The 140,228-nt window shown below is 39.4% G+C and overlaps 3 protein-coding genes across 5 annotated transcripts; all 3 read left to right on the forward strand.

The window, feature by feature from the left end:
- The first annotated feature begins 12,768 nt into the window (after positions 1-12,768).
- LOC124160552 (histidine-rich glycoprotein-like) lies at positions 12,769-35,877 on the forward strand. 2 transcript variants are annotated; one of them, XM_046536417.1, is made up of 7 exons: positions 12,769-12,968; positions 19,447-19,675; positions 24,514-24,896; positions 25,941-26,072; positions 27,383-27,742; positions 29,307-29,459; positions 31,895-35,877. In XM_046536417.1, the coding sequence occupies exons 1-7, from the start codon at positions 12,945-12,947 to the stop codon at positions 32,075-32,077; spliced, it is 1,464 nt and encodes a 487-aa protein (XP_046392373.1). In that variant the 5' UTR covers positions 12,769-12,944; the 3' UTR covers positions 32,078-35,877. The 2 variants fall into 2 exon arrangements, with proteins under 2 accessions (XP_046392373.1, XP_046392372.1); XM_046536416.1 differs by having other exon boundaries at positions 12,771-12,968; positions 27,380-27,742.
- A 7,456-nt stretch (positions 35,878-43,333) lies between these two features.
- LOC124160878 (ionotropic receptor 25a) lies at positions 43,334-89,244 on the forward strand. Of its 2 annotated transcripts, none has more exons than XM_046536986.1 (16): positions 43,334-43,508; positions 45,727-45,942; positions 49,362-49,528; positions 51,759-52,016; positions 56,237-56,425; positions 57,468-57,734; positions 62,276-62,470; positions 69,479-69,578; positions 72,454-72,631; positions 73,289-73,472; positions 75,049-75,170; positions 75,963-76,110; positions 76,541-76,710; positions 81,045-81,166; positions 85,337-85,578; positions 88,854-89,244. In XM_046536986.1, the coding sequence occupies exons 1-16, from the start codon at positions 43,352-43,354 to the stop codon at positions 89,061-89,063; spliced, it is 2,925 nt and encodes a 974-aa protein (XP_046392942.1). In that variant the 5' UTR covers positions 43,334-43,351; the 3' UTR covers positions 89,064-89,244. The 2 variants fall into 2 exon arrangements, with proteins under 2 accessions (XP_046392942.1, XP_046392943.1); XM_046536987.1 differs by lacking the exon at positions 43,334-43,508 and adding an exon at positions 44,910-45,120.
- Positions 89,245-98,096: 8,852 nt separating this feature from the next.
- LOC124160556 (translocation protein SEC63 homolog) lies at positions 98,097-120,569 on the forward strand. The gene is made up of 16 exons (XM_046536421.1): positions 98,097-98,316; positions 98,590-98,692; positions 98,785-98,899; positions 98,988-99,093; positions 99,481-99,611; positions 100,897-100,989; positions 103,104-103,265; positions 105,413-105,641; positions 106,928-107,073; positions 108,318-108,465; positions 114,153-114,346; positions 114,847-114,993; positions 115,465-115,587; positions 119,247-119,375; positions 119,479-119,682; positions 119,950-120,569. The coding sequence occupies exons 1-16, from the start codon at positions 98,193-98,195 to the stop codon at positions 120,085-120,087; spliced, it is 2,292 nt and encodes a 763-aa protein (XP_046392377.1). The 5' UTR covers positions 98,097-98,192; the 3' UTR covers positions 120,088-120,569.
- The last annotated feature ends 19,659 nt before the right edge of the window (positions 120,570-140,228 follow it).

The following is a 140,228-nucleotide window of genomic DNA, read 5'->3' on the forward strand; positions in this document are numbered from 1 at the left end:
TGGAGCGCGGAGCGAAGTGTGGCCGGAATGGGGGTCCTTGGGAAGGACCAACCACGCCCACTTTGACCAAAAAATTGGCAATCCCATAAAGGCCTGGTTACACGGTACATTAACACGTACTAGTTAATGTACGTTTGCGTGAATGATTTTGGTGGACCGGAACGGAACATGTACGAATGCATGAACCAAATTAGAACAGGTTCTATTTTCCGTTCATCCATTCGCACAAGTTGGGTGGTTACACGGTACATTTTCGTGTCCATTCACGCGTTCATACATTTAGACATTAACCCGTACGTGTTAATGTATCGTGTAACAAGGCCTTAAGGGTCAATGCTTACTATTTGATGAAATTTTGGTCATAACTCGTTAATACATTAAAATAAACTATGGAATCCACAATGTAAATCTGTTTTTCTTATGTCATTGGTAGGCTTCGTAAAGTTAAGACTGAAATATCTTTGTCCAGGGAAAAGTTATTACCAATCACCACGGTTACGTTCTACAACCAGCCCAGCTGAAAATAGAATTTGACGAGAATAAACTAGCCATTTTCCTGCACTTATGCTGAAATTTAATCTTATCATAGCCAACGAAAATCTAAAAATTACAGTACAAAAGTATATTTTCAACGATATCCCCACCAATCAAGCGGCTACCAGAAGCAGAGTTTATACATTAACGAGTCGATAGTCGCTTGAACTCATCAAGCGGGTAATTAGGGGGTTGGGAGCATTGTTGTGTCACGTGGTTCCGAGTTATGTGCCCATAAGTTGCTTAAAAAGGAAAAAAAACTCATAATATCGTTTAAATGGATGAAATGTACGGAGAGTACGCTTTTTCGCCGTCAACAACACTTAAAGTCGTCTTATTAACCACGATGGTATAAGCGTTGAGAGATTGTTTTGATTTTAATATTTACGTAATGGGGAGAAATAAATTAATAATGACCGGTGAAGTTATTTAAAAAGACCGATTTTTGTTATTCAGACCTGTCTCTATGATTGTAGCTACTCACACTCTGATCGTTAGGGCTTTAACCCAATAAACTTAAGCAATTTATAACAGATTTAAAAAAATAAAAGATCTGAGAGCAATTAATACCAATACCCAGCCGCATATTTAACATATTTCTATTGGGCATTGTGAGGAATATACAGATGTACCCATTCACAAAATTTCTTTGGTCCAAATTATATAGTAATCAAGTTATGCCAATTTTCGTATTTGCTATAATTATCGAATCGATCTTTCGTTTTTACTGACAACTGTACTGTCAAATCTGCAACGATATTGATTTTATTTCCAGTCTATGGTCATCTATTACATAATTCCTGGTCAACTATGCCCTTGGATGTAAAATACTACATGTTTGAGCAATTCGATATATTTTAACAAAAAGTAGATTCGACATATATCGAACATGAGTCTATATAAAAAACATATTTCCATTGGGCATTGTGAGGAATACCAAGATGTACTCATTCACCAAATTTCATTGGTCCAACGGATATACTATTTAAGTTAGGCCAATTTGCGTATTTGCTACAATAATCGATTCGATCTTTCGATTATACTGACATCTGTACTGCAAAATCTGCAATGCCGTAGATTTTAATTCCAGTCTATGGTCATCTACTCTATAATTCCTGGTCAACAATGCCCGTGGATGTAAAATCGTAAATGTCTTAGCAATTCGATATAATTTGTGAAAGCGCAGATTCGATATATATCGAATGTGACACTACATAAAAAACCTATCTCTATTGAGCATTGTGAGGAATACCAATATGTACCCATTCACCAAATTTCATTGGTCGAACTTATATAGTAATCAAGTTATGCCAATTTGCGTATTTGCTATAATTATCGAATCGATCTTTCGATTATACTAACATATGTACTGTAAAATCCGCAACGATATTGATTTTATTTCCAGTCTATGGTCATCTACTACATAATTCCTGGTCAACTATGCCCTTGGATGTAAAATCCTGTATGTTATAGCAATTCGATATATTTGAAGAAAAAGCGAAAAAGCTTATATCGAATATGCGAAGCACCCTATACTGTTTTTCTAGGAGATTCCAAATTTTCATATGGCATATGTCTCAAGGCCGAAATCAGAGTTTGAAAATTCGCCCATCACGACAATGTAAAATCGAAATCGTTTATTCCTCGGAATTGTTTCGACATATGAAAATTCCAAGATAGCCAAAAAATCAACCAAAAAATCTTCTACCTTATAAGTCAAGGAAAATGTCGTACGATTATTGCAAGTTGGTCAAAAAAATTCCTAAAGTTTTCCCATAAGAAAAGCATTGAAAGCGTTCAAACTATAATAAAAAATACTAAATATCAATTCGTCGCAATGACAACCCTACCAAAAAATCAACCAAAAAATCTAGTATATGTCCATTGAATATCATGTTCCTCGGACGTTTAAAAGTACAAAATTAAAGCGAAAAAGTTTTAGTTTCATAAGGCTCCCATGTTAATTTAAGTCGATATATCTCGAAAATTAATCGACTTTTTCAAGTTTTCAGAATTTTTCTCCCGATGAATTGTTTTTTACTTTTACGTCCAATAAGCCAAATACCCACACCTATCACAGTTTGGGCTGCGTAATTGTATCAATGAGTCAGTCAGTCAATCAATTCGTCATTATATATTTATTAAATAGAAGTATCGCGAATGATAGGAAAAATCCGATGACAATCTCCTGCGAAATACTACTGATTATGGTAGCATTTTTCACTTCATTTAGTTCATTTTCAGGACAAAACTAAGCCTCCTCAAAGTATCAGTCGGAGACTAAGTCCAAAAATTGTCAAACCAAGATGGCGGAACTTTGACCACGCCAAAAACTCGAAAACATCGCCTCCAGATATTTACTACCTCCTTTGAACGTAATCAGTAATTTTGGTTCCTTCTAGCATTAGCTATCCAGGGTTAAAATTTCGTGGCGTCGTTTTCTCCATCCTGTACAGAGCAGGGGTTACAGGGAGCAGTAGGGTGTTGCTTATTTTTTCTCAGATTTTTGATTTCTACCTCTTAAAATATGCTATGGGGTGCAGAATGGATATCCTAAAAATTTCAGCTCAATTCTTTAACATTTAGAGGTCGCTCAAAGAGCATAAATGCAATAACATCATATTTTCCCGATTTTTTTGAGTAACATCATTTTCAGGGGTAACGCACGATTTTGCAGCCATATAGGACCAAAATTCTCCATTTTAACGTCCGCTTAACAGTTTTCCAGGAATACAATACTTTTCCGCGAGCCGAAGCAGCGCGTCACACCCCTGACGGCGAGGTTGCTCGCAACACGGTCAACTGATAAGTCCTGCGCCCCTCACTGCCTTACGCCTCTCCCCTCGCGCCTTCCCTAACGAGAGTCGGTGGAAGAAGGGAGGAGTTACCTGTATTGTTTTGTATTGTTATAAATTCATGAGACTTCCGCTGAGATTAAGCAGAAGAGATGGAACCATGGAGAATTATGTTTAGAGACAACTATGTGAATGTTTTCTTACCCGAGTTTGCGTGTTTCACACCCCCTTTAACCTCATCGCAGTTGGATTTTGAATGGCGTAGAATACATTTTCGGAGTCGAGACGTTATTGATAAAAAACAATGTCGTTTATCGCGCGCAAGTCTATTGGAGTATTCCTAATCGGCGTCCCAGCCACTTGTTTCGCGAAAAATAAGCTGCCTTTGATTCGCGAAGTGCTGCAGGTGTTCTATCACCACCACTTTACCCTGAAACAGGGAGTGTGTGCAAATACGAGACTAACTATGAGGTTCGTGGTTCCATTCCGGACCATTATGTCGAGAATTCAAATTATTCAAGAAATACGTGGAATATATAAAATAGAGTCACTGTGCAGTGAGCTGTAATAATTCAAGTTTTGTTTTTGACGGCGACCTATGCAACAGCTAAAGAATGACATGGAATTGAATGAAACATTGAATCGGTTGTTTGATATTGCCGCGGTAAATGCTCTGGAAGTTATTCAAAATTATGTGGATAAAGTGCTCTTGAAAATACAGAGGCGACCAGGATACCTACCTGCTTCAAAAGATACTAACAATAAGTTAGCACTTATAGAGTTTTCAAAATATTTTTCTTTCTGAAAACTTCCTTACAATTATTACTTTCAAGTTTCTGCTAGCACCAAAAAACTAATCTCCCACATCATAGACAAGTGCACATTATATGAAATGCGTTGTAAACTGGCTGATTGGGGTGGACTTGGTTTACCGGGACAGCTATAACGCGCCTTTGGCTTGCCAAATAATGAGATCCTTAACTAGCACTTAATAGAGAGTGAGGAGTCAGAGAAGTCAGCGCGTCGAGTGGAGAGGAAGAGAACGACTAGATAGAAGAGAAGATAGATGGGTAGGAAAATCCTAATTACACCCCAAATTGCACTGATCTTTGATGACTTGGGCATTAGCGCGAGAGGAGCTGCAACGGTTCTTGTTGCTACTATGTTGTGGTAACAGGGGTTACTGTCTACTTAAGAAAATATTTACTAATTCGTTGAATCAAGTAAGTAGATATTATTTGCATAATACGTCATTAAATGGTTCTATAAATCTCATGGCCGATTGATTAAATAAAAACAACATTAAAGATTCCATAACTCACCGGAACTGCCGGTGACCGGGCCACTGCTGAGATTGTTCACGACTGTGTTGAATAGTGGAGATTAGCGAACATAATAAAGTATTTTCAATTGATTCGACAAGCGTAAATAGTGTTAACTAACTACTTTCATATCTTAGGTTCTCAGTCTATCATATTTATTTGGAGTCTTAACATGAAAATTTCTTTTTTTATCATTAATTAGGTTCGAAGAACAGTGATGGAGTTATTTTAAAGGATAAACTACAGCAAACACTCGTAATGAAAAACGCCAACATAGTAATCGACTCCTCCTTTCTTAAGCCGACTTTCGCCTTCAAAGGCGCGAGGGGCGTAAGGCAATGACGGTCGCTGACTGTGAATGCGGCCTGCGAGCGACCAGCTCGCCGTCAGGGGTGTGACGCGCTGCTGTAGCTCGCGGAAAAGTATTGTATTCCTGGAAAACTGTTAAGAGGACGTTAAAATGGAGCGAATTTTGGCCCACAGAACTGCAAAATCGTGCGTTACCCCTGAAAATGATGTTACTTAAAAAATCGGAAAAAATATAATGTTATTGCATGTATGCTCTTTGAGCGACCTCTAAATGTTAAACAATTGATCTGAAATTTTTAGGATATCCATTCTGCACCCCATAGCATATTTTAAGAGGTAGAAATCAAAAATCCGAGAAAAAAATAAAAAATAAGCAACACCCTAGGGAGCAGCTTTCAAAATCGGATACCATTAAACTAACACTTATTATCATTAGTCAACAATCCTAAGATTTGTTTGACGCAGCTCTCCATTCCTCTCTCCTATCCGCTAGCCTTTTCATAGTGAAGTATTTCTTCTCTTATAAATTCTTTACAACCTGTCCTATGTTACTCTTTCGGGGCATTCCGTTGCCCTTCTTCCCTTCAACCTGTCCTTCTACAAATGTTTTCATCGGGTTATCATACCTCATAATGTGGCCGCCTATGTTGTCCCGTCTTCTCCTTAGGGGTTTTGGAAAGCTTCTCTTTTCACCCACTCTTCTTAGCACTTCTTCATTACTCAGTCGGTTGATCTATTTTATTTTCATCATTCTTTGGTAGCAGCGCATTTAGAATGCTTACACTCTTGACTTCTCTGCTGCTGTCAACGTTCAATCCCTCGCTTCCATATAGTAAAATGCTCCATATGTAGCATGTGATGAATTGTTTCTGCTCGTTTTAATACTTTTGTTCTCAGCTAGAGGCCTAAGCTAAAATAAACTTGTCGAAAATTCGGGTGATTTCAGAAATAAACGTCTGTAGAGACGTGGTCATTTTTACTTTCAATTGACAATTTCAGTAGTGATTAACAATGACTCACAAGGGAAGTCCGTCAGGTGTCATAACCAGATGTCGTCCAAAATTTGCTTGGTGATTGGAAATGATTACAAATAAGATGTAATTTTTTTTAAGCCCCCAACGGTCAAATTCAAAAAGGTCAAAAAACGGTAAAAATTTTCGAGGTAATAGCTGCGGAAAGAACCTGTAAAATGCCGAAATCTATGCAACTCGACAACAATATGCATACTCAACATCACCACAGTAGCCCCCTGTGCTCCGTTGCTAGGACGAAGATCACTGATGGTGTGTTGTTGTTCATTCATTTTTGCGTTTTCCTGGTACTTTCCGTGGCTAATATCTCGAAAAGTATTGAGCGTTGGCGGTTAAAATCAAAAGTATATCTCATGGATATCCATTTTCTGTCACCTAGCAAAAAATTGAACGAGATTTAGCGGTGATCCTTGAGAGACTTCCCTGGTCAGACTAACATGTGAAAGACGTAAATTCCTATAAGAATTGTATTGATGAACAATGATTGACAGCGAAGTCGCCGAATAAATCGAGTATCGTCGTCGCGGGAGCAGTAGGTATGTCTGTGGGTCGAGAAAGGCAGTCGACGTCTTTTGCGGTTAAATGGCGGTCGTTGGGAAGGTCGGAAGAAAAAAACACTGTCGAGATGCGCAGTCAACCGTGCGGTAAAAGCGGAAAGGCTTACTCGAGCGAGAAGATAGTAAAGGAACGGACACTGGAATTCTTGGATAAGTGAGGAAACGGTTGTGCTGATCAAGCGGTAGGTTTAGGAATAAAAACGAAACTTTCTGGGGGAATTCCTCTCGTCGATATACGGCGAAAATTTCTCGTGTATCAATCAATGGGAGAAAACATTCTTACTCGTTTGGATCCACGATTTTTCCGATTGCTACCGCTAAATAATTGTAGGTTAATGGTCCTCTTGTATTTTGCCAAACACCTGGGAATAATGCCGAATGTTTCAAAGGTTAAAGCGGGTTTATAACGTTTCATAATATTTATTTCTCTTAACGTACAGCTCTAAATGATGCATCAAATAAAAGAGCAACTCAAACAGTTTTGCGTGTTGGGAAAAATGCGCATTTGCACCCAATTTTTCCGCCGCCATCAGTGAGAAAGCGTTAGTGGCAAAGATGGTGACTAGTGAAAACTTTTTGTGCTCTACAGTTTGCAAAGACGCTATCTGTAGTTGATGTGCAACGTGCGTTCCGTACTACTTGTAAGTTCGGTCGTGATTCTCCAGGTGATAACAACATCCATGCCTCTATTATTACCACCAGAACTTTCCGTATTAAGAAACAGGGTTCTTACATTGAACTCTTGTGAGCATTATGCATAACTATTTGAATTGCTCTTTCGTCTCATGTAATAAATATCAGAAAGCATCAAAATCCTGCCATTCATTTTGAAACACCCGACATCTTGGAACAATGAGATTTATATACGCTCATACACATATCGTTCTGCAGACGATCATTCCTCTTCAAAAGGTGTTGATGAAAAGGGAAGGTGTTCTTTGAGTAGAGTCGAAAATCAAAGAGTTGAAATCAGCGACTTTTTTGATGAAAGCATGATGAGACTTATCATAGGACCGTTAGACCAAATATACCTTAAGAATCTGTAAAAAAAAAAGCGTACAAATTATTTATATCCTTGGCAGTTGTTGGCAAAACTGGGAAATCTAAGAAGTCAAAATTGAGATAAATTTACATCATACTACAATATTTCATCGATTAAATATCGGTTGATAATATTATGGAACTATCTACCTGAAAACCATGGATAAATAACTCATTTGTAGATAAGCCCTTTTCGGTGCGAAAATCACCTTAATTGGTGTATGATCTTAGGTTTTCCCGGCGTATCAGTTGCAGAAAAGTTTCTCGGGTTTTCCACCGGTTGATGTCGTCCATGTCTCCCGACGTTTCGATCCGCGACTTGCTGATCAACTTCAGGGGATCTTCCGAATCATACGGAAGATCCCCTGAAGTTGATCAGCAAGTCATAACGTATCATAATGAAGATCCCCTGAGGGTTATGAGGAATCATTATTTGAGGAATAATTTTAATAATTTACTCATTTAATTAGCAACGGCTGCTGTGGAGTATATCTAATCATGAGTTGGTATGTACAAATGAAACGACTGGCATTTTTCACATTGTGTTTGTAATTCTGTTTTTTTACCGGGCACGAATAAAATCTTAACGCACTAAATCTCCATTACTTATACATTCATGATCCCTGAACACAATAAAATTGCAACTTTAATTTGATATTTCAAAATTTCTACGCACTTTATAGGAACAGCTGTATGTTTATGTGATTACGATGGACAATATTCATGACTTTCATTTGCTGAATAACCCATATCTCCATGAATGGACGAAGGGAATAATTCATTGCAAAATTGGAAAGAAAGCTCTTGTTTTCGTACATAGTATCTCTCACGCATGCGAGCGGTGAAAAAGACGCACCTCGTCCGCATGAAAGGTCTGTTTTCTGATGCATAACTTTTTTCAAACCTAACTCATCATAATGACGTTTTTAGGGAGATAATGCTTGCAACCTCTGATATTCGGGAATGCGAATATTTGCGATTCGTTCTTTTTTGCTTTGTTAACACGAATTAAGTGCTGATGTCAAAGACTTTGGGGTGCACCCGCGTATTGCACGTTGTCATGCAAGCATTCGAGGCCATTACAGGTCGCACCGTCAGGCGATGAAATGCCTGTTGATGCGTCCTGCAATGGCCGCGAAAGCTTGCATGACAACGCGCAATCCGCAGCTGCACCCGAAAGTCGTCGACATCAATGGTTCTCGCTGAGAAAGCCTACGTTCCAAACAATTTAAGTGCTGTTAGCGATCTTCACGATTTTTCTCCTGATTTAGGTAGATTTTGAGGCATGAGTAACTCCTTTAAAAAGTGCGATCAATTGGGTATCCTTCAGCAAAGAAAACGAAAGACATTGATTGGGATTCGTTACCCACCATTAGTGTATTCATAATAAACAAATTATTTGGTTTTAGAAGTACCGGTTTAGACGAATGGCAAGGGTCAATTATATCCTCATTTGAAAAAGGCCAGATTGGCGCCCATGCGATGCCACTCCACGTGACGTCACAGGGACCCAGTTTCTATACGAGTAGATAGGAGTTTTACATCATCTGAGGTTACCAATGCATGCATGAGGCACAGAGCTCAGGGAAACATGTCTTAATAATCACCTATTAAAACTGGCTAAGGTCGGAACGTTTTCCTCGTTTGATAAGGTATTAATAATCCTAATTTAAGCCAAGCGCTACCAGCCAGCATGATACTCTGCTACCTGCTAGCAACCTGCGTCGTATCAGCGCTCAGAGCCTCGCCCCAAGGTCACCTCACTTGCGGCAGCGGGAACCAGAACGACGTCACACGGGAGTTTTCCCGGCATTCATACTTAACGTACGTCGCGTTTTCGAGCGCTTGTAAATTTTCACTTTTCATTTTATCGCGAAAAATAGATATCGTCATTTAAAAATCTAAAAGCGTGAAATACGTACTCAAGGAGTAATCTTTCCAATTAGGCAATAAAAAAATAATAGGAAACCACCCTATTATTAAATCCCGAAAATTTGTGCTCGCGAAAATCATGGAGGCCTTGTCATGGGTCATTATAAGTATGTGTTTAAAATTACTAACATGGGTAGAATTTTGGTTCGGGCTAAAAAGGCTGATATGTAAACTCCATGATTTTCAGTTTTGTCTTTCACGACGCATGCTATGAAACGAGCGGCAGTGTGTTATGGCATATATGTTATATAAACTTCACTGCGGTAGCTGGCACAGCCGTTCCTCGCCTTTCGATAGTGCAGGATTTCCCACACAATACGCAATCCCTTCGCTCTTGAATCGGGTGAAGTAAGAGAAATTCAGGTGCGGCGTCCAGATATATTTTGACGAAGTGAATGGCAATTTTTTGCCACCAGCAGAAATACTTCATACATTCGAAGCCGTTTGAAAGGGGATTTCTCTTTACCTCGCAACTCAAAATTTAGTCAACATATTTCACAGTGCTGCCCATGACGCGCGTTGAAGAATGTATTTTCCCAAAAATAAATGGGCTTAACTCACCCGGAAATTGGGTAGATGGTACAAAAAAAAACCGTTGTTTAATCAAAATACTTAGATATTTTAAAGTTTTTTTAGCGCGCATATGTGAAATAGCTTCTTCGAAACTCTCTCACAAGTTTACAGAAGTATTTCTACTCTTCAGGCTTAACTAGAGAACTTTAGGAAAGTTTTTAAGAGTATGAGAAATAGTTTTTCTAAAATCTCTTGAAGTTTTCTTAAGTATTTCTGCTCCGCAGGCTTAACTATAGAATTTTGTGGAGTTAGTGTTCACAGAGGATTATTTTATGTTCCACAGAAAGACAAGTAATGTTTTGGCAAGGAATGTATAAGAGGAGGGTATAAGATTCTTACTAACGTAACATATACGGCAAAAAGTTTTTGCTTTCAACTTCCTTTTAATACTTTTCGATACATGAAACTTCATCACACCGATCTCCAGGGTTCGATATTGATTGAGGTAGTAAGAGTCGAATTAAGACTTGTAGAGAGGTGTCTGCATTTGCGCTTAATTTTTGCGATATGGTTTTTAAAAGAAGTCGCATTTATTAAAAATTCCATGCTCACAACGTGTGCAAAATACAATTTTACCAATTCCCTCTTTGTAAAGTAATCTCAGCCGCTGACAAGTGGGTTCACCAAACTTATGATACTTGGAACACTTGTTTAACTGTGACAAGGCACATTTTATTCAGTTTTTTCTCTGGGCCAACTCGCAATTCGAGGATTTTATTTGTGGGTGTCAGAAGGTTTCACTCGGGATTTGAACCAACGATGAGCAGCCAACGTACCCAACCCAATTCGTCACCACTCTTCCTTTTATTGTTCCATTTATAAAACTTTAGATGCCTTAATTTTGCGGGCCTCATGAAATGGTTTCAGTGGGTGCGCTCGAGCCGCGAGTATTTCTGTCGTTAAGAATATTCCATGAAATACTACAGAAACCATTGCGTCCAATACCCGAGAAAAATTGCATAAATATCGTCACAAAAAGTCTCTGTCGAGAATTTTTTTTATGAGGAGTAATATAAATGGAAATAGCCTTTTAATGCTCCCTTAACTCCTACCGGTGAAAAATTTATATTTAAATGTAAAAAAAATCATTGCTATTCATGTCAAAGGGATCCTTCGGATAATTTTTTCTCGTTCAGCGTTTATTTTCTGCTTGAGAAATTAGAAGGGTACATTGATTCTCCTTTGGCTTCTATCCAAGAAGAGGGGGGGTACTAGCCTCTCGAACACAACCCTCTCGTTCTTCAACGTGGGCCAATCAGACGTCGCTACGTAGTCCAAGTGGTCCACACAGATTTCGTTGAGTGCTTCTCCGAAAATAATTTTGACTCACATCCATCTCGAGCAAGTTTACCTCGCGACAAGTTTTTTTTTTTGGGGTTCTCAGCGAACAGATAGGAGATGGTGAAATATAAACTGCAGTAGGGATGAATTTAAACGGGATGAACAGTTTGTAAGGGCGTTGGCCTGTTAGGCAACACATTATATTCGATTTATTGATTCCATGTCGAGCTATCTCGGAGAGTCATCAAGGTGAACAACGACAGTGTGTGGTTAGGGTTGGAAGTATAGTTACGCGCGTTTTACCACCAGTATCACATGCATGCATGAGTAACTTCATGATCAAGAAGCAAAAAATAGCTAGGGGGATCGGGTTGGTGTGATGGCTAGAGTGTTGGCTTCCCACCCGGCGGGCTCGGGTTAAAATCCCGGCAGTGGCAGAGAATTTTCAGATACTGCCTGATCCCTGCTTGAATGTTGTGTGGAGTACATTTCAAGCGCAGCACTCCGTCCGTCGGATGGGACGTTAAGCCGTGGTCCCCTTGGCGCCTTTCGTTAACGGCAGGCTAACGCCGACGCCGGGTTTCTCTCCACCCTTCCTTCCACACCCTTCCCTCATGGCGCAAATTACCTCAGCTGTCGGTCGCCTCTTCCAAATACCATACCATACCCAGAAAAAAATAGCTAAAAAATTACGTAAAGTGTCTGCAAACATTTTCGCGAATCCTTATTTATCTAAAAACTTGTTTTTGAGAAAGGAGTGTACAATTTATAAGGAGGTTACAAGTTACATTTATGCTATAAATATCTATTGATAGTGTTCATAATTAATTGAGAATGTATACCGATATAATTTATTTTTCGGCATCAAATAGAAAAAAATGCTTTTTGAAAGAATTTATTTTGCTTAGTGACGCAACCCGATCGTTGACTTGGATATGGGTGATGGAGCTCATCTCATACTTATCCACTGGAAGGTGAAGGGTCTAACAGGTCTTTGTCTTGTCTAATCTTACCGACGGGGAATGTGCCTAGCAGTTTAAAAATTTTATTTTATCGTTAGAATCGCACGTGTATGCTCGAAATAATTCAACTTGACCGCCTTCTATCATCGAAGGATTCAACTCGCTGCACCACGCCGTTGTTTTGGTTGTCCTTTAGCGAATTCCGCGACGCGTGGTATTTCACTCTTGAGCCAGTGCCCCTACCGATCCGAATTCTTTTTTAGCACTCCCTCCAAAGTCCTGCGACACTCAAAGAACTACCCCCACTCCCTCCACCTTTCCTCTTTCTAAAAAGTACCCCAGCTGAGAAGTCCCGTGATCTCCCCCAACCCTCTCCTCCTATTCCGCCCCCTTTTGAACCTCTACCCCCCTCTCTGAGGAGCACGCAGCGTCAACTCTCACTTGTCTCTTTAACGGCCAATGCGGCGGGAAGCCCTTTTAGTCTTCTACCGAAGCTTGGCGGGAGAGACGCCATTCGAAGACTAGACCGTAGGAGTGAGCGCGCCCAAGGAAGAGGGAAGAGGAGTTTTAAATTTAGGCCTTCCTGTGTCGTGTGATTCGCTCGAAAATGGTCTACCTCACAGGGTCCGAGGTGAGTGGTGAATTTTTAAAAAACGCAAGCTTGGTATTTGTGGAAATCAGTCAGTCATTATTTGTGTCGATGATTTTTTTCGCGCGTTTATCGTGTCAAATTTCTTTAATACGAGGGTTAATTTTGGTGATAAACATAATTCATTATGATTTTTGTGTTCGTGAATGCTGTGATTTGGGGTGGGTATTGTTAAGTATTTATTCTTCATTGTTACTTATTTTATGTTGCCAAGGTGTAGGTCAATAAGAATGCTATTGAGCAATCCCATTCTAACGTGCAATGTATTTATTTAGAGTCGAGTGGTTCTAAGAAAAAATTCTCTTTATGGTACATTTTATGATAAGGTAGTAGATAAGTTTCTTTTACATTGAATGATCTAGTCTACATACGCTATGATACATGCAATAGTGGTGATCTAAGAGGGAAGAGGCGTTTAAAATTTAGGTATTTTTCCTTCCCATTTCGTGTGCTTTGCTCGAAAATGGTCTATTTCACAAGGTCAGTGGTGAGGGGTGAATTTTTTAAAAGACGACTGTGGTATTTGAGAAAATTAGCGCGTCGCTTTTTGTATTTGTGTCGATAATTTTTTGTGTCAAATTGGTTTCCGAGATATTTATGATAAACACAATTCATTCATCCGCGGTGATGTTTGTGTTCGTGAATGCTGTGATTCGGTGTTGGCATTATTCAGCATTTATTCTTCAATAACTCTTATTTTACAACTCCATGTTTTAGCCTATGAAGGATACGATTGAGAAATCGCATCTAACACACATTGCATTTCTTAAAAATTGAGTAATTGCAGGGAATAACTCCAGTTAGAGCAGATTTTATGATTGGGTTGTAGATAAGATTCTTTTACATTGCATGATGTAGTCTGCATACGCAATGATGTTGCAACGACGCAGCTGTGCCTTGAATGATTTCATATTTATTTACGTGTAAGCTTATATGAATTGAAGAAGCATGGGATCTGTCCGTACGTTAACATTTTTTTCTAGTGTCTGTCAATACCATGGGAGCAGCATTTGATTACGGATGCACGAGCGAAAAACGTACTCACGTCTGGTGACCTGGTATTAAAAAAATGCAACTTTAATGGATGGTATCATTTACAAAATACAACTTTGATGGTTGCAGTACACGCACAAACTTGTCAAAACTTATTTACTAATTATACTCGAAATCACAATAGGGAAACTGTTCATTCTGATACACTAGTATGCGATTCATGTTCAATTGGATTTTAATTTTTTTAATGTGGTAAAAACATGAGCTACGTCATATACTATGGCTCAATGTGCTGTTGCTTCTATTTTAACCTGCGAAATTTTACCCCACAACTTGACATTTTAAAGGTTTGTGGCAAGCCATCAAGAAATTAGAAGAATAAAAACTTCACATATCACAGACATTGAATGCCTTGCACGTATTTCTTAGTCACGGGTATTAACCATACAAAACAACTAATTGGATCGAGGATCTTGTTACTTTTCATTTTATAGAGTTGTACTCAATATTCGTTTTATTTTAGTTTTAGAGTATGTAACAATTGTTCACGAAATGTTGGTGTTGTGAGAATACCTCAATCTCTCTTGCCTTTTGAGTTCAAGCATATAATGCCTCGCAAAGAAGTTCAATATTTTTATATTCAATGGCAATACATTATTAAAGTCGTACTCAGCGTATTAATGCATGTGTTTGTTGTATCGGAGCTTAATGAACGAGCGGATATCTTTCCAGGTCAGCAATTTTCAAGTTCATTTCTATTTATATGTTTGGCCATGGTCTCGGTGTCGAGGTTATTTCTTCATCATGTACCAATTGGGTGAAATTGAACTTTATAATTGTGCCCGGTGATTAAAAAACGCATACCTACATAATTGAATGAGAATTAAAGAGGTACCAGTTTTTTTAAGCATTTATTATGATTGTAATTTTTGAAATTTCTCTTCGTCCTGAGAGAGTCGTGAAAGCCGACGGCACTTGCAAGTTGTTCGTCTTTGGCCCGATTCCATGTTTTCTCCGAGTGGTCATTTTTTACATATATGCCTGCTGCACGTTTGAGCTTTCATGTCGTACCTTTTTTCAAGCCTATGCATACTCAAGATATCTTTTTTCAATGCTGACCTTATTTTTATTTCCCTCGATAGAAACCTAGATATTAAGGTGGAGTATTCATTACGTAAGCGTATGACAAGAACGCAGTTCCCCAGGTGCTAACAATGAGGTCGCGACGGGTACGATGTACCGACTGAAATTAGCTGGGGACTAATGTTGGCCCTTGCGTTCTGTTTTTTAAAAAAAGTCTCCTCTTGTATAAATATAAATGGATAAATAGATATAAAAATGAAAATTACGAACCTCGAATGATTTTCCTTCGTTCTTTAAGCTATGATACATAAAACACACAGTACGCTCAGTAAGAGATTAATCGTGCGTTGTAGTTTATAATAAAAATGCTGAACTTGTCTCCACAGTCATGCCATTGAACAAAGCAATGTTAAGTTCAACTGATGTGTGTGTGTGTGAAATGTGTGAGATATTCATTCCGTGTTCAGGCCGCTCTCTGCCTAGGCGAAAAGCCTCGTTGCACATATATCCACGATTTTCCGTTTCGCTGATTAACCATGGATTTCATGCACTAATGTTTTTCGGAATATTCAAAGGTAAGGAATAACTTGTGCTGATATCGCAATATATTTTGAATATTGACATTTGCAGATGAGGAAAATTGAATTTAAAAAATATGATTGTCCCCAGTTTTGCTATATTCATTCATGCTGATCTCAAAAATATACATTTCACGTTATAGCTTCAAATATTGGCCCTTCTTCGTCTAATATAAACATTATGCATTACGTTGAATATGAATAGAAAGCTACATCCTTTAAAACTTTAACGAATTTTTGGGAATTTTGCATAATTTTTTTGCGCGGCATAATTTACAAAACCCACAATTTGCGTTAATGTATTCTAATAAGTTCACTACAGGGGCGGATGAAGGGGGCGGGGAATGTGACCGCTCACATGTAAATCATGGGAATTTTAGAAAGATGGCAATCATTAAGGTGGCCTTATCTCTTATGCAAGTTTTATATCACCAGCTCAATAAATAATGTTAAAAGATAATTGGAGAGTATATAAAAGCCACTCGTCTTTTATAAGACACGTTATCGCTGAGCGGCTTAGCATACCACCGAGACGCCGAGGAAAGAAAATGTCGGTGTAAGTTGCAAAATGGTAAATTATCCTCATATAACCAATAGTTATACAAAATAGTAAAATATCCCCACAAATTACGACCTTAATCCACCCCTGGTTCACTAATATTAAAAATGCAGTGCTCCATAGGACTTTTAGGGCGTCATGCTTTCCGTCAAGGTTGTGACCTTCTGAAGTTTCAAGTGGGCAAAGAAGTTGACGGTAGGCAACAAACCTTTGTGATATTTTTAATTATTGGATCTATTTAGATTTTTATTTGATATTCATTGTTACCTAATAAGTAGCAAGTTCTCATATTTCTATTTCGAGATTCGACGATCAAAAGTTCGACTCGTGATAAAGGACGCGCATGAAATGTTAGAACTGGAGTTCACCCTATCTTTAAATAGGGCCAAATTTTTTCCTTGTCAATTGGGTTTGCCCGCTGCCACAACCCATGGTTTTCCATCAATTTTGTTTTTTTTAAGTCCTCTGAAATGCCGGTCGACTTGGGTGTTCCCATGTTACGTCCTCGCACTCCAGGAAGTACATTTTTTACTCGAGCATTTTTTTCTCAGTCGAGCCGACAAAAGTCATTGGGGAAATGGAGCAGTTCATTCTCTAAAAACCGTTAGGATGACTCAAATGGATGAATTTTTATTTTTTGCTCACATTACTACTCATTTACGATTCTATGTCAGTAAACTTTGTTTCAGGAGTATTGTTTAAAGAATCATTAATTCATTACTTTCAACGAAAATAAATACTCACCAACGAGTTTTAACTTTTTGAACGTCGCATGAATTTGAAGAACTAATTCTGTACCACTTGGTCACGCTAAATCCAGAATTGTAGTCATTACACCAGTTTATCTTGCACAATAATAATCATATCTTTTTCTACATCCTATTTGGTTCCATAAAATTCAGTTTCTAAAATGTTCTGAGGAAAATTAATAGGGTAGAAGTGATTTGTTGAACGTTATTCCAGGGTTTTTTTTTTCGGCCGTACATTACCGTAAATTATATCACAGGGAAAGTTTCCCTATTAATTCTAAGATGGTTTCATCTCTTTTCGGAAGCTTGCTCGCGTACAATTTAACTCGACGCATAACATACCCTTGCCTATTCAGAAAGAAGAATACATTTTTTATATCCCCGATATGTGCTTTTCAACTGACCCATCACCTCCACATCAATCTACCTGGAATTAGAGAGCAGTCGTGCTTGGAATGCATCTAACTCCTGTCTCGCCGTATCACCACCCTTCTCCAATAAATTTCCAACACCTTTCTTACACCAAGCATCCTCCGCCCAATATTATTTCGATTTTAAGTATGTCTCGAAATGAATGTCAATTTTCGTACCTAATTTCGTACCAGTGGTAACGCCAATGCGTCAAAACTTTGTTTACCACTAAAAATTTAGAGGATAAACCAAAGTTAATTAATTTTATCTTTACGAACTTCTATTTTTAACACTCGATAAGTATTATTTTACGTTGGTTATTTTCCTCTTCCAGATCAACTTATGATACCGTGAGTCCAATTTTGGCAATCGTTTTCTCAATTTGGGTCATTTTCATGTGTTTGTTTTTTACATAAATTTTTTCTCAGATGCAACATGTTGCAAAGTGTAAAAACAGCAGATGAACGGGGAAACTTTGACGTATGTTACGACATTAAATTTTGATTAAGAATAACTGGAATTGGAAGTATACAAGAAAAAAAATGGTTCTAGTTAGGCAACCTTTCCCTACGATAATATTCCGCAAACGCTAAATGCCGTCGCGACGGTATTTAGCGTTGTACGCTTCGTACCAGTATTTTTTTAAAAGTAATGTCCTCCTACATACGCGATGTAATAGATAAAATGACTAATATATAGAGTAGTTTATACGTAAAAAAAGCCTAAGTGGCAAGTAATTTAAATAGTAAAAAAATTTCGATAGCTAATTTTACATATTTGTCCGATGCATTGGCACAAGATATGTACTCAGTTTTGTCGTTCGAATTCTCTTTTTTTGTAAATTTATTTACTAAGGTGCTGCAATGTTAGAGTTCATTTGAAATATCTTTGTGACTGAGAGGCAGGCTCAAATTAATTGGGGGAGAGGGCAGAGAGCACGTGAATTTATGAAAACCACCCAAAATGCGATAGGTGGAGCATAGCCTGCGGAAAATTCAGTCTCTTTCACACCTCCGTCTCAAAGTAGGGATAGGAATAACTTTTCCTGCGAGCTGTACGGTAAGTGCGCTTCCTGAGTAAGTTAGCTGTGTTGCCAAGTGGAAAGAGGGTATTTGAAACAGTCTTCCATATTCATTCATTGACAATGTCTATTGAGAAAACATGGCAACGTCCGCGCCTCTCACCTCATCCCACATCCCCAGTCTCACGTTCCTTGCACATTACACGTTTTTGTCCGTGCGAGAAAAAAACCGCTCGGTTTTAAATCGTGTCTAGTTGCTTTTCATACTGTACAATTTTTATCGTACGAAATTTAAATATGGAAGTAAAGAAACAATTTTTAAGAACCTTCATTTGGAGTATGCTCCTATACGGAAGTGAGGCATGGAAAATGACCGCAGCGGAGAAAGCAAGGATAGAGGCCTTCGAAATGTGGTGCTACAGAATAATGATGAAGATCAAATGTATCGACCGAGTTAGTAACGAGGAAGTCCTAGGAAGAGTAGGGTGGAAGGCAAGAACGGAAAAGGAAGACTTCGAAAAAATACATGGAACAAGTAAAGAAGGATGTGATAGAGAATAAATACGTCGGTGCGAAAAGATTAGCTGATAGGAGACCTGAGTGGAGAGCTGCGTCAAACCAATCCTAGGATTGTTGACCAGTGATGATGATGATGAAAAGATTATTATCCATAGTATTGGAGACAGCTCCCGCAGGACTGAAATCGTATAGTGTAAAATGATGCATTTGTTTACGTGGATCACTAAGCAGAAAGACGATACGGTAGCCGTGTGGCCCCAGCGGCACTGGACGGCAACAATGCGGCTAAAAATCGTGCCCGTGTTTTAACCGTAAAATGTGAAAGGTCTCGTAAACTCCTTCAGTGAACTCATAGAAAAAGGTCCGTGCGGTTTTTTTACCACACGAGCGAAAACGTGTAATGTTCAAGGAGCGCACAGGCCCCACCTACTGTCGCGACGCCCCCCCGATACATTCCGAGATTGCACGACTGGGCCAGTCGCAAGGATTTTTGAAAGGGATTATAATGTTTTTCGCAATCGTATGATGATTTTTCTCATCTTCGCAGCGGATAGCCGTCGCACTCTCGTTGCTTTGCGCCTTGACTGCCGTGAGCGCCACAGCCGATTCTCCTGGTGCTCAGCCATTGGCGGAGGATGGTGTCGGAGGCATGGTTGAGTTGGCGCCGACGGGAGACGCGGCGTCGCTGACATCGAAGGAGAAGAGGGACGTCGGGGCGGCGCCGGAACCCCCAGGGGCTGCACCCGAGGATGAAGACATGGAGGCCGCTCAAACTGGTAAGCAGCTAGCATTTGGTACGGATAAAAAATTCCAATCGAGACTCAAATCAGCGATGGCAGCGCTGACTTTATCCGAATATGAATGAATGAATATTTTATTTTGCTCTAGGTAAAACCTATAATGGCAGAAGAATAGAAAAATACATATAATTTTCTACTCTTATTTAATGACATTTTGACAAAAAACTTAACATAACACCGATGCAATGAGTAAATCTTCGGCAATATAGAGATCATTGATATGCTTAACTAGTAGTAAATATTTAGACAAAAAAGTAAAATATTCAATATTAATAGCAGAAAAATATAAGCTTTAACACATCATAATGAACACACACACATACATATATTTATGTAGAAAGTTTTAATAACAACACAAGATTAAGATGATAGCTTCAATAAGTTAAGGAGACTAACTGAAGCCATAAACTTCAAATGGGAGTACAGCCTTTCTTAAAACGACTGAAGTGATTGTGACGTCTTTATATTTAGCGTTAGAGTTCCAGAATCTACATGCTGTAAGATGAAAAGATTTGAAATGTATATTGGTGCGGACTTGAGGAATTTGAAGGTCAGAAACGCGGAATGTCAGAATATGGGCGACGCATCGAGGGGTGTTGCGATGATGACATCGGTGCAATAGGATGATTCGTCGAGTCTCTGCGAAAGTTAAAGTAAAAAATATCAAGGAAGATTTTTCTTGGTTTTGAGGAGGCACTCAATAACCAGGAGCAACGAAAAATAGCAATAAATATTCAGGAAGTAAAAAATTATAGCTGAAATATCAAAGGGTTCCTAATGACCATAAAAGCGTGATTCCAATAAAAAAACACTATTCTTATCAGGGTAGAAAAGAAAAAGAGTTACTTTGGTTATTTTAAAACTTTGGTTACCTTAAACGCCTCTATGCTGCAAACCACCATTACAGTAAATAATTCATAACTAACGTCTCGGAGCTTTTATGATATCTTTTATCAAAGAATTTTCATTAATATTATGCTTCTTTATTTTTAACCTCCTTCAACTGTGATGAAGTAGCAGGAGGATTTTAATGCATGGTTTTATGGTACCACTGATAGGAATGATGAGCCGTGCGGTAAGTAATAAAGTATTAGTATCTAAGAATACCAACAATGGTTATGTTTGGATTAATTTTCACTTTAAATCTTGTAATTGAACTTGTAATTGTTAAATTTTCAATCATATAGTTAGTAGCTCTTGTTATTGACGCATTGCTTTCCGAACGTAATCGTCGCTTTCTCTTTTTTTATGATTTTTCACTTTCTTTTAGTTTTTTAAGAAAAGCTATTTTAGTATTGCTTTTTGTTGAAATTTGTTCCTCTGATTTTTTGGTATTAGTAAATCATCCAATAAAAAAATAGCTATAGCGTAGCCCAGAGTATTTTTGCTGCTTTAGTAATCTCTTGTTTCGCTTAAATATTAATCCGATTTGTATTCCCTCAGATAAAGATAAGAAACTTGTTATGGTGCCGTTCTGGCTGATACGTATGGGAGTATTTGAAGAGGCAAATGGTATATTATTATCGATAGGAAGTAAGACTAACTTATATAGATATAAAGTGAATAGCAGTTCATACTCCACCGTTTGACCGATTTCGACCAAATTTAGGGAAACATTCTATCTACCAGGATTAAAATTCAGTTGGGGTTTTTACGTCATCATTCAAGCATTCGGTGAACTAATTTAAAAATAATTGAGATTTTCTGTAGTCATTATTTTTCTTGTTGTGTTGACGTTATCAAAAATTACACTGAAATTATTCTAGTTTTTTGACATAAAAATTTTTGATTTGAAAAGTTAAAAACCTACCTTTGTAAAAATTGCATCGTTATCTATGGCATCCTCTATCGATGTCATTGGTAATAAAGAGCTGAATGAAGGTTTATTTCGTTTAAATTTCTCATCTACCTTAGCCTTGCGGAACAGTGTGATCCCGTAAACACTGTCTGCATGGTAGGTAAACGAGACTATTCGAAATGTCAACGTATTCTTGTCTGTGGACCTTAGCCTTTCAGTTTAGATATTTTCAAGGCCCGAAATCAAGAGCTTAGGAAACGCTTCAAACTGTAAAAAAATAAATTATTTTAGTCGAAGGACATCGTGTAACTAACTGCTAAAAAGTCTAAGAAAGATATTTTTCGATACTGTGGTCTGAGCAGTCTTCTTTTCTGGACCGATTCTAAAAACTAAAGAGTGGGGAAGTCAGTCCTTCAGACTGTGAAACTTATGTTCTCGTTAAGGGAGATCCACAAAGGGAGTTAGCCATTGCTATCCTCATCATCTGAAACTTCACACTTATCTTTTCCTCTTTCTTATTTATAGTTTGGAAATCGTTATATAATCTTTTATTTCATTAAAAAAATATCGGACGCAAGAAGATTTATTTCATAAAATACGGGTGACGATAAGAAATCAAATTATAATGCTTAAGTTCTTAGAAGAGTAGGAGAGAAGTCTCTTCACAACCTAGGATAGAAGGAGGAATCCTTTCTTCTACTTATAGATTTTAAACGAAGCTTTTAATTTATTCTCTGTATTTTCTATGCATTGTCTCCTTAGTTTTGCCAAGTTCTGGATGGAGATTTTTTCATCTTCCCCCCTGCTATTTCCAAGATTTTTTTCGGCGGAAGCTTTTCCCGTTGTCATGACATCGGTTTTGAAGTGATTCGTGGTCGACAAGGAAAGAAAGCGTGACTATTCAAGCCTATTTTACGGGCTGCGTCGCATTTTTTCCTTCATCCTAGGTTTTTGACTAGCTTCCCTACCTCGTTAGATTTGTCATGAATTTTTTTCGCTATCGTGACATTCTACCGGTCACGAAAATAGTTTCACTGCATAGTTGTGTCTTAAATTTCCACCTTCAAAAACATACAAAAATATCCAATTGAGCACGCGAGGGTGTTATTTTTTCAGAGTGCTTGAGAGTCAACGTCATTGTAATCACCAATCATCAAGGCCGCTATACACGTTGAATGATCACGCGAATGATCATGCTGAATGATCACGTGATCATTCACAGGATCATGCGAGCAAAATAGAACGTGTTCTAATTTTCACTGAATGATCATGCGCATGACGGTTCATTCGCGAATTTTTCCGTTATGCACGGCGAATTATTTCATTCGCATGATCATTCATCATGATCATTCGCAAGATCATTCACCGTGTATGGCGGCCTTTCGATTGTTTTGACGCAGCTCTCCATTCTGCTCTCATATCCACTAATCTTTTCATATCGACGTATTTTTTCTCTTTCACATTCTTTATAGCCTGCCCTAAGTCACTCATTCGGGGCCGTCCCTTGCCCTCCCTCCTTCCCTTCTACCTGCTTTTCGACAATTGATATCACCAGGTCATAATACCTCAAAATGTGGCCTACTGTCTTCTCCTTAGAGAGTACGCTACGCTAAATATGGTAACTGCTATAAGCTATGTTTTCGATGTTCAGCCGTTGCTGGTAATCGACATTTTGGCTTTTTATTTTGTGTGTGGCGTAATTGTTTCAAGTACTATCTGAAAAAACAGATTAATCAATCAGTGCCAGATTTATCTGGTTATTTTTGTCGGTATATAAGAAGAAGCTGAGTATAGAGATATTCCTGACGACGAAGTGAGGATTTGGATATCGAAAAAAATTAGTTTTTTTTGGTAGACCATTAAAGTAAGTATTGTCAATTGAATGAAGAATCAATTTCATAAAGTAACGCCAGGAACCGTCACTTTAAAATATATATTTTCACTCTGACTTCTTTAATATTTTTCAATGGGTCCCATTACAAATGTTCTACATATAAAAGCTCTAAGGACTCGGTTTTGATTATGCTGAGCATCCGTCTATGCTGAATAATAGGAACGTGTTCGCCTCTTGGGTATGTAATTTACGCGCATCAATGGAATAATATTCCATAATTTACTAGCCTGAAGCATAAGACGTTGGAAGCGGTGTGCCTAGGATCAGAGGGACCTGGGTTCAAAGCCTGGGTGACACCATTGGAGGCGTATTCTCTCTGCATTACCGTGGTACGGTGTCCTGCTTGACTGAAGGCAAGCTTCGCAATTTCGCTTCTTTACTCCTCGAATTAGTTTGAAAATTAGTTCATCTTCCAACTTGAATTGGCCCAGAAACCTCCCGCATCCTTAAAAAAAACTTATTACTTTTTCGCCATGATTGTGATTCGTTATTCAACAAATTCTTCCTTTGCAGTGAAGATTTCTAGGATTTTGCACGGGGTAAGGTCCTCCATATCACGGGCGCAGCTAGACATTAATGGTTTAGGTGCACATAATATCGGGGTGTGTGGGGATATGGAATATCCATTAGGATAAGCGGTAGGTGCGAGATTAATAAATTGCTGAAATTTAAGATAAATGGCTCAAAATGGTGATTTTTACCGCTTTCTGAGGGGTATTTTATTAATCCTTACACTATTCTATTAGTAACATCAATCCAATTATATACAATGGATTAAACTTAAAAATTTCTCTGAGCTCTGGGGGGGGGTTTATCCCCAAAACCACCCCCTCGCTGCGCCACTGCTCCATATCTCCATCCAACGTTTCGACAAGCAACTCTTCAGGGATTCAGGAATCCAATGATAAAATTGATTTCATTATTGAATTCCTGAATCCAATGATGAAATCAAATTATCATTGGATTCCTGTATCCCTGAAGACGATGAGCGATTTGCTTGTTAAAACGTTGGAAGGAGGTTGAATGGAGGACCTTACCCGTTGCAAAATCTAAGAAATATTCACTGTTATTGTTCGCCGGGAAAGAACCAGAGATTGCAATTCTTCCGTTTAATTGGCACAGTGTACTTGAGGCTGTCTTCGTTCCCACGAGGTGCGTGGGTGTACATAAGAGACGGCGACCAGCAGCACCGAGGCTCGCAACACAAACCAGCCCACCACTACCACCAGGCGAGGTCTCACCAGAGGATCCACTACGAGCACCACAAACCGAAGAAGGCGTACGACCAGAGCGGCGGCGGGAAATCTCAAGTCATCCACTACCACCACTTCCACCCGCCCTCCGCTCTGTACCAGCCGGCAGACACAAAGCAGCACCAGCAGTACCACCACCACCAACACCAATCGAAGGAGTCTTCCAAGCACGGACCACAGCTCTTCCACCAGTCATCAGCGGATCAGAAGGGAGAGTTCCAACCCCACCAACAGGAGCCAACCGAGTTCCAGGTATGATTCCCGTCGCTCATTTTAAATATTCAGGAAATCGTTATTAAAGTATTCTACCAATTAAGGTAGGGTTTCACGGAATAGGAAACATAATAGAAGATATACTGTTGTGTGTTCCACAGAAGTTTACTCAACCGACCCAAGTTTCGACATTACACTATGTAATTTTCAAAGGTTCACTCTAAGGACGCGGTTTTTATTATGCTGAGCATTCATCCACGCTAGATAATAGAAACGTGTTCGCCTCTTGGGTATGCATTTTACGCACATCATTGAAATAATATTCCATAATTTACTAGCCTGAAGCATAAGGCGTCGGAAGCGGTGTGCCGATGATTAGAGGGACCTTTGAAAATGGCATATGTAATGTCGAAACCTGGGTCGGTTAAGTAAACTTCTGTGCAACAAACAACAGTATATCTTTTATTATGTTTCCTGTCACCAAGTTCCACCAAGTATCGCCCTCCAGCCTTAAGTTGTACCATGGAATGCTTAGGAAGTATGTGTATACTTTCAACATCCCCTCAAATCCTCATATTTTTCTAAATAATATAAAAAAAATTGTGTTTACTCATCCTACAATGAAAGAAATGCTTTCTTAATTCAAATTTGTGAATTACCTACTATAATATATTTAGTCAAAGACATTATTTTGTCGGAATCGAAATACATTATCGATAGTCGCACCAGTGCGCATCATTTCTGCGCAGAAAATTCGCCGAAATCATTCTCCGAAATCATTCACCGTGTATACCGGTACCGGCGAATGAATTTCATTCGAATGATCATTCACCGTGTAAAGCGGCCTTTACGCCATTCAAACTGTAATACACCCACCTCCATATAGGCTATTTTTTTACCGTAATACGCAGATCAAAGGCTTTGGGTACCTCAAGAGGTTCTCAATCTAAAGATTTCACTCGTAGCTCTTGCTCGAAAATTTTCATCCTGTTTATATTTTATAGAATAATATCTCTCTGCACTCAGATAATGATTTTTTAATAACACATTTATTTCCATTTCATTATTCGTCCTCATTTTCAGGGAGGCTATCAGCAGTACCGTCCACAGCCCGTAGAGTATCAGGGTGGCTATCAGCAGTGGCAACAAGAGCCTGTACATCACCAGGGCGGTTACCAGCAGCAATACCACCAGCAGCAACCAGGACAATACCAGGTAAAGATTGGACTGCTGAATTAAAATTTTTGACCGATCATGCTTAGTTTTTCATCTCAGTTGTTATCGTAACTGCCATGCACATTGCTTGGAGTTTTTTTTTATTCAGAGTCTCGCGCCAGATTTACACACAATAATGAATATAATTTCCGGAAAAATGTGTGAAAACGTGTCTAAATATAAAACTATTCCCAGCTTCGAATTTATCCGCATAGGTTTTGGGGAATAAGGAAAAGGAATCTAAGTTTTATTTTTATAAGGATATGGAATTCATCACCCAGATTGTTCAGCCATTTGATTTAAATCGATATGCAAAGATAGAAACAAAGTTTAGTTTAACTCAAAAGATTTTTCGAAAATAGAAAAATTGCAATTTTTCTCGTTCGCTCTCTCAAAGATTCTGTGGAGAGGATTCATTCCGCCCTCATGATAAAATTTACCTTCCACAATGTGAGTCCCGGTGGGTAATACTTTTTCCAGCGGTAAACGTTTTTTTTATGGAGTGAATGACTCAACCCATGGAAACTGAATTTTTTGTGAATTAACTAACAGTAAGATCGGTAGCTAACCTAAACTCTCAAACACTTTTAGGTTAAGTTGAAGGTTGTATCATGTTATGGTTTGCGTTAACCAGGCATTATATAATCGACCATTTTCCGCATCATCATCGGCAGTCATCAATCTTAAGATTGGCTAGACGTAGCTGTCCGCTCACTTCTCATATCGGCCTATCTTTTAACATCTACAAATTTTTTTATTCACAACCTTATCCGGTCAGGTTATGGAGGATGTAAAAGAGAAGATATACGTCGCTATGAAAATCCAGCGGATGGGAGAGAGGATTGGAGAGCTGCGTCAAACCAATCTTAAAGACCTGGGTTCACGATACGTAAACACGTGCTAGTTAATTTATGAATGTATGAACGCGTGAATGAACACGAAAATGCACCCTGTAACCATCCAACTTGTGCGAACGTATGAACCGAAAAGAGAATCTGTCCCAATTTGGGTCACGCAACATGTTCAGAAAATGGCCAGTTTTATAATGTCTGGTTAACGCTAACCATAGCATGACACTGCTTTCAACGAGAAATTTTTCTCAACTTTTGTACGTGTTAATGTATTGTGTAACCAGGTATTTAGGATTGTTTGCTAATGAGGATGACGTGGGGATACAAAGTAAATATTTCTCCATGTTTCCGGTGCAACCGCGTGGGTTTTTTGGTGGAAACATGGAGAAATTGGAGCCTGAACACCGCGGAAACGTACGTAATCACATAGTAAATATGTTTATTCTTTTACTCCAGCAGGGTGGTAAGAGTGTGCAGTACCAGCAGCAACCGTCCAAGCACCATCACCAGTACCAGCACAAGCAGCAGGGAGGAGGAGGCGGTGGTGGAGGCGGTGGCGGGGGTCATCACGGGGGTCACAAGGAGGCGCAGGGTCACGCGTCTCACCACGGGGGCGCGGGTCACCACGTGAAGGACGGCTGGAAGAAGGGCGAGGGCGGGGAGGAGCACAAGAAGAAGGAGTACGAGGAGAGCGGGGGAAAGAAGGCGGCCTCTCACCACGGCGGGGGCCACGGGGGACACTCGGAGGATAAGCACGGGGGCGGGAAGTCGTCCAAGGAGGCCGCTGGAAAGAAGCACAAGAAACACAAGGACGCAAAGGTGAGCGGCACAAAAAAAAGAGAGAAAATTACGATATTCTGGGTGGAGAAGCATAAATTGTGTTACGAAATTTTAACTCTAGGTAGCTGATTAAGAAGTTGCTCGCATACAGCATTTCTGCCAATTTATAGTGACGCAGTAACAAACATAAAAATTTTAACATAAAAAATGTGAACAGAGAGCAGTGGCATAAGATAGTAAAGAACAAAATAGAAGGCACGAGGAAAGGGAGGTGGAGAGGGAGATTTATTTATTAGCCGAGGAATGGGACATGGCGTGTTTGATAAATGAGTTTAAGGGCAGAAAAAACGGGTCAATATTGTCTGGTAATGTATTGAGCAAGGAGCAAAGGCGGTGTTGGAGTGAGCGCTTAACGAGGGATAGTCTAGGGATAGGCGTATGAAGTAAGGAATGTGTACGAGTGGGTCGGCATTAATCTATGATAACATTGTAATCAATATCAAAATAGAGAGTGCGGTTTAAAAACTACTTTCACCGGCAAAAATTAAAGAAATATTATATTTTATCCTGATTAACATATAGATTAAATCTAAATCAAAACACTGAAGGAGGGATGAAGGATTTTCATGGATTTTAATAACTAATTCCTCAAATAAGTCGTGATCAAAATAATAGGGTAGTTTTCTATTATTTTTTTATTACCTAAATCGAAATTATTAATCCTGGAGTTCGTATTTCACGACTTTAGATAATTTCCTAATGAAATTGAAAAAAGAAAGGGTAACTTCAATTTGATACAATGAAAATTATAAATTAATGATTATATCCTGTATTTATTTACAAATTTCTAATTATTCAAATTGTTTTTTTATTTGCACTTATTAGTTTTAAGTTTCTCCTTCACAAAAACGACACTTCACTGCGACAACATATACACATTCGCCAAATAAATTAATTGATTTTGTAAACTGGCTAGTTGGGGTGGGTAAATGTACCCACAACCACAGAGTATGAAAGCGCGCATTCGGTGCGGTCATTGAATCGTAATCAGAAGAGACATCTAACGGTCATCGCCGAGTTAAAAACTTCGTTACAATGGTAGTTTTATTAATCCGATGATCATTTTATAATATAAAAATAAGTTTACAAAAGATGCATTATCACTTCACTTATTAGTTACGTATTTACAAATAGTTTTCAATATCGTCTATCATACTAGCTAACACCTAGGAAAACAAATATTCACGTAATTTAGAATATTTGGTAATGATTTTACCTGATGGAACACTGTTAGTTTCTATTAAATGCTTGTCAGTGGCGTAACTAGGAATACGCTTTGGGGGAATAGAGGGGCCTGAGTAGCGGCTCTCTCCATAAGCAACGCAGGGTCCGGGAAAATATTTGAAAAATGGCTCATCTCAACGTCTCATATGACTGCTATGATGTTAATAAATTATATTTAACTTTAAGCAGGTGCAGTTGTTACATGTCAAAACAGGACAATAGTTTTATATATTTTTTTTATTTCTCTGGAGCTTTGGGGATCTATCCCCTCATCTCCCCCTCATAGTTACGCCATTGATGCTTGCATTTCCTTCCTCAGGGATTCCAGAAGACTTACCACTTCGATGAGGAGCACAAACTTCGAAGCTATTACGACAACTTCCACACAGAGGGTGTCCACCAGCAGTATGGTGACTTCCATGAGCACGACGCCGGAGAACACAACGTGAAGAAGGAAGGCGAAAAGCACGAGGTTTGTGGACATGCAATTTAGGGGGGAGAGGGTCAAAATTCGGAACATTTAATATTTTATAGTCATTCTCTATATATTTTGCCGAGTTACTGCTCTTACTGGGCAAAAATTTCGTGCATTTTGACGTATATGCCACCGTTTAGCCACAACATTCCAAATTTGAGTCCGCGTCCGCGAAGAAAACATTCCAACTCCCACGCCGCGTCGCGGATACAAGAGCGGCAGGCCGTTCCCGTCCCCTCCTGGCTCGACTCTCCCCCTCCCACGCCGCGAATACAGCGAAATTCATCCAGTATGTGCTTCTGGGAGGTCTTTTATCCTTGGTAATATAAATCGGAAGATGCTAGAAGGTAAAAAATAATGCGTTTGCCTGGCGCCTCGTCGGTGTTGAAAAAGATAGATGTTACCAACTTTTAGAGGAGTGAGTGGGAGGAGGGAGCGGCATTTTGTGGCTAAACGGTAGGAGATACGTCAAAATGCATATTAGGAGAGTAACTCGGCAAAATATATAGGGAATAGCCGGTGACTTCATGGCAAAATTATCAGTGCCGGAACGCACTTCCCTTAACCTTTTTAGAAGTGAAGTATTACTCTGTGTATTGTTTTATTACAAGTTATTATTTACATTTAATTACAACTTTTTGTTTTGGTAGCGAATGGATCTATTAATAATTTTGAGGCAACAAAATTGTTTGAAGTACTATTTGACTATTATGTCTTTTTTTAACCAATGCCGGAACGGCGCGGCGTCCCGGCACGTTCCGGCACCATGACATTTCTGGGAATGGCCATAAAATGTTAAATTTTTCGAATTTTGACCCTCCCCCCCCCCCTACATTGCATTTGAACGAGAGTCAGGGGTTCACGTAGAGGTCTCAAAATTTTCAGGCCTTATTTCTGATCAGTACCACAACTTTTTTTCATTGGGCCAAATGGATTTGAAAAAAAGCGATTTTTCCAATCTACCTTAATGCATAAAGATCCTTTCACCATTACGTTTTTTTTGGAAACGGAGGCATGCCTTTTTACGAATTTCACTGCAATTTATTCTGCTCTAATGCCTATTCATCTAAAATAAATCATGTTTTGGTCGATGTTGAATTAAGTTGGCCGAAAATCAGAACTGTTGTTTAGTGAAAATTACTGTGAAAATGATTTATAGAGCGATTAAGCATATATTTTCGGTCAACGAAATATTTATAACTGTTTATAGCATGATAATTATACCGTGAGGTGGTACGAACACCTTTTTCTCGTATCTAATTTAAACACCTGTTTGGGGGAGGGGACTTTGAGGGTTGGCTTCCCTCCTAGTGGGCCTGAGTTCAAGTCCCGGAGCGGCGGTGGAGGAGATTTGTCAGAGACTGCCCAATCCGTAGAGATCAGCTCCTCGAGTGATATGTGGATGGCACTCTAAGTACATACGGCTCTACATAAGTCCGAGTATTTTACTGTATATACAGGATATTCTTTGGGGGAGGCGACCGACAACTAAGGTCATTTGCGCTATGAGGTAGGGTGGAGAGAAACCTGGCGTCGGCCTCCTCTTAACGAAAAACGCAAAGTGACCTCGGCTTAGCGTCCCATCCGACGGACGGAGTGCTGAACTTATAGTGTCATAAGGCACCCAAGTAGGGTTCGGGCAGTTTCTGAAAAATCTCTGCCACCGCCGGGATTTGAACTGGGATCGGCTGGGTGGGATTCAGGGATGGCAGAAGAAATTAAATGAAAGTCAAAACCAGTAAAATTTAAATAGTTTCGTTCCCAGGAGTGAAATGTAGAAACGAAATGTAATTGATATAAACATGTGGAGCTAAACTCAGGGTTTAAACGAAATCGGAGTCAAAGAGTCAAAACTACTTCGGGTCGAAACTTAAGTAAAACTCTGGGACGAAACGAAACACAGATAATGTTTCGCACCAGAAGGACCACGTGCTTCACCTTCAAACAGTTTAGTTTTGACCCACGCACCGAGTACGAAGTATGGTTGAATGAAGTAGAGATCCGGCCCACTGCCATTAGGTGCATGGGGCACTTATATTTTTACCACTAAAAGGAGAACGCAAACTGGCCATTCGATTTTCAAGCTCAATGTTTTAACCTCTCCACACGCATGTCAAACGTAATGGATCGAAACTATTCCCTCTTATCCCCCTCCACTCAGCTTGAGGGATCGAAACTTAACTATGAGCAGCGGAGTTTCGATTGATTTAGTTTCGTTCCCGGGAGTAAAGTTTCTTCCCGGGTCGAAATTAAACTCCTTGGTGATTTTAATTTCGTGCGGCAACGAAACTAAACCTAGGCCTTGTATTTTCTTTTCCCTCCGGATCGAACCGAAATATTTTCGTTTCGTTTCACTTGCCATCCATGGTGGGATGACATCACTCTGGTCGCCACGGTAACCCCTTCATGTACGCATTGTTTATCTGTTGCAGAGTTCTAAGCACGAGGATCACCACGGAAAGAAAGGCGAGAGCCACAGCGCCAAGCACCACGACGAGAAGCAGGGACACACTGCGTCCGAAGGCACGGAGAAGCACCACGAGAAGGAAGCCGACTACGGAGAGAAGGGCGGCAAGACGGAGCACGCGAAGCACAAGCACAGCCACCGCCATTAGCTGGACGACGAACAGTGACGACTGTGTTGCCCTCTTTCGTTAGTCCCACCTGCTCTTCCATTCGATAGGCGAATCTAGTTTTTTGAACTCTATGGTTTTAGCACGGGGATTCCTTTAAAGGGAAGCCCGTGAACATGGCGGTTAAGCGTTACGTCTGTTGCTGCTTCGCGCGCATGTAATTCGGCGGCGCCAGTAGGCAGATGCATCTCGTTCAGTGTCACTATTGCCATTAATCGTAGTGGAAGTGGTCTTTTTTTAGTTGAAATTCGCCTCGCAATGTGTGGTTTATATGAATTATTGGCTCAATTGCATATTTTATTGTCGAGTATATTCTCATGAAAAGTGGATACAGTTGAGTGGCAGTGCCGCGAGTGGCGATTTTGATAACTGATTTTAATGCGCGCGGAGCGACAACAATTCTAGCGGCGGACTTGAGAATCCTCTCATGTAATATTCGTGGGTTTTACATTCGAGGTGTGGAGTCGGATTTTGCCAAATCTACGAGTAGGTTCAAGTGATCGAACTCCAAGGTGATACTCGAATACCCATACTTGTACTGGAGTACCCTTGAATTCATCACGGGTAATCGAGTACTCCGACGAATCCAAGTATCATGACTACTTAAAAAATGACTTCCATTGACTTATACATCACTTTGACTCGACCATTTTCAATCATATGTAGATACGACCCTTTCACGAATAATTTTGTGCGGATAATGATATGGTTTAAATTCGCAAATTGAATTATCTCATTCGCCGTTTTTTGTCAACCTGTTTGAATGACTGCCTTACTGCCTCTAGTTCCTAATCTTATGGTTAGCGTTAGCCAGACAGTATAAAACCGACCTTGAATGTCGAATTTCCGTCATGCATCTTAGCCAACCATTGATTGAATACATGAATGTCCAGATGATTAAAATTCTTTTCGATGGGAGGCAGATATTTGGATCTCCCCGTGAGCTGTAGATTGCTTACAAAAATTCAACAATGTTGTATGAGTGCATACCTCCCATGACCTTCCCATGTATTGCTATGGGGGTTCGTGCACCCAGGGGTATAATTGAGTACTCCATCAAATGTAAGGGTATTTGAGTACCTTTATGAGTACCTACTCGAGATCCTGTGTGGCGTCTCAAGTAACAAATGGGTACTTGAATTCCCGTGCCAGATTAAATTTGGCATGCTTTTTGTGTGGCGATTTTAAGAATGAGATTTCAAGACAGATGTAGGTGGCATTAATGCGTAAAGTCTCTTGCAATTCATGAATTCGTCCGAAATTCATCATATTGCTAGACACTTCCGTCGTAAGATTGAAGTTGATCTCGCCGATTTTCTTAAAGCCTCTAGTTCCTGATCTTGTTTGACGAGTTACAAGTGTGAAGTCCTGAACTGAAATTAGCAATGGACTTGACGCGACAGAATTCCTTCATTTCATTAGTCTCAATTGTTTTACGTAAAGTTTTTGGAAATGTTCGTAATTTTGACGTTGACTGCGTCAAATCAGTATTTCCCTTCGTGAAAAATGACGGAAGAATTCATTCAGTGATGATCTCAGCTGCCCTTGACTTCTATTCGAAGAAAATGAAAACTAACCTGCGATGCAGTTTTGATAATCGTACTCGAGGATAAAACCTATGGGAATTCGTTATATTATGTCCCATGGAAAAAAATTTATTTTTCTTCGAAGGTATTTTTCGAAATTGGTCAAAATTTCCGCAGCATCTTTCATATTAATCAGCATATACCGTTGTACTTGCTGCTGAGCAATGAAAAAAGTTGACGGTTATACGATAAAAAAGAATCCAATTTCCTCAAGTTGGTGCCTTTGAAAAAAATATCATCTCGGTATTACAAAACTGATGGAGCCAAGCATTACCTTGTGGTAGGGTTTTCCTTTTTGCACACCTCAACTATCTCAATCGATTTTAACGATGCATCATTTTCAAGATACGTCTTGATCACCTCTCCTATTTGCAGTTAATTTGTAGTCCATTTATTCCTCGTGAACTCCATGAAGAAAGATGATTTTGAAAGTCTCAGCCAGATGATTACGGGACGCCCTGGAAGCCCTCACTGACGTCAGAAAGAAGAAACACCTGAAGAAAATCATGGCACTCAAAGCAACACGGACTCCTGACAAGCCTCTAGATGATTAGTAATACATGGAACCCAGTCATCCACAACATTTCTTCATCTTTCCCCTCCAATCCTCACTCCTCACCCCCTCCGTCCACTGACGCCTAGGATATTTCTAGAAATTTCTAGGATAGGTTAAAGAGTGACCAGCAGTCGGCCATGAAACGTTGGGGCTATTTCCGATACATCACGCGGCATACACCTCTATGTCTCTCTTGAATCTATGGATTTATTTTTGAGGCGTGGAGTCGGCTTTACAAAAATTACCATAAGTTATTTGTTACCAAAATGTCATCGGTCGAGAATTATGCAGTGCAGCAAGAAAACAACTCCCCTTTTGAAGACTGATATCTTTCGGCGTATTTCGGCGTTGTAGCGTTTGATTGCAGAAATCAATCAAACCGCCGCTTGCGGTGAATCTCCTAAACCACTCATGCGGGTCCGAGCCCTGAATAAACACATTTTGAAGCCACCAAGCATTTTCATCGTCGACCCCATGCCTCTCTCTCTCTCTTCACGGAACTATTCGTTTATTATTTTTTTAGGTCGACGCTTTCTATTGCAGTGAAATTGCATTAAGCAATAGTCGTATAATAAAACTCGGCTACGCAACGTGGTGATGTGTATTTCCCCAATCATTTCCCGTCACGACTCACTTATCACCTGTGTTCAGTCTGATATCGACGGGGAAATATTTACAAATCACTAAAGAAAACACTAAACCGCCTTCATCACTGTCTTAATATTTTCCATGTCCCTGAATTCATTGTTGCTCTCTTCTTCTTCTTCATCTTCCTGGTCTTCTATTCTCTTTTCTTGGATGTCTCTTTAAGCCATCGCAAGTGTTTCTTATGGTGGCGACCTCGAAGACCTTGCTGTCCTCGCTGCAATGAGCGAATCTCGCCCGCTAGATACCGTTCGATGAGTCTCTGAGGCTGGTTTGATGGTGTTCCATGTTTTCAGGGAAGAGATAGTGATTTGAGTATCGCACTTCCATTCCAACCTAGTGTACTTCACGTGCCAGCAGTGCGTGGACTACCTTTCGTCTGACTCCTACTCATCCACCTTTCAAGCCTAAGTCCCCCATCGTGTGTTTTTGAGAAGTCTACCACTAGTTAAGCTGTAGGGGTCATTGAAACGCGCAAGCTTTTCCTCCACATCAAGTTTGCATGCCAAGGGAAAGGCGATAGATGAAAGGAAAAAATATTTATGATACGTGGCGGAAATTTCACAAAATATCCCGAATTAGGACATTTCCTGATCGCATTATCTCCATGCCCGATTTATGTAACCTTCTATTCCGGAACAAGTTGCTAAATATAAAATATTTACCCAAAAAATTGCTGCCAACGACTGTGAAATTTTTTCCCATGGGATATAAAATGCGTTTTTTCACTCTTATTTGGGTTTTTTTTTCGAAATTTGATAGATTAAACGTGCAAAAGGGTTTTTAGAAAATAGCCGAGTTCTATTACTGGATGTTTTTTTCCGTCGAATAACGAAACCATTGAGAGGATAACATTAAGTTTCATGATGGAGTCGTTCAAGAAATATATTTTTTCTTACCCCGAAAGATCAAATATTTGTTACGTTGATGCATTTTGTAAATAGTTTGTTACTCTGTTTTTATACCATGTTGATTTGTAATAAAGTGTAATTTCAGCGATGGTTTCTTGATTTGGCGTCCTACTCTTCAACTTACCAGCGCACAAGCTTTTTTTTGTTTTGAACTCATTCAATCATTAAATTCAGTGAATTCAAACCAAATTATATTTTGGTATGATAGGTGAGGGTAGAGCCATTAGCGGATACGGAAAAAACTCAAGGGGGGCGCAAAAGATACTTTGAGTTACCTTTACTGCTATCGTAATAAAAAATAGTCGAGTCACATGCAAAGTTTGAGGGTTTTAATTAAATTAATAATGCAGAAATACAAGACAGTGCCATCTGATGATATAAAAAAGTTAAAATTGTGGTTCTACAATGTTTGGCAATACGGGCGGCCCCACAAAGGGAGGGCGCGCGCCCCCTGTGCGACCCCACATCTGTATCCGCCTCTTGGTATAGCTCACACCATACTAACCCCTATGGGGACTGAATTTCTTACAGTCACGGGAGGGGTTTAGTATCTACATTTGAGGTTTATATTATTTTCTTTGGGGTTCTTAAATAAATTAATTAATCACTTGTGTTTGATAAAAGGAAGATGTCGGAAAAGACATCTCTCTTTAATCAATCCCAAGGCATGGGTATCAAATAATTCTTCTTTAACTATTTCACGATAGCAGAGGCAAAGTTTTTCTCATTAAATATAAGGGGTGCAAAAACAGACGGGTTGCATTGAAAAAATAAATTGAATTTTTAAGTATTCTGTATTAAAAATTAAACTTCTCTACATTGGCCTTGCCGAATGATAATAACTTCAAATGAAACATATCGTGGGAATAAGTGAACCACGTATTACTTTTGCTGGACTACCAACTACGCCTTGAAAAGTGATATCCCGTTCCAAAATTCCTGTGATTAGTTCAAATATAGACCCTAATGAGTAGATGGAGCATGACGTCATGGAAGTGTAGAGATGGGTGATGTCTACTTAATTAAGGCAGATTCCAACGGCGAAGGTTGCAATGAGTATTTTGATTATCTTTACTCTATTGTTACGAGTGCATTTGGAGTGGCCTCTCAGCGCATTTCAGTATTCCTTAAGTATAGTCTTATCTTCTGGATACTGTGCCAAAACCCATGTCTCTGTGACAATGATTTGGGGAGATATTCGGAAAATATGATTTAAGGGGCTTATTTTTTTGGCCAAAAATGTGAAAAAAAATCAAATGCGCATCATTTGTGCAAATTTTTCCAATCTACGATCTTGAGGTGTTTATTTTGAGTTGATCCGCAACGGGTGGCTTTCCTTTCCTCTAAGGGAATGGTTTCTACTTCTCGCCCCGTTGGGCTCTTTAAGTTGTTGTGGCTGTAGTGCGCGTGACTTCCCACGCCTGTCGGCGATTTCAGCCGGGTATTTTTTAGTTGATTTCCATATAGAAATTTATAGCAAAATATGACGCCATATATGAATCGGTTCCGCCTCCGTCGTCCGCGTTCCTCCGCGTCGAGTTGTCCTTAGGTGACGACAGTTTCTCCAGCCATCCTGCTGGCGTCTTCAGGTCAGTGGACACTGGACACCGTGGATTTCGATAATCCTTAAATCCTGTGTATTGAAAGCCGTTACTATCCTAGGATAATCCGAGAAGCTATAGAGATAACTAAGCATCTAGAGAACTGCAACAGAGAATACGGCTAAACATTAGCCAACATAGGGAGAAGGGTCTTCAAAATCAATGACCAATCAGAGCCCACGTGAGATCCAACCAATCAGGACCGACCTCTGATCCCCAAGGTATCTATAAAAGACGACCTAATTTATGCATCGCTACTTCTGACCTGAAGACGCCAGAAAGTATGAGGGTTCTGGGCGAACCCTTCGAGGGTACAACGCACCGGGGCCAGGAACCAAGCCAGTGGCTTATACGCCCGATCACCCGGGGGGGGGCTGGAGAGGAGGGAAAAAGGATAGAGGCGCCGCCGCGATGGGAGCCCGCCGACGCCTCTGGGAAAGGATAGGAACGGAAGGGACGGGGCGAGGGAAAAACACCCCAACACTATAGAAGCGAAGGGGGCCCCACTAATTAGCGAAACCAAGCTATTAATGTTCTACCGATCCTCGTGGATTTTCCTATGAGGAAGAAAAATCCATCGATCGAATCGGTAGAAAAAAGACGCCAGCAGGATGGTTGGAGAAACTGTCGTCACCTATGGACAATCAACGCGGAGGAATGCCCAAAAGCTGCGACTCATACGGAGAAACGCCGCGGAACCTCAGATCAAACTTAAAATATGATGTTCTTATGATAAATCGTTTGTTGAATTCAGGTGAAATGGCCCTATATTATCATTAGCTGGGGTATTAAATTCCACGTTTATTAATTGGCTAATATCAGGGTAATTCCTTCTCGAATTTGTCCGCATTACAGAAGGCTACACACGTCACGTTGGACATGGTATAATTTTCTGGTAAGCGCTGTTTCGGAAATTAACGACCAGGTACGAGTGGACGGCTCATTGGAATATAACAGAGAACTGGAGAAGAAGATTGCCTGAATCTAGGACGCCAATCTGTGCTATAATTTCAGCATCCATCCCTTTCCCAAATATAAATAAAGCATTTCTAGGAAAATGATAACCCACGAGAGATAGGGGCGATCAAGAATGGGCTATTTTGTGACTACACGTTGGCGGAGATTCCGTCTGAGAGGCGCCAATTATTTCGACGTGTCCTCCGTGCGAACCTGCCTGCCCTTTCCTTTGTCGTGATCCAGCTGTCGTCGAAGGAGTCTCCGGATTTAATAATTCAAACGGCACGCTTCAATGCAGCCATAAACGGTGAATACATGGTGACATCCTCCAAACATGTACCCTTGGGATTTTTTCCACCCGGAATCAATGCCTACATGCTTCAGAAAATCGAAGAAATTGAATCATTTTTTAAATGGTCGATATTGAAAATTTAATCTCTCAAATGACTTTTCATTTCATTAAGAGGTCGTTCTAGGAGTACGCATTTTTAAGTTGTTTTTCGAAGCATACCTCTATGTCTCCTCATTTTTAATTTGACTTCATTCAATTTCAAGATAAACCTGACAAGGCATTGGTCTGCACGTATTAGTATGCCGAAGGATAAGATGGAGGATGAGACTTTATAGTCACAATCTCGCTGAATAAAGATGATTAATTATAATAATTATTATGTTATAACCTTATTGGCGCTTTTTTACCCCCCTTCTCCCTCAGTGTAAGCAAAAATATGCATTCGCCGACCCCCAAAATGTCAGCTAACTCGTAACCCCTCCCTCTACCTGGAGTTCTTACGTAATAATTGAAGTTCCCAGCCCCAACAACCGCGAAACCACTTATACTATTCCGCACTACAGTGAGGTATACAGGGTGTCGCAGGATGAAATAAGTTATCATGAGGGATTAAAAGGATGGGCAAAAGTCTCTACCCTCCTCCATGGAAATTAGGATATACAGTGCAGTGTTTCAGGAGGATTCTGCAATACTCCAGGAGGTGGTGTATAGGAGACAATTTTAAGTATTTTTTGTCCATAAACATGGGGTCGCAGCTCCTTAGATACTGAGATACAGAAAGGCTAATATTTTTTTGGATGTATTTTGCCGTTACCATGAAAACGGTTTTTCTTAGGATGTCTACCTTATATGACATCTTCTTTAATACTCTGGATTTTTAACCCTTGGGCTGCGGGAGTTCACGGTTATAGGTGCTAGCCAGTGCAGAAAAGACTCCCTCTGCAGGAGACACCCCCTGCTACGAGACGCTTAGTGATCCTTAGGGTGAGGGAATGTCCCGAAGTGCAAGATATCCTGATAGCAATGAACATTTTGGGTAAATGCCGCAGCCAGCGTGCAAAATGTAGAAAAACGTTCCCGCACCCTAAGGTTTAGGGACATTGAATAATTAAGGTCGGAAGAAAATGTGCGATTATAATTGCTAGAAGCATCTTTGAGAAAAATCTTTGATCTTAATTAAACGAGAGCTTTGAGCGAGGATCAAAACTACAATTGCGAAATCTCACCCATTTTTAGATTAACTGTTTCAGATAATTATAATCGCACATCTTCGTCCAACCTTCATTATTTAATTTCCTTAAAAAGCTGGAGTATCAAATGAAATTTCGAAAAGACTGGATAAAAATTATAACTGCAGGGTGCGTCAAAAAATGTTTGCGTTGCCGTAGATTAGCCACTATGGTCTAATGACCAGTGGCGGATACAGATGGGGAACGCGGAGGGCGCGTACTGCCGAACATTGCAAAACCACAATAGGGTGGTTTCCTATTATTTTTCTATTGCTTAAATCGAAAGATTATTACTCCTGGAGTACGTATTTCACGCTTTTAGATTTTTAAATGACGATATCTATTTTTCGCGATTAAATGAAAAGTGAAAATTTTCAAGCGCCCGAAAACGCGACGGCTAAGTATCAATTATGGGAAAACTCCTTGTGACGTCGTTCTGGTTCCCGCTGTCGCAAAGTGAGGTGACCTTGGGGCGAGGGTATGTCCTTCTCTGCGATGCAGGCTGCTAGCAGGTAGCAGAATACCCTGCTAGCTGGTAGCGCTTGGCTTAAATAAGGATTATTAATACCTTATCAAACGAAGAAAACTTTCCGACCTTAGCCAGTTTTAATAGGTGATTATTAAGACATGTTTCCCTGATCTCTGTGCCTCATTCATGCATTGGTAATATCAGACGATCTAAAACTCCTATCTACTCGTATAGAAACTAGGTCCCTGTGACGTCACTTGGAGTGGCATCGCATGGGCGCCAATCTGGCCTTTTTCAAATGCGGTTAAAATTGACTATTGCCATTCGCCTAAACTGGGATTTTTAAAAGCAAATAATTTGTATATTATGAATACACTAATGGTGGGTAACGAATCGCAATCAATGCCTTTCGTTTTCTTTGATGAAGGAAACTTTGATACGCAGGAAGGACCTTGATACGCAGTGGCGTAACTAGGAATATTCTTTCGAGGGGAGGGGGGCGGACGGGATGGCCTGGGGTGGCCACTCCCCTCCCCTATGTTCGGGAAAACTTTTGAAAAATGACATGCCTGGAAATACATTTCACATCATTTAATTTTTTCATTACTCTGAGGCTTTTGGGGGGATCTGTCCCCTTATCCCCCCATAGTTACGCCACTGTTGATACGTCATATTGAAAAGAGAAGTGCACCGCAGGAGACCGAAGGATATAATGTTGCTGCCGTCCTCACTGGTAATATTAAGGCCGTTTTACACGAAGCACGTCATTTCGCAGGTTGGCACTGAAAACATTTGTTAAAAATTGGGAGAATGTAAGCTCGAAATTAGATTGGGGGGTAATTTTAAGGCCGTTTTACACGCGGTACGTACTTACACAATCTGACGTGTGTACGAAGGCGCAGTCAAAATTGCGTCGTGTGGCTAGCGGTGAATTGCTAGAACACATGCGAGAATGCGTGGACGTGAGATGGCAAAATAGTCCCTGTTCTAATTTCGTTCATGCGTTCGCGCAATTCCACGCCATTTTAGAAATTAATGCAGTTTTAACCTGCGCAATTCCGTGCCCCGTGTAAAACCGCCTTTAGGCTCGGCTGTAAGGCGTGCATGTATAGCGCCAATGCCGATGCCATGACTCGTAGAAGTAAAACGCTATCTTACATCCGCAAGTTCTCATTGTCTGACATTACCTTTACCCTTCAATACGCTTTTCCTCCCCTATTCTGCGCACATAGAGGGCATAAGATTTCGCTGGGTCTTTTTTCTTCATCCGTTCGACCCTAGCTCGGGAACTACACTGTACTCTCTCGGAGATCTGAGAGAGATTATCGACCGGCGCTCGATACACCCGAGCTGGCGACTCACATGTCTTATTCATAAGCGCTCCACGCTCTTCCATTTTTTTCACTCGCTCGTCGACAAGTGGCGGAAATCCGATCGTCGTGGTTTTCCTCACCCATCAATTTGGAAGTCTGCAGGTGACTCGGCCGTCATGGGAGCCGATGCAGGTTGACGCTGTGACGGAATACCCCCTGCCGCCGCTGTCACTGGCCCCATTCACCCCGCTCCCTACCCGCCCATGTCCCATTTGACCCCGCTTCAGAGGAGTGTATTCGCTCGTCGTCAATCCGTGACAGCGGAACGAAGCGTCCAGAGGAGGATTGGAAAATGTTCCTGCTAACTTGGGGATGACTCCCATGATCAAGGGGATTGCATAGAGGAGGCCCAATTCCATCCCATAGAATGCTGCTTTCTGTTGCCACTTCGGTCTCATTTTAATCGGTTTTCAAAAATGTCCGCGGGGCGGTGATGAGTGCAATGCGATCCACTTTTTTCCAATATTTTGCAGTATAATATTTTCAATGCGAAGAATAGCATGTAAAAGTTATGAATTTGATAGATCACATCATCATGTATATAAATTTATGTTAACATTCCTTATTATGTTATTTCCCAGTGAAATTCGGATCACTTTGTCCGTCAGCGATGCGATTGGCGACATTTGTAAACCCATTTAAATCTGCAGTGAGTGACAACACATTTAGAGGCCGGCTTGCGTATCCTCCTTTTTATTTTAATTCGTGGCCATGATGAAGAGGGGTCGCCCCATTCTGCATTTGGTGTCTAACTTTGGCGGTTCGATTACCCCAGCTCTACTGCTGATATTCACCTTGCTCACAGGATGCAGAGCCCAGCTCATCTCCAGACACAAATTCGGTGAGTTATTCCAGAACGCATTCAACGCATGACGGGTCCACCGAGTAAATTAACCTGGTTAACTTATATGGTAAATGAGGAAATGCACTGAATGTGCTAAATGAGGAAGTAAAATGTAATGCAAGGGAATGGTGAATGAAATGGACTAAATGAGGAAGTAAGCGCTGAAAGTCACATCGGAGAGATTAGTGAGCGAGGCCAACATTAAAACCTCAACTACAGAACAATGATGAGAAATGGAAAAAGCTAAAAAATAAGAAGTCAAAGAGATGTAATGAGTTTATCTTTGAAAAGTAAAATAGCAAAAAAGAACTCATTTGTAAGAGGGACAATTATCGTTTTTGGCCATGAAGTTTGTAGCATATTACATAAAAAAGCATTTTTACTTATAAAAAATATTCATCTGTCACGTTTAAATGGGATTGCTCTAAAATTTCCATAGTTTTCTCATGGATGAAAAGTAGAAGAGATCTCGTTATTAAGAGTAACAGGTATCGTTTTTGGCCCCAACGTTTGTAGCTATAAACTGAAAAAAGCATTTTTACTAATAAAAAATATTCATCTTTCACGTTTAAATGGAATTCTCTAAAATTTCCATAGTTTTCTCATGGATTACCACACGGCATTACAGCTTCAATAGCTTTTAGAGTAATTTTTCAGTTACCAAAATTTCTCCTTCTCAGGTCAAATACAGATACAGACTTAAGATGTCCTTAATTGATTCGCCTCCCGATTTGAGGAAATGATGATCATTGTATGCTTTCCAGTGCTCGTCCTGGAAAGCGCCAGTTCGCAGATGAAGCTGCCCAACGCCTTCGTTTGCGGATTGCGCCAGGCCGAGTCCACCCTGAGCGGAGTGACCTTCTCTGAGGCCGTCGTTTTCCTCGGTCGGACTGCTGACAAGTGGGCTGAAGGCGACAGGAGCGCCATTGAAGAGGATGCCATGCAGAGCCGTGAGTGTAGTCTTAATCTAAATCTTGGAGAGTCTGCTGTTCAAGATATTTTGAGAGAGCCTAATTATTATGGTAAAAACGATCACAAGGATGAGATTATGGAATTGGACTGCAGAACCGATAGATTTAAGATGTGACTTTTCCGCGTACAACAATGGACCATAATACCTGCGACAGTTTAGCTTTAGGATAGCTTGACACGGACTAGGTAAGATAGACTCAGCATAAAAAAAGGAAATGATAGCTTTAATTGTCAATGCATTAATGCATTCATTTCTTGGCATGTAATAACTCATGCATGAATAACTTACTCATCCTCGTGCTGGACCCCCTATAACGACGGTGGACGGCAATGGCCAGACGGTGCCAGCACTATGCAGTGGGGAATACCTGGCACTACTGGCCCGGGGGTGTGGAATTTAATAAATAAATTTTGGGAAATTTTAATCCTTGCCCTCTTGAGATTGAATCGATTCTGGTAAGTTTCGATTCAATTTGATCCAGACATCCATTAATTTAAATTATTATTTTGTTCACTCAAGACGGTGTTAATTATGCTATAAAATGAGTCACCTCTGAAATCTAGCTAACTGCGCGATTTTGGTATTCTGACTTAAATTTGTCAGTTTCGGAACTGGAGGGCGTCAAATATTTCCAGGCTGGAGGGCGCACCGGGATACCTCTCAGCAAGGGCGCAGCTAGGAATTAAGGATGGTGGGTTTTAGGTTCAACTAATACCGGGGTGTGCGAAGGTGTGGCATACCTTCCAGGATAAACGGTAGGTGCGAAACTAATAAATTGCGGAATTTTAAGATAAACGGTTCAAAATGGTGAGTTTTACGGCTTTCTAAGGGATATTTAACTAATACTTACACTATTCAATTAGTAAAATCAATCCAATTAAGTAAAATGGATTAAACTTAAAAATTTCTCTCAGCTCTGAGGGGGGTTTTAACCCCCAAACCCCCCCTCGCTGCGCAACTGCCTCTCGGTATCCCGGCGGCCCAGCACGGGGCTGCACTCACTACGTTAACTTTTCTTTTTCTATTGCTAACAAGTAGTTTCATTTGCATGGTATCATGTTCATGACCTTAGCACTCTCCTAGTTTCTAGCCTGACTGCGTGTCGTTGTACTTTGTGTTAAGCCTGTGTCCGGCAAACGAGCACGTGTCTGATTAAGGCTAATGATAGGCCGTTGCACCCCTGGTGTGGTATCATCCCGTGCCCCACCCTCCGGTGGTGGCTTGTACGGTAGGTGTATATGAAATACACGAGGGCTGTATATAGATAGGATAATGAAGATCGAGTATTCTTGTGCTCTGTAGAGGGTGAATAGAGTTGACTTTTGTCAATATTTATTTTTATGTAACTATGGAAATTTTACCCAAATATTTCCTCAGGTGTAAATTTTTCATGTTTGAGATGAAGGGATATCAGTTTCACTTTGCATTTAGAGGTCGTGGCGGTACCAATCGAGTGGAGATTTTTACTAGTTGCGTGAATGTGTGGCAGTGGTTGTGAGTGTGAAATGAGTACACCTGCGGACACAGAACGATGTGGATCGAGACTCAGATAAGATATTGGAGTATCAGGCTTTTCGGAACAAGACCCGGTAAGTGATATACGCCCAATAATTATGTGTTGTTAGTGTTTCAGTATTTGGTTTCGAAAGTACATAATAGTAGATTACAGGGGAATCGGGTTGGTTTGGTGGTTAGAGTGTTGGTTTCTCACCCGGCGGGCTCGCGTTCAAATCCCGGCGGTGGCTGAGGATTTTCAGAGAATTGTCGATCCCTGCTTAGATGTGCGTGGATGACCTTTCAAGCGTAACACTCCGTCCGTCTGATAGGACGCTAAGCCGTGGTCCACTTGGCGTCTTTCTTTTAGAGCAAGCTAATGCCGACGCCGGGTTTCTCTCCACCCTTCCCTCCATACCATTTACTCATGGCGCAAACTACCACCGCTGTCCAAATACCACCATACCAATAGTAGATTACAGCTCATATAATTCATCAGGAAGGGAAGAGATCACAGGATAATATTTTCCATGAACTTCTCAATGTTCCCTTAAATTTTCCATGTGATAGCCTTAGAAGTTATAAATCAGCATTATGTCAGAAAATAGACAAAATACGATCGGTTGAGCGTGAGTAATCTGTCTTTGTTTTTCGTCAAGTTCAAACGCCAAGTTCATGTGTGCTTTCCTTTTCAACCCCAGTGTCGCGAGAGTTGATGCAGAGGAACGAGACCAAAGTGACGGCCTTGATCGACTTCACGTGGACTGGTTGGAGTAGAGGGCGGAAGGCGGCAGTGATGTCCGGGGTGCCATACATAAGGATTGAACCCCTCCTCGGCACTTTCCTCAGGGCCACCGAAGCAGTCATCGCCAAAAAGGAAGCGGCCGACGCCGTTCTCATCTTCGCCAGTGAAGATGGTAAGATCACGGCTGGTCTATCGAGTTTACCGTGACGAACCGGGCATCGTGCCGGCATAAAATTATACGACACGGTGCGTTATATGTTGCAGCTACTTATCGCGACGATTAATGGGCATTTCATGAAGCCATTAAAATCTTGACTTTATTGCACTGGGATATATACTTAAGTGATGGTAGTAGCAAGAAAAGGGGTTTCTTTTGATTTACGATTTCTTACCACCCGCTTCGTGTGGTTTTGTAATTCGTTCGCCTAGTAAGGATGGAAGTTGGATGAGCATTAATTAAGTTAAATTCTATGACCTCAGAAAATAAAATCGTTTCCAGGCTGAATTAACTTTAGGAACCCAGTATCGATGGTATTTGATGGCTACTAGTCGAATCATTAGCTTCGATTACTCTGAAACATAAAGCGATTACTCGCCACTACCTCAGAATAAAATGTACCCATCTGGCACGGTCTTCAGCGGGTAAAGCCTTGGGCCTCTGATGGAGGCTTGTCGTCCATTGGTTACGACCGTGTGCCTACTCGCGATAATGAGTCAAAACGTGGTTATGCGCAGCTGTTTCTACATTCCAGGGAAATGATCCCACGGCTTCTACATGTAGGTGTTTTCGAAAAATGCTCATCTCTTGAATAATTTTTGTAAACTACCGTGACCTAAATCAAACATGCAGTTCATTACAAACTGAGTAGCGCAAAGAAGTACAAAACTGAGTACCCCACAGAGAACGACCCAGACCGCTCGGAGCTGCTTCTTTTGTTGATGATTTTTGACGCTCTTGCTTCTTGAATATATAGTCGCACATAGTCGGTGCAAGTTGATATTCAGGCAGCAGGCTAGGGTTCACATCTGGATGAAGGCCTTTGAATACCTACCACTGAGCCAAAATCCTCGTGACGGGAGACGGGTCCTTCTTCCTTGAATGCGTGAAAGGCAACGTCAGTATCTCAGAACTGGATACGAAGGTGGGGTGTTCCGTAAACAGAAGTATGTTTTAGTTGTCGTAACTGCCACCGGAGGGCGTAGTTTTATTCTGATATTCAATTTTTTGTGTGTGAGCGTGCGACGATTCGTCGCCAATCTCGCAGTCTGTTGTGTGTGGAACTCATGGTGAGAATGCGTGGTGCCTCAGCCGCTCCAGCCCCAGCCCCCTTCCCCGCCGCGCCCCGCCCCCAAATGTGCTCAAGTTTCGGCGGAACTGCAGGCAAGGAGGCTTACTGACTGAAGGCTGACTGATAAGTGAAATTTCCCCCATTATTATACTGATAAGTGAAATTGCCCTCATTATTATTCACTATAGTCATGATATTGTTAAAGTTATGAATATATATTTTTTTAATGTTTAAAGTGCATTGTGTATTTCTCTGGTCCTTCGGGTTATAGTTGCATGGACATCGTATTGTTTCATCCCGCGACAGTGGATAAGGTAAAGGTTTTATCCTCTGAACGTTTATCTATTTTTGTTTCATATATATACATTTTTCACTCTGAATAACTGAAAAACTCCTTAAATCGTGCAAATAAGGAACCATATTAGCCCATTTATAAAGTATAAATTGTTTCTTCACTCGGTTTTTATCAACTTTGTCATGAAAGGTCGTGACTTTGTCACATACTTTTTCTTCATTCTGATCGTCTGTTTTTAATGGTTGTGAACATAGGCAAAATTGCATTTCAAGTTGACGCAGCCGGCGACTGGTAATAGCGCTTTTGCATGTACCTACGTGAATGATTTGCCGTCAAGTCGTCGTGGTACGTTAGGTACCTGAAGTGAAAATTTAATTTTTTTCATCTTTTATTATGTGAAGGCCACTAGAGTCTTGCCTTCCCTTGCTTGAAACTCCGGAAGACAATTTACTCCATATATCACGCTGATGCACGTTGTCTACCCAGTGTCTCTCCATCAATAACAAGTGATAGGTAAAAAATATTATTATCCGAAATTAATACGCCTTTAGTAACGTTTGGCTGTTCCTGTGGAAAGAATATTCCATTTTCATTGTCGCAATACATATTACTGTGCCAACGGAGAAATTTCTTTAACTAAATAAATATTATTTATTGTTGCCATCGAAATTTATTGTCTTACTGTAAGCTGTTAATATCTAATTGTGTTTACGTTCATATTAAAAATATCTATTTAATTCCAAAACTAAATGGCCAAAAGACGTATTTGAGATTCTCATTTCTGTCTATCAAAGGTAAAACGATAAGTTTGAATTCATAATTAGTGGTTAAATTTTCGTCAAAAATTTACGATATAGGTACTAAATTTTATATTGAGGTACTCAGCTCAATAAAATGAATCATTTGCTATATTCTAAAAACGATTTAAATATAAGTCACTATGAAAATACTTCTCATTTAGTCATTCCATCATAATTTTAAAATAAAACCGCGAAAGTTGCCACACACTTTTCATAAGTTGCTGGCGTCACAAGCTTTTTGGCACATTCACTCATTCATGCTGTTTACACTACAAGCATTTCCATGGAAACGCTTGTAGTGTAAACAGCAAAGAGCCATGCGACACGGGTGCGCGATGCTGAAAAGTAGCTGAAACGCGGTGGCCTGCTCTGAGAGAGTGAATCACGCCATTTAAGTTCCCTGCGAAAAGGAAAGGGCATTGATTTTGCACTACGAGTCACTCGTAAATTAGACGCGTGGCACGCGCGCCGGATCGAAAAATAGAATAATGCGGGTCTCGTTATTTTTCAAACTATGGAAATCGTCGATGTAAAAAAGTTGGTGAAGGAACACATGGCGGTGAGCCCAAAGAGATGATATTATTTTCCTATTCCTAAAACCGAAATGGGTCTTTCAAATGTTTTAGGTATTTTAGCTACAAAGGTCTTCATCACCTTTTCCACAGTTAAAATAATTTTGGTCATAGTCAGTAGCTAAATCAAGGTAAATATTTTCGTTCGAGGCAAGGCAAAGGTTTTTTTTTCACTGAGGAATTATTAGACTTCACGGCATCAAGTGTAGGCTATTATTGAGCATCATTTTTTAGGTGTATCTTTAATTTACTTATAAATATGGACAAAATAGAACGATTTTGATGATTCAATTCCGGTTTGTCCATTTTAATCTTGCATCAGGCTTGTGGGATATGTTACTTGATATCCGTCGTAATTCATAACATTCGATTACATAACTATACTTGTCGACTGCACTTTCTTTATCGATAAATTAAGAATACATTATGTGCAGTGGAATTTAACGTCACAATTTCATGTTTGGAAGTGTAATAACGTAGATTTTAGACCATTCTTTATTTCCTTTAGTACCTCAGGATATAAGTGATTTAAAAAGAGTTTTTTCATTTAACAAACTTTCAGTAAACGTCATTCATAAAAATGTTTACAGTTATATTTTGATTAACACACTTTCGACCTATTTTTTAATTTGCAGAGGTGGATGAAGCCATTTTCACTATGCTGGGACGCTCACTTCTCAGAGTTCTGGTGTTAAATGGACTTAATGGAGATACGATTGAAAAACTACTTCGAATGCGGCCGTCGCCATCATATTTCGCCATATTTTCCGATTCCATCAAAGTGATGCAACTTTTCAGAGAGGTAAGCGTTGTGATATCTAAAAAAGTGTGACGCTGATGCTTTGAAAGTATGCGAAATGCATTTTCCTAGAAGAGATATAGAAATATTGAATTCTTGAACATTGAAATTGAAAGCTATTGTTCGACAGACGGTAAAAGTGATAATTTTAATGGAAAAACTGTATGATATTACGATCGGTCGGGGAAAATATTTATTCATAATTTTTTAAAGAATTGATATAAGCTGTCGAGATGGACAGGATTTGGATTAAGTAAAACGTTGGAGGGATTTAAGAATAGCCTCTTTTTCTCAGTTATAATTATAATTTTAATAATATGAGTCATAAACAATGTATACAACCCAAAGTGAAATTTCCCGAAAGCTCTATTTTTGGTTTCAATTGTTTAAGGAATAATGGTACCCATGAAGTATGTATTTCTAATTCCAAAAATAAAAATAATTTGTACTCAGTTAACGAATTCCTTACGCATTTCCCGGTGATTAATGTGGATTTCATAAAATTTTAATTTTTGCCATCTTATCGGGTATTGAAAACGATGAAAAAATTCACGTTTTGAGGTTTTTCTTCTAAATAAAATCAGCTTTTTGTGTCCTTACCAATAACTACTTTATAATTCAACAATTTATACGTGATACACTATTTTATAATTTTTTTGTATGATTTTTATATGTCATCACATTATACCACCGATTTGAGTTAAGTACATCAGGTAAAGCTTCCTCTTCTATAAAGTAGATCAACACCGAAAGTTTAGGTGAAAATTTTATGATTATGTGAATTTAAAAAATAGGTGTTGTGCAGTACTAAAAAGAATATTTAATAAGAGAAGGATTGTTACGCGGTAGCTGTTATAGCCCTTCTACGCGGTTTGGATCGTAAAAGGGCTTTACCTCCCTCAGGAGTGTAATACCTAACATTTAACAAAGTCTAGAAAGTACCTCCCCGAAAGAATTGCTCAAGGCTGATGGTATCCGTTTGCTTGGCAAAAAATTAAATTCTTGCGCTCATTTTCAGGAATTATTGATTTCTGTTAGTCCTGTTATGTAAAAAAAAGATAATGAAATAATTATATTGTCAATTATGCTGCCTCAACGTTTCGGAACGCGTGACCTGCGAGGTCCCCCTGGTAGTTACAATTTCTGAAAGAGTATTTCACTTTTTGGAGACCTACTTCTGAAGATTGCAACAAATTACATAATGAATCTGAGAGACATTAGTCATTAATTGTGAATCAGCCTTACACGTATTTTTCAAGACTATGGGCTACCATTTTGGTCGTTAAATTCACTATAAAAAGTTTTTAACACATTGTAAATCGCTAGTATATTTGGAAAAGATAAATATCATCACGAAATGGTTTTGTTTTTTGGCTGACGACCAGTGCGTGCCATAGAAACCCATAGTACAGGAGGTCGCCCTTGAGAAGCAGGCACATTTCGATATAAGGCAGCGGAAATGTTCCAACGACATTCGTCAGGGTTAAATATTTTATTTATGCATTGGCGTAATTAGGAATATGCTTTGGGGGGATGAGGGGGCTAGGGGGCGACTCCACCCCCCCCCCCCCCCCCAAGAAGTCGGGATCCGAGAAAATTTTTGAAAAATAACATGCTTGGAAACAGGGGCGCAGCTAGGAATTAAAGCTAGGGGGGGGGGGGTTTAGGCGCAAAAAGAACTGGGGTGTGTGGTATACCCGCCAGGGTAAGCGGGAGATGCAGGAGCCCTCACCCAAAATTTTTTTAAGATAAATGGTACAAAATGGTGAGTTTTATGGCTTTCTGAGGGATATTTTATTAATCCTTACTCTCTTCTATAATTTTATTAATCAAATGAAGTAAAATGGATTAAACTTAAAGGTTTCTCTGAGCTCTGGGGGGGGAAGGGGTTTAATCCCCCAAAACCCCCCCTCGCTGCGCCACTACATGGAAATGCATTTTACATCAATTTGGTACTTAAAATTTAACTTTAAGTAGAAGCAGTTATTATACATCAAAAACAAGGCAATAGTATTATAATAATTTTTTTTCTGAGGCTCTGGGGGCGATTTAACCCCCTCATCCCCCACCCCCCATATTTACGCCTCTGTATTTATAATCATGTGATTTTCAATGTTTTATACGCTGATGAAACTGCGCCAAACATTCACCCGTTCTAGATGCTTGACTAATAATTTTTTTGGACGTTTATGATATTTTTCTCGTCTTCTTATAATGACTGAATATATGTTAGGCGACCGTCGGTGGCTTGGTCTTCCTCGACGACCGCTGGATCCTGGCCGTGAAGGACTTTCGCCGTCCCGTGTTGAACTCGACGGGTCGTCAGGTGATGATGGTGTCCCCCGCCCGGGACTCGTGCTGTGCCTTCATGCCAGAGGGTGAGTGCCGGGCAGGGCCTTGCGGAGGCGCTGGCGGAGACGCCGTTGAATGGTCAGCCGCCGGCATCTCCGATGGCTGGACCGGGGAGAGGAGACCAGGATGCCGCTCTGATGTGAGTATTTAGGAGGAACCAACATTGCGTTCGTTCTGCAATTTATTATATCCTCATTCGCATTCACACTGTCCACATGACAAATACACGAGGGAATCACAATCTTGTTATTTCCCATGTGTTATACCTCATCACCGAACTGTCACTTACAACAAATCATTTACCGTTACTGCATGTAGGGAATGGAATAATCTTAACCTTTCAACTAGGAACTCATTATCATTGGCATATTTTAAGAGGAGGCTACACAAAGCACTTTTCACCTCACGAATAGTTGGTTAATATACACGACACTGAGCAGCGCCTACGACTAAGTGATATATGTCACTAAATGTTTATACATATATGTTATATTTTATTGATGTTTTTATATGTTATGTCTTAATTGAATGTGTTATATTTTTGTGTATTCTATGTACCTCAATAACTATGTTGTATTTTGCTTGTAACCTAACATTAGCTTTCACTAAGTAAGTTTTCGCAGGTTTTTCACACCACCCTTCTTGTGTGGGCGTTTTTCTGCAGTGGGTTTTTTTCCTGAAGGATACTACACCCTTATCCTCATGTTTTTTTCCCACAAACAGATCTCTTTTTTCTTGCACAAAATTTTCACATATACTTGTTTATCTTTTTTGACATTTCACAAATAGTGTATATTGTACATGTTTTGTATTGTAAACGTTTATCTACCGTTTTGAAATATGTTTGCATTGACGCTAACGAGGGGTTAGGTGGAAGAGGGGACTTCTTAGTCTCAACCTCGCCCAAATAAAGACATATTATTATTATTCACTCACTGAGTTAAAGGGGATCAGGTTGGTGTGGTGGCTAGAATATTGGCTTCCCGACCCAGGAGTAAGGGCTCAAACCCCTTCGATAATGTCCGCGGCGCGGTGATGAGAGCAATGCGATCCACTTTTTTTCCAATAGTTTGCAGTTTAACGAGTAATAGCATTATTACGAGTTTGTAATTACGAGTAATGGCATTGAAGAGTTATGAATTTGATAGATACATCACGTGCATGATTTTCGGTTAACACCCCAAATTACACCTTATTTCTCCGTGAACCTCGAATCACTTATTCCGTCAGCCACGCGAGTGGCGACTTTTATAAATCCATTTAAATGCGTGGTGTGTGTCAACACTGGGTGGGTGTATTGGCCACTTGTGGTCAGGGATGGCAAGTGAAAAGAAACGAAAATGTTTCGTTTCGACCCGGAGAAAACGAAAACACGAGGGCTGGGTTTAGAGTCGCTCCCGAACGAAATTAAAATCACCAAGTAGTTTAGTTCTGACCCGGGACGAAACTTTACTCCCAGGAACGAAACTAATTTAAACGAAACTCCGCTGCTCGTAGTTAAGTTTCGATCCCAGAAGTTGAAGGGAGGAGGATAAGAGGGAACAGCTTGGAACGTAGGCTTTCGCTGCGAGATTCATTGATGTCGACGACTTTCGGGTGCAGCTGCGGATTGCGCGTTGTCACGCCAGCTTTTGCGGCCATTGCAGGTCGCATCGCCAGGCGGTGAATAGGAAAGTAAGGTATTATGAATAATATTTATCCCGAGTAATCCATTCACCGCCTGATGATGCCAACTGCAATGACCAAGAAAGCTTGCATGGCAACGCGCAATACGCAGTTGCACCCGAAAGTCGTCGACATCAGTAAGAGGGAATAGTTCCGACCCAGTACATTTGACGCACGTGTAGAGAGGCTAAAGCGATTAGGTTCGTCATATTTCGACTGAACACTGCGTTGTGAGTGGAAAAGTTCACCATGCATCTAGAGGCAAACCTCTACCCCCATTAAACCATACTTCCAACTCGGATTATGGGTCGAAACTAAACTTTTAGAAGATGAAGCACGTGGTCCCACTGGTGCGAAACATAATCTATGTTTTTTCTTTTGTCCCAGAGGTTCGTTCAGTCTCGACCAGAAGTATTTTTGACTCCGATTTCGTTTCGACCCTGATTTTAGCTCCCCTGATTTAATTCATTTTCGTTTCGTGTTTACATTTCGCTCCCGGGAACATGACTATTGAAGTTTTACTGGTTTTGAATTTCGTTTAGTTTCGATTGTCATCCCTGCTTGTGGATCCTCTTTTGTAATATCCGTTGAGACGGTCAAAGGCTCCGCTCCACGGTGTCATAAAACGACCGTTTTCGCAGTAGAATCCTGGGGGTCAGGGATCGGAGAGTAAAGGAGGTATAAGAGTCTCAGCTGGTATCTTTCTGGTAGGTCTTTTTATATGAGTCCCAGGAAAACAACTCACTTTTTCGGGGTTTGAACGCTTTTAATAGAAGCATGGTCTTCGATCGTATCCAAAGAAAACGAAGTGAACTTCAATGAAACGTGCACTTACCTCGGCTGAAAGACCTCCACTGTCTTCACCAAAGAATCGGTGTCTTGAAGTAAAACATAAAAACTGTGAATGCTGAGCGTTAAAACCCATACAGCTTCAATAACCTTACCGCGTTGCGGCTAATCCAACTCCCGACGCGCGGAGACGAACCCTGCCGCGCGATCGAAAAATCAATTTAATTTCCGGCGTCGCAAACTTATTTCAAAGATAACTGCATAAACACCTCAATAAATCTTCAAAGAATGCTCTCATATAAGTTACTTTGCGTGACTTTGCCGAAAACCCATTTGAAACTCTACCTAAACGTAAAACATTGTTGAAAAACAGTATCCGCCATTTTGTAACTGCACGGTAAGAACTTATCAATGATATTCTTTAATATTACGGAAAATTAAATAAAAAACCCTATGCCAACAGATTATGTGGTTTTTTTATTCCGCAAGAATCCACCCATAACTTCACCATCTACTTACTTTGGAAGATTTTCAGAGAAAATTGAATACGGGCGTTTTTGTGGAAATTTGTTCGCGTTTGAACCTCTGTATCTCAGTAGCGGGTGGGATCCAAGTCAAATTAAGTACATATCCATAAATTTCAATCATTTTTGAGAATGCCTGCGAAGTTTTAAGTTCATAACTCAAAAAAAGCCATTTTGTAATTTTGTCCGGCTTTTCCGATTTCCGCCCACTGTACAAAGGTTGGTTTGGATAGGTCAAGGTATAGCTCTCCCAACATTTAGCCAAGATCAGGTGCATATGACACATTTAAGTTATGGGGCCAATTCCTTTTCTGGCCCATCTCGCACTTGGGCGATTTTATTTCGAGGTCTCCGAAGGCATTACTCGGGATATATTTTACTCATAGTACCTTACTTTTTCAATGCTCTGGTCTAAAGATATCAATAAGACACTGTTCATATAAGGAAGATTTATAGGTAGTCCAATGACGGATATACACGATCAAATTTGAAGATAGTAAATATGGGAGTACATATTTTTATGATCTCCCTTCACATTTTTTTAAATTTAACTGTTAGCCCGGATGTTTTCTTTAGGAAACCACATAGCATGTACAAGCTATTGGGGCAAGCTGTGGATGTTTTTCACCATAGGTCACCAGGAATTTAAAGCCAGCATTAAAAAAATGTATTTTCGGTTTTCACTATAGAAATCATCCGACATGCTGCGATGCATGCGGTAAAGTTGCTGAGAACTGGCATGTGGTTCATCATGAAATTCGCTGTAGTGCATGGACCGCTGGCCCTGCAATTCTCTTGATAAATCATCAAACACTATTCGGAATTGTCGAATAAAAGAATATTAGATGTAAATGTATACCTCATCGAATCAATCATGCATCTTTGCTATTTTATCATCATGCTATTTGCCAATTGCGTTCAAATATCAGTGGCGAAAATGATTTTTCTGCAGTCACTAAATTAGTATCCTTTTCTCCCCAAAATCGCAAAGCGGAAAGTTTACATGTTAACGTCCATGACTTAAGCTTAATAACATCACACTTTTTTCTGCTGTATCTTGGTACCCTCTCATTACATCCTGCTCTGCAGCTTTAAATTCGAGCTTGTAATAAGGAATAAGAAATAGATAGTTTTTATTGTCATTTAAGAAGTACATTTTTGGTAAGGTTCGTGTTGGAGCATCCTCGGAAATGTTCAAAAACAGGGCCAAAGCCATTGAAACACCTCGGGTACTGAATTATGGTTGAAAGATTCATTTGTCCCAGATTTCCATTATGCCAGTGGCCTGCGATGGTTTGCGGTTACTGCTCAATTCTGGCAACCGTCATTAGTTAAAAGTTATTTGTCAATTCTTGTGATGTTCTCACTTAATTTTTCTCAGATAGAGTCGCTGTTCGTGGAGCGAGTGGCAGAGTTACTGGCCGGCTCAGCCGCTGCTCTTGCTGTCAATTCACGCTCGTCCTCGTCCTCTGGGACTGGTGGCAAAGACCTTACAAAGCCAGACAGCAGTCAGTGCCGGGAGAACTGTACTGACCAGCCACCGATGGACTTCTACGCGGCTGTGGGCAGGGTAAGTGGAAGAAATGAATCTCTGCCAAAGTAGCAGAACAATTCAAATATACCTAAAACCAAATAGATGCGCTCAGATTTGGACAAATGCAGGGCTTGTAATCATCTGAGATCTTGAAATGATCATACCTAATTGAAAATCGTTGTATATGAATGGATGAAGATATTCAATGATCAATGCCAGGCATTAAACTTTCAAATGGAGAGAGTTAAAAGTAATCTTTTATATCAGAAATTTAGATTCTCCTACTTCGCACCATAGGATTAGTCATCGAGTTTCGATATTTGGCCGAAAAACATTTTTACTCGGGTAAATTATGAACTGTATTCGACTGGGTAGGAAATTTAGGTTCTGCATTTGTAGAGCATAGTAATACATTACAGGAGTAGTAGAATTGCAGGAAGGGGATAGGAAGTTGGTCGCTATTGAAACGTTCAAGTAGGAGAAAGAAGATATCGAGGCTAGAAAAAGGAAGAGGTTCGAGGAAATGATCGATGAGGGAACTCTTACAGGTGCGTACTAATCTGCAAACAATCTCAGTAGGCGTGTGGCGGGTGATGTAAAGACAACAAAGACAGTTTGAGAAAAGGAATAGGTGCACGATGTAGGGATATGATTTCAGTTCCATCTAGCCTTTTAAGTCCGTTATTAAATCTAGGAAAATACGAATTCCTAAACCTATGCTTTCGGAAAAATCCCTCTTGTTTCATCGTTACTGTCAGACCTGGAAACATAACGAAGTTCTATGACGATGTTTTATTTGCTATTCTGAAATATGTCTGTTATTATTGATCTATCAATCTAGGCCTAGTAAGTAGCCTGTGAGTCTTATGTCGGCTCCGAGTCTATTTCATGAAGAATCCAACTATGTTCCATGTCCCGGAGTCTAAGATCCGCCTATTACATTTTGATTGGTTTTCAGGAAGTCTTGTGCCTTCCGTCCTCGCCCCCCAAAATACTTGATATTTGAAATGAAATCTTGTAACTCAAACCACTGCTTTTCTAACATCTTTCAGCTTTGAATATTCTTTTACTTTCCTAGACATCAGCATCGTCCACATTGGTCGGTGCGTCCGAGATACCAGCGGAGGTGTGGGACAACTCCTCGTCATCCGTCCTGTGCCTTTTCCCGCGCTTCACTGTGGATGTGGACGTCTTCAGTGGACAGGCTTCGCCTCCCTCCAAAGTGGCCACGTGGCTGGCCGACGGTGCTGCCGCCTCGGGCACGTGGGGGGAAATGGGACTAGTGGTTGAGACGCGAGCCTACATGCCACCGCAAAGACCCTACCTTCGAGTGGGGATCGTGGAGGTATGTCCAAAAACTTTGATGTTATGGAAAACTCAAACAGATGCTCATTAACGGAAGCGTCCTCTCCCTCTCTTCTTCCTGGGAGTAGGGGAATTCGACGGAGGAAAAAATATTTGAATGGTATAAAATGAAAACGCGATCTTCGAGGGCATAGATTCATGCTTGATAGTATCGGAGAGGCTTTTGAATTCATCAACATACGATCATGAAAACCACCTACAGATGTGTATGGCAGGGGGTGAATCATCACCAACATCCACCATGCACCACACCGTCCATGGGGTATAATTTTACTGACTTGAAAATGCACAACGGAACATGTATGCTACATATTCAGGCCCGTGCTGGGCCGCCAGGACTCCGGGGCGAATCCCGGTGCGCCCTCCAGCCTGGAAATCTTTGGTGTCCTCCTGTTTCAAAACTGACAAATTTTACCGGCATTGAGCAGTGAACTTGAGTTCAATGATGTATCATTTAACAGCATAAACATTACCGTCTTGAGTAAACCAAACAATAATTTAAATTCATATTTTTAATTCTGGATCATTCCAGTAGTCCTCTCCCTGCATAGTGCTGGCGCCCTCTGGCCATGGCCGTCCACCGCCCTGAGAAGGGGTCCAGCATGGGCCTGTACATTAGGGCGGATCGGAAAAATCGATTTTTTTCAAATCCATCTGGCCCATTGAAAAAAAGTTGTGGGACCGATCAAAAATAAGGCCTGAAAAATTTGAGACCTGTAGGTGAACCCCTGACCCTCGCTCAAATGCAATTTAGGGGGGGAAGGTCGAAATTCGAAAAATATAGTATTTTATGGTCATTTCCTATAGATTTTGCCGAGTTACTGATCTTTTAGGGCAAATATTTCGTGCATTTTGACGTATCTGCCACCGTTTAGCCACAAAATGCCTAATTTGAGTCCGCGCCCGCGGAGATAATATTCCAACGCCCACGCAGCGTCGCGGATACAAGAGCCGCAGGCCGATCCCCTCCCCTCCCCGCTCACTTCTACCCCTCCCACGCCTCCAATACAGCAAAATGCATCCCGCGTATACTGCTAGGAGGTCATTTATCTTTGATAATATAAATCGGAAGATGGTAGAAGGTAATAAAGGAAGCTTAGTGAGACGACTTGTCCCTTATTAGGCGCCTCGTCGGGGTTAAACACATCGATGTTACCAACTTTTAGAGAAGTGATGAAATATTTTTAGATCCGAGAACGCAAGAAAGGAGCCTACGGTCCATGAAAAGGCCTCTCGAGTGGCTATAAAGGTGTCCGAACTATGGTGACCCTTCCCTTCCATTATGTGTGTGACTAAATGATTTAGCGGTACAAAAGGAAGTACTAAAACTTACGGAAAATGCGAATAGGCCAAACGTAGGGTTTTTGCTTAAGTACACACCTGAAGCACTTTGGAAAGAACATTTGAAATTATGGGATATTTTTGCGTGTAAGTGCAAGAAGGAGCATAATGTTCCCCCCAATGAAGAAGTATGTTGAGAGACCAGCGGACGAAACTAAAGATGATGGCTGCAGAATTGAGTCCTAAAGAAACTCGACAACTGAGGAAAAAAAAGAGAATCGCCGGAGAGTGTTGAGTCAACATCGTCAATTCTTGTATGGGAAAATAGTATCAAAAATTTTCTTCATCAATTCATCCGAAGAAAATTAAACTGAAGAGATATCATCCGAGTTTTATCTCTACTTTCCTCATCAAATAAAAATTCAGGACTAAACTCAAACTGGAACTTCTGCGAGGAAAATGCGTCTGCCAAATGCGATAGAGGTATATGCAAGAACCATGAAACAGCAATGATCGTCCCCGCAACTTTAGTTGACGCAAAAATCATAACTTTGTAAGAAACATCCAAGGTAGTTTGCAAGAATTACTTACGTAGACAGAAAAAGATGCTAATTATTGTGAATACGAAAAGAGAGGTATCAAAGGGTGTCATCAAAGGGCTACATTTTTATGGAGTGAAAGACTATACTTTTGTCTGATGAAAAAAGGCAAGAGCACTTATCAATCCAAGTTTAGAGGGGAATGTGTGATGTTAGTTGAAGAAACAGGGTCCCACTTTTGGGTTCGCCTCCCAATCGTAGGATTAGCAAAAGTTATAAAATCTGCGATTCTCGATTCCTTTCCGAGTGAAAATTAGATACACGAAAATAAAAAGGATTTGAATGCGATGGTGAATACCGCCCAAAAAGGAGGCATCATCCCTATGCTACAATCATAATTCCAACATCCCTTGATATGTGAGTAAACTCTTCTCGGGATTCCCACCGGGTTAATTTTTCCATAATGACAAACGTTTCAAGCTCCGACTCGGGACTCATCATCAGGGATAAATTTCGTTGAATCCCGAGAAGAGTTTACCCACATCATTCGCCGGGAAAGTATCAAATCATATTTCATCCCTTACAGAGGGTATTTGCTAATTGCACTAATTTGACTTAGATTTGTGGCATAAATATTGGGAGGGCAATCTAAGGACCGAATTTGCGTTGTTGCAAGTATTTGTTTGGCGGCCGATCCGAGATTTTTTAAAGTGCTGGATTTTAATATCAACTTTAAGGACTACTCGCTGATGACATATTGGAGAGAGACCACAGTACCTCCGGCTACATCTGACCTTAGGGCTGTGGATTTTCAAAAATCTGTTGATGAACTTTCAGAATTGAAGTTAAATATTTCTTTTTATTATAGATACGGACGAGAGATTCGTGAAGATATTCACAAAAACTTTGTTGACAACAGCAAAAGACGAGGAATGACACTGATATAAGAAATACAGATTGGAAAGCAGGTAATTGAAAAATTCTTTAGTGATTGTTCATCCACAGACGATACTGAAACATTAAATATTTAGACTAACGAAGTAAGACGCACTTGGTGTGAATTTTGGTGCATTTGGCGCGTGGGAGAAGCTTGCGGGGAGGGGACGCGAGCGGCTTTTGCACAAAATCCATTTAATCACATCTGTCGGACAAAACCGAAATTGGAGCGCATATCCGAAGGTAGCACACCTTTATAGCCACTCGAGAGGCCTTTTCATGGACCGTAGGCTCCTTTCCTGCGTTCTCGGATCTAAAAATATTTCATCACTTCTCTAAAAGTTGGTAACATCGATTTATTTAACCCCGACGAGGCGCCTAATAAGGGACAAGTCGTCTCACTAAGCTTCCTTTATTACCTTCTACCATCTTCCGATTTATATTATCAAAGATAAATGACCTCCTAGCAGTATACGCGGGATGCATTTTGCTGTATTGGAGGCGTGGGAGGGGTAGAAGTGAGCGGGGAGGGGAGGGGATCGGCCTGCGGCTCTTGTATCCGCGACGCTGCGTCGGCGTTGGAATATTATCTCCGCGGGCGCGGACTCAAATTAGGCATTTTGTGGCTAAACGGTGGCAGATACGTCAAAATGCACGAAATATTTGCCCTAAAAGATCAGTAACTCGGCAAAATCTATAGGAAATGACCATAAAATACTATATTTTTCGAATTTCGACCTTCCCCCCCTAAATTGCATTTGAGCGAGGGTCAGGGGTTCACCTACAGGTCTCAAAATTTTCAGGCCTTATTTTTGATCGGTCCCACAACTTTTTTTCAATGGGCCAGATGGATTTGAAAAAAATCGATTTTTCCGATCCGCCCTACTGTACATATTACACATAATCTAACATATCCTACTTATGAAGGCAATCTGCCTATCAAGCTAAAACATGGAAAAGATGCTGTAAGAAATACTGGGAAAATTCAGAAATTTGCATTCAGGAATACAGTTTGTACATTACAATACAAGTCAACTAGGTAATATATTCCCGAGTCCTAAATGCTACCGCTGTAGTCTCTTATGAATCGCGGAAAAACAACATTCTAAATGTATCTATTCTACAGTCTAGAACTCTTAGTTTTATGATCAGATCCATGATGATATGATAGGATCTTCCGTATTATGTTGACGTGGCGGCTAACCGTGGGAATATTAACTAATCTTGAATTTACTTATTAGGTTTAGTATAGTTTTCAATCTACTGTCTGACAGTAATTCCCATTCGAGTTTTTCTACGAGGTCAGTAACACTAACAAGGCTATCGTGACGACTTTTCACGTACCTTGCAGCCCATCTTCGTACGCGAACTATGTTTTTAAGCCTATTTCATGAGTATCCCTAACACCGGCAGCCTATTCCAAATGGGGTATAACGAGGGAGAAGTAGTTAATTCATCTCACTCTTTCGTCACACTCCATTCATTACTTAACGCGATACATTCACGGATTCCACATTCTTTATTCACTTCAGATTCTTTTATTTTATTTTTATGATCTGATCTACCGTATTATGTTGGTGTTCCCAATGTATGCCTAACTTCGTCGGAAAATAAACTGCTCTTCAATTTATATAATTGGTTTAGTACAGTTTTCAATCTACTTTCTGACAGTGATTCGCATCCTAGAATATTTCCTTTGGATAATATTTTTTCGATAGCCGGTATTGCACCAATATGCTGTATTAGTCATTTAAATTTCATGCAGATGGTTCCGTGGGCGTACTGGGAAGAAGATCCCATTGGGGGAGGAAAGTGGACTGGCTATTGTGTGGACTTCATGAAGGCCTTGGCGGAGAGGATGGAGGTGGACTATGAGCTGGTAGCCTACAGGGACGGTTACTTCGGAGACAGGAGGGTAGACGGCACATGGGACGGGGCCATTGGAGATTTAGCCAAAGGGGTAAGCACTCAATTAACCGCTCCTTTGGATTCATTCACCCGGATGTTGATAATTGATGTATGAAAATTAATTCCGGTTAGATATGACTTGGCTCCTCTTATTATGTGCCCAGTCCTCGTTAGTTTAATCGTAGTTCTTATTAGTCCTACTTATAGCCCGGTCAAATTAGCCCAAAAAAAGGGGGCACCCTTGCATAAATTGCCAACAAGCTGAAAATTTCCAGGAACGTTAGGAATACCACTCTAATGAAATCCTGAAAAGTCCCCATCGATCCCGTGTGTGCAAAAATTTTTATTCAAGGTCAAAGGTCACAAAAATGGGTTTTTTGGATTTTTCGGCCAAACTGTTAGTTTTACGATAAAAATTGCTCAGTTCAAAATTGTAGAGCAGTTAATTTTCTACAAAATTGTCATCATACTTTTTTTTCTAAGATTTATCATTTCTGAGATAGAGCCATTCGAGCAATACGCGTGCTACGTGTCCAATAATGTTCAGAGAGCGCAATAATATAGTTATGCATATTACTGAGAATACAGTTACGGGTAATTTCGAATGGCTCTATCTCAGAAATGATAAATCTTATAGAAAAAAAGTATGGTGACAATTTTGTTTAAAATTAATTGCTCTACAATTTTGAACTGCGCAATTTTTATCGTAAAACTAACCGTTTGGCCGAAAAATCCAAAAAACCCATTTTTGTAACCTTTGACCTTGAATGAAAATTTTTGCACACACGGGATCGATGGGGACTTTTCAGGATTTCATTAGAGTGGTATCCCTAACGCTCCTGGAAATTTTCAGCTTGTTGGCAATTTATGCAAGGGTCAATGTCTATTTTGACCGGGCTATTATGGTGTGAATAAGCCTTGTTGTAACACGCCTACAGTCCAGCCGGTGGGAGTTGTCCGATGACAGTTCTAAAGGAGGGGCGGGGAACCCTGCGCCAGAACGGTTTTCAGCCAATCGCTGTCCCCCAAACGCACCTCACACCCTCGCCTAGTCATACAACGTTGTCACATGCATATGAAGTACTGAAACAAGCATTTTTAGCCACCCAAACAAGCCCCTTCTTCAATCACCAAAATAAAGAATTCTTCCTTTTGGGTCCTCCACGCTCGACGTCCCTTCAGACTCCTTCCTTAAGGTAAGCCTTTTGTTTACATGTGAGGTGGGCGTTTCCCTTTCTTACCTGGCAACCTTGCCCCCTACCCCTTCTAACTGACGTCGGACATCTCTCGGCGGCTGGACTGTAATCGTAGTTGTCCTTAGTCCTCCTTAAGGTGTGTATAAGCCTTGTTGTAACTCGCCAAATTGCAATTCTGTATATGTTAGTCAATCTGGACGTGCAATAAAAAGTAGGGTAGCTAAACATAATAAGTGTTGGGTAAGAATTGACTCAACCTCTAATTTTGCTAATCATTAGTTATAGTGTAAACACATCGTTGATTCTAATGCCAAGGTCCCTCACAAACAATGTAAATGGAAAAAGTTGGATTTTTTGAACAATGGGAAATTTCGTAAGCATCTCAAGACTAAAATGTATGTGTGGTAAACGACCTTTTTGTACCCCTCCCACTCCTATCCTTTACTGTCCTCGACTCCAAGGTGAACACTTCAGCCTCCTGACCTGAGAAGGCGTACCTTAGTTATTTACCGCCCTTTCCACCTTAAAACGATCTGTCTTTACCCCTCTCCATCTTCTAAAACGGTATAATTAGGCTCACTAAAAATGTACTATCACCCTTAAGAATGACATGGTATATAGTGTCGGAACCTGGGTTAGACCACTAAAATATATGTGAAACATGTATGCGTAATTATGTTTCCTTTCTCACAGTCCCACCAAATATCTCCATTAACCCTTTAGTTGATCCTCTTAGTAACTTTTGTGACGGTCAATTACTACGCAAGCACTCCTGGAGGTTAGAGTAATTGATTTTTGACCCACTTCCCATAGTTATGTTGGCTTGAAATTTTGCACGTTAGATTGCATCTATTGATAATACAATATTCAATAGTAATACATCAATGGCGTAGCCAGGAATTTCGTTCGGGGGGGGGGGGGGGTCCAATAGCAAGGGGGAAATAAAAAAAACAGGGTTCCAAGTATTTTTAGAGGGTTTTAAACTAGTTTTAGCATTTTTCACAATCGAAAAAACTTCATTTGTTGAAGAAATATTTTGTAAATTCATGATTTTTAAATATTTTCTTTTCTTTTATGTAGGAAATATTTTTTTTATATATTTGTTTATATATTTTGTTTATATTTTTATTATTTAGCCAGGGGGGTGGTCCGGACCCCCGGACTACACCACAATAATACATTTGAAAAATAAATATTGTGCTCTAATAATCAGCAAGATTTCCAAATGGAAAAATAATTTTTAAGTTTCTCGATAGATGACGATAGTTATAGTATTTTTTTCTCGTTTCTTTAACATCTCCGATTTAATCGATTACATGATTCGCCACTATAAAGCAGAATATATAAATAAAATAAAAATAGAATTTAGAAAACATGTTTGTTTCCAAAAACAGTATAAAAGCAACAAAAAAAATATCCATCATTCAGCTATTGGATCATACCAAAAATATAAAATAAAAAATATAACAAAAAGCGCACTTTATCAATGTCTTTATTTCTAGAAACTTAACGCATTAATCCTCAGCGTTGCGGAAACGTGACATTATTTAATCGTAATTATTAGAACAAATAAACCTTTGCTTTAAGATATTTGTTCTCAGGTATTACGAATGTATGAAATACCATTCGTTCTAAATCAGTTATTTTTGATAAAATTTTTCTTTAAAATAGTAATTTTTATTTTACTCCGAAATTTGCCTACTTCGAAGCGTTAAAGTACTGCAAATTGTAAATGATTTTACAAAGATTTAATGAGTAATGTTACTAGAGGTAATGTTTTCTCTTAGTTCTAAGTTTCTTTAGTTATCATGTTTATTTTTGTCACGAACTTTCGTCGTTAGTGGTAAAAATATGGTTGTTGTAAATAATGTTGCGTTTACGCAGCGATGGAAATTCTCTGGTAGACCAGAGGGCTTTTCTCAAAGCATAAAGAAACTCGTCAGTGTGACTTTTAATCGACAACGTAGTCTTTTGGAGGTAGTTTAGCTGCATTTTTGGCACTCACAGGTTGTGAGTTTACATTGTAAAGGGCGAATAGCATTTTGAATTCCAAGATGGCCATTGTACGAATTTTACATCGAACACTCTGGTACTTCGTAGAGTCAAACTGTTGCGCGCACATGTGGAGCCGATACAGTGCAATGCCATTCTCATGTCGTTGAGTGGAGGTATTACTTAGGGCAGGCGCGCACTAGCGCGACCACGACCTGTGGCACACGACCAGTTTTAGCATTGCAACAAATGGAGCGACTTACACTGGGCCAAGTGCGACTCGTTGGTCGGACCCGAGTTGTCCAACCAAAATTTTTTAATTTGGTCATCCCCGACTCAGCGGTCGTTGCGGCCAGAAATTACACACATTCTTATGGCGCGCCGCGCACTGACTCCGACTTCACTCCGACCCGACCATGCCGACAGAGCAAGTGGTGAATGTTTTGCTATCGTGGTCGTGCTCTGGTCGGAAGGTGTGCGACAGAGGTCTGTCGTGGTCGTGGTCGCACTAGTGCGCGCCTGACCTTATTGGACGTTAAATTCAGCTTTCGATGCATTCAGTTTCACAGACGGTAGAATGAGAGGGTGAGAAACGTATTAGTAGAAGCAGGATTGTAAAGGAAGGTGTAGTGTTCCTCTAGTCGCTCTTTGGTATTTTCTCAGTGCAATCCTGAGTGACCTATTTTTTTCTTCTATCGCTTAGGTGATGTAAGGCAAATAATCTAGCTTCAGTTGGGTTCGTATCAGTTAAATAGTACTCTGAAATACATCTTTATCGCTCATCCAGTTATTATATCAATCATACCGCAGTAGTTTTTGCTCGGCTTTTTGCAAAATAATTCATCCAGGGGTGTCATACAGATTTAAAAGTGGAGAAAATCTTACCCGTTATTTCTACGCCTCAGACGTATACTTCAGAAGAAACGTCAAGAAGGTAAGTGAAGAATATAAATTTACAGGAGATGCGATTTATAACATTTTATAAACTTTGGAACTACAATGGGGATTACGTCCTCCCAGTATTTCAAATATGGATGATTGCAAGAGGTGCTGCAAGGCAAATCACAGTTCACTCAAGTAGTATCTAAAGAAAAACCGTCCAGTTAACGCGTACGCCAACGTAAAAGATGCAGAGAATAAACAGGTTCATCTAAATGTGAAAAATCTACCTCCGTAGTAGTCCGGAATTTCTGAGTGAAATAAAGCAATAGAAACACTTATTACTCAGTATGGAGGCCACTGACCAATTGAGATCTGTCACTTATTTCTGAGTGGAAAATTACTTGAATTAATTTTGAGCTACTCAAATAACTACCCTGAGGAGATAAATAACCATAAATTTACTCACAGTAAGGCATATTTAAAAAATAATTGGAATCGTAATGCTGTCGGGTTATCATATATTACCGCGCACTAAGCTTTACTGGACAAGCCAAGAGGAGATGTCTGTCGCAATTGTGAGGCAATGTATGACGCAGATTCGGTTTGATGAATTAAATAAATATCTACAGCTCTCCGATAATTCTCAACTTCACAAAGTGATACATTTTTGAAAGTTGGACTTTTCTCAATAGACTAAACCAAAATTCCATTCAGTTAATAATTTTCCTAACAACTGATTCCATATTTCAGGTGGAACACAGCTAAAATGCTCATTCGTAGGAAACAATTTTGAGTAGGTTATACATTGTGGTGTCTGGCCTCATCTACAAGCTATCTGCTATCAACTTTTGCCATATGGAGAGGCGGAACTTGAAAGTGATATTTCTAGGATTTGTAAGTTCACTAGGAGAAAGGGTTGTTATAAATTTGCTGAATTTTTTGTAAGTCTCCAAAAATTCATACCGAGTATTTTGATAATTTCTTCACCAGTGACAATCTATTAGCAACTCTTAAGTAATAAAAGGGTGGTTTCCTTTTAATATTTTGTTGCCTGAATCGAAAGATTATTACTCTTGGAGTACGTATTTCACGCTTTTAGATTTTCAAATTACGATATCTATTTTTCGCGATTAAATGAAAAGTGAAAATTTTCAAGCGCGCGAAAACGCGACGGCTAAGTATGAATGCCGGGAAAAACTCCGTGTGGCGTCGTTCTGGTTCCCGCTGCCGCAAGTGAGGTGACCTTGGGGAGAGGCTTTGACGCTGATAGGACGCAGGATGCTAGCAGGTAGCAGAGTATCCTGCTAGCTGGTAGCGCTTGGCTGAAATAAGGATTACTAATACCTTATCAAACGAAGAAAACTTTCCGACCTTAGCCAGTTTTAATAGGTGATTATAAAGATTTCCCTGAAGAATTATTAGAATAAGATTAAGAATATTTCCCTGAAGTATGTGCCTCATGCATGCATTGGTAATCTCAAACGATGTAAAACTCCTATCTGCTCGTATAGAAACTAGGTCCCTGTGACGTTACGTGGAGTGGCATCGCATTGGCGCCAATCTGGCCTTTTTCAAATGAGGTTAAAATTGACCATTGCCATTCGTCTAAACAGGCATTTCCAAAACCAAATAATTTGTATATTACGAATATACTAATGGTGGGTAACGAATCGCAATCAATGCCTTTCGTTTTCTTTGATGAAGGAAACTACCCTATTGTTATTTAGCAACGGGAACAGTAAGAGAAAATCGAACGGAAAACTTCGCACTCATGTCTTTGAGAGATTTCACAAAAAAAACCTACCGGGGATTTCCACTATTCGTTTGACAGGTCAAAAAACATTCTCTTAGTGCGAAGGCATGATAACTCTGTCATCGCCATTGCTTCAAATTACGGGAATATGGAACCCATAGTAAGGACGAAAAGGTATTCCCGGAGATTCCCGAATAAAATCGAAATATCATCAACGGTTACAATCAGGGAATGGGAGCGGTTGATTTTCTCGATAATTATGCTGCATGTTACCGTATCCAGATTAAGGGCACAAAATAGAGGTGGCCTCTATTCCGAAAAGGGGTTGATAGTGCAGTGGTGAATCCGTGGTGATTTCACGGGCAAAGCAATTCCTCGGTTAGAATTTCGGTCCAAGATCGTAAAATTTTACTAAGGCAAGAAATCGTTTCCAATACAATGGCTGATGACTTTTGGCATAAAAATTGGTGCCCACATGCGGGACTCCCTAGGAAAAATTAAATACCCCAGCATGCTCATGAAGGGAGAATAGGGCTTTTCATCCGTAGGCATACTTATAATTCCCGGCGAAGATGTCCAGTGTGCAAATCAAAGATACTTTATGCTGTGAAAAGTACTTAATTCCATGCCGAATATTATTGAACATTACATCAGAGAAGGTGATGAGAAATAAAATATGCAACCTAAGTTTTGAAAAGTTCTTTTTTGTTTTTATTTACCAAAGTTTTTCCAGCGTTGCGTAAACACAACATTATGCAAATCATATATTATGATGAATATAATAATTTTGTCTGAAAATTACCTTATCTTAATTAGGCCAAAATAAACCGTAAACTACGAAATAACCGAAGTTAAAAACCCATACTCAGTCAGGGGAATAAAGGGTTAATCAACCCTTACGCCTTTCTCTCCGAGTGAGGAGAATCTGATTACTTTTTATGCTATTTTTACTGTTTATGCGAAGCACGTTTTTAAGTAATGATGAAATAACTGAACGAGGATGGTGTTGTTTCGTCATATCTTATGTATCCCTTCCTTCTACTTTATTATTCTTACTAATTGTGATTTTGGGTTTGAGTGACCCCACTCCCGATTTAATTTTGATTTTTTCTTCATACACACTTTAAATGGACGAAAAACTTACCATTTTCAATTAATGTATTCTTTATTTAACTTACCTTAATTATGACGCATTAATAAATAAATAATTCCAAAATAAATGAATGCTGTTTTACAGGAAACAGATCTTCTGGTGGCATCTACGGTGATGACATCTGAGAGAGAGGAAGTGATAGACTTCGTGGCTCCCTACTTCGAGCAGACGGGAATATCCATAGGTTGGTTTGCAAAATATCTGTCTCGACTGAGTAGCTGTGGATCACTAATACAATGGCACTGATTCGTCCATTTTCTATGCTGTGACCGACTTCTTCGAAGATCATTCGTGCTACCTATTTAAAAGGGTCACATCCACATCTAAATACTACCCCGCAAGCCACCTCAACGAGTGTGATAGGATGTCAGCAGCTTTCAAAAATCATATCTTAAAAAAATCAGAGCTCATTGGAGCCTATTCCAGTGATTTCACTACTAACAAGTCTCGCATATTAAGTCAATCCATTTTGGAGGAAAAACGAATTCCTATCCGTTCGGTAAAGTCTTATTAATATTACCTAATTATTATATTACATCTTCTCATATTTATCCAATTATATCTCTTATTTCATCGTTTCCTTCGGACCTGGAAAAGAGGTGGGGTTCATAGATGATGTTCACGCTCTGAAAGATTTCTGTACTAAATTGCTCATTCAAACCAAGCCTAGCGGCTCCCAACGTAATTGCAACGGCAATAGTATTTGTTAAGTATTCCTTCTATTCAGTGGCGTAACTATGGGGGGTATGAGGGGAATAGATCTCTCCCCCCAAAGCCTCAGAGAAATAAAGATAATATTCAAAACTCTTTTCTAGTTTTGACAAGTAGTAAATTTTAACTTAAACTTTTCATGAAACCCTAATTTTAAGTGCCAAAATAATGTTAAATTTATTTGCAGGTATGTCATTTTTCCAAATTTTTTTCCCAAAGGGGGGGGGGGAGGTTGCCCTTCCTCATCCCCCCCACCCCCCCAAAGCATATTCCTAGTTACGCCACTGCTTCTATTCAGTGTTAATTTGTATTAATCAGTATTCCTTCCTTATTTATACAACATTCCATCCTTTTTTCGCCTTTTTACTAATTGGTATTTTTCATATATTCCACGGCTGGGAGCCTATATATGCTTTGTACGATGTATCAATCAAAACGAAATGATAGCTATATAACAACTTTGAGGTTTTTATTTCTCAAACACTATCGAGCTCCAGAAAGATAAATAGATAAATTCCCTTGAAAGGAAAAAAAAGATAGAAAGGAAAGATAGCAAATATCTATCAGCAATGTGCATAGGGTACCAATTAAAGCATATATTTTTTCCTCGTAGTAACTATCAAAGGATAAAGCAGAAGTCTGAAGTGAAAAAACGATTTTTTAATGTCTACTAAAATTAATTCATTCTCTTGCTATAAGTATACAGTAAAAGTCGCTTATAACGATCGCGCATGTAACAAAATCCCGCTCATTACGAGGTGAGTTCCCAATCCCTTGGACTTTCCTATGATCGCCAATATTTATTTCTCCGCACGTAACGAGGTCGGGTGATACGAAATCTCCGCTTTAACGAACGATTCCTTTGTCCCTTGAGGAATAATTTCCTTTTTTATAAATAATTTAGGCCATATTCGCTACTTAACCTTGTCTTACCATCCCTTTTCTTATCATCATTTGCTCTCACATGTGGCCATTACCACATATTTCTATTGTCGACCGTAAAATCCTTCCCTTTACTGCCTTTTGATGGAAAAGGTGGGACAATGGTCAATGTTTACGGATCTGTTCCTTAACCCCTTGCGCCAAAATGACGAGTCTAGCTCGTCATGAACTAATTAAAAAGTAAAAATTACACAACCTTCGTAAATATTTAGTCATGGCTTTCCGTTTCCAAACAGGAAAAAAAAATTACTTGATGGGCCTCTGTATTATATTTATTGTTTATCAATTTATCATATTTTGAGTATTTGAAGAGGTTTCATAACTTTATATTGCGCACATTTTCCGACTAATGTGTCCGTTTTTAATTTTATATTACGAATGAAAGACTACAGGCATTGGGCATTGAATATTTTTCATTCTAATGCCAAATCTCGCAATGGCGAGTTTAGCCTGTATTCAGATTTTCATTATTTGAGCACTATTTAGGGAAACAATAGATATATTTTGAAAGTTTGACAATGTTAAAACATACATAATGTATATAATTAACTCACATATCAATAATTATGACGCATTGGAAGGATTAAAATGATTTTATAGGAGTAGCGATCAAGAGCATACCCAGGATCATAACTAGGGTTGAGGGGAGGGGCAAGCCATGGTCTGGGTGGGGGCAAACCAAGTGGCGACATTAGTTTATGATATTATTTCCTTGAAAAATAGTTTTATTTTAGTTACATATCTTATGCTAATACATACCTATCATTTTTCGTGGGTTTGAATAAAGTTTGTTGAATGCTTTAGTTTCAATTCAGTGCTGAATTTGCTTAAAGACTTTTGTGATTGTTGCTTCTAGAGGGGGGGCAGCTGCCCAACCCCCCCTTGCCCCTCGCTGGGTACGCCCATGATAGCGATGGCTGCTTTCTCGATGTTCCTACGGGAAGAGAGTTCGTGAGCAATATAAATTATAATCACTTTTTATTTCGCTGTTCTACATAGATTACAAACTAAAAAGTATCATTTCATTGCCTACCATTCCATTTAAAAGAACCACAGAAAAGATAAATATAGGGTAGGAGCACGGTATGTAGAAGATAAATTGAAGTGGAAGGGGTGAAATAAAGCCGATATACGGAATATTAGCCGGAAATCCTGTGCTGCATGGGGAAAAATCCGTCACTATGGGCTTAAGGAAATACCGTTTATAACAGAATAGAACGATGGTTTCCCGAAATTCTATGTAAGCCAGTTTTAGTATATTATATTCATTTTGGATCATTAACTGTTATAAAAGCCCAAATTTTATCGTACTTATTGTTCCTTTCAGTTAAAAAAATTCACTAACTCTTTATTAACTTTTAATAAAGAACTATTATTACTATATTACTATTTACTTTCACTTTCAGTAATCCGTAAGCCAGTGAGGAAAACTTCTCTCTTCAAGTTCATGACGGTTTTACGATTTGAGGTTTGGCTGAGCATCGTCGGAGCGCTAACAGTTACTGGCTTTATGATATGGTTTTTGGACAAGTATTCCCCGTATAGTGCTCAGAACAACAAAAAGATGTACCCTTACCCCTGCAGGTGAGTCTCGATCTAGTGAAATTGAAAATAAAGAAATAAAACTTTGTAAGGTTCACTATTATTTTAATATGGACACGACCCGGGTTTCGTAACGTGGTTAGTAACCACTGGTTACATCGTCAGGTTACGAAACCCGGGTCGTGCCCATATTAAAATAATAGTGAACCTTACAAAGTTTTATTTCTTTATTTCCAATATTGAGAGGTTTCACAAAGTTAAGCCTGAAGTTGCCAGTTATAGTGAAATTGAGTTTATATAGATAAATAGTTCAAATGATGTCAAAATAAAATACAGTTCATTTGAAATTTGCCTACTCGTAATTATCTTGAATGCATGTTGGTTTTTTAGGAAAAAACATCAAATATCATCTTGATATGATTGCAATTCATTAATTTTTTTAATTCCACATATTTTTGCAATCGCACAACATATAAGGGAATTTATCTTTCATAAAAATACTTGCACATATAAAAAAGATGTTACGCAATTCATTATTTGTAATTGAATAAATTTGGCAATTTTTCAAAATCGCTTATGGATAAGTTTGTTCAATCTTGCAGATATATAAGGAATGGGAGTAACGATAATCAGTTCCATTTTCAAGTACTAGAAACACTTTGCACATCGTTTCATCTATGTGGGTTTTCGTTATCGCAGGAAATTCACTCTGAAAGAGTCCTTCTGGTTCGCCCTTACTTCGTTTACACCGCAAGGAGGAGGCGAGGCCCCCAAGGCATTGTCCAGCCGGACATTGGTCGCTGCCTATTGGTTATTTGTTGTCCTAATGCTGGCGACGTTCACGGCCAATCTCGCAGCTTTCCTCACGGTGGAAAGGATGCAGGTAATTATCTGAAAGGGAGAGTAAATTGAGGGCTTGGTTAAATTTGCTCAATTACGTGGCTTATTGCTTGAATTTTGAACTCTGATGACGAAGAATCGTCAGAATGATAAGGGTGCATGGCACAGAGAACCTACTTCTCATAAGTGCCAATTCCAGTGATGTCTGACGTTCACCTCTTTTAACTTACCATGGAATGAGAGCCACCTTTGCACACCAGTTCCTGTAAGATCGTCGACGAAAAAAAATATTATGGAGTGTTTTCCTAATTAGAGTAAAGAGGTTACAAGGTGTGAACGGCTAGAACGTACTGGAAGTATCTCGTAAAAAATTAATCGACTTTTGGTTACACAAAAAAAGATTGTTTTAAACGTGTCTTACTTCGTAAAATAATTAAAGAGTATACATTATTTATTTAAAATTAGTGGCAATAGCATCAAATAAATTTCGCTGAAACAGTTTAAAACACACTTTAAAATATATTATTGAGATAAAGTGTCACCTACAACAGCATTCCTTGAGCAATATTGCACACGTGAATATGGATATGCGTAAAAGTTGTAATTAGTCGGCAAATCGACTAGATTTTTTGAAAATATCTTCATGAACCGTAAGGAACCCAAAAGAATTCCACAAATTAATTTTTGGCTTCATGGAAAGAATGATTGACTCAGAGGATCAAACGTTGCTGGCCCTAGACCGAAGGTTGGATGGATGACCATGACCAATCTTGCCTTAACTGTGGTGCTCTTGCCTGTTATCTACAAGCGGCAGGTAGAATAAATATGGGGTCGGCACAATAGGGTGGTTTCCTACTTTTTTGATTGCCTAAATCGAAAGATTATTACTCCTGGAGTACGCATTTCACGCTTTTATATTTTTAAAAGACGATATATATTTTTGCGATTACATGAAAAGTGAAAATTTTCTAGCCCGTGAAAACGCGACGGCTAAGTATGAATGCTGGGGAAAGCCCGTGTGACGTAATTCTGGTTCCAGCTGCCGCCGTTTGAGGCCACCTTGGTTCGAAGCTACGAGCGCCGATACGATTCTGGCTGCTAGCAGGTAGCAGAGTATCCTGCTGGCAGGTAGTGCTTGGCTTAAATAAGGATTATTAATACCCTATCAAACGAAGGTAAATTTCCAACCATAGGCAATTTTAATAGGTGATAATTAAGAGATGTTTCCCTGAGCCCTCTGCCTCATGCATGCATTGGTAACCTCACACGGTGTAAAACTCCCGACTACTCGTGTAGGAACTAGGTCCCTGTGACGTCACCTTGAGTGGCATCGCATGGGCGCCAAACTGGCCTTTTCCAATGCGGTTAAAATTGACCATTGCCATTCGTCTAAACTGGGATTTCTAAAACCAAATAATTTGTGTATAATGAATACACTTATATTGGGTAACGAATCGCAATCAACGCCTTTCGTTTTCTTTGATGAAGGAAACTACCCTATTAACCAAGAACGGTCTGAAAATGATTGCTAGGAATACCGAAGTAAGGCCTACCTGCCATCCAAATACACCATCCACAATCGTCTCCTAAACTAATACTCGTCCGTTTACTGTTTGCAGTCTCCTGTTCAGTCCCTGGAGCAGCTAGCAAGACAGTCCAGAATTAATTACACAGTCGTCAAGAATTCGAATACTCATCAGTACTTCATCAACATGAAGAACGCTGAGGAAACACTGTATCGGTTTGTATTACCTACATAGTGTTTTAGCTAGACTCTTACGGTAATTAATTTTTCCTGAGAGTTAGTTTGCTCTGTATCTTGCGATTTTTCCTTTCCAATCACTTCAAATGATATTTTCAGTTCCTTTATTTTATTCTTTATCATCCTATATCCTGCCACACTGCAGCCTTTATTTCATTCCTTTGGACTGTACTTAACTCCAGTACACCAGTAGCCATTTGATAAGAAGTACTTTATGCCTTAAATGCCTGGAAAACCAGCTAAACTGGCGTCACAGAATTAACTTGGACGTAATGTAAACCCAGAAAATTTGATGACAACTCAATATTTCATAGTTTTTTTAGCTAGACCCTCACGGTAATGAATTTTTCCTGAGAGTTAGTTTGCTCTGTATCTTTGGATTTTTCTTTTCCAGTCATTTTAAATGTTATTTTTAGTTCCTTTTTTTGATTCTTTACCATCCTATATTCTGCCATGCTGCAGCTTTTATTTCATTCCTTTGGACTATACTTCACTCCAGTACACCAGTAGCCATTCGATAATAAATACTTTATACCTTGCATGACAGGAAAATCAGCTAAACTGGCGTCACTGAATTAATTTGGACGTAATGTAAACCCAGAAACTTTGATGACAACTCAAGTTAACGCCTCGGAGAACTAGCCCATTTGCCATGGAGTTATTTAAACATTTGAATTTTTTACAATCCTATAGACTGTGTAACATTTTTACAAAAATCATGAAAACGTTTGTCCGGCGTTATTATTGATGAATTCAATATCCATTTTTCAGCGTATGGAAAGAAATTACGCTCAACAGTACCAACGACCTCAGTCGCTACAGAGTTTGGGATTACCCGATCAAAGAACAGTACGGGCACATCCTCTTGGCTATTGAGCAGACAGGACCCGTATCATCCGCAGCGGAAGGGATAAAAAAAGTAAGTTGGATGAAGTGGATCCTGTGCTTTCCCGTCAGATTGGACGTAGGAATGTCTCTCGGATTTCCGGAGGCCATTTCAAATATCTTTGCGACTGAGAGGCTGGCCAAAGTGGGCCGGTTTAATTACTCTGTATTGAGTTGATAATCTGCAAGCATAGTCTCCCATTCGTATTTTTACTAAATATTGATGGGGATGAACAAAATTGTATACATTCATAAACATGTTTTGAATTGTCCTAATTCTACATCGCGGCAGTGAATATCCTGCAGATTTACCATACTAAACCTCTTACGCTACTAACAATACGCGAATCAGTAAAATATTTTTGTTAGCATACCTTATGTGAGCTTTGATCTGGCCAAACCAAATGCCTTTTCCTGAAGGAAAAATCTTTCGAATTTTTTTTAATTCTCTTTTTTTCAAAAAGGTTATTGCCAGTGAAACTGGAGAGTTTGCCTTCATCCATGATGCGGCGCAGGTGAGGTACGAAACGAGTAGAAACTGCAACCTGACGGAAGTCGGGGAACCGTTTGCTGAACAGCCTTTCGCAATCGCAGTGCAAACCGGCTCGCACTTGCAAGAGGAAATTAGCCGACGGCAAGTTAATCTCTTTGTGATCTATACATGTATTTATGTCATCTTTTCCTCTGCGATAACCACTCAATTAGACTTCCGGGTTTCCACCGCGTTGGTCGATGCCTGGCGGCGAAAGTTTCGTCGACAATCCTACCAGCATCTTCAGGTCAGAATTGATGTTGGAGTTCGATGCAAATTGGGCCTGTATACATACGCCGAAGTGTGTGTAGTGTTTTCTTTCCAGAAAAAAAAACAATGAAGAGTTTCCACTTCGGCGTATATATATACAGACTGCCCCAAGGGTTGTGTGTCATTTTTGACCTGTAATTTTAGTAACCTTCAATCGAGTAATGTTCATGAAAATTGGCACACTTATGGGGAAAGATCCTAAGTTTTGTTGAAGATAAGAAATATTTTACAATTTCGACCTTTTGACCTCACAATTTGGGTCCAAACCAAAAATTTGAATTCGCCTTATGGCGTTTAAATGTTAAATAAATCGAGATAGAAAAATGTCTGAATTTCATTGACCAAGATGTCAATTCTTAGGTTTTCGGGTCAGTAGGTTTGTATGTTTCAGTAGGAATCTGCAATACTTTAGGAGGTGGTATGGGAGACAATTTTAAGCATTTTTTAGTCCAAAACAATGGATTCGCAACTCCTTATTTACTGCACTATGGCAACGCAAACCTTTTTGGATACACTTTGCTGTTGCCATGAAAACGGTTTTTCTTTGCTATAGAGCCTTTTCCACATTTTATTTAATGCTATTTATTTTTAAGGGCATTTAGTAAAGGTTTCACGAAAATTTTCTATTGTAATCGACAGAAACAATGAATCTCAAAATGGGAGACATTACGCAATCGTTTTCTTGATTCTGGAACAAAGCCTCGTTTAATTAAACTTAAAGATATGGAGATAAAGTATGGTGATATTTTTCTTACAATGCCGATGCGTATCTCGAAGGCATAATTCGGCTAAAATTAATCTATCTGTAGTCGTGATGAATATTGTGATAAGTCGTCCAACCGAATGACCAGATTGGCGATAATATGTTTATTTTAAATTTTGATATGGGAAAAGGAAGAACTATTAAGATTGAAAAATGGAGATAAACCCTTAAAGGTGGCTGTACACTAGGCCGGCCCTTATTTTTCAGATTTGCGAAAAGTTATGTTTTCCTGGTCTCAAAATGATCCAAATGAGGTTCATATTCACGTGTTAAAATTTGGTTACTTTAAAATAACGGCAACCCGTGCCCCAAGGGCCCTAAGTACTAAGGACCCTCAATTGAGTTTTTTGGGGCCGAAAAAGCACTATTTCTGTGTAAAACGTAAAAGTAAAGTCTTTCAGGACCGATTTTCTGTTTGTTTTAACCTATCTCTGAGCGTTTAGGAGATATCGTCCGTCGTAATGCAATCCCCCCCCCTAGGGCGCCACCCCGCACCGCGGCATCGCTGAGGTATGTCCCGCACCACCTACTAGAGACTTCCCCTCAACCCCCTCCCCCCCCCCCTCGGCAAAGACTTTGCTCTTGATGTCAAGATCTAGCCTCTGAAGAAATGTGCTTACCTTAGAAAGAATTTAATTGCCAATAACAATACTTCCAATCCAAGAGATCAATTTATTTTCACTCTGTCCATGAATTTTGGTACATTAACCAAAATAAAATAGATTTTCATTGTATTTCTAATTTTTCACTGACATCCTATATTTGGCAATGAAAGTGCCTTTCCGCACGTAAGGGTTGTATTGCGATGAAAAGTCACTCTTAGTAATAAATTTTGAAAGCTCTCTTCCTTCAACGTGACTGCCTAAAAATCTTGAATTAGTTTCACTCCTCTCGCTGCACAATCATTTCTCACTTTATGACCCCGAATAATTTGCAAATCGTTCTTGTATGTTCATCCCATTCTCGCATGTTCACATCAAAGAATGCAATGCATATTTACAATACATTAAATAGCTTTCTCGAATTAGTGGTGACAAAATTTGGTATAGATACCTTAGTCATGTCTTTACGTTTATAGAATGCCTTCTTCGGTGGATCATATATTCCTACACAAGACCACATACGGCGTATCACGTTTTTTTTCACACCTAGAAATGGATCCGTCAAAGAATGACAGGCCTACCAACTACTCACTCATGTACCACAAGTGGTTTGAAAACCTCTTTTGTGCTGCTTTCGCTATGTCTAGGTTAACACTTTCGTAATTAACAAGTCTTTGTAGGAACTACGGGTCACTGATGGGAGCTAATGCAACAAAAGGAGCGGAGAACCACATCTTTTCATTTCTTCTTGAATATATTGAAATCTATTCCACCAATTACTGCATTTCGTTCTCCTCTTTATTTGCGTAAGAACTTTATTTCTTCAGCCCAAGCACATTTATCCGAGAGATTAACTGCACTTTCCTCCTCGCGCGTCAAAAATTCAATGGTACCGCTCCTTGTAATGTCAAGCAAATCATCAAGTTTTGTTACGAAAGATTCTCTTCTCTTCATATCCACCGTAGTTTGCGTTCTCTTTATGCCGTTGCACGTTCATCCATTCTTTGCGTCATTTTTCTAACTTTTCAATCGCCTTATTTTCCGTAAAAACAGGAATTCTAGTTTTATACTATGGATGAGACGCATTTCTCACGGTTTTTCTCGCACTAAGTCCTACAAATTTCGAACCCATTAGGAGATAGAGAAAACACATAGTATTTCTCTCACTGTCGGTAAATTTGAGCCGAGTATTTCTTCACTTTCTGTTCCAACCAGTTCAATGCCTGGATTTAGTCTTGATTACATGCCTTTCCTTGTTGGTCGATTCTTAAAATGAACGTCACGTTCATGATAAAGTATTTATTTCACCACTTTTCTCCTTACATCGTAAAAAACTTAGCTCTTCCTATCTTTTGCACACTATACACAAGAACTATCTTTATCTATTCACAGTGATCTACATCCGTGAACTTACTACCTCCTTTCTTCTCCTTGAATATTTCTATCTACTGTTGGAGCCCTGGAAGCCCTGCTCAATCCCTTCATTCCTTTATTATTCATAGACACTTTTCTATCACATGCTTATAATATTTTGTACATAAAAAGCGCTTTGGAACAAAGCCTGCTGGAATGGTTCGCGGCCGTTTGGCGGCAAAAAATCAAGGTTTAAGGGGTCGGTACCCAGTACATAGGACGGCGTTGAAGGGTTAAAATTGACATTATAGGCTTTAACAACATTAATCATGACACAAGAGGAACAACCTATTCAATACTGTACCACTAGCATGTAAATCTTGTCATCAGGAGCCAAGTCTTTGCCGAGGGAGGGGAGGGAGTTGAGGGGAAGTCTCTAGTAAGCGGTGCGGGGTGGCGCCCTAGGGGGGAGATTGCATTACGACGGACGATATCTCCTAAACGCTCAGAGATAGGTTAAAACAAACAGAAAATCGGCCCTGAATAATTTACTTTTACGTTTTACACAGAAATATTGCTTTTTCGGCCCCAAAAAACTCAATTGAGGGTCCTTAGTACTTAGGGCCCTTGGGGCACGGGTTGCCGTTATTTTAAAGTAACCAAATTTTAACACGTGAATATGAACACCATTTGGATCATTTTGAGACCAGGAAAACATAACTTTTCGCAAATCTGAAAAATAAGGGCCGGCCTACGTGTACACGTAATTGAAGGGTATTGAAACCGTTGCCATTCAAAATACGTGAATGCCTCTTTTTTAATGCTTGAAATGCTATTGTTAATGAATATTATCTAATTCAAATGAATGCAGATTCTCCATTCATTTTCGAAGTTCAAAGAGAAATATACCCTGATTTATTTGGAAATCCGTGTTTGATACCAACGCGTAGAAAGGTATGATCATAGGCTAATGAATTATGTGTTTGGTAACCAGAACCTTTATAGTTTATCACAAAAATTCTCACTTACTATATGAAATCATTTAATGAATATTTTTTGATTTCTCTAGGAAGACTAATTTATTCATGTAAAGTAAAAGGAAATATATAGTTAATGGTTGAGATAAGGGTGGTGGATGTGATCATTATCAACTAAGGGCCGGTTTTATAATGTCTGGTTGGCGTTAACCAGAACATGGTACAGCCAAAACCTTGGCTGGAGGAAGTTAGTGAGATACAGTAAGTAAAAGTAGTTCAAAATTACCTTTCGTTAAACTCATGATCTCTAACGCAAGGATGAGTTAACTCCTGTTTTCATGCTCCACAAAATTTTAACCAGACATTATAAAACCGACCCTAAGTCTTCAAAGATATTTGTATTTAATATTTTCATAGATATTATTTATTTTTGTATTCGTTATTCCACGTAAATATCCGTTAACTTTGCAGGATCCTTGACCTCCAAAAAGATCGCTTCTTTGAAGCTCTTACTGGAAAGTACTGGAATGCGTCAGCAAAAGGAGATTGTCCCAATGCAGACGATATGGAGGGTATCACTTTGGAGAGTCTTGGTAAGAAATAACTAACAAGGGGAGACCACGTACCTTGCTCCGCCTTTTTCAATGCCGTATTTTTTATGGCATTCGGAATGGCGAACACATCTCTGAAATGATAGTGGTTCCATTGAATGGGCCTTAGCTTGGCTGTAATTAATTAATTTCCGAGCGGTATTTTTAACAAGCGTTATATAATCCCAAAATAGCGCCATCCCTTCAACAGGGTCAGATGGACTAGTGTTGAGCGCGTCCGACTCTCACCTGGGGAGCCCGGGTTCGATACTTTGTCACGGCAGTAAAGTTTAATGCAATTGATATGATTATTTTCCCGGTATAAGGGGTATGTTGCTTTTTAAATTTCCGGTTGTATGAGAACATTAAGAATCCAAAATTTTGGAAGACAAATAGTTCCTGAACTGGCCGCTTTCAGACGCCAATGAGCTGTATGTTATTTTTTTCCGCCACTGTTGTACTTGGGTAACTCGCCTGACCAGCAATCGGGAAACCCGGGTTCGCATCCCGGTCAAATATGTTTTGATGACGAAACTTCATGCTTGGTGTGTATGTATTAGTAAACTTCAGGGCTCAACATTATCTACAATCGGTGGCGGTGAGGTAAAGTCCTCGCCTGCCAAGCCGTAGGTCTTGGGTTCGAATCCCACCTGGGGATGTGATCCCTAACCAAGGCATGGATGTTTGTGTTGTACTTGAAGCGAATGTGTGTGTTTACTTGTTGTGTGACGTCATAAATCCTATTAATTGAGACAACGCTACTATCCTTAATAGTACGAGGGAAGAATGACATTTTAAATCTATCTGTTTTGCAGTCTATTTCTTTCATTTTCTTCTCATGATCACGTCTACCATAGTACGACGGTAAACGAAGGATACGATGCACGTCGTATAAGAAAATATCTTCTTCGAATTTACTAATTGTAAGTAAATTAAGCCTATACTTCGATCTACCCCAGATTCCCATCCTAACTCGTGTAACATACTGGAAACGCACTTTTATTCGTAATAACTCATCACAAATCTGGCCGCCCTGCGCTGTACTCGATGGATTTCAGCTATGATAATGTTAGACAATGTTGGAAACCCTCGTTTTAAAAGGCCGTTATGTGCTGTTTACGGGGAAGTTGTTAAAAAATAAAAAATAAATGAAATAAATACATAGTAACAATATAAGTGGTGAATACGGGCGAATCCAAGGAGAATAGTTGCACTTGAGGAATCCTATTTCTGTAAAACCTATCCAGAATCATGTATCACCAATAGTTTTGGGTCAAGCTGAGCCGTCATCGTGTTACGGAGGACGCGGAGGCGGTTAAAAAAAGTTTTCCGCTCGATTAACTCCATCAAATTACGCTCGCTGCTTCTCTCCCAATTTGGCGTTCGGGTTTCAGGATCCGTCTATGGTGCGTAGTGGTACCGCAACTTATGTAGTGGCAATGAACCAGCCTTGACTTTCTCTCACAATCAGTATCGTGGTACGGCTCTGCATGAAATTTCGTCGTGTTTGTGACCGCGAAGTTGAAATTCGCTTTAGATGAAGAAAAAAAAGACGAAAGTTCCGCTACACCTCGATCTCTGCGTACCTGTGTTCTGAGGAATGAAGACGGTCACCACTACGCGCCGTTACCAGCTGAGATTCAAGCATAAAAATTTTCCCTGGAAATCCAATTGACTAATATGGCTGTTCAGTCAAATTTTGTCTCTTCGCTTCGGGCGTGGTAGATGATCGAAGGGTCACGGGTTCAAATCTCAGTGAAGCCTTCCGTTAACCCCAAATAAAAGCCTTGTAATGCGAGGTAGCCCATGGAAAGGAACTCGCTACCCTACCCATATGTCATATATTCAGACGAATGTGGCTTAGTCTCGGGGGATGGCTCTTCTTTTACTAAACAAAGTAATCTTCGGGCAGAATCACTCACAGCCAGTACCTTGGTAACAATGAAAGTACATTTAAACGCAGTGGCGCAGCGAGGGGGGGTTAGGGGGATTAACCCCCCCCCCCACAGCTCAGAGAAATTTTAAATTAAATCTATTTTACTTTATTACTTACATAAAAGAGTGAGAATAGGGTAGTTTCCTTCATCAAAGAAAACGAAAGTCATTGATTGCGATTCGTTACCCACTATTACTGTACTCATAATATACAAATTATTTCGTTTTAGGAATACCGGTTTAGACGATTGGCAATGGTCCATTTTTATCCTCATTTGAAAAAGGCCAGATTGGCGCCCATGCGATGCCACTCCACGTGACGTCACAGGGACCTAGTTCCTACACGAGTAGTCGGGAGTTTTACACCGTGTGAGGTTACCAATGCATGCATGAGGCAGAGGGCTCAGGGAAACATCTCTTAATTATCACCTATTAAAATTGCCTATGGTTGGAAATTTTCCTTCGTTTGATAAGGTATTAATAATCCTTATTTAAGCCAAGCGCTACCAGCTAGCAGGGTACTCTGCTACCTGCTAGCAGCCTGCATCGCAGAGAAGGACATACCCTCGCCCCAAGGTCACCTCACTTTGCGACAGCGGGAACCAGAACGACGTCACAAGGAGTTTTCCCATAATTCATACTTAGCCGTCGCGTTTTCGGGCGCTTGAAAATTTTCACTTTTCATTTAATCGCGAAAAATAGATATCGTCATTTAAAAATCTAAAAGCGTGAAATACGTACTCCAGGAGTAATAATCTTTCGATTTAGGCAATAAAAAAATAAAAGGAAACCACCCTATTTTCTAAATATCCCTCAGAAGACCCAAAAACTCAACATTCTGAACCATTAATCTTGATTTTTTTTCTGGCGGAGTGCCCCCGTACCTCCCGGTTACCCTGGCGGGTATACCACACCCCAGACCCCCCAGTATTAGTTGTGCCTGAAACTCGATGATGATGTCGCAGCTAAGTTGACAATTGAGCTGTTAACCCTTTCTAACCCAGAGCTGCTTCTGGGAGAAATCAAATTTCAAGATTTTTCAATTTGAAAACTTGAAAATTTTGCATTTCATCACAATAGTAAAATAATTCTTGAAGTATAGGTCAAATTTATATGATGCAAAAAAGTTGTTATCCAACGTTTCACTTTATTAAAAACTATCATCAGGGCTATGAATGAAAACATGAGAACAATATAAAATACAATGTTAAACAATATTTTTCATAAATAAATGTTACGAAAGAGTTTTTTTTAATATGTTGTAATAAAACTCTTTCGTAACACTTTTTAATGTAAAAATATTGTATATCATAGTATTTTATATTGTTCTCATGTTTTCATTCGTAGCCCTGATGATAGTTTTAAATAAACTGAAAAAGTGGCAAACAACTTCTTTGTATATTATACAGTTGACCTATACTCCAATAATTATTTTACCATCAATTAATGAGGCCAAGATAAGAAGAGAAAAAAAAATATTTTTCCATCATAATTATCGTGGCAGCTAAATATGTATATCTATTTGAACCTATGCCACAAAATAATGCGTAGTTTAGATATTTCCTAAATAGAGCTGAAAATTTATATATTTTCGATGTTGCTTATAAGCAAAATTGGGCTATAAGCGGTTAACTTTATTTCAATGATTTCTCATTTAACAGCATAATATACAACGTCTTGAGTAAATAAAATAAAAATGTTGATTAATATAATTCGTTTTGGTAATATTAAATTCAATCTCAAGAGGGTATGGATGAAAATGTCAAAATTTATTTATTATATTTAACACCCCCATATTCCCCGGTAGTCCTTCCCCTGCATAGTGCTGGTGCCCTCTAACTGTCCACCGCCGTAAGAAGGGGTCCAGTACGGGCCTGTTTCCAACATATTAAGGTAGATCTGGCCTTAAAAATAAAAAAACAGAGATAGACTGTAGAATAGGTAGATATATAATATCGTTTTTTCGGTGACCTATGAGAGACTTTAACGGCAGCTTTAGGACTTAAAAATAGGTCAGTTGACAGATAGTGTGGCTTACTGACATTTGTGCCCAGCTATAGAAGTCCTCGTTCCGTTTCAAAATGCTGATGCGAGGGTTTAACGCTATGATTTATCGAAAAAACACTTTTTTGTTTAATAAAGCTTTCCTCTTTGAGTATATTGAACTATTGAATTTTTGTGTACTGAGACGTTCATTTCTCCAATGTGTTTGCATGAACTACCATCTATTGATTTCAGGCGGTGTATTCATCGCAACGTTATTTGGTTTGGCATTGGCCATGGTTACGTTGGCCGGAGAGATATTTTACTACAAGAGGAAAAAGATGATGGCTCAGAAAACTTTGGAGAAAGTAGGGTGGTTGGAAGAGAAGGCAGATGGTAAGAAAGTGAAGATGAAGAATGCTAAAGGGGGCTTGAAGACCCGAGTTTTTGGACAGTTGTGGAAAGAACGGGCTTCAATCAAGCATCGTAAGAGAAAGGTATGTTATTTATAACATGCGTCTAATATGTAAGTGGTCACATCCGCTATGTCGATCAGATATTCCTCTCCTTCTGTTTTTCGTATGCATAATGAATATAAGATTAAGGTTACGAAGATATTCGATTAGAATATTTTGAAGTGGTTCCTTCGAATATTTTTTCGTCATATTCAGAAATTCCTTAGGGCAGCTTTTGAATGTTGACTGTCCCACACCAGTTAGGTCGTTTTTTATACTTTTGGCTGGAAAGTGTCGCGATAGCCAAGTTTTATGAAACAACGGGGAAAAATTAGTTCAAATTTTCATTTCTACCAGCAATATTTTTCATGCTGGATATACGTACATACAAATTATTACGCTGTATTTAGATATCTAAGTTCTAAGAAATCACAAGAAAACGATAGCGGCGGAATCAAAGCAAACAATAAGACTTATCATTCTCCGTTCTGTGTAACATAGCATTAATCATTAATTCATTGTTTCAAAATATGCATAACTTAGGTTGGAATATTGAAACTAACCTGTTCAAAGATTAAATCAATCGATGCTTCTCTCTGCTATGAGTCATTTCGACTACCTTAAATTATGCGTATAAAATAGTCATCACCCGAATGCGTCTTACCTCATATGAGGGTAGTTTCCTTCATCAAAGAAAACGAAAGGCATTGATTACGATTAGTTACCCACATTTGCGTATTCTTAATATACAAATTACTTGGTTTTAGAAATCGCAGTTTAGACGAATGTTAATTGTCAATTTTAACCTCATTTGAAAAAGGCCAGATTGGCGTCCATGCGATGCCACTCAACGTGACGTCACAGGCACATATATGCTATACGAGTAGATAAGAGTTTTACATCGTATGAGATTACCAATGCAGAGATCTCAGTGAAACATCTGTTAAAAATCAGCTATTAAAATCTGGTTGCATAGGTTGCATTGCATCTGGTTGGAAAGTTTCCTTCATTTGATAGGGTATTAATAATCCTTATTTAAGCCAAGCGCTACCTGCTAGCAGCCTGAATCGTGGCGGCGCTCATATAAGCCTCGCGCCAAGGTGGCCTCACACGGTGGCAGCTGGATCCAGAATGACGTCACACGGGCTTTTTCCAGCAGTCATACTTAGCCGTCGCGTTTTCGCGCGCTTGAAAATTTTCACGTTTCATTTAATCTCGAAAAAAAGATATCGTCATTTAAATATCTAAAATTTTTATCTCCCAAGCCTTCCCCCCTCCCCCCTCGCTACGCCACTGCTGGGGCTTACGGCCACGCCATCTAGGTACAGCAGGAGTCAAAAATCCCGGCATTATTTTGCAACCACGGCTTGGGCTGGAGAATGTTCGGAGAGCTTTACAATAAAATGTATGAAATTAATGGTCCATTCCTACAGTGCAGGTTTAACGGTTAGCATATACTTTTAAAATATCAATGCAATTAAGATACTGTCTTAGAGTGGATTTATGTAGTCATTATTCCTGTTATCAGTGTGAGCAAAACCATCAATCCAAAGCGGGTGTGGCAACAGAAACTAAACGGAAGTCAAAACCAGTAAAATTTCAATAGTTTCGTTCCCGGGAGCGAAATGTAGAAACGAAAAAGAATTAGACCCGGGGAGCTAAACTCAGGGTCGAAACGATATCGGAGTCAAAACTACTTCGGGTCCAAAGTAAACTAAAGCTCTGGGGCGAAACCATAGGCGGATCTAGGAGGGGGAGCACGGGGGAACGTGCCCCCCCCCCCCCCAGACCCTTGAAAAATATGTAAGATTTTTAATACGGTCCCGTTATCATTGCGTTCGTTTTGTATTACAAGGTATCCTTGTGCCCACCCCCAGAACGAAATGCTGGATACGGCCTTGCTTGTTTCCCCCCCCCCTCCCCAGAAAGAAATCCTGGAACCGCCCCTGGACGGAACGAAACGCAGATAATGTTTCCCGCCAGAGGGACAACGTGTTTCACCTTCGAACGGTTTAGTTTCGACCCACACACCGAGTACCAGGGGCGCAGCTAGGAATTAAGGTTGGGGGGAGGGGTTTAGGTGTAACTAATACCGGGGTGTGTGGGGGTATGGAATACCCACCAGAATAAGTGGTAGGTGCGAGGTTAATAAATGGCGGAATTTTAAGATAAATTGTTCCAAATGGTGAGTTTTACGGCTTTCTGACGGATATTTAATAATCCTTACACTATTCTATTAGTAATATCAATCTAATTAAATAAAATGGATTAAACTTAAAAAATTCTCTGAGCTCTGGGGGGAGGGGGTTTATCTCCCAAACCTCCCCCCTCGCTGCGCCACTGCCGAGTACGAAATATAGTCGAATGAAGTAGAGGCTCGGCATACCGCCATTAGGTGCATGGGGCACTCATATTTTCACCACAAACAGGAGATCGGTGAACGCAAACTGGCCAGTCGATTTTTAAGCACAATGTTTTTACCTCTCCACACGTATGTCAAACCTAAAGGGTCGAAAATTTTCTCTCTTATCCCCCTCCACTCGACTTTAGGCATAGAAACTTCACTATGAGCAGCGGCGTTTAGTTTAATTTAGTTTCCTTCTCGGGAGTAAAGTTTAGTCCCGGGTCGAAACTGAATTCCTTGGAGATTTTAATTTCGTGCGGGAACGAAACTAAACCTATGCCTCGTATTTTCATTTCCCTCAGGGTCGAAACAAAACATTTTCGTTTCGTTTCACTTGCCTTCTTTGATCCAAAGGAAACTATGGGGAAGCCTTCCCTCCAACCATACGCCTTTCGTGAGTCCTAAGCAGTGGCGGATACAGAAAAAACTCAAGGGGGGGGGGGGGGCGCAACATATCTGGAGTTGTCTTTACTTTTATCGTAATAAAAGATCACAGTCAAGTCACAGCCAAAGTATAAGAAAATTTTATTTAAAGTGATTATAAACATGTAAAAGACAACGCCATCTTATGATATAAAAAAGTTACAATTGTGGTTTTGCAATGTTCGGCAATACGGGCGGACCCGCAAGGGGGGGGCGCGCGCCCCCTGCGCCCCCCCATCTGTATCCGCAACTGGTCCTAAGTAACCAAAACCACATTTTCAGCAAGACATTACATGTTAAGAATATTTTCAATATCAATCACATCTGAAGTCGCTCATTCATACGTATATAAATATTTGTCAAACTGGTATCCTATTTAGCTTAACGATCATCATCTTCATGATGGATATTTTGGCAATGATTGACGCTTATTTTACATCAGCAAATGAAGGCCTTCTATTTCTAACGAATTACTCTGTCCTTATTTCAGAGGGGAATCGCTCCAGCTCCTACGATATCCATGATGAGCCAGAACTCTGAGAACATGGCCAAAGTAAATTATGATGTTAACCATGGTAATAACCATTTAACGACACAAAATCGACTAACTCAAGTCTCATATGATCCCATTTATCGTGATTATGACGAAAGAAGGCAAAACATCAACACTTACAATAATAATAACAGGTTTTTTTGGTAATAAATGTGTACGAAGTGCATTTCATTTCATCTTTCAGTTTTGAAAAACCTCTTAAAGAACGTGATAATGCATCTAAACAAGGTATCATTAGTAATACTTTAGCCATATGTACTGAACAAATCTCAAGCTATATAATTAACTGTTTTTTTTACCAATATTTGAAGAATAAACAGATGTAGCTGATCCTGGAATGTTTTATTATCCATTTTAAGGCATAAAAAAGCGAGTACTCATCCGCCATTTTTCTTATTTTTTCATTCCTTTTTGGAGCTACCTGCGCATTTTTTGGACCGGTAAGCCTAAGGTCCGTGGTTCGATTCCCGGTACAGGGAATTTTTTTTCTCATGGCAATTAATGCATAGGTTCTTATCTGTTGTATTTGTATTCCCGAATGGTATACTTACATGCTTTTCAACCAAAAGCTTGACATTCTTTCCATCCGTCGATACTACGGGCTTGAATCGCTCCATTCCATTCTTATGCCAGAAAGAGATTATGAATGTATCTAATTGCGAGAACCAAAACCCCCATATGTCCTTTAAGATTAAGCGAAGAGATCCAATATTCTTCCCTTCCCTATGACTAAAATAAGACCACTTACAAGGATTTAAAGACTTTTCACAATTCCATTTAATGTTTTCCTCAGGTACATCCAAGTTTCCACGCGATATTTCGTCCGTCCTGTACAGATGGTGGTCTAGCGAGAGAAATATATTTTTTACCTCAATAAAAAATTTTTATGAGGGATTTCATAAGTGCGACATTTATCCCATCCTCTAGGTGATAAGTTCCAATCACAATCAAGACATCAAAAGTAGATAAAAACGGATGCTGTGAAGATAACCAAGTTTTATCCCCATCATCAATTGTGTCATGGTGCCGGAACGCCGTTCCGGCACTGGTTAAGAAAAGGCATAATTATCAAATAACACTTTTATCAATTTTGGTGCAACCAAATTGCATTCGTAGCCAAATTTTTGTTTATTTTTGTATTCTGTAATAACTGAAAAAATTGGTGATTGGGTGAATTGCTGGGGTGAATCGCTGTACTCCACGAAAACCAGACTGTACTTCAAAGAAACTCCCCCACCTCAAATGGTCCGAACGCGGCCGCATATGAGCAAAAATTTATCAAATTCAGAATTTAATATTGATTTCACAAAATCGCGTACATTTTAAAATATTCAGGCGTAACTTGTAATAAAAAATACATAGAGTAACATTTCACTTCTTAAAAAAAGCTTCTAGGAAAGTGCGTCCCGGCGCTGCTAATTTTGCCACGACAACACTGACCATCACATATTGTAACTTGGCATAATCTCTCCTCTTAACTGTACAAGATCCTCCATGAGAGTAACTTCGTTTTACGCACATGTTTGATAGTCGTACAAATGAAATATCTATGAAAAATTTACGGTGTTTCCGACTTTTCTATTCTAGTGCTTCCATTTCTTACTAATGGAACTTTGTGAAAATCACTATGAAGAAAAATAAATGTAAACAAATACAGGAAGCAATTATTGGACATTAAATTAGCTGATATGCATGGTTGTGATGAGAATCCATGTTCTGATTTTTAATTTCCATTTAATTGATCTGTTTTATCTCTAACTCAAGTAAAATAAATATTTTTTTCCGTGTCTCTTCAAGTTTTTGAGTTTTCCCCGCAAGACTATCAGTAAACAGACAAATCTTTAGCGAGTAGAGATATTAAGGGTTTCAAAGCCTCTCTGATACCCAATCCAATATATTCTCTGGCTACGATCTTATCTGCAGACTACGGTTTTGCCGGGCATCGATTACATATGCATATAACCCTGCAAGCCATCTACAGAGGTGTTTGGCGGGGGATGAACCATCACCAACATGCACCAGAGCAATAACAGGTAAGATGAGCTCTACGTCCTCAAAAGTGAAACAGATAATCGTCTCCAATCATCGTTACGTTATAATCAACGTCACCACCAATGGAGAAGTTTTTCTGTACCATGCAATAGAGCATTAAACTTTATTTCCACGGCCATGTACAACGCTACATTTATGCTACATATGACAAATTAGGTATAGGATTAAGCTATATCCTACTTACGAAATCAATCTGCCTGTGAAGCTAGAACATGAAAAAACATGCTGCCAGAATGAGGTACCAGGAAATTTCAGAAACTTGCATTAAGAAATACCTGCATAAGTTAGCAGGGGCGGATCCAGGATTTCTTTCTGAGGGGGGGGGGGGTGGACACAAGAAAGGTAATATGACATTTGGAGGAGGCGACCGACAACTGAGGTCATTTGCGCAATGAGAGAAGGGTACGGAGGGAAGGGTGGAGAGAAACCCGGCGTCGCCAATAGCCTGCTCTTAATGAAAGGCGCCGAGGGGACCACGGCTTAACGACGCATCCGACGGACGGAATGTTGCGCTTGAAATGTCCTCCACACAACATTCAAGCAGGGATCAGGCAGTCTCTGAAAATTCTCTGCCACTGCCGGGATTTGAAGCCGAGCCCGCCGGGTGGGAAGCCAACACTCTAGCCACCACACCAACCCAATCCCCAGCAATCAAGGCCATATCCAGGATTTTGTTCTGGGTGGGGGCACAAGGATACCTCGTAATACAAAACGATCTCAATGATATTGGGACCCTTTTAAAAATCTTGCATATTTTTTCAGGGTCTGGGGAGGAGGGCACGTGCCCCCGTTACCCTTCCTCCCCCATATATCCACCTATGTAAAGCCTTAATCACACGATGTTTTTTTCGTCGAGAAAGTGATCACTATCGCGATCACTTTTCCCGTCGCGAAAAGCGATCGCTCTAGTGATCATTTTTCTGAATTTCACGGTCACTCCCGCCATCGCTTTTCGCATCATTTCCGATATCACATGTTCCGGCTCGTTGTCATAGGACCCGCATCACGAAAATATATAGCGTGTTTGTTTATCTATATCATTCCCACGATTGTAAAACGTTGCGCTGCAAGCGCTCCATACGGGCGTGCGTTCCGATTGGCTGATATGGGGTTTTAGAGACGACTTTAGCGACGGAAAAAGCGACCGGACGAGTGATGAAAAATATCGATGGGAATCCTCATCGCGATCGCGATCAACAATAGCCGGCGACGATCATTTTGCGAGTGATCACTCTAGTGATCGCGATAGTGATCACTTTCGCAACGAAATAAAAATGATCGTGTGATTCAGGCTTAAGTTAGTAGGCTACATTACAAGTCAACTAACCTATTTTGAAGTCCAAACGCCACCGTTATAGTCTCTTATCGATCGCGGAAAAAAGACATCCAAAATCTATCATTTCCACGGTCTATCTCTCTTATACTATTTTTATGATATGATTATCCGTAGTATGTTGACGTGGCGGTTAAACGTGGGGAAATTAACTGCTCTTGAATTTACATATTCGGTTTAGTCTGTGTATGACCATACGAGGTTTTCCCGGCGTGTAAGGTATAGATAAGTTTCTTGGGTTTTCCACCGGTTAATGTTCTCCATGTCTCCCATTTTAGTCTAGTTTTAGGTTTAGTTTAGGTTTAGTCTAGTTCACAATCTACGGTCTGTCCGTGATTCCCATCCGAGTTGTTTATATCGCCGTCTTTCGAACTGTAGAAGAGGTTAATCAAAGGTAGAAAAATCTTTCTTGAACGGTTAAAGATACCATGCATGCATCTAATTTCCAATTTTTACCTAATTACATCAAATTAGCAATAGATACTCAGATATAATATAGTTTGGCCGCCCACATGGACATTGGTCTAACTATGCGCTCCTCCGAGACACGACTTTCCAAACCTCAGAAGGGGGCACGTGCCCGAGGGGCAGATTTCAGGGGCCGTCAATATTTGAAAAGTATATTTAATTATTAAAACATCTTATGAATAAAAATTCTAGCAAACATACGGCGAGTAATTTCAACTACCGCATCTCAAAAATATAGCTTACAGATGTACCTACTATATTTTAGTCTTGGGGGAGATGGAGGGGGAACCAGGGGAGGGGGACTGTAAACTTGTCTTTGGCCCACCTGACAAAACTCCTAGTTCCGGCCCTATTCTATGAGGCATTTACTATTGTCATGAGTTGGAATTATGAATAAATCTGGAAGATAGCTTTATATTTTAAGTTAGGTTCAAGATGTATACATCATTAACATTCCCTCGTTGTCATCTTGGGTTTTCGACAGGGATGGCAAGTGAAATGAAACGAAAATGATTCGTTTCGACCGGGAGGGAAATGAAAATACGAAGCCTGGTTGTAGGGTGGAACGGGGCACGTTTGCGCGGATTTTTTCTTCAACTAATTTCCTCATTATGATTTTTTAACTTTAGAAATGTTTGAAATTGTGTTTTTATATAGCAGTCAATAAAGTTTCTTTATTTGATAAAGATGGTAAACTTGTCACCGAAAATATTGACAAAGCTAACACTTTAAATTTCCACTTCGAAAGTGTATACACTACTGACGATACTCAGTTCAATTTAGACATCCCATATACTGAGGAATCGATGGAAGAAATATCTATACAACGTGATGGGATAACTAAACAACTACAATCGATTAAGAATAGTAAATCTCCGGGTCCGGAGGGAATACCCGCGCGTGTCCTCAGGGAGTTAGCTCCACAGATCGCACCTTATTTAGAGATCATATTCAAGTAGTCACTCTCCGAAGGGAAGTTACCGCCAGACTGGAAAATTGCAAGCGTTACACCCATATTCAAAAAGGGAAACAGACATGACCCAGGCAACTACCGTCCGATTTCATTAACATCGATTATAGGCAAGATACTTGAGCATATCGTCGTTAGCAATATCATGACTTTCTTGGACAGACGTAACTTCCTCCATGACTGTCAGCACGGATTCCAAAAAGGTAGATCATGCGAAACACAGCTCGCGCTCTTTCTTCACGACGTTATAAAATCTAGTGAATCGAAAAGACAAGTTGACGCACTGTTTCTAGATTTTAAGAAAACTTTCGACACTGTACCTCACAACAAACTTTTATACAAATTACAGTCATGCGGATTAAACGAAACAGTTTTAAACTGGATACGCGACTTTCTCAGAGATCGTAAACAAAAAGTTGTTCTTGACGGAATTAGCTCCGATGTTGTAAACGTTACATCAGGTGTTCCACAAGGAAGCGTAATCGCCCCCCTGTTGTCCATTATATACATTAATGATCTCTGCTCCCGCATTAGCAGTAAAATACGTTTATTTGCTGACGACGCTGTCATCTATCGCGAAATTAGTGATCACTCTGACTATGAAATTCTATCATCTGACTTAAACAACGTTCTTTTGTGGAGCCAAGAGTGGGGACTCGAACTTAATCTGAGCAAATGCATGGCGGTACATTTCTTGCGGAATTCGTTCAACTCTAACCACGTTTATGCAGTGGATGGCATTAATGTAAAGGCAACAGACGAAGTGAAGTACCTGGGAGTTACGATAACTTCGAACCTCACGTGGGGAACACATATAAAGAATATTTGCGGCACAGCCCTGAAGAAATTAGGATTCGTCAAGCGTATTGTGGGAAGATTTTCGAATGAGAAAGTAAAGGAAAGGTGCTATTTCGCTCTCGCCCGACCGCACCTTGAATATGCAGCGAGCATATGGGATCCGGTGCAGAAAGACTTAATCCGCGAACTGAATAAAATTCAAAGGAAGGCTGCGCGTTTCGCCAAAAACTGCTACGGGCGTACAGACAGCGTTACCCAGATGTTAAGCGAGTTAGGCTGGGAGCCGTTGGAGACTCGGAGGCTGCGCGCTAGGCTTAGATTGCTTGAACAATTGAGAATGGATATCTTTAAGAGCGACACAGAGAACATAATATTAGAGCCACTCTATATTTCCAGGTCCGATAGAAGCGATAAATTAAGAGAGATGTTTTGCCGAACGGATAGATATGCGAATTCGTTTTTCCCCCGAACCATAAAGGACTTTAATAAACGCTAGTCCCAACTTCGTTTGAGCACTTAATTTTTTTTAAGCTGTAAACGGCTGGTGTCCTAACACCCCCTGCCACACGCCTTTTAGGCGGCTTGCGGGATATTATGTAGATGTAGATGAAAGTTAAACTTTTATGCATTCATTTGTTTGCTATTTGTGTTTTCAACTGTAAAAAAATGTTTCTAGGTCTAAGTCTGTTGCGTATACTTGACCGGTTTACGTATTTAGCAATGATTTATAAACGTCTTCCCGATCCCCGAGCAATGGTTTACGTCGATCTTTTGTTAGGACTTTTTTCGCCAAAAATGAATCCCTCCTCCGAAAATCTGTTTTAACATCGCGAAATTGAGACAAGTTCAGGTACACGAAAAGGACTTTTTGCATCGGATATTTAACACGGCGATTTTCAAGGAAAAATGTCCAGAAACGAAGGCATTTCGCTCAGTAATGGACACTGAATGATCCACTTCAACCACGTAAGACCGGAGTTAAGCTCTCGATGTGGACTTTCTGACCACCAAATTGAGTTACCCCCCCCCCCCCCCCCCACTTCACCATGGTGATCGAGTACTAATCAGATGTTCGAGTCACGGGCGTACCCAGTAAGGGGCAGCTGCCCCCCCCCCTCCCCCCTGGCAGCAAATATCGCAAATGTCTTCTGGGAAAATATTTTTTCAAGCAAATAATTTTAAAAACTAATAAAGGGCTGTTACAGTTTCCTTAAAATGTTGATTTCATTCACCTTTTCCATGCTTAAATCTTGCCTACAACTTGAATAACCATGCATGGTGGAGGCTAGCCATATGGCTTGCCCCGATATTTATTTCCAAATTAGTTCCAAAGGTTGAAAATTTGTTCCGTAGTAGATTCCAATGGAAATCCAAAGCAGTTCATACTGTGTCACATACGAGTTTGAAAGGTGTACAAATCAGTTGATGACACGGTAGGACGCTATGATGTCATGAACTGCTGAGTAACTTGTTTCAATTCCAAAGAAGTTCGAAAGCACATGCAAATCAGTGGTTACAAAGCACATACATGACAGTTCGAAATGGTTTACACAAAAGAAATGTTTCCCCGAGTCGCAAGATTCATTGGGCTCTTAGCATTCATTTTGTTCGCAGAGTTCATATTTTCGTTCAAGTGATTCGTTTTGAACGATTCATTCATATGAACTGAATCGCATGAATTAAACCACCGAAATGAAGTAACGTAGCGGGTAGCGAATGTGGTGCACTCTTTCTGTCAGTAAAGGCCGTTTTACACGGTAGACGGAATTGCGCAATCTGAAGTACGTGCGAAGGTGCAATCAAAATTGCGACGTGTAAAGCTGTGAATTGCTAGAACACATGCGTGGATGCGAGACGGCAAAATAGCCCCTGTTCGAATTTCGTTCATGCATTCGCTCAATTCCACGCCATTTTAGAAATTAATGCAGCTATAACATGCGCAAATCCGTGTCCCGTGTAAAACGGCCTAAACGCTTTGCTGAAGCGGAGAATTCTCTTGACAGCAGGCGTGTTGTGGTGGTTTTGACGTTCACACAAGGTGACAAAAGGTGACAAGATATGTGGAGGTCGCGTTCAACATTTGACCCCATGGCGCCGAAGAACAGCAGAGATTCCTACAACATATCAACTCGCAGCACTGCGCCATCAAATACATCGTGGAAGCAGAACACAATGGTCAACTTCTCTTCATGTTTGGCTTGGTGAAAAGAAAATCAACGGGTGCCTTGGGTATGGGCCGTTCACAGAAAGGAGACACGCACATACCGCTACCTGGACGCATCCTCGAACCACCATCCAATGCAGACAACTTCCCTGCTGGCGAGGAAGAGGACCGGCTGGAGCCAAAAGCTAAGGCCACGATGCCCAGCTTATCCGAGAAGATTGCTAGTGTGCTCAGAAAGAACGACGTCGCGACACGTTTCAACTGTGTCACAAAAATTGCAGATTCACTACCCGGAACAAAGGAAAATATTCCTCTGGAACTTGACGAAGGAGTATATATAGAGTGCTCAGCTCATGTGGGAAATAATACATAGGCGAGACACGCAGATCCGTGTAAGTCTGAACGTTGGGACATCGAAGAGCTGCAATGAACTAGCAGCACCAACTGTCGGCTATGTCCAAGCATACATGGAGCGAACCTGGGGGTCTATGCTGGACATGACCCACTCCTTGAAGACGCCAAAATTATAGCAAAGGAGAACTGATTCTAAGGCCCCTTGCACCACACCGATATCGGCCGATATTTTACCAGCGAAACGATGCTTGCACACACGCCGGATTTTTACCGATCAAACGTACCATAAGTAGCTATGTTTTTGAGCCAGCGCCGGTGATCCACAGTGACAATGGCCGGCAGCTAACCGGCATTTTGCCGGTGCCGGCGCGTGGTCTGTGTGTGTGCAAGCTCCAATGCTCTCCCATTGTTCACTATTGGAATGTGGACGGTCGATTTTACCAGCCGTCCAAAATCGGTGTGTGTGCAAGGGGCCTTACCTCGCCAGATCTGAAAAGCTATTGAGATCGTAAAAACAACAGCTAACTTCAACAGAGACCATTTCCACAACGCGTGGGAAAGAGAAACCACCGACCAATGAGAGGTCAGCTATGAAAGATAGACAACCACCGACCAATGTGAGAGCAGCACCTGGATGAGATTAAGGCGGTAGATATCCGCAAGATTTTTCACTGGTTTCACTATATTTGTAAACTGGCTTGTAGGGCCGCAATGAATCGCTGTCCCCATGAACCATGCACGGGCCCATGAGGGTGATGGATCGTGTTCTTCATCATCTTCGACCTGAAAACAGTGCCAGCAAATGTCAGTACCGCCAGTACTGCCAGCAAAATTGTTGTCTTCGCCACGGCAACCGACGCGATAGTAACCGAAAAAAATGAAGAATTCCCCCGTTCTCATGTCGAAAATACGTTCACTCGCAACAACTCTCCCTTGTTCTCTCGGAAAGCCTTTTTACGCTCCGCGCCATTAGTTCGAACAGGCTTTGTACCTTCAACTGCTTTTGACGATTTGGCGATTTGGCAACTGCGGAAACGTGGCAACGCCACGACGGGGAACTTCGTGTACACGTAGTTGTCCCGTTGCACTGCGTTCTGTGTTTCCGTTATGTGGGTATCTGAAGAGTAACTTGTCAGGATGGGTGGCCAAAAATTTCAATATGATGAGAGTGGAGGAACATTTTTCTATTTTTTATTGTCATTCCTCGCCCTTTTACTAATCCCTAGCACATATTATTGGTGGCCCCGACAGAGAAAGAATGGTAAGTGTCACGCCTATACCGGGCTCGAAAGATGATTTTATAAATATTGAGAATTATGTTGCTAGTATAGTAATCTGACGTTTCACTGTGAATTGAAAATTATAGAAGCACCTGAATCTTCTCGTTTATTTAGTTTTTCGCTTTTTATATCACGTTTTAATGGTGCTGTAAAGTTTTATTTAGGCTCTTGGTGCTGAACTGAATTGGTTATTAAGGCATGCGTTGTGTGCCTGTTTGATTAATGTGGATTGACTAAATTTTAATGTTTTACAGATCGCTCAAATGGTGACAAGGAATGTCAGTGCTCTGATTGCGAGAAAAAGAAGCTCATTTTACTATCAAACGAGCCATGGAAGGTCACGAAACAAATTTTTATGTTAGTATAAAAAAATATGAAATGAGATATCTGAGGACACCTAAACACCTATTGAAGGCAGTTTACGATTCCAATTATTCTATTTTTTTCAGAAAAATTCTTCTCATCAGTGGGTGGGCAATTCTAATTTTCCTTGCGTACAAAGTTTCTCAGTTTGATTATGAGTATGCAAATTTTGATCCATATGAAATTTTAGGGATTCCGTTGGTGAGTGGACGTGTCATATTTAATTACCTAACTCAAGAAAGTGGTTGCTACTGTGAGGAATGCTATTTGTTATTTATTTCATTCGAAGGGGTCATCGCAAGCTGAGGTCAAGAAGGCTTACAGAAAACTATCTCTGATCCTCCATCCTGATAAAGAAACTGGAAATGAAAAAGCTTTCATGAAACTTACGAAAGGTGAGATTTATAACTGCCTTTTTTTGAGGAAAGTGTTGGAAAGGTTCTCAGTACTTTACACCCATCAATATTGTTGTCTTACATTTGGCATTTTTTTAATTTGCTACTTTATGGAATGTGTAAGTTTCAAATCCTAGCATGCTGTTAGATTTTGATGAAACCATGCCCCTGCTTTTCTTGAAATAGTTATGAACTCGTTGCTGTACTGAATTGCCTCTTGGGTCTTGTCTAATGTTGATAAAGTTGTTTATTTGGCTGCTGTTATCACATGGCTCTTGCAATGTCTTCTATTACTTTCACCATTGTATTCTTTAAAATGCTTGAAGTTCACCTTCATTGAAAATCTGAAATATTTTAATGAATATTGTAATTTTTCTCTAAAAAAAGCTTATCAGGCCCTGACTGATGAAGATGCACGAAGGAATTGGGAGAAATATGGAAATCCAGACGGTCCTGGGGCCATGAGTTTTGGTATAGCCCTACCATCTTGGATAGTAGAGAAAGAAAATTCTGTGTGGGTGAGAAAAATTTTCAATGTTGTTTTGAGCATATTACTGGTACCACTTTATCAGAGCAATATTATAAATGGTATATGATTGATGAAGATATGTTGTGTGTCACATATTGTAATAATATAGTAAACAACAACAATGAGAGGTCGAAGGGCGAAGCCGAGGAGAAGTGGTGACCAGCTTGGCAGTAGTGTGTGATGTTTTCAATACATCTGCAAAAGGATGGGGCAGTCAATTTTTTTTTGCCACAAATAGTTTTTTTTCCTTGAAAAAACTTATCACGCTGTGATGCCTGTAGGAATTGGGAAGAATATGGAAATCCAGCCCATTGTCATTCAACATCCCTCTTATTGGGTTCTTACGAAATTGTAAAACAAAGAAAAATTATGTAGTAAGTTTTGATTTTCATTCTACATTCAACCAAGGCACTTAAGCCTTGATGCCATCTATTCCAAACCCTGGACTTTTAAGAAATACAAATCGAGGATTTCTTGAAAAACAGGTTATGGTAGGAACAATAAGATTTTGAAAACGTCCTTAATGCAGAGCAGTGCATCCAATAGTGTGTGGATCTTTAGTATGTTGAGAAGTTGACAGGTCTTAAATTCATGGATTACAGTCATAATTTTGGCGTGCATTCATTCATAGCTATACTTGATGAATTGATATCATTATTAATACTTGTTCAAATTTCAAGTTAATGGGAAGTTTACTGTACTTTGGTTGTATGTCATCAAATATGCAATGTAATGTATTTGTTGTCTAAAATATTATTTATTAACTCTTAGAGTGCAGGAACGTTTTTATACTTTTTTTCACGCTGACTGCGGCATTTACAGAAAATTTTTATTGCTGTCTGGATATCTTGCTCTAGGGCACTATCTTTCACCATAACGATCGCCAGGAGGCTTAAATTCTACCAGACCATCCCGAGTGGCACGAGGTGTCTTCATTACTGGGGGTCTCTTCTGTACTGGCTGGCTGCTAAAATCGTGAATTCCAACAGCCCTAGGGTTAATACATTCACTTTCATATTTGTTATACCTACCTCAGTTTGTACTTTTTGTACCAATCAATGAGAAATATTGTGACCTATGGTGTGAAATGTTTAGTGGGGAAACATCCTGTATCAAGATCTTAAGAGATCATATTATGATTCTGCCTGAAGGGTAATGTTCTTTACTGAAGGCAAAGACATCTAAATTTCTTGTTGAAATTTCCTGTTTTGAAGAGAGATTGATGCTCTGTTACTATGTGCTTCTTCAAATTGTAAATTTCTTAAATATTTCAGGTTCTTGGTCTGTATGCGCTTGTCTTCATGGTTGCTTTGCCAACAGTAGTTGGGATGTGGTGGTATAAATCAATACGCTACTCAGGAGATCAGGTGAGTGACAACTTTTATTCTGTGATACAGTATAAACCTTTTATTAGGAACTTTATTGAATTTTTGTGTTGTGAAATTTTGCAAATTCATCCTTGTAACTAAGTCATAGCTCCAGTTCCAGGCCTTTCCCATGTGTAAAGCATGGAGAAAAACCTTATGTAGCAAACCTTCACAGTTAGGAAACCTCCCTGTAATGAAGTCTGCACATTAGCGTTAGTTAGGAAAACAACCTCTCTGCTGTGGAATGTATAACTAGAAGTAGTTTTACCATGAGTTTATTTGTTATTTCACTTAGAAATTTCACATCATGATAAGATTTTCTCTTCATTCTGACCAATGCCCTCGTTTTCACTCATTGGATTGAATGTTTAAGCAAACTTTGCATCTTATCAGAAATTGTGGCATGGCTTAGAGTGCCTTCTACTTACCATCCTTCATCTCATCATGGATATCGAATCTTCTCCTAACTCCCTATCTGAATAATTAATAAAGGTTGAGATCCCACAAGCACTCGCTTCAATGGCCACCAACCAGAGGCTTGCATAGAAAATCTAGAATTTTGTGCCATTTCCAATATTTTTTTTTCTGGGAAAAGGTGTGAGAAGTCAGGGCTTTCGAAATTTTATTCCATGTCATTTTAGCTCAACCACCAATATGTATTGAGAATCTCATCTCTTCTGGAAATGGACGGGAATTAGTATCCATCTTTGAGGCAGTTGGTCACGCAAGGGGCTTTATGGGTTTTGAACGTCCTTTTATTTATTTATTGAAGGAGTTGCTCCATGCAGCATTTCTGCCAATTTATAGTGACGCAGTGAAAAAAATGAAATTTTAACATAAAAAATCTGAGCTTAGAGTACAGGCATAAGATAGTATAGAACAAAATAGAAGGCACTAGGAAAGGGAGGTGGAAAGGGAGATTTATTTATTAGCCGAGGAATGGGACATGGCGAGTTTGACAAATGAGTTTAAGGAAAATAGGTTTAAGTCCTTTATTTGTAAGCTGTCGGAATTTCTCGTCTCTTAATAAAAATTCCATGAAACAGGAGTACACCACAGGTGCTACATGAGTGACTCATGTCTTCAATATACATGAACTCTTTGCTCCTAATGTGACAACATTAACCCGTTAAGCACCTCCGTGTACCAAACCCCCATAATATGGTATCACCGTGTACTGGTTGATTTCGTTTTAAGGAGGTTTTGTAGTGTAAATTTGTTGCTCTCTGTTAAGAAATTCATAATTTTTTTATGTAGTAATCAGTAACCATGCCCTTGGACTGTAATGTTTTTGAAATAGAAAGAAGACTTATGTACTCCAATAGCCCTTAAAACTAGACTTTTTGAACCCGTCTATCACGTTTGGTTTAGTGTTTATAGCTTTGTTCATATTAAAAAAATGACTGTTTAAGGGTAATGGAAACAAGGCTATTGAATTAGTTTTTTAAAATCCTTTTCAAAATAACTTTCCTCGTCAAAATGTACTTCTTTTATTGATTAGAGTGATTAATGGCATAAGTGAAAAATTTTCAAACCTGAGTGGGTGCATGCTTGCAGGGGCGCAGCTAGGAATCAAGGCTACGGGGGGTTTCAGGCACAACTAATACTTGGAGGTCTGGTGGTGTGGTATACCCACCCAGGTAGGTGAGAGTTGAGGGGTCCTCCGCCAGAAAAAAATTTAAGATAAATGGTTCAAAATGTTAAGTTTTTCGACCTTCTGAGGGATATTTTGTGAATCCTCACACTATTCTATTGGCAATATTAATCCAATTAAGTAAAATATATTTCTTATAAATTTCTCTGAGCTCCCGGGGAGGGTTTTATCCCCCAAAACCCCCCCTCACTGTGCCACTGCATGCTTGAGACCTATGTAGAAATTTGTTCCATAAGAAAATCAGCAAGGTCAGTGGGTAGACAAGCCAGCTAAAACATGTGTTTGTGCCCTTTGGATATCTTATTCTATTCTTGTTTTGTGCTCTGGTTTAAGAGTTTGCCTCCCTTCCTTACTCAATGCCTTACCTTGCCCAGCTTGAGGAAATTTCATTTCTCTAAACTGAATTTTCTTGCTTTGGATACTGTGTGTTTATGCTAAAACTTGTATTACTTAATTCCAGGTTCTTCTAGATACTACTCAGATATATTACTACTTCTTCCATAAAACACCATCAATGCCATTGAAGAGAGTCATAATGATTCTTGCCGCCTCTCTTGAATTTGAGAAAAAGCACAATGGTGAAATACAAGAGAGACCTACCGACAATGAGGAGGTGCCTGTTGTAAGTTCAGTTATGATGTTTTTTAATTTCCTTAGTAATTTTGATGAATTTTTTTATGAATGCATTTTCTTGAATATCATTCATTCAGTCCACGGAAGAAAAGTATTTAGGGCAATTTAAATAGACATTGCAAACCAAATGATTACAGTTATCTAAAATAATACCAAAAGCAGTGAATCCATCAAAGACTTGATGGTGAATCACCAGGGGCCTAGGTGGATTTAGGGCGGTGGAACATGCCTTCCCCAGACGCTTAAAAAATACACAAAATTTTAAATACAGTTATCATTACATTTGTTTTATTTTGTGTATTATGGAGCTTCAATCATTTAATTTCATATTAATAACTTTCAAATGAAAATAAAGAGAGTATTTTCTACAGTAATTATTGTACTTTGTTTTTAATGCCAAATATGAGAAGACCTGTAAGACCCTTGTGTCACCCCCTGGAAAAATCCTGGATCTGACCCTGACTTGGGGTACAGAATTAACTCGTGCATATTTTAATCTAAGTGTGCATTTCCAAGGAAAAAAAATGAAAAGTTTTTTTCTAATTAAGTGGTTTGAATTTTTAATGTATTACCTCCTTTGCTATTTTAAACACTTGCCTGAAATATATTTTTACTCTCCTTAATGCCATTCCATGCTTGAGTTTCTCCTAATGTCATTATTTTAATTGTTATTATTTTGTAAATGTCACCATACTAGGTCTGGAATCTGTAAATGGGATAATACCATGGGATAATTATTTTCTGTGTGATTCAGTTCGATACCTCCTCTGCGAAAACGCTCAACAATTGCCCACCGAATCAAATCCGCTCATCTAGTAGCCCAACAATACGAATCCGCTCAGCTGGCAGTGTCCGGAGCATAACCGCTCATCTCCTATTCTACACGCTTGGTGGTGAGCGGTTATTCTCAGGACACTGCCCGCTGAGCGGATTCGTATTGCTGGGCTACTAGATGAGCGGATTTGATTCGGTGGGCGATTGTTGAGCGTTTTTGCAGTGGAGGTATCGAATTTCCCTTCATGGAACTGTTCTTCATAAACTACATGATCAGCATGAGCCACTTGATGGACATGAGCCATTTGATTCATTAGGAACCATTTATTATGAATAACATAATTCAGGGGGATTGGGTTGGTGTGGTAGCTAGAGTTTTGGCTTCCCACCCTGTGGCCTCAGGTTTGAATCCCAGCGGTGGTAGAGAATTTTCAGAGATTGCCCAATCCTTGCTTGAATGATGTGTAGGGAACATTTCAAGCTCAGCATTCTGCCCGTCGTATGGGATGTTAAGCCGAGGTCCCTTTGGTGCTTGTTAAGAGCAGGCTAATGTGGATGATAGGTTTTTCTCCACCCTTCCGTACCAACACTTCTCTCATGGCGCAAATTACCTCAGCGGTCGGTTGCCTCCCCCAACTACCTTACCATACCAACATAATTCAGGTCATATCGTTTATGGCAAAGAATTATTCATGACAATGCTTAATTTATAAAACTTTAGGTATGGGAACACGTACCCACTCATTTTATCCTCTCATGAGTTTTAAATATAAGCCCCCCCCCCTAAAAACTTCATTTTTAAAAACTTGTAATAAAAGTTACCATGAGGAATCATGCTTTGCCAAAAATTAAAAGAAAAACGATAACATTTTCAAAACATTTTATTTACTTGCAGTACTCACAAATGAAGGCAAATTGTATCAAATTTACTTGCCCCTGTGCCGAATTATAATCCCCAATTTTCCCTTAGAGGTGTAATGAAGGATTTGATCATGAACAACCAGTGGCATAGCCAGGAATTTTGTCCGGGTGGGGGTCCAAAACCAGGGGGAAATTTTTTAAAAAAACAGGGTACTAAGTAGAGGGTTTTTGAACTAATTTCACACTTCTCATAATCGAAAAAACTTCATTTATTAAAGAAATATTTTGTAAATTCATGATTTTTCGATATTTTGTTTTCTCTTTTGAAGGAAAGTAATTGTGTAAATATGTATTTCGAGGGGGGTGTAGACCCCCTGGACACCTCCTCCCCCTAGCTACGCCACTGTGAACAACTCAGCTCTGCTGGTCACCTGAGTTGAATCTAAGCTTGTTATTTCCATGAAATTCATGCTATTAATATCTCACTTCTTTTCTCTTCAGCTCATCAAGCAACTTCCGAATTTGGGTGAGAAGAACAAAGAGCGTCCTTTGTGCTATGGCTATTCAATCAAAGCTCGTGCCCTTCTTCACGCCCATCTTTCCCGTATTGAGCTGCCAAAAGAGACACTGGACAAGGACCGTATTATAGTGGTGCGGAAATGTCCATACCTCATTCAAGAAATGGTCAACTGTGTCTCACAGCTCATCCTTTTGGCCTATGCAAGGCGGAGTAAGTATAATGGCTGGCTATTCATCTGTTCAACTTTACGTAACTGTCTCCAGCATGTCCTTGATGTAAGGGTTGAGCAAGCAACTCAAATTTTGAGGTGAAGATTGAAGCCTGGTTTACGTATGGAAGTTGACCTCTTTGGTTTTTATACGGTTGAAGAATCTTTTAAAATTAATCAAAAGTTTTTTCCTAACGCTCATTGTCTGCTGTAATGCCAGAGCATACGTCCTAGTAAACTTGAAATCTTGTCAGGAAAAAAAATAATTCCGTTATTGTAGCGCTTTTGCTTGAGATTTTATTTTTTATAAAGATCGCTGAAAACATCGAAGGGGTGTGAAACTCATGCATTGATTCACGACCATGAATTTGCAGCCAGATAATTGAGAGTCTGCTGCATTGCCTATTATTGCCTAAGGATATATAAAGAAGGGAGGGTGAGGATTTTAGATTTAGCAAAGCAGATTTTACCAGGAGTGCAAATAGGGACATGGTACATAGCTTTAATGGCTTGTTTTTAGAGCCTTTTCAGCCCAAAAACAAGCCATTAAAGCTATGTACCATGTCCCTATTTGCACTCCCGGTAAAATCTTCTTTGCTAAATCTAAAATCCTCACCCTCCCTTCTTTATATATCCTTACATGTGCCTGTTTTGTCAAAGCAAACCCTTCCCATTTTCTTCAAAACTCTACCTACCATGATCACCTCACCCGTTCTAGAAATAACATCCATTCCAACCAATATTCCAGCTCTCTCTGCCTAAAAGGTCCCTACCACTCTGCCTCGATCCTATACAATAAAGTTCCCGATGAAATAAAAAATTGCAAATCACCTTCCGAATTCAAAAGGAGACTAAAAAGCCTCCTAGCTGAAAAATGCTATTACAGTATTAATGAATACCTGGAGGATGCATTATAAAGGAAATTTTCTTGATGGCAACTTGAATGCCTATAATTTTCCATACTTTCTGTTAGTATGTTTATAACCCTCTCAGCTCTGTTTCTAAAGTTTTGTACATATAGTGAATTGATTATCTTGAGAATTCCCAAGAACCTGGAAAATTTTCAATCATGTATGTATGTTGGTATCTCATATTCAATCATGTATGTATGCTGGTATCTCATATTGACTTTAGCCTTGCAGATGTATAATTTGCCAATGGTGAAATAAATTTATTATTATTATTATTATTGTTTAACGTATTTCATGAATTTTCCGCTGAATAATTATAATGATGACAATGATAATAGTAATGATAATAATTCTCTTTAACAATACTTTCATTCCAGTATCCAGATTACCAAGTGTTGAAACAATAGAGAACACGATGAAGTTGTGTCCAATGGTTGTCCAGGCCTTATGGGAGTTCAAAAGTCCCTTATTTCAGCTGCCTTATATCAATGAAGAGAACATCAAGTGTTTCACATCAAAGAAGGTATGCTCGCTTTTAATTGTGTTTCAGTTTCTCCTGCAGTGCAATGAAAATGACTTCTATGCATTAAGATAGTTGGCCTGACTTAGACCCAGATTTACCTGAATTAGAAATAGAAGCATGACTTCAAATGTGAGCATCCTATCCTGTAGTATATGAGATGCGATGTTTGATTCCACGCAATGCATATTCAGGCCACAAGTGTGAAATCACCGGGCATTCTTATTTCACTCTCAATTATTTTTATATTCACTGTGTATAAATGTTAGGATGATAGTTTTCGTACCTAAGTTACCTATTTAAAAAATATCAGGGTACCTCCTAACGAGGTACCCTGCCAAAAGATAAATACTAAAATCAACGAAGACCAATGATGTTACACCAATAGTATTACAACATAAAAAAGTTTTGTATAATAAGAATGAAATAAATTTTGTATGAAGCTGACAGAGTCATTGAGTATGCTTCATTACAAAGGAAAATGTTGGGTACGTTTACATTTTAATTGATATTGAGTATTAATTGAGTGCTGTGGTGGAAATGCACGTTTTTCATTCTCTATGAAGAAAAAAGTTGTTTTCCCCCCATACCCCTAAGATTTATTTTATGAGCGTGCACAGCATTAAAAGTGCCATAAAAAGGTGTTGATACTGAGAAATAAATAGTTTCTTGGGTATCTATAATGGCCATGGATAAATAATACTTGAAGTCTATTCCAATAATTTTTAAAACATAGTTTGTAATTATATATGTCTTGGAGTATAGGCCTGGGGATGAAATGCGAAATTGTTTGACGACATTTCAATACATATTCTAATATATTTTTCACAGCTATGAATCATAATGGTTGCAATAAATTATTATATGAAGGCATAAAAGGTTTTTACAATGATAAAATAAAAATGTATAAAAAGAATTCAGTTGTAAATAAATGAAAAAGAAGATGATTTTGACACAACTTATTTGCACTTTGTTTACCAATTGTAACTAAGCTTGGAAAATATCATAGTTACCTTCAATTTTGATATAACCTATACTGCAAGACATTTTTCATTATTATATAACTGAGGTGAAGGAAAGGAAATAGATTAAGTGAAACATAGTTTGGTAAGTAAACAGATGTAGATTAGACTAAAAGTATTTTTTTTGTAAAAATGAAGGTATCAAAATGATACCAAATGATGCCATCAGTCCTTTTTGATATCCTTACCTATCACTTGATAATAATACCCCTATTTTCATTTCAGAGGCATATAAAAAGCATACAGCAGTTTGCCCAAATGAAAGCAGATGAGCGGAGAGCATGCCTTAGGTTTTTGTCGGATGAAGAGTATGAAAACGTACTGAAGGTTGTGAGCAAAATGCCTCTGGTAGACTTTCAAGTTCGGTCTGAAGGTACGTGTAATTAAGGATATCTGATAATGCCTGAATTGAATTTCTGCCTCGTGTAAGTGAAGAATGACAATCATATTTTGCTTGCTGATCCAGTCTAGCTATGTAATTCGGGATGCTTGGCAAATGCCCATGCATTGTTTAATTTCCCTGCGCTAACAATTTCATTTTATGATGTCATTGTGTTTTTCCTCAAGTTTGAAATGAATTCTATGCGCTGAACATAAAAATATTCTAGGAGTGGTTAAACACTGGAAATGCCAGAGTGGTCATTTTGACTAGTTATGAATTTCAAATGATTGCATTTATTCGCCCTAATCAGTATGTAGAAGTTTTTAGAGACTCTTGATGACTTTTCGAAGCACCCACATTTTATAAAAGTGAACTACGTATTTTGGTTGTTTATTTTACAAAATACATTCTTGTTGCTGTATGTACGTAGAGCAGTCTTTTTGACAGATGCCATACATTCTGAGAATGTGCATTTTGTAAGTCGCCATGGCTCTCCTGTCCTTGTCGTCCGAAGGAGCATAGGGAAAGTCATGCAGAAAAAGGAAGAACTCGCATATTGGAACAATAATACTTTAGTTGTTAATTCATTTGAATACCCATGCCGACTGCACCAAGAAGCTGTCATCCTTCTCTTGTCAGCGCTTTCATTATAGGGTCGAGTACATGGTAAGATCCCGCTCACAGCATGTCTTACCGTACGTTGTAGGGGGTTGGGTGGTTGGGAACATGGGAACGAAAAGGAAGGACGAAGTGCTGAGTTTGGATGGAAACGGAAATGAGGCAAGGAATGCGACAGCCACCTCTTACAATATTGTTCTTTTAGTTGTACAGTCAACTCTCATTAATACAAACAGCCTTATTACAAAGTTCTTGTTTTTAAGAAGCAAACCATCGGTCCCCGACGAAAAAACTGATCCAATCTATTATAAAAATAAAAGCTATTACAAAATTGTCATTACTGCAAAACTGTGAACCTCAGTCTCGGTCCTGGTGGTTGCAGAAAGAACTTCATTACGAAGTTCAACAGATGAGAAACTGCATTCAGTTGACTCGTTAATTAACGCTCAAAAATTGGCCATGCAGTTAGTCCACTTCTTACAAACACTCCATTTATGAATTTTCAGAGATATGAAGATTCGAAGAAGTCGAGCGTGCCCGAAATTTCAAAAATGGCACCTTTGGAGTTGGACAATGTGACGTGGGGTGGTGCAGAAGAACTGGTTCTTTGGGCACAGACTGAAAGAAGTTTCAATTATGTAATCAGTTGTGAAGTCAGGAACTGTTCAGCGTTTTGCCCATTCTTCCTTCCTGCGGACAGTAAATTTTTTTTCGGCTCCAGCTGCATTGTACACACTAAATCAGTTTGTTGCAATCGTGAGTAAAAAAAAAATTGGGTGGTTTCCCATTTTTTTTTAATTGCCTGAATCGAAAGATTATTACTCCTGGAGTACCTATTTCACGCTTTTAGATTTTTAAATGACGATATCTATTTTTTGCGAGTAATTGAAAAGTGAAAATTTTCAAGTGCGCAAAAACCCGACGGCTAAGTATGAATGCTGGGAAAAGCCCGTGTGACGTCATTCTGGTTCCGGCTTACGCTGTGAGAGGCCACCTTGGTGTGAGGCTATGAGTGCCGCTACGATGCAGGCTGCTAGCAGGTAGCAGAGTACCCTGCTAGAAGGCAGTGCTTGGCTTAAATAAGGATTTTTAATACCCTTGATCAAACGAAGGAAACTTTTTGACGATAGGAAATTTTAATAATTTAATTCCCGATTATCCGGCAGCGGTTTAATCCGGGATGCTGATTATCCGTGCATGATTTTTACTCTCGCTCAATTTTTTCTGTTATCTTTATTAAAAAAATGATATCGGACACAAAATCATTGGAATTTCTGCATTAATGCTAGGATAAACCGGGCTTATTATTTCTGTTAGAGTCCCCTAAGTAAAATGGAAGCGATCGCACGCTAGCTGCATTCACGGTAGCACCATGTTCCTGTTTTCCAAGCCTCGCAGTGCGCGACCATGCTCCGCTAAAAAGATCGCGAACTGGCGAAGAAAGCTCTCACTGAGTCCGGAAAGCGCTCTAAAATAACAGAATAACTAAATAATAATAATTAGGGATGGGTCGAATAGTAGATTTCTCGAATTCGAATATCGAATTCGAATATTAAATCATTGCTCGAATATTCGAATACCTCGAATTTCGAATACCTCGAATACTAAACGATGAATGTGAAAATGTTTGACTAGGTCGCCTATGCAGCAGGAAACCCAAGATTTTGGCGAGTAATTGTGATTGCCTTTAAAGGATTCAAACAAGGAATTTAGCTGATTAATGGAATATTTTAATTTTATGTAAACAATAGGGTAGTTTCCTTCATTAAAGAAAACGAAAGGTATTGATTGTGATTCGTTACCCACCATTAGTGTATTCATAATAAACAAATTATTTCAATCCAGAAATACCGGTTTAGACTAATGGCAATGTTGTTTTTTACCTCATTTGAAAAAGGCCAGATTGGCGCCTATGCGATGCCACTCCACGTGGCATCACAGGGACCACGAGAGGATCGGAGTTTTACATCGTCTGAGGTTACTAATGCATGCATGAGGCACAGAGCTCAGGGAAACATGTCTTTATAATCACACAGTCTGTTTGATAAGGTATTAATAATCCTTATTTAAGCCAAGCGCTACCAGCTAGCATGGTACTCGGCTACCTGCTAGCATCCTGCGTCGTATTAGCGCTCAGAGCCTCGCCCCAAGGTCACCTCACTTGCGGCAGCGGGAACCAGAACGACGTCACGCGGAGTTTTTCCCGGCATTCATACTTACCCGTCGCGTTTTCGCGCGCTTGAAAATTTTCACTTTTAATTTAATCGCGAAAAATAGATATCGTCTTATAAAACTCTAAAAGCGTTAAATACGTACTTCAGGAGTATTAATATTTCGATTTAGGCAATAAAAAATAATAGGAAACCACCCTATTTGAGCATTACGCCTCCGTTGTATTTCTTCTTCTTCCCGGTATTTATTTTCCTGCGCAAAATGCTTAAATAAAGTCAGAAATATGTTCTTTTTTAAATTACGCGCACATTACTAATATTTCAATCCAATAAAGGTGTAATAACAATTGCCGAAAGTCATTGTTAGACACCTTTCGGGCTAGTAGATGACTCATGCAGCAGTTGACCTCGAGAAAGGGGGAAATTCGAAGCAGGTAGGTAGAAAAAGGTCAGTGGGTGAGAAAAGGGGGTGGGTGCGAGACACGTTTTTATTTTTCTCGCGTAACTTGATATTTTTTGAAGCTAAGGTTTTTGTAATACAATCCCTGCGCGAGCTGGGATCTTTTGTTTGATTTCGGAGAAGAGGAAATCGTCAAGAGTGGGTGAGGCGAATGCTGAATGGAGGGGGATAGCAGATCGTGGGAAATGCGCCAATGTCACTATCCCACGGCACTGAGTTCCTCCCTATAGTAGTTTCATCTCCTGGGGAAGATTCAAAATAAGTGCCTGTCATTATTAGCCTCAAAGGACACACGGCAAACACCTCCTCTCATTTTATCAAAAGATGGATGCGGGAAAATGGTCAGTGGGGAGAAAGAGGGAAGGGTGAAACACGATTCTATTATTTTCCGGTAACTTGATATTTTTTTCAAAGCTGAGGTCTTCGTAATACGATCCCTGCACGAGCCGGGACCTTTTTTTGTTTTCGGGGAAGAGGAAACCGTCTGAGGGGGTGGGGCGAACGCTGAATGGATGGGGATAGCGGATCGTGGGAAATGCGCCAATGTTGCTATCCCACGGAACGGAGGTTCTCCTGATAGGGGACACCTGGGATTTTCGGATTTTTTTCATCCGATCAATTTCGGTTCCCCACGTCGAACTCTTTTCACCGCTCGAACCCGTGAATTTGATGTATTTCGTCAGCTTGCCTAAAACGGCGCTGCTTGCACTAGACGACTAGAGTTCTCATTTTTCCGAGTCAACTACCAACGACGTGCGAGCGACAGTGTATGACGCGAAATTCTAAGTATTCGAGGTATTCGAGACGGTACCTTTGGCATAACTATTCGAGATCTCGAATATCGAATACTTTCTATTATTCGAGGTATTCGAGTATTCGCGGATACTATTCGCACATCTCTAATAATAATATAGTGTTTGTTTTAGGTAAATTATGAACATTGCAAGACATTTAAGTGAAAGTATGGGTTATCCGTATTTTCCGATTATTTATGTCGTCTCTCTCCATCATTAGCCCGGATAATCGTGAGTGTACTGTTTGTGATTATTAAGGAATGTTTCCCTGAGCTCTGTGCCTCATGCATGCATTGGTAATCTCAGACGATGTAAAACTCCTATCTACTCGTATGGAATCTAGGTGCCTGTGACGTCACGTGGAGTGGCATCGCATGGGCGCCAATCTGACCTTTTTCAAATGCGGTTAAAATTGACTATTGCCATTCGCCTAAACTGGGATTTCTAAAAGCAAATAATTTGTATATTATGAATACACTAATGGTGGGTAACGAATCGCAATCAATGCCTTTCGTTTTCTTTGATGAAGGAAACTACCCTATTGTGCAAAGGTACGCATGCAAAAAGAAAGAAAGATTTTTGTAGAAAGCCCTCTTTACCTGTGCTTTTATGTACGTGTTAAAAGATTGGTGGATAGAAGAACTTTGTGTATAGCTGTGTCAAATCAATTTTAGGGTTGATGACTGTTGATGATGACTAAAGAAATTTCTCAAAGTAACTAAAGTCTCTGTGAAATACAACTTGAATTTCACTTTACTGCCAAAAAATGATTGAGTTGGCTCATCGTTGTTTCACAGTTACTAAAGTTCTACCTGAAAGGGGACAAAATAAGTGATTGTAATACACATCATTTTTTCATGTAGTGTCACAGTGATTGATTTTTTATGTATTTATGTAGACTCTGTTGTGTTTCACAATAAGATGGGTGTGATTAAATTGTTTGCTTTTCATTCGCAATGAAGACCTCTCTCTGAATGTACCAAGTACTTAAAGAGAGGTAGCGCAAATAAATCTGACTCCAAGAAGTTATTCACAATGTGCTTAGAAAGCTGAGGCTTCTTTTGTGGAGTGTATTCATTTATCTATGTCCATCTTAATTTCCCTGCAAAATATCTATTTTAAATTTCTTTACAATTTGAATATGAGTTTCTGGAGGTGACGGTACAACTTAGAGGGAAGCCAATTGTGTTTCATTCACTTTTGCAGTTAATGAAATACTTTTGCTACTATCATAGTAGCCTCTCACCTGAACCCCCGCTCCCCTCCACCTGCCATACCCTCCCTAAGGGAACCTCATCCCCCTAGCTTCTTTCTACCATATGAGCAAGATCTTTATCCCTCCCTCATCTCTGTTGACCAATCCGTTCAACCTAGTCACCTTCCTCTCTCCCCCTCCAATCCTGGTATAAATTGATGTGATGGACCTCTGTAGAGTTCACCTGATGATGACGTCTTACGTTGAAACCATGGTCGTGTAAATGTGTGAATAATTATTTCATGTGAAAGCACAAAGTTTTTTCTTTTTCATTTTTCATAATGAATCGCTTTCATAAAGTTACGCCTCAAACCATCAATTTTATATGAGGTTTTACTTTTGGAAATATTCAATATTAAAATGATATCATTCTTCTGCAGTAATTGATGACGAAGCTCCTACGGTGTACACAGCTGGAGCCATTGTTACAGTGACAGTATCCTTGCATAGAAGGGACATGGGTGAGCTCTTTGATAAGAAAGTAGAGTCATCTGGAACAGAGCATTCTGAAGAAGTCCCGACTTTAGCTGAAGGTGATGAAACGAGTGTAGAGAAGAAGGATGAGCAGCAGCAGGTAATGTAATTTTTTACCTCAGAGGTTATATAAACAAGAGAGTGCATGAATATTGTGCTGTAACAAAAACCTGAGTCCAGCACTGAAACAGCAATTTTCCCTAGTACCTACTTGTACAACTGACCGGACATTAAATATTATTATGCACTGAATTCTTTTAAGGCCGTTTTACACGGTACACGAAATTGCGCAATCTGACGTAGGTGCGAAGGCGCAATCAAAATTGCGTTGTGTAAAGCATTGAATTGCTATAACACATGCGTGGATGCGAGACTGCAAAATAGCCCCTGTTCTAATTTCGTTCATGCATTCGCACAATTCCACGCCATTTTAGAAATCAATGCAGCTCTAACCTGCGCAATTCCGTGCCCCGTGTATAATGGCCTTTAAATACTTGCAATTTTGGGTCTAAGTATCAAGTGGAAACCCTTTTTATTCCTACATTTTTAAAGTAATTTCAGTTTGTAGTTATTAAATACTCTTTCTATTTTGGGTTGTAGGCTCCAAAGAGGCCCGTATGGCAGAAGCAACAGAAGAAAACAAAGAAGAAAGGGAAAGGTCCTAGTGGATCAAAGAAGCCTTCTGCTCAGCCATCTAAATCTACGGCCTTAGTGAAGAAAGGTGGTGAAGATGCTGTCATCAAAGAGGTATATTAATCTTTAATTCTCAATGATAATACAGGGTGGACCCTTCAGAAAAACCCTTGAATGTCAGGTAAAATCATGAAATTTCATGCCTAAAAAGAATGGAATGTTAGGAAAGATTGAAAAAAAGTTTTGGAAAAATTAAATTAGCTGTAAAATTAGGGTTGTGATTTCCCTTCTGAATTATGGTTATCAAGTTCAATAGTGTGGCTTTTGCCTTCAAAAAATGTCTTGCATATAAGGTTCCAGTTAATAGCATTATCTCACCAATTGGTGTTAAATTGCTGGTAAAACATAATTAATTTGTAACATGCAATAATTAATTCCAGAAAAACTATAAATTGCCTATTAACATTGATATTTTTATTCTAGAGTAGTGTTTGATGCAATAACAATGATCAGTAATGTGTAATTTTTTCCACTTCAAGTATGATGTATTATGAATTTCCAGTGATAAATTATTTCTGTTCTCAGGAACCAAAGAAGGCTGAGAGGCATGAGAGGGCTGACAGGTCGGACATGGATGATAGCGATGCGTCAGATGATGAGAGGGAGATGCCCAAGTATGACAGGAGTGATTCTGAAGATGAAAAGAAGGTAATATTGTTTCCAAGACTTTAGGTTTCTTTTATGATCTCATAACTTTTCCTTGAAATCTCTTGGGTAAAACCTGGGTGTACTTTAAGTGTGAAATATCTTGGAGTGAACATCTATCAGAGAGTTCGTACCTATCGTTGAAATTAATTTACTGCAGTTCTCCGAATATAGTCCCCTCCCCTGCCCCTGTAATTTTGAGGCTTCGGTTGTGGGAAAAAATTAAAATAAATGCGTTGGAATGTAGTCCCCCCCCCTTCACTTTTACCACGGGTATTTTTGAAAAAAGTGGGTTCTCTATTCAGATAGATACCGTGTTTCTAAACTGCCAAAAACAGTGCTATGTAGCCTTTATACCATCGGGGTTTTCATAACATTTATCAATTAACCCATTGTAATCCACTGTTGCTTTTAAGCAGCATGAGCAATTTATGAATTTTCAGCTCTATTTAGGAAATATTGTAAATAATTATCATTTTGTGGTTTAAATTTTAATGACGAAATATTTATCTGCCAAGGTATTTACGATTGAGTGCAAAATTTTCAAGCTATCAAAACGAGAAATATTGAAATTTGAATTCTCCCAGAAGTAGCTCTGGGTCAGAAAGGGTTAAATGTACAAGTATATCCGTGCCTTAAGGCCTGGTTACATGATACATTAACACGTACGGGTTAATGTCTAAATGTATGAACGCGAGAATGAACACCAAAATGCACCGTGTAACCACCCAACTTGTGCGAATGCATGAACGGAGAATAGAACCTGTTCTAATTTGGTTAATGCATTCGTAAATGTTTCGTTCCGGTCCACCAAAACCATTCACGCAAACGTACATTAACTTGTACGTGTTTATGTACCGTGTAACCAGGCCTTTAGATAGGGTCGCCACTACCTAGGGCATTAAATCGAAACTTGAAGCTTTTACGTGGTGGAAGGGCTCCATATTAATAATGAAAAACAGAGTGTTTTTCATTATTAATACTACCTAGGGCAATTGATCGCTTTTAATTTCTCTTCGAGGTTTATACCCGTTCATCAAAACTTCATAATCTTTTCGTCCACATTCCTCGTTTCTGCCAATTTTCACTTGATTTTTACGCCGTAAGGCACTGTCAAAATCACCTTCTACTGCTGAACTACTATCGCACTGTATTACAGAGTGGGATAATTCCTCTGCAGCATGAGTGTGACTCTGCAATGTTACGGAGGGTCCTGAGGTGCATAGGGCCTTGGATTGCTGGGAGGGAATGAAGCTGATGAGTTTGAGCCTCTCTTTTGGACCCTTTTATGTGTTGGTGCTACACGCAACTCTGCCCCCACTCCATTTCTCTCCCATGATCACTGACGCCCTTGAAGGCTGTAGTGGGAATCCTTATCCTATTCCCCCCATAATGTGTAATGTTAACATCGAGAAAGCCATCAATGAAATCAAGGAGAAAGCTTCTGGTGTCAATATTCACAGAGAAAAAATTAGTATGCTGCGATTTGCTGACGACATTGCAGTCATAGCCGAGACAGAGAAGGATTTGAAGAAGACTTTGACAAACATGGAAAGGACAGTGGCCAGATATCAGCTGAAAATCAACAAAAAAGACTAAGATATTAGTTTGCAGCAAAAGAGAGGAGGCTAAGGCGAAGATTAACCTAGGGAAGCACAAGCTTGAAGAGGTGAAAGAGTTTTCTTACCTGGGAAGCCGAATTACCAACAATGGACGAAGCAAGAAAGAAATACTCAGTGGAATAGCACAGGCGAAGAGAGCTTTCTACAAAGAGAAGAATCTTCTTACAGCTGAAAATACAGTGAGTCCTCGTTTAACGTTGTTGATTCGTTCCTGAAAAAGTCGACGTTAAGCGAAACAACGTTAAGCGATGCAGTATTTCCCATAAGAAACAATGTAAAAAATTTAAATTGGTTCCTAGCCATGTTCCTAACAATCCATTTCTTCGTGAAGAATCCAGAATTTCCCGGGCAAGAATCCAAGGAGGCCAATTATCGGAGCCGTAACTTAAGCAGACTTCTTGACCAATCGGGAGACACCTGAATCAGGCCAAAATGAAAAAAATCTGAATCTGACACTCGGAAGCACGAGGACGAAGGGCGAGTCAATTTTCGTGATGATATGAATTCTTTAACCCGGCGGAAATCGCGAGAAACATTCATTACCGATTATTCACTTCAGCATGATAACGATTCATTCGAAACGAATTTTCATAACGAAAAGGTTGGGAAGAAGGCATTATTAAATGAAATATAAAAACTAAAAAGAAAGTATTTTTAATGGCGAAACATCGATATTTTCAGTAACAGAAGAAATTTTAACTGTAAAACTCGACCTGCAAACCTAAAACTCGACCGATCTCTCCAGCAGTTGCACCTTCTTCAATTCTTTTAATAATAGCAAGTTTTTATTGTAATATCGCCGTTTTTTCTTCACGTCTGAAGAACCACCAGGATAGCCACTCTTCTTCGTGGACATTTTTTTCGGTTGGCATCAGAAAAATATACGGATAATGGGTAAATGAGGCGATAATTATTCGCTCAGATGCATAGTTAACATACGCTACCCACGCCAACCTTTTCTGTCGAACGAAAATTACCAATCGCATTAATATGGTAATATTTACGCATCAGATGCGCTTGCGTTCTATTCGCCATTCATTTTTTTTTCGCCGCGCATAATTTGAACAACGTTATCGCGAAGCAATAACGACGTTAAATGATCAAGGGTTTCAATTTTTGGACAACGTTATCGCGAAACAACGTTAAACGGGACGACGTTAAACGAGGACACACTGTACAAGCATAGAAGTAAGAAAACAATTCATCAGATGCCAGATATGGAGTATGTTTCTCTAAGGAAGCGAGGCTTGGAAGTTGACAGCAGCAGAGAAGTCGAGAGTGGAAGCATTCCAAATGTGGTGCTATCGAAGAATGATGAAGATAAAATGGATTGACCATATAAGTAACGAGGAAGTGCTAAGATGAGTGGTAGAAAAGAGAAACCTCCGAAAAACCTTAAGCAGAAGACGGAACAACTTAGTTGGCCACATTTTGAGGCATGATGGCCTGATGAAGACAATTGTTGAAGGACAAGTGAAAGGGAAAAAGGGCAAGGGATGGCCCTGAATGAGTTAAATAGGACAGGTTATAAAGGATGTACAAGAGAGGAGATGCATCGCTATGGAAAAGCTAGCGGATAGGAGAGAGAAACCAATCTTTGTATTTTTGACAAATGATGATGGTCAATTTTTGCTAGTGCCCATAGATGAATTGAGTGAAATTGTATTCTACTATATTTCAAGCAAGGGAGATGAACAAAAAATTAGGAAGTGCAATTAAAAATTTCTAGAACAATGTTCCTCTTTCAAGTAGAAGATGGGGCATGTATTTGTCTTGGGGGGCTCACTCCCAAAGTCTACCCCGAGTCACAAGAAGTCTGTGCGTGGCCCCGCTAGTGTTAATGATGATTTGGATGTTGCAGAGATAAGCACTTTTATCTTCTACTTGGTCACTTCTTTGCCAACTTTGCTCATAACTTTTCAAATACTTGTCATGAATTTTTTATACTAAAGCCTTGTGCATCAATCAAGCCTTTTAAGTGCGGTGTCTTAATTTGTTTTTTTATCTTGAAGCTTAGTTTGATGACAAATTCTCTTTCAGGATAAAAATTCATCCATAGACGATGATACAGAGTGGGAAAAGTTTCAATCTAGGTTAGCCAAGAAGGAGAAGGTGTTGGAAGGAATAAGTAAGAAGTCACATAGTGTTCACTGCCCATTTTTTCCTGATGTAAGTATATTTTTGTGTTTAATGTTATTGAGTACAATGCCTTGGCATTTAATGCGTTGTTAAATTTCCTCTCATCTCTGGTATTGATATTTTCTCTTTTTAGGATAAGCAAGAGTACTGGTGGGTTTATATTTGTGATCGAAAATCACATACATTGCTCACAGCTCCTTGTCATATTACTGCCCTCGTTGATCATGATGAAGTTCAGCTTAAATTTACAGCTCCTCGATGGACTGGTGTTTATACATTTGCCGTTTGTTTACGTTCAGATTCCTACTTTGGATTTGACCAAACTCACGATATCAAGGTATGTATAACAATTTTCATTTCCATTTTGTAATAATGAAAAAAAGAACTTAAATAACAATACATTTGGTAATGTAGATCGTAGTTGTGAGGATGCTTTGATAAGTAAGCGAAAGATTGGCTAAAAGAAAAGTTAAGAGGGTTAGAACCCTCATTGCCAGCAAAAATGTCCTTGCAACAATAAATAATGGAAATAAATGCACTCATGCTCATTGCTTCTGCACAGTCTTGCCTAAAGTCTCAAGTTAATTTTTTCCTTCATTACTAGTTGGACGTAAAGGAGGCTCCTGAAGTGCCTACGGAGCATCCTCAGTGGGATCTCTCAGAGGAGGAAGAGGAGCCTGAATGTGGAGGAAGTGGCTCAGAGTTCACGACAGACGAGGATGTGGAGGAAGAGCAGAATTAATCAAACTGCGGAGACCTTGTGGCAGTTGCAGAAAGTATGTTGCGTGAGTTTTGTGTATGATGCCGTTTTGAGACTCATCAAAGCACAAACTCTTTGTTGTGCGTCTTTTTTTAAATAGGATTTCATTGCCTTCCCCATTGTAGAGGATGGCCAATCATGGGATGCTAGACTGTTGGGAGTTTTTTTTTTTTTTTAATTGTTTCATCAGTGATAATGCCATCGCTTTACCATTGGAAGGAGGCAGCTGACTTTTGGTCAAAATATACAGTGGACGAATTATGTGAAATCATTCCAGTCTCATGAATATGTTGACACAATACATCCTTGTCATTATAATTATATATATTTTGTATGTGAGGAAATCTTGGCGTATTTTTTGAAATTCGGTCCTCAAAATATGAGCTCATGAAATATACAATCAGTCAGTTTGAATGAAAGAATGGACTGAATGTTTTACCTGTGAATTAAACTTTTTCTGTCTATTTGCAGTGGATTTATTACGTGCCTATTATATTTTCCAGAAGATGTGACTCTCAGGCATAGTAGTTTACCACAAATTATGGCTTCCTATTTTAAAATTTGTGTATATACCCATCATGCTTGTGTTCTTCGATCTTAATATAAGTGAAACTAAATGAAGTGATTGTACGCTGAATGGTGAAAATGCGATTCCGAAATGGCCTACTGTGAAGAGACACTTTTTTGGTTGATGTTAAATAGGCAGACTTTTTCTTTCAATGTGATGCAGCTACTTAGTGGCATAGAATTGATTTGAAGAAAGTTAAGTGTGTAGTACTAAATTGGGAGAGAGGTTCAAGGAACAGTTGTTTGAATTGGAACAGGGACTTCCAAAGGCTCCGCACATAAGGTGCATGCAAGTTCTTGAAAGCAAGGATCTAATGGAAAATATGAGGATAATTTGATGGTCAGAGAAACCGTTCTTTGTCTTAAATATCTATAAAATGCTGTGTTTGTCAAAAGGCGACATCTAGAGATTGCATCAAGGTACACTTTACTAGGTACATCAAGGTACAGACACTGGCCTTATAAGTGCATGTTGTAATATCAAGAGGATTTAGTCCCTAGGTTGCAATGGTAATTCAACTTAGGCAGCCTATTCCTTCACATATTTCAGTTGACTTTTAGGGCCTGGTCATTGTTTCACTGTATTTTTCTGCAATATTGATCCACCTTCTCTGACCACCAATATCTGTTCCCAATTGACTCATCAAGCACATCCTGGGTCATTGCAACATTTAATACACTTGGAAAAAATATGTTGTGAGTGAAATGAGAGCGGGAATTTATTATTTGCATTCTAATACCAAAGAAGTTACTTTCTATCATTTTTATTTGATTCCTTATGTGAATTGGGATTCCTGCTGTTGTGGGATGATGATGGAACTAATATATAATGAGTATAATGAGTAATAGACTCTCGTTAATACAAACAATTTTATTACGAAGTTCTCATAATTACGAAGCAAAACGTTGGTCCCGATGAAAAGGTCTATCCAATTTATATTAAAAGAAATGTTATTACAGGACTCAGTCCCAGTCTCGGGGGTTACAAAATGATCTTCATTATGAACTTCCATGAATAAGCAACAGCAGTTAGGTTGATATACACTATGGTGCGTTATCATCATTGATCTAAGAGTAAGTTCTCTTAGTGTACTGTGCCCAAGAGTGTCAATTATGGTACTTTTTTCAGGAGGAGATACTTCTGTATGCACACAACATCATATAATAAGCTTCATTCCTGTGGAATTATGGTGACCCACTCATCAACTCTTGTAAATTGGACCAGCAGTTAGTCCTCTTCCTATGCACACGTGATTTACGAACTTACATAGATACGAACATTCGAAAAATTCAAGCGCGTCCAAAATTTCAAGCTTGGCACCTTTAGAGTTGGCCGAGGTGATACGGTGTGGTGTGTAGAACTCGCACTTTGGGCATAATCTGAGTTAATTATCATTTAATCCGGTGTTAAGTCAGAAACTGTTCAGTGTTTCGCCTGTTCCTTCTTTCTGCTGACGGTGATTTTTTTCGACTCCAGCTACATCGCACGCCGAGCTAGATCAGTTCATCACAATCACGAGTTAACGGTCGATTGTGATGCAGTGTTGCATTCTGCGGGATAACCGCTCCGCTCGATGCCTTGCTTGAGGTGTATCAACTTACGAGCAAGATCTTGGAACACATCTTCTTAGTATATAGAGGGCTTACTGTATTCGGGGAGATATCAACCCTCGATCGCATCACACTGCATTCTTCTGGTGAGAAAATCAAAGTATGTGCTTTATATACTTGCACGTAATTTAATCACATATATTATACATGTGACTCTGAAGCTATTTCACAGTGCGATTATAGGTACGGGAGGTTGAAGAGGCAAGAAATTTTGACTAAGAATGTTTTTTTTTCAATGATTCCTATATGAAACATTCATACGAACTACAGTCCGGTAAACTTGTAATAATGAGAGTCTACTGTATACTTTTCATTGAGAATATTTTGAGTTTGAGAAAAAAGATGAGTGGTTTTTTCCATTATTGACTTATACAGTTAAAGGTTACTTAGGTTCCTACGGGGCCTAAGTGGTGATGAGAGCTGATGTTGCCAAGGCATAGTCTGCTAGTTAAGGCTTTCCATTTAAAACACCAGTGGCTATAGCCCTTGAAAGCATCATGAGAATCTCAAGGTCTTGGAAGAGGAATAAGCTCTTCTAGTAGAATGGATAGTTTGAAGCGTGACTTTGTGAAGTTGCTTCATGTTAAATCAAAAACTTTGTCATTTCTCTGTGGTTTTTCTTTTAGAATCGTTTATCACTGTAACAAGGGATGTCCAAGCAACTTGAAATCCAAGTCAAGTTGAAAAGAAAAACTAAACTCGACCATATTTTTAAAATGCAAGTCAAGTATTTTTCTTAAACTAGATGATAGGAAGTTTTATTGCCTGCAAATATGTAAGATGGGCGATACAATCAATTTATTTAATAACAGGTAATGCTATCAATCATCAAATGCAATGTTTTAAAAACAATTTTGATGATGATTTCTTTTACTAACTTTGACAACGTGCAAGAGCTGTGCAAAGTAATAGATTTTCGTCTGCCAAGTTGTATAACTGGCAATACTTTCAACTTAATCATTCAAATGCATGTTTTTCCCAAATTAAGTACCCAGTTCTCGTCAAAATTTGTGGGAGAACACTTAAAGTGATGATTAAATTCGAGTACAGGATACTTAACATGAACATGGCTGCCAGGATATTTCGTTTTTATATCTTGTTCTTTTAAGGCATCATCATTTTTTATTGTTAATTGTGGTGTACCGCTCAATGACTCAAGACAACGTGGTTTTCAGTTCAGCGAGTCCGACTGGCTCGGCGGCAGGTAGGGTAGCAACTCCTCGAGCTCACAACTGCCGCTGATAAGCCGGGGTAGGCGGCGTGCCGGTCGAGCCAATCGAGCCTCATTTATTTCCAGCACAAATACAACAATTCCTCCCTTTCAAAAATGGTTACATCATAGAACAAAACTTAATAACAAAAAAAATAAATTTGTTTCAATAAACAAAAATTTAACAACTCCTTGGAAACACATATTTGGAAATATAAGGCAATAACAATAGCAGTGTAACAATGCATAAACTATAAAAACTAATATAAACACCAACTAAACTCTCAAATATAACCAAATAAACAAGATCATTGCGATTGAAATCTATCAACCGGCTTCCTAATGCGCTGAGGGTATCTTTTATCAACAGCTGATCCCTCGTTTGGAGATGGAACACTTGCATTTGACTGAGTGTCAGAGTGAGAAGGAACCGGGGATTGCAGCGATGGGGATGCGTGAGGCAAACGTGGCGTACTGGGAATGCTAGAGGTGGGTGAGGAGTGAGGGGAAAGGTTGTTTTTGTTTGGGAACCTCTCCGCTACTGCGTCATTATTGACATTGAAATCACCCGTTTTAACATCATCAGAATTGGCATACACTGAGCTGGAATTCATCCCAATGAGCTGATCAATATGTCTGTTACAAACAAAACCAGACTTGAACATTACAGAATACATTACATCACTTAATTGTTTTAATACGATCCCTTCAACCCATTTGTCTTTACAGCGATAATCCCTAATTAGAACAGGTTGATTTTCAAACAAAATCCTTGTTTTCTTAACACCAAAATACTCTTTTTGTTTTTCTTGCTTAAGTTCCACTCTCTTGACCACATTAGGCCTCAATAGATCTAGTCTGGATCTTAAAGGTCTGCCAAACATTAGTTTAGCAGGGGTTTCATTCGTAGTACTATGAATAGAGTTTCTGTAACTAAACAATATATTACTCAGGGCAATATTTACATCTGCATTTTCTACAAAAGCGCAACTTAACTTATGCTTAGCATACTTAACAGAACTCTCCGCCTGGCCATTAGATCGAGGGTGGTATGGCGGCGAAAATGAGTGCTTCACACCATTTGATACCATAAAATTTCTAAATTCTAATGAAGTGAAAGGTGGGCCATTATCGGAATGTAAGGAAACAGGTAGTCCAAATCTTGAAAATAGCTCTCTGAGCTTTTCTATGGTTACCTTAGCCGAGGTAGAGCTAACTTCAAATACCTCAAGCCACTTAGTATGAGCATCAATCACCACTAAATACATCTTTCCTTTAAAAGGGCCCAAGTAATCCACATGTAACCTCTCCCAAGGAGAAGCGGGATAATGCCACACATGAAGTTCACTCTTGGGAGGGCTAGAACGTTCTCTAAGGCAAGGCGAGCAATTGTTAGCTAGGTCTTCTATTCGTCTATCAATATTAGGGAACCAAACATAATTTCTAGCCACAGATTTCATCTTTACAATACCTAGATGACCCGAATGCAATTCGTTCAGAACATAGTCACGCAATTTACTTGGAAGAACAATTTTGTACCCCCACATAATAATACCATGCTCTACAGTCAGTTCCTCTTTCCTTAAGAAATATGGCTGTAACTCACTATTTTCCTCTGAGATAAAGTTAGGCCACCCATTCATTACATAATTATACACCTTCTTTAAGATAGGATCACTCTGTGTTTCTTTTCTTACATGTTCAAAATTTAGTGGTACGGAACTCTCAGCTATACAATGCAAATAAGTTCCTACCAATTTTGTTTCTTCATTAACAGAGTGTAAGTCAGGTAATGGCATACGTGAAAGAGCGTCAGCATTACCATGTTTTTCAGATTTAACGTACTGAACATCAAAATTATACCCTGATAAAAACAAAGCATATCTCTGCAGTCTACTCGCGGCAAAAACAGGTAATCCCCTTTTTGGGCCGAAAATGCTTACTAAGGGTCTGTGATCGGTACATAAAGTAAACTTCCGTCCGTACAAATATTGGTTGAACTTCTTGACGCCAAAAACAACTGCTAATGCCTCCTTATCTATCTGTGAGTACCCACACTCGGCAGGAGATAAGGTTCGCGAATGAAATGCAACTGGCCTTTCGACACCCTCCTGAGTGACTATGCTTAAAACAGCACCAAGTCCGGTGGAGCTGGCGTCAACTGCCAATTTCACGGGCAGTGTTGGATCATAGTGTGCCAACACAGGTGCTTGCGTCAAGATTTTCTTCACTTCATTGAATGCATAAAGACAGTCTTTGCCAAATTTGAACGGAACATCTTTACGTAGAAGTTTATACATAGGATTTAAAATGGTTGACATGTTTTTAATAAACTTAGAATAATAATTCACAAGACCAATAAATGCTCGAACTTCATTGACTGATTTTGGTATGGGTGCATTCACAATCGCAGCTACTTTATCTTGGGATGTGTGCAATCCGTCTTTATCAATTTTAAACCCTAAATATTCAACCTTACTTGCAAAAAATTTACATTTTTCCTTTTTGACTGTTAGACCACATTCACTAAGACGTTTACACACAGCCTCCAATCGCTTATAATGAGTTTTAATATCCGGTGCACTAACCAAAATGTCATCTAAAAACACAACAGTACCTTCTAACCCTGCTAAGGTTTGTTCAATGGCCTTTTGAAATACTCCTGGAGCACTCGAAATACCATAGGGCACTCTGCAATAAGAGAAGAGACCCTTGTGTGTGCTAATAGTACAAAGCTTTTGTGACTCAGAATCTAAGGTCAATTGCATAAATGCATTGCTTAAATCAATTTTGCTAAAATGCCGACCTTTATGCATGCTTACAAATAAATCCTCAATGCGAGGTATGGGGTATTTATCAACCTCCAAATACTGGTTTAGTGTGACCTTAAAATCCCCACAGATTCTGATGTCACCATTAGCTTTTAACACGGGCACAATTGGCGTACCCCAATTGCAGCTACGTACAGGCATTAGCACTTTTTCGTCCACTAGACGTTGCAATTCACTCTCAACCTTTGACTTTAAGGAAAAGGGAATGGGTCTTGGCTTGAAATATTTCGGCTTAGCACTCTCTTTCAGAATTAATTCTACTGGTTCGCCTTTGTACTGGCCTAATTTATTGGTAAAAACTTCAGGGAACTTTTTTACTAAATTGTTAACCATTAAATCAAAGTTATCAAATATTTTACTTGAATCGCTAATTCCGTACAGATCGGATTTATTTTTGAAGGAAATGTCTATGCCCAATATTTTAAGCCAATCACGTCCTATTAACGGATGTGATCCCCCTTGGATTACATACATATCAAGAAGTTTATTTACATTCTGATAGCTGACCTTGACTTTAATTTTACCAATTGGAACAATCGGTTGATTGGTATAGGAACATAGCTTTAACTCGCTAGGGTAAAGCGTACAAGAACTTAGATTATTCTTGTAAAATGTATCACTAATAACAGTCACACTTGCTCCTGTGTCTACTTCGAACGTAGTCATTTCACCCTGAACGACAATATCTACCCTTATTGGGTCAACTTTGACTTTCTCGGTATGTTCCTCATACATGACAAACATGTGCTGAATATCTTCGATGTGCAAATCGTCAGCTTGATTTCCCACACAAAAAGCACTTGGCGTATCGGAACATTTTTCCGAACCCACGAAATTGTGTTTTGGCTTTAACATAGACTTATTAAAAGACTTACATTTTGGTGGTCTGGAATGGCCGTAACTATTATTACGCACAGTTGTCGCACTTGTCAACGCACTCGTCGATCGACAAACCTTGGCAATGTGGTTTTTCTTCCCACACTTATGGCAAGTAACACCATACAATTTACACTGATTCTTTACATGCCCAATTTGCCCACAACAGAAACACTTCACACCACCATCCCTGGACACTGAGTTTGACCTGGTCGATGTAGGGTTGTTGATCCTTTGCGTTGCTCTCCACGATGCGATGTGCTGTACTCGGCCGCCGTTGTCGACTCCTTGGACAGCCAAGGCTGCTGCGTTCTTCTCTGCTGCCTCCACTGAGCTGGCAATCTTGACTGCCTGCTCGAAACTCAAGCTGGCCTCTGCAAGTAATCGCTGTTTCGTCGACTCATTCCTGATGCCACTTACTAGGCGATCCCTTAAATAGTCATTTAAGGAAGACCCGAACTGGCAATATATTGACAGCTTTTTGAGGCTTGCGATGTAATCAGCTACCGTCTCCCCCTCATTTTGATTTCTCTTGCTGAATTTGTAGCGCTCAGCAATAAATGATGGTGACGGGTAAAGATGGTCCTCTACCAGCTTTACTAACTCGCTATACGTCTTTGATGATGGTTTGTTCGGCGTGCACAAATCACGAATCAAATTAAATGTTTTAACTCCCACAACGGTTAAGAGAGTACTCGCATTTATCTCGTTACATTCCACGAACAATTCAAATCGTTCGACATACGACGACCACGTGTCTATCGTACTATCAAACTCGCCAACCGAGCCTATTACTCCAGCCATTTCAGAATTACTGGATCACACAGAATTACTTCCTTTATCCTAGCCGTTATCGATCTGTTACATAACGCTAGTTTCCACATAGTTTATCCTCGTCGCCATTTGTGGTGTACCGCTCAATGACTCAAGACAACGTGGTTTTCAGTTCAGCGAGTCCGACTGGCTCGGCGGCAGGTAGGGTAGCAACTCCTCGAGCTCACAACTGCCGCTGATAAGCCGGGGTAGGCGGCGTGCCGGTCGAGCCAATCGAGCCTCATTTATTTCCAGCACAAATACAACATTAATATGCATCAATTTATATCATGTTTGGCCCGTGCTGCATCAATTTTGATGAGATGATATCACGAATACCAAGTGCGCAGTTGCGGTTGTGTCAAAACTCTTCTTTTGTCAGATGAGTCTCTCTGCCCGTGATATGTTTTTGAAAGCTTATGGGCTTCTCAGATTATTTATTAAAATCACCTTGATGGATTAATATAAATATACTCATTCCTTTTAAAAACATTTTTATCGCAGGTTTCGTCACTACGAATGACAAAAACGTTGACCGGTGATACTTTTTATTTAATCGTTCAAATGCTGTATTTTTCCTTTGCTTTGTTCTCACAATTATTTCCTTAAAGAAAGCTTTAAGTAATGACTAAATTCAATTTCAGAATGCTTAACCTGAACGTCACCATCAGGATGTTAATTATGGTCTAGTAGACTATATATTGTGCTACTCTTGCTTTTTTAAAGCCTTTGTAAGATATGTATTTAAAATTAAATCATGCGGTCGGATTATATATTTGTAAATCATTATTTCATTTAAAAAATCTAATTATGAATTCTGTGACTAGCAATGATGACATGAACTTTGTTGTTCAGAAAAAGTTATGACATGGCATTTCCAACAACTTCCATTAATTTGAATTTAAGAGTTATTATTAAACTAGCTAAGTTATCCGAATTGGTTTTAGAACAGGCCTTCGATGCTGGTTTATACGTATGTATTTCATTAATTCTTACTATTCACTTAGTAAAAATAGGAACATGATAAATTCTAGGGGTTTTACTGAACCTTAAATGCCACCGAGGTCAAAACATGCTGTCCATTTATAAATGTGATATTTTTTACACTGAGAGAGATTTTTATGCCAATCCCTCAACCTTACCATTGCTTTTAGCACCAAAGGATGACATTCTCTGCAAACGATGTCATTTGATTTGACAGGAATTCCCAGAATTCTCTATTCCTGGTGTAGTACACTACATATTATACCCTCTGATTAATTACAAACTAGAGCAATCAAAGCAGCTGTGTAGTAACTATGTTCTAAGGCCACCAATGTGACCTCCAACTTGAATGTTACTGTGGGAAAAGAATAAGTTAGGAAATGAAAAAAAATTATGGGTAATGTTTTTAGAATACATCCCATCCAGTTGCTCACATCACCAACCCACACTGTAGCACAAGAGACATGGTCATTCTTTCTCAGCCACCATTGATGAATTGAATTTTAGGATTAGACATTGTCTTTTTTGTTTTTATTTTTCTTTGTCTTTGTTTATGAAATCTTGTTATGTATGATTTTTATAATTTAGTTGTTAAATCAATAAGACACCATTTCTGTCATGAGGAAATTTTATATTGGATACGTTTCACAGTCAAGTTTTGGTGTTTATTTTTGTTGATACTTTAAATCTTGGCCGATGATTTGAATTGTTAATCTTGTTGTGTTGAGAGTGGATCATTACATAATAATGTGTAGCATCGAGCTTCCACTTGTGATAACATGGAGAAACATTTGACTTAACCCCAGTTTTTTTTATTTACACACTATGGGTATTTATTTGTTACTCTTGTATATTTTAATATAAATGTGATGTATGCAAATTTTTTTGTTTCTTCATTAATTCCTGTCTTTAGAGTTCTTTTTTTTATAATTTCATGACTGATGAGATTTTGGCTTATTAATTTTGAAATGAGAAATGAAATTTTCACCTGTAAGTGGCCCTTAAAAGCATGCATGCTAGTATAGGAATTATCTTGGCAGAATGTATTCAAGTTCGTATTTATTTTGTCAAAGTGGAATGTTCATTATAAACTCTCATTATTTATAGTATTTTAATATTTTGGTTAAAGCTCTTTTTTTATTGGTTGATTGGTTGATTTTTTGGTAGGCTTGACATGGATTTGTTCTCCATGGGGAGATTTGGAATGTCCCCGATTTTTTTCATATGTTAACCTTCTCCCAGTGAGAAATGGGTGGTGGAGTCCACGTGGAACCCACGTGGAATCCACGTTGAGTGGTGGATATTTGGTGGTGGTGGATATTGAGTGGTTGGACCCACGTGGAATCCACGTTGATTTCAAGTGGATTTGTGGTGATTAGCATAAAATGGTAAACAGAATTTCTAATTTGTGGAACTTAACTCTCTGGTGTGACATTGCGTCATTTATCATCCTGAAACCATGCTAGTTATGTGAAAATGTATCGCACATTCTATTTTTATATAATTCGTGGAAAGGCAGCCATGAGAGCACATGAAAAATCGTAGACACATATATAGAAGGTTTAGCTATAGAGTGGTTGAGGTTTTAATGGTTTTAGGACAGCACCTACTGCTGTTTTAATTTTTCCACCAAATTTCCACGTGGGTTCCACGTTGATTCCACGACCAAAAACACGTGGTATCCACGTTACATTTCCACGTGGGTTCCACGTGGATTCCACCACCCATTTCTCACTGGGCTGTCATGCACAATATTTGCACTGCTGAGTTCAGGTGCAATGTGCCTGATAGGCACATATGCTAAAAACCTTATTAAGTCTTTGCATGACTCAGTGTAACAACTTTAAATTACCATTATTAGTGTAGTCTAACACTTCAATGATGTCTTACGTGCTATGCATAGATCCCTTTACATGCAGTTATATGGCCCCAAACCGATCCAGCAAGGTGTAATTTAACCTGCTCTTTTGGCTATAGAGTATTAATGCATGTAATGTATTCCAGTGGCGCAGCGAGGGAGGGGTTTTGGGTGATGACCCCTCCCCCTCAGAGCTCAGAGAAATTTTTAAGTTAAATCCATTTTACTTAATTGGATTAATATTACTTACAGAATAATGTATGGAATAATAAAATATTCCCTCAGAAAGCCATAAAACTCACCATTTTGAACCATTTATCTTAAATTTTTTCTGGGGGTGGGCCCTGGCATCTCCCACTTACCCTGGTGGGTAATACATGCCCCCCCAGATCCCTCAGTATGTATTAGTTGCGCATAAAACCCCCTACTAGCCTTAATTCCTAGCTGCGCCCCTGGTGTATTCTGTACCCCAGTGAGAAATGGGTGGTGGAATCCACGTGGAACCCACGTGGAATCCACGTTGAGTGGTGGATATTTGGTGGTGGTGGATATTGAGTGGTTGGACCCACGTGGAATCCACGTTGATTTCAAGTGGATTTGTGGTGATTATCATAAAATGTTAAACAGAATTTCTAATTTGTGGAACTTAACTCTCTGGTGACATTGCGTCATTTATCATCCTGAAACCACGCTAGTTATGTGAAAATGTATCGCACATTCTATTTTTATATAATTCATGGAAAGGCAGCCATGAGAGCACATGAAAAATCGTAGACACATATAAAGAAGGTTTAGATATAGAGTGGTTGAGGTTTTAATGGTTTTAGGACAGCACCAACTGCTGTTTTAATTTTTCCACCAAATTTCCACGTGGGTTCCACGTTGATTCCACGACCAAAAACACGTGGTATCCACGTTAATTCTCCACGTGGGTTCCACGTGGATTCCACCACCCATTTCTCACTGGGACGTGAATTCTATAGCATCAGTGTTCTTTATTTTTCTCTAATATTTTGCTAGTTATGTTACATATCAATTTGCTTTATAATGCTTAATGATTTGCCGCTGATCTGGCCGACAGAAATTGGGAAAGCAGGAAGGTTGCATAGAGCATGCCAAAACAAACGGCTACTGTGAGCTTTAATAGCATATGCCACCTAGTGGTGAGGAGAAATGAAAAAAACACTCGCGTTGTGCATACCAGATCCATTGCACCCGATGGAATCTTAACAGTGTTTAGCTGTTTACTCCTTACTTAGTAACATTCACCCCTTAACCCTCTAGCAGGCACACCTGATATTTTTACACAACCGGGCATGTGTTGTAGGTTGTCCACGATGTATGCATTTATATGATAACCTATTTTTGGTAAAATGTATATTTATTTGTAGAAATTAGTTCAAGCTTGTACATTTATTGGTGATATAGATATAAAGGTACACAGGTGGCACACGGCCGGTCGCGCTGCATAATTTATATGCCACGGGTGTCCGGTTCCTCTTGCCGATCTAAAAATTTTTGCTACAATACATAGTGAATACGCGAGGCCATTCAAGGAAAGCAGTGCACGAGGTACACGGCCTGTCACGCGGCGTACTTTGTTCACCACAGGTGTCGGTTCCTCCTGCCGATCTAAAAATAAATGAGCTACAATACTTCAAGCTTTGAAAACTCGCACTATTGACCGTCAAAGTACATTGTAAGAAAACACGAGGCCATTCCAGACCAGTATGTACGTACAATGTTGAAATCCTTGGTTTTTGAAAATTGGCATACTATACCAGTGTGCACGGTCGAGGGTTAGGCATTAATTAACCAAAAATCTTTGCTTCTCCTTTCTGCCTTTCCCGTTTACCCCATTTTCCTCTAATCTCTCGCCGCCTAATTTTCCTCTAATTACCTCGCCGGCCTTGGTGGCGGCAGGGTAACATTCTCGCCTGGCAAACAAGAGGTCGCGGGTTCGAGTCCCGCCTGGGTAGGTTTCCCCAGTCCAGGGCATGGTTGTTCGTGTACGCTTACTTGTTACATTTGTTGAACACCCCGGTGTAAAATGGCCAAATAGAGCTGTATCCGGTGGTTTGAGAATAAAATAAATAATATCGATGTATTCAGAGTAACGTCATGTGTTTGCTTCTCATACATTCATTTTAACAATTCCCAAGAGTGTTTGTTGTTTGCTGTCCTAATTTTTTTAGTTAACCCTTTCCTTATGGCCTTGAAACAAAAAATTGACATAATATTTTCCAGCAAACTCGGTTAATCAACTTAAAAATAGAGATAATGGGTGAAATACAATTTGAAATAATTCATATCCAGTAGTTTTACCAGGGTGCTCTCCCAGGAATCACCTTGCTAATCCCGAATTCACTCAATGGAACAAGTGCCCAAAGGTGTTGCTGAACATAAAAACGATCCATGTTTGTGAGTAGGCTATCATATCGTGGATATTCTTCAAATGGGAAGAGTATATAATAAACTCCATCCTTGCCTATCAGATGAACATGAAGTATTGAGCGGCAATATATGGCTCCTATTTTGTAACTTTTCATTGCAGTATGGGTGGTAAGTATCTAGTCCATTTTCAACCTCTTACCTTAATGTTTTTGTCTTTTTGTCCCGTAGATGACCTTGAATGCTCCCAATCATGTTGATTTAGGATTATTTTTCCTTATTTTTTTTAGTGGCATTTTACAGTTCAAATGATATTTAATGAACGAGTAGGGGAGACTGGGGCACAGTGGGACAGTTTTAGCATTTCATTTTTATTTCCCACAGAATTATTGGAAAATGGAAAGTTTTGGTGCCATTGCTTAAAGAGTATATTCCTCAACTTATAAAAAAAATCGCAAGTAATGCAACTAACTTAAAATAGTTGAAATACTCAAGTTTCTTCTTTGTTGAAAAGTGTCCCACTCCCAGGCTGGGGCAGAGTGGGACAGGCTTGCATTACTCAATAAAATACAAAGTTTAAATTAATTGAGGGTACATATGAATTAATTAACATTAATAGGTGAAATATACATGCAAGCGAACATTTTAATCAAGAAATTTTTATTCAAGACACATGTGCTGATAAAAAATATTAAGTCAAGTAATTATAAACTTTAAATCACTGCATGCAATGTTTTTCATCAAAATTTAATTACGCTAATGGCTGAAGTTCGGTCAACTGTCCTGGGTGGTAAATTTAGTCACTTTTTTCTAAAACTGTGGCTATATCTTCCATTTCCAATCCTTTTTTTTAGTCCTTTATTGTGAAAATCTTAAATTTTCTTGAAATTTTATTGCTCAATTTTCAACATTTTCTTATGACCAGGCTGTTTTTTCTCCCTTTCCTTTGATGATATTATTTTATTTATTATTGATGATATTTTCCAATCTCTTTTTAACTGGTGTGTCCGTAGGCATCTCCTATCTTTTCTTTTGTCTAGCATGTTTAGATATTAGACTTCTAGACTTTGGACGTTATTCCTCAGGGGGTGACAACTATGCTCTCTAAAACGAAGTTTCAACCCGGGTTGTCCTGGGCTTTCGAGATTTTACTCGGTTTCTAAGTGAAATTCTAAAATCTTTGACAGTTTCTTGGGCAAGGTCTTTGTCATTAAAAATACTTGGGTTAACAGGGCATATCCCGGTTGAACCGAACATACAAATAATATGTATTATTAGATGTAAATGCTTTTTTATGTGCTGTATTCAACCAAGTTGCAAATTGTTATTCTCTCTCCTGGGTGATTTATAGGCCATTTGCAGTCTTTTCAATATTTTTTCAAAGGGCCAAACGCACAGTTATCTAATTGATTGCAGTGAGGTGACAAAGTAAAAAGTACCACCCATTGATTGTTACTAACTCAATAGCATCGGCAGAAATATATGATTCATGGTTATGTAAAACTAGCAATGCAGGGTTTTCTTTAAAAAAATTTGCGTGATCGATGAAATATTTTAAAACCAGTAAAAATAAATTGATAGCCATCCATCCAGAAGGACATGCGGCACCTACTGATCCTATGGGACACTTAAACAGTATTTTTTGGAGGAATTTCACTCTAGACAACACAAGAAATGGAGGAATTGTGTTAACCTGAACCTTTATAATATAGCACAATGACATCGAGGAGCCTCTTTCAGAGGAGGTAACTTCACCTACTTGTTTTTCACCTTTGAGGGCTATCACTTTTCCCTGGAGTTGAACGGTAGTGGAACCACTTTCATCATGATTACACCTCCAGCGGAAAATACGTGTTGACATAAAGAGCTGATAGATCGGAAAAAAATGCATTCACAACCGTCCTATAGAAGCCCACGTCTCTGGCCAGTGACGTTGCTTCTGGTTTTCGAAGGCTAATCGAAGGATTCCGCTTCAAAAAACCTTAAAATAAACCAACACCAGCGATGTCTTTCTGATCGCAGGATGGCGGGTATTTTTTTCTATTTCTCTGAGCAAACTCATATGCTAATTTTTTCGTGCGCAGAGGAGACAGTCTGTGGTGCAGTCGTGCTGCAGTTTTAAGTCACAGTTTACTATGGTGGTAATTTATTTTATAAGCTATGAATCTCAAAAATTCAATTTATAAATAATTTGAATTAAATAGATAATACGTAATAAACAATCTTGCTTCAAAATTGTCTTTAAAAATAAAGTTTTATTGCCTGTTATTCTTCCTTTCACGCAAATCACTGAATGTTCCCAGAGCAGGCTTGTAGAAAGGAGAAATGTGGCAGCAACTACTATTTATGAGACTCTCTCTTCTCACTATCTCAAGCTCGCTTCTGGCCAAGACTGAACTGTTCCATACATAGAGCACATCTATATAACAGATGTGGGATTCAGGAAATGTAGACAAATTGTCGCATACGATCGGGATTCACACTTATTATTTACTTCGGCATTACTTTTCTTATGTTCATTGCTGTTGCCATTCTTTAGTTTTTTCCTCACATTGTTAAATTGAAATGTACTGCTTCAAATCCTAAAGCATCAATATGGAGCCAAAACAATATAAAGTAAGCATGATATGAAATTTGAGTGCATTTAGGTAACGGATATTGATAGTACGAAGCTCCTGGGCTATGATTCGGCATCCAACTGTGCCCCAATTCGAGTTGTCCCACTGTGCCCCAATCCAAGTTGTCCCACTGTGCCCCAATCCAAGTTGTCCCACTGTGCCCCGCATGTCCTAAAGTCTTGTATTTGTCAGCAAGAATTTTAAACATGTTACTTTCGTAAAATATGTTTAGAAAAATATTACAAAGTCTCTAAATAATGTATTCACCAAGTCATTCCTTATGAAACTTGCTAAAATTAAGAGAATTGCATAAATATTCATAATATGAAAGTTACGAAAGTTATAGCAAAAAACATATTTTATAACATTTACGCGAATCTACATAAGATTAAGAAATAAGATTTTTGTGCATTATTCCTCGTGATATGACTTCCTTAATTTTAATGCATTTGCCCTTTGACCGAGTAAATTGTTTAAATAAATCAACTGTCCCACTGTGCCCCGTGTCCCACTGTGCCCCAGTCTCCCCTACATAGTTAATAATTGAGAATTTTAATGTGACCTATACAGCTTTTTTATTTTTCCTTTCAACAGTGAAATAGTTAATATGTAGATCTCTGCTCTTTAAAAGTCTGAAGGTTAATTTATCATACCTCAAAAGTACTAATAATATAGGCACTAGTTAATGTATTACTACTTTTGCATCATCTATTTCTCCCCACTTATTTGGAATTGAATTGGACTATACAAGTGATACCGATGGTAGAGACATGAATGCAATTATAAAGGAATGCACTAGCGCAGGTAAGTCTGATGAGATTATCACTTGCACTTTAACAGGAAAGGTTATGTGGAAAAATACTGGAAAATCCTAGCGGTGATGTTTTTCCTTTGACTTAATCTCCTAGTAAGTGGCATGAATGACATTTAATCATGGCAAATCCCCTCAATGAAGAAAATAGGAAAATAAGGGAATTAATTAAAGATGTGGACAGGAAAATAAATTTAGTTTTCTATACTACTTACTAGCAAAGTGGATTAACCCAAAGGTTGGTTGGCTTAGTTGACATTGGGTAGGGCTCACCCCAGTCTACAGGTGTTAGAATTCACACATTCAGGGTATGTGAACCAGTTCCTTTCTCTGAGCCATGCTGTACTTCAAGGGTTTTGCTTTGGGGGTGTGTAAAGGCTTCACCTGGGCATTGAACCCGAGATCAGTAGCTTACTACTCTTCCCACTAGGCTACCATACTCTAAAACCAACACTTGTGTTGAATCACTGAAAGGAAGTACCGTATAAAGTCACGTAAGAGACGCACCTTTTTTCCCAGAAATTGCTGCCAAAAATGGTGGTGAATGTCTAGCACGAATTTCTAGTCTTTCCTCCCTCCCCATGCCTTCCTTCCCAGTTGCAAGTCCCAAGGGGAACTGAGTGGCCTTGGTTTTCAGTGTAAGGCAATCATAAAAACAAGCAGAAGGGAGGGAATTTTTTTCCCGTAGTGACATATTTTTACTAGGAATGAGTCTATTCCAAATGTCGATTCTCAATTCCACCGATTATCGGGCACGGAATCGGAATCGATCACCTTAAGTCGATTCCGATTCCATTGATTCCTTGTTTTGAGCATAGACTATTAGCTTGGGGCGTAAAGGCTGCCACACACCTAAGCGGTGTCAGCCTTACCCGCGTACAGGATACACCCAGCACGCGGGTGCTGCGATGAACATAGCTAAGCGGCCTCGGAAACATGAAAATGTCGGCAAGAGCGACAAACCGACGAACCCTGAAATGGTGCATGTTCATGAGCAACTCTCTGAGAAAAAAATTGGAAGACACGAGATCGGGAAGCAATGCATGCGTTTTTCGTTCTTTTATTAAGCGCTGGTCACAGCAAATCAAATTATTGCGATTATGAACCACCATCAGAGTATTCATCTGGACCACCAATTTTAAATAGATCAAAATACATATATTTTTTATTTTCGAATGGTATGTGAAGTCTGATGGTAATAAAAACGTGCAGAGAGCGAGTTTTCCTGTGAAAAAAAGTTTCTTATAAATACGCGCAGAGAGCGGTTTTTTGTGTAACTTTTTTCATAGACTAACACGCGTCTGCGTCAATAATAAAAATTTAGGCACATTCGCGTTTGTGCAGCCCAGTTTCATTAATGCAACCCTTGAGAAAGTTGATACTTGCTTGGCGTCCGGGCGGACTCAACAGGTTGCGTTCGGCTGCCACCGCACACCCGCCAGGCTGCTCTGCTATGTATGGACACAATGATCGCTGCATTATTGTTTAGCCACCGCGGCTATTGTTATTTTATTCCATTCAATTCTGAAATTTTAACGACAGCAAGGCGACAGATGAATCAATATCCCACCTATTACAAGGAATAAGAATCGATGGAATCGGGAATCAATTTTAAGGAATCGGAATTGAAAAAAAGTGGAATCGACTCATCCCTAATTTTTACAATGCTCCTGTTTGTGGTTCTTATTCCTAAGCATTGCGTCGGCACCTCATAGGTGAACGTGGAAAAGATCATGCTGGGTTTTTTGCTCTGTAGGGCAAGCTAAATTTACTTCCCTAAGTGGGCATCCCGCAGCATTTATACTGCAAGTAGTTGTGGCGTATCAAAAGTAGAGAAAAGCATAGTTTTGAAGGGCAATAGCAGGTCAATAATCAACATCAGTCTTGCCAAATAATTTCCATTATGTGAAGGGCCTGATTTTTCAAAAAATTTTCTTCAGACATTATCTGAAGGATTATTACAATTGAAAATTATATCAGTGTTAAAACCTGCGGTTTATAATATTTGAACAAGTGTGTACTTTGTTGGACTAAATGGTGGATAGAAGGGAATGAAAATGCTTATAAGTGAAGAGCACTTGCAAATTCTGAAATCCAGTAAATTATACACCAAAAAAATTTTTGATTCCAGTTGGTCAAGAAATTTAAACTTTCTTGAATTCTAATGCCACTCTGCAGCCATTAAGGGAAATTCTTTGTGGGGCAGAAAGGAGGCTACCAAACTTGGCAATGTCTATAAAGTCTGTAAATGGGGTGAGAATCGCCTAATGCCTTCATAGGCCACTTGCCTCATTCCCTTCCCAGTATCTTCTCTTCTGCTGGACAGGACTTGTCTGCTCAACCACTTGGCAACAGCCAGCCACCTTTTTGGCCAATGGCAACCTGAATAAAGTCTTTTGTCAGGTTAAAATGCCTTGTCAACAGGAAGAAAAGAATGGCTCTTCCTTTCGTGTCAGCTCTGGGAGTTTGTCATTGTATGTTGCAGGGGTGTCGTTAGTCAGCATTGTCATTTTGGCATCAAGATGGGACTTGGAAAAATATCTGCTCCTGGGTGTTTTTTTATCTCTAGAGCTATACTATCAAAGGTCATTATTCTAGCAAACATAATTGGTGTAGCTGGGAAGGGAAGCCTTCAGAAGGTGCCCGGCCCCCCTGAAAAAGTCTAATGGAATTTAAACGTTGAAATGTTCACTTTTACTTCACAAATCAAATTAGCTCAAATTATAAGCACAATTGTCTGGGATGATTACCCACCGAGAAAAATTGGGAGCAAAGACGCATATTACCGAACGCCACAATGTATTTACCATTACAAGACCTCTTTTTTTTCGTGTCGTCGAAGAGAATTGTTGTCCAGCATTATTTAACTCCAATTGTTTTCTCCCGTCATGAAGGAGAATTGTTGCATTGTCTTCTCTGTATATTAATGCCACAAGTGTATGGCTGTGTTTCTTTGCTGAAACTCTTGTCAAATTATGAAAAGGATAAAAGATTTTGCCATCCTATCCATGTCTGCATCTTGTGTGAAGGACTTCACATAAATTGGTTTTGGAAAAAATCCCCCTAGATTGGAATTGGACCACAGGCCTTTGGCTTTCTAAACTGATATGCCAACCACTATGCTATTTAGATTCCTGAATTCCAAAGCCATTTGTACCAAGATTCATTGTACTAGGTGTTAGGTTAGGGAGTAGTATAGTTGGTTTGCTCATAGATCTGCCTCCTACCTCGAAACATGCTTGTTGGTGGACCTAGTAGATATTGATAAAAGGTAACCTTTGATTATCAATTTTAATGCTGTTCAAAACTTGCTGTTATTAATGAAAGCAGCTTTCTATTTTAAGGTCAATTTTTTGCCGAATTTTCTCGCATAACCCTTGCCTGTGAAGAGACCTGAAAATTTATCTGTACCTATGTAGTCTCTTGTGAATACATACAATGCTGTTGCAGAATATTAGTTACTACAAAACAAAATCACTGTCCCAATCAAAATGGTACCCAAACTTGTTGTAAAAAAAGTTTCTTATAAATTTAAATAAAAAATATTTACTAC

Source organism: Ischnura elegans, chromosome 6, assembly GCF_921293095.1.
Source record: "Ischnura elegans chromosome 6, ioIscEleg1.1, whole genome shotgun sequence".
Classification (NCBI taxonomy): Eukaryota; Metazoa; Arthropoda; class Insecta; order Odonata; family Coenagrionidae; genus Ischnura; species Ischnura elegans.

Excerpts from the sequence above, each read along its gene's own strand:
- LOC124160556 (XM_046536421.1), top strand. The coding sequence starts at position 98,193 with ATGGGTGGCCAAAAATTTCAATATGATGAGAGTGGAGGAACATTTTTC. Across the intron at positions 99,094-99,480 it reads TTTCATGAAACTTACGAAAG|CTTATCAGGCCCTGACTGAT; the intron begins GTGAGATTTATA and ends CTCTAAAAAAAG. Across the intron at positions 119,683-119,949 it reads ACCAAACTCACGATATCAAG|TTGGACGTAAAGGAGGCTCC; the intron begins GTATGTATAACA and ends CTTCATTACTAG.
- LOC124160878 (XM_046536986.1), top strand. The coding sequence starts at position 43,352 with ATGAAGCTGCCCAACGCCTTCGTTTGCGGATTGCGCCAGGCCGAGTCC. Across the intron at positions 57,735-62,275 it reads TTCGAGTGGGGATCGTGGAG|ATGGTTCCGTGGGCGTACTG; the intron begins GTATGTCCAAAA and ends AATTTCATGCAG. Across the intron at positions 76,711-81,044 it reads CAAGAGGAAATTAGCCGACG|GATCCTTGACCTCCAAAAAG; the intron begins GCAAGTTAATCT and ends TTAACTTTGCAG.
- LOC124160552 (XM_046536416.1), top strand. The coding sequence starts at position 12,945 with ATGGTCTACCTCACAGGGTCCGAG. Across the intron at positions 19,676-24,513 it reads CATGGAGGCCGCTCAAACTG|TGTACTTGAGGCTGTCTTCG; the intron begins GTAAGCAGCTAG and ends TAATTGGCACAG. Across the intron at positions 27,743-29,306 it reads AGAAACACAAGGACGCAAAG|GGATTCCAGAAGACTTACCA; the intron begins GTGAGCGGCACA and ends TTCCTTCCTCAG.